This window comes from Salmo trutta, chromosome 15 (assembly GCF_901001165.1).
Source record: "Salmo trutta chromosome 15, fSalTru1.1, whole genome shotgun sequence".
NCBI classification, from domain to species: domain Eukaryota; kingdom Metazoa; phylum Chordata; class Actinopteri; order Salmoniformes; family Salmonidae; genus Salmo; species Salmo trutta.
Window position 1 is genome coordinate 55,696,868 of NC_042971.1, and position 143,700 is coordinate 55,840,567.

The 143,700-nt window shown below is 43.5% G+C and overlaps 7 protein-coding genes, 1 long non-coding RNA gene and 1 pseudogene across 10 annotated transcripts in view; 5 read left to right on the plus strand and 4 right to left on the minus strand.

Moving 5' to 3' along the window:
• Positions 1-572: 572 nt before the first annotated feature.
• Positions 573-22,334, minus strand: LOC115149392 (chondroitin sulfate proteoglycan 4). Its single transcript, XM_029692217.1, has 17 exons — positions 22,137-22,334; positions 20,305-20,468; positions 17,172-17,421; positions 16,641-17,069; positions 15,060-16,368; positions 13,830-14,925; positions 13,417-13,674; positions 13,006-13,245; positions 12,469-12,722; positions 11,405-11,627; positions 11,074-11,250; positions 7,640-7,838; positions 7,262-7,393; positions 4,683-4,858; positions 4,308-4,491; positions 3,592-4,085; positions 573-3,411 (listed from the first exon to the last, which is right to left on the minus strand). Exons 1-17 carry the CDS (start codon positions 22,219-22,221, stop codon positions 1,762-1,764), a joined length of 7,320 nt encoding a protein of 2,439 aa, XP_029548077.1. The 5' UTR covers positions 22,222-22,334; the 3' UTR covers positions 573-1,761.
• Positions 22,335-46,804: 24,470 nt separating this feature from the next.
• LOC115149394 (ras-GEF domain-containing family member 1B-B-like) lies at positions 46,805-63,077 on the plus strand. The gene is made up of 11 exons (XM_029692220.1): positions 46,805-46,909; positions 49,790-49,987; positions 53,918-54,040; positions 54,325-54,462; positions 60,280-60,495; positions 60,687-60,761; positions 61,079-61,171; positions 61,321-61,423; positions 61,561-61,832; positions 61,967-62,163; positions 62,287-63,077. The coding sequence occupies exons 2-11, from the start codon at positions 49,796-49,798 to the stop codon at positions 62,315-62,317; spliced, it is 1,440 nt and encodes a 479-aa protein (XP_029548080.1). The 5' UTR covers positions 46,805-46,909; positions 49,790-49,795; the 3' UTR covers positions 62,318-63,077.
• Positions 63,078-63,299: 222 nt separating this feature from the next.
• Positions 63,300-66,447, minus strand: LOC115148345 (PR domain zinc finger protein 8-like; annotated as a pseudogene).
• On the plus strand, positions 66,428-82,405 carry LOC115149393 (anthrax toxin receptor 2). Its single transcript, XM_029692218.1, has 17 exons — positions 66,428-66,831; positions 67,132-67,203; positions 67,781-67,852; positions 67,969-68,050; positions 68,139-68,243; positions 68,364-68,432; positions 68,916-68,996; positions 69,092-69,152; positions 69,270-69,365; positions 69,909-69,978; positions 70,795-70,873; positions 71,520-71,615; positions 71,733-71,789; positions 71,904-71,999; positions 72,213-72,392; positions 72,534-72,614; positions 81,765-82,405. The coding sequence occupies exons 1-17, from the start codon at positions 66,713-66,715 to the stop codon at positions 81,801-81,803; spliced, it is 1,455 nt and encodes a 484-aa protein (XP_029548078.1). The 5' UTR covers positions 66,428-66,712; the 3' UTR covers positions 81,804-82,405.
• Positions 82,406-89,911: 7,506 nt separating this feature from the next.
• paqr3b (progestin and adipoQ receptor family member IIIb) lies at positions 89,912-94,577 on the plus strand. Of its 2 annotated transcripts, XM_029692225.1 has the most exons (7): positions 89,912-90,115; positions 90,455-90,686; positions 90,908-91,070; positions 91,231-91,386; positions 91,682-91,879; positions 92,006-92,096; positions 92,817-94,577. In XM_029692225.1, exons 2-7 carry the CDS (start codon positions 90,496-90,498, stop codon positions 92,951-92,953), a joined length of 936 nt encoding a protein of 311 aa, XP_029548085.1. In that variant the 5' UTR covers positions 89,912-90,115; positions 90,455-90,495; the 3' UTR covers positions 92,954-94,577. The 2 variants fall into 2 exon arrangements, with proteins under 2 accessions (XP_029548085.1, XP_029548086.1); XM_029692226.1 differs by lacking the exon at positions 89,912-90,115 and having other exon boundaries at positions 90,602-90,686; positions 91,003-91,070.
• A 5,339-nt stretch (positions 94,578-99,916) lies between these two features.
• On the plus strand, positions 99,917-109,029 carry LOC115149397 (progestin and adipoQ receptor family member 3-like). 2 transcript variants are annotated; one of them, XM_029692224.1, is made up of 8 exons: positions 99,917-100,144; positions 103,557-103,692; positions 104,465-104,690; positions 104,910-105,072; positions 105,327-105,482; positions 105,650-105,847; positions 105,979-106,069; positions 106,200-109,029. In XM_029692224.1, exons 3-8 carry the CDS (start codon positions 104,506-104,508, stop codon positions 106,352-106,354), a joined length of 948 nt encoding a protein of 315 aa, XP_029548084.1. In that variant the 5' UTR covers positions 99,917-100,144; positions 103,557-103,692; positions 104,465-104,505; the 3' UTR covers positions 106,355-109,029. The 2 variants fall into 2 exon arrangements, with proteins under 2 accessions (XP_029548084.1, XP_029548083.1); XM_029692223.1 differs by lacking the exon at positions 103,557-103,692.
• A 767-nt stretch (positions 109,030-109,796) lies between these two features.
• On the minus strand, positions 109,797-119,633 carry anxa3b (annexin A3b). Its single transcript, XM_029692222.1, has 14 exons — positions 119,551-119,633; positions 118,630-118,660; positions 118,008-118,055; positions 117,839-117,926; positions 117,405-117,499; positions 117,123-117,236; positions 116,925-117,015; positions 116,301-116,380; positions 116,091-116,147; positions 115,748-115,841; positions 115,542-115,637; positions 115,395-115,453; positions 114,919-115,041; positions 109,797-110,239 (listed from the first exon to the last, which is right to left on the minus strand). The coding sequence occupies exons 2-14, from the start codon at positions 118,642-118,644 to the stop codon at positions 110,180-110,182; spliced, it is 1,020 nt and encodes a 339-aa protein (XP_029548082.1). The 5' UTR covers positions 118,645-118,660; positions 119,551-119,633; the 3' UTR covers positions 109,797-110,179.
• A 6,998-nt stretch (positions 119,634-126,631) lies between these two features.
• On the plus strand, positions 126,632-128,487 carry LOC115149405 (uncharacterized). Its single transcript, XR_003866861.1, has 2 exons — positions 126,632-127,422; positions 128,016-128,487. It is a non-coding gene; the product is annotated as an uncharacterized LOC115149405 (long non-coding RNA).
• Positions 128,488-136,197: 7,710 nt separating this feature from the next.
• Positions 136,198-143,700, minus strand: part of mrrf (mitochondrial ribosome recycling factor) — a 14,846-nt gene continuing 7,343 nt past the window's right edge. Inside the window, exons 4-7 of the mRNA XM_029692227.1 lie at positions 142,668-142,786; positions 138,247-138,338; positions 137,171-137,330; positions 136,198-136,993 (exon numbers count right to left, since the gene is read on the minus strand). Coding sequence (XP_029548087.1) covers positions 136,916-136,993; positions 137,171-137,330; positions 138,247-138,338; positions 142,668-142,786 — 449 coding nt within the window. The 3' untranslated portion in view covers positions 136,198-136,915. The remainder of the gene's footprint in view (positions 136,994-137,170; positions 137,331-138,246; positions 138,339-142,667; positions 142,787-143,700) is intronic.

Here is a 143,700-nt window from a genome sequence, read left to right on the forward strand (position 1 = left end):
ACAATCAAGTATACATGAAAATTGCTAAAAAGCAACACATTTGAAGTTTTGGAATGGCCTAGTCAAAGTCCAGACCTAATCCCAATTGAGATGTTGTGGCAGGACTTGAAAAAAGCATTTCATGCTTGAAAACCCACACGTCACTGAGTTAAATCAGTTCTGCATGGAAGAGTGGGCCAAAATAGTGAGAGACTGATCAACAACTACAGGAAGTGTTTGGTTGGAGCCATTGCAGCTAAAAGTGGCACAACCAGTTATTGAGTGTAAGTGGGCAATTAGTTTTTCACACAGGGGCACTGGGTGTTGCATAACTTTGTTTATGAAATAAATGAAATAAGTATGTCATTGTTGTGTTATTTGTTCACTCAGGTTCCCTTTATCTAATATTAGGTTTTGGTTGAAGATCACTCCGTATCAAAAAATATGCAAAAGTAGAGACAATCAGAAAGGGAGCAAACGCATTTTCACAGCCCTGTACACAACCTATATATAACACAAAGATTTTATTAGAAAAATACAGATATGTGTTTACTGCAGGCTGCAGCAAAGATGAGCACACATCGACTGGTGTACTATGTGTTCTCATTATAGCTCATCTTTATTACCATAGAAATATTTGACTGCGTACTGTATTTATTTACATGTATAGTACTTTGTATTCAGACATTTAAAACACTGATTGGGGTTTGGCATGCCCGAAGCACAGGCATGATAAAGTTATCATTTCATTACAAAAAGACTGGATGAAGACATGCATTATTTACAAACAAAGAGAGTGTGTCAAGTCTTTTTATAGAAATAGTGGGCTGCATATTTACTAGCCAATGGAAACACTGAATCAGGCATGACATGCGTGATGAACAGGCGTGTTTAAGTTATCATTTGGTTATAAAATACTGGATAATGAGTGAAGACATGCATTTCAGTATAATTATTTACAACAAAAAAGTGTGTTAGTCAAGTATTTGGTCTATTGTTCATAACCAGACTAGAAGACATTGTGACCATTACAACATCATGGCTGACTGAATGCATTCAAACTAAAGGCACTTCCTTGAAAACAGATTTAATGTAGTCTCAGTTCCTGTTTCAAGCTACAAGCAGATGTGTATATACAGTACATGTGCATCTATAAATGGCTCTTGCTATATCTATTCCTTTGGTTATTCTAACCACTGACAAGTTGAATTGCTACGTTAGTCAGATTAATGTAAACTACATCGTGTAACCGCAAACTGTAACATACATCTTTTATAAAACTGGAAGCATAAATACTGTAATAGAATTATCCAACTACTCTAAAAAAATAAACAGTTTACTGGCCTGAAACAAACAGACACGTTTTTCAAGCCATTGTGAAAAGTTATAATGAAACATCTTGGCGCAAAACTAATTGGTCAAATAACGTATAAAATATAAAATCCCAATAAAACCAAAGTAAAATAGTAACCTGCCACAAATAAAACATTGTAACAGGGTGAATTGTAGAACCAATTAAGAACTTTCTATACCAAAAATCAAGTTCACAATGAAACCAGCAAACAGCACCAACATTGGAATGCAAACATCAGTAGTCAATAGTTACAGTATATTGGGTGCAAGGTTAAACCAAGTCTCTGTGTTTCAGGGTATGTATGGGTTCAATCAGACATAGTACTGGTTGTCTCTCAGAGTAGGTGTGGGGGTACTCAATAGTTACTCAATAGTATAAAGTTTAGTTAGTATCTCTGTTTCAATGTAGGGGTATGAGCTGTGGATCCATTACACCCAGTACTGGTTGTCTCTCAGAGTGGGCTCGGGGTGTTGACAGTGCTGGGCCTGTACCATATCAGGAACAGCATCTACCGCCCAGAGCAGCAGACAAGGGTCACGTGGAGCCAGCGTTCCCCTACGCAGCACATTGAGGACCGGAGTACTGGGGCAACTATTAGGGCCCAGCAACGGAGTAACCACCACTGAGGGGACCGCAATGCTCCTCTCCGGCCTGCCCAGGTAGGGGCTCCCCTCTGGGCCTCCATCTCCGGCTGCAGCCGCCAGCTCCTGGATGAGCCCTCTGGATAAGGCCCTCTTCTCCCTGCGGTGGCGCAGCACCAGGATCAGGACCACCAGGATGACGATGAGCAGCAGGCAGGCCAGGAAGGGCAGGATGAGCAGCAGGGGGTCGGAGGCCGGCCGGGGCAGGGACTCTACCCGAACTGGAGTGATTCTGTGGGGGCCGTGGATGTTGTGTTTCCCATGGGTGTTTCCAGGGACGATGGGGATCATGGGGTGACCTCCGCGGGTCTGGTTCCCCCAATGGTGACGGGCTTTGAACTGCTTCTGTAGGGTCTTGTTGTGGGTCTTGTGGTTTGTGGTGTGAGGGTGGGTGGCAGAGTGGATTGTAGTCCCTCTGCCGCCTGTGGTTCGATTGCGCCCAGGTGACCTGGTCGTGTGGTTCAAACTCTCTTTGTATGGCACGATGGTGAATAAAAACTCTCCTACAGCCGGCTGAACATTATCCGCCCTCAGAAGGAATGAAAAGGAGTCATTGAGCATGGACACATGGATCTCTGTTGTGTTGTGGTCGGCGGTCCCTAATTGGGACAGTAAAGATGTTGATTGATCAGCGACGTTGTTGCTGTGTCTTTGTTGTGCCAGGGTCTCCTGTAAGGCCACCCTGCCCTGCACCACGTCCCGGAAGGTAAACGACTCCACCGAGTGATTGGCGCCGTCCGATAGGTCAAAGGTCACCTTGACCAGCTTGCCGTGTTTGGGCGGGGACAGGATGTGGAAGATAGGGTCGCTGCCGCTGAGTGTGGCGAGGTCTGTGGCGTCCAGATAGTCCTTCCTCAGTTTCACGGCGATGCCACTGGGGATCAGGACGCGCTCGCTGAAATGGATGAGCGGTCGGACCGTGACATTGACCGTCTGAGCGGTCATGTTGCTCTCCGGGGTCGAGACTGTGAACTCAAAGCTGTCTGAGGAGGAGGTGAGGTCCGTCATGTGATAGGACAGTCTACATGAGTGAAGGTCCTCTTGGTTAAACTCACTGACTGGCAGGTCGGACATGAGAAGACTGCCGTGGTGTGGTGGTGTGGTCACTCTATAGTGAATCGTCACACTGTGTCTCCCATTGGTCTCTGCAGCCAGGTGTTCTGTTGTCAATGTAGCGGTTGTCTGACCCTGCACCAGCCTCAATCCTGTGTTGTTCACCATGGAGACGGTTGCTGCGGTGACCTCCAGGTTGAAGAGCTTGTATAGCGGTCGGTGGAACCCGTCAGTCACACTGAAATAGAACACCCCTGAAGAGGGTTCTCCGTCCTGGATGAAGCGGACTCTGCCATGGTTGATGTCCGCCTGGGTGAAGGCAGACACTGTCTCATTCAGCTGCTCTCCTAGAGACAGGAAGCCATTGATGGGTTTGCTGATCACCTAAATCAAATCAAATAAAATGTCAATGCATTTCACAGACGTGTCTCAACAACTCACAGAAAAAAGTCAGGAGGGAAAACAGAATTACTGTAAAAAGGACAACAACAAGTAAGGTGTAAACAATGAGGGGTTGTGAGCCCTGTAAAGGTGAAGGACGGTAAAGGATGACATGAAGAAGACCTTGTAATGGATCTCTTCTGGAGGGGTGTCCAGGTCTTCCACCAGGAGGTTCTCAGGGCTGATGACCACTGTGTCCCCCTGCACCAGCCTCAGACTGGGGGCCTTGGTCCGGAGCAGGGGCGGCTGGTCATTGACAGGGGTCACTGTGAGGTCAAACGACTCTGTTATTATCAGGCTGGGTTCTGAGGGTCTCTGGGGAGGCTGGCCCTTACGGTTCAGCCAAACCTCGAAGGTGAAGAAGTCATGGGTTGTCTCGGAGTCGTCGTGCTGGTATGTGATTCCAAACTTATCCAGGATGAACTGGGAGAAGTTGGGTTTGGCGCTGGTCAGGTTGCGTTCTCCCACGGTGATTATGCCGTGCTGGGGTAGAGAGGTGACGTGGTACCAGACCTCGTAGGAACGTCGCTGGGGTTCCAACAGCTTGCCCAGCAGGTTAGAGGAATCCAGCTGCATCTTGTCAATCACCACTCTGCCACCTTCAGTCACAACAGCACCTGGTAACAGAGAAGAACAACATACAAACATAAACAAACAGCTTTTATTGAACATTCATCAATATCAGGATTGTCATTGCAAATAAGAATAAATTAAAAAGTTTATCTTGAGGTTTTGGACCAGTGATGGTATTCTGCAGGGTAGGTTAGCTGGGCATACTACAGTCAAGAGTCCAGTAGAGCCTTCGTCTGTCTGTCTAACAGCAACACAGACTGACTCACCAGTGTTAGCAGTGAGGATGGTGTTGCGCTCTGCAGGAGCATGCTCATAGGAGATATGGATGTGGAAGACTTGAGGTTGAAGAGAGACAGGGGACGAAGACACTGTGAAAGTGAAGGAGTCTGTAGTCATCCATCCCAACGATTCAGGATGGGTTTGGTCATAACTAATCGAACCCTCATTCACCTAAAATAACAAGACAACAGAGAAATGAGAAAGATAGGGATATTTTAACTTCAAAATCCAAGTTATTGTTGCAAAGACACTCTTAAAATGTGTCTTGTAAAGAAAACATAACTGTGCCAAACATAAATAAAACGGTGTCTCTATTGACTTTACCGTAAAAAGTGATATTACATAAACACACATAGGCCTACCATGTCTTGTGTGAAGGAGGAGATCTCTGCAGTAGAGTTGTCTGTCTGTTTTCTGAGCAGTCTCCCCAGCTTTGGAGGACTGGTAACACTGTAAAGGATGGAGTGGTTCCCTCCCATGTCACCGTTGTCGTTGGTAACCACCAGAAGGTTATTCTGAGAGATGGTATTCACAGAGCCTGCAGAGAAAAAACAGGACCGTGTTTAGTAGGGAGAAAACCTGCAGAGTAGCTGCGTGACCAGATTCTCTGGACACCTCTTTCCGATAGCTAAACAAACGTACCTTCTGCACCTGTGCTACTTTACACCAAAAAAAAGCATGCCGATGATCGGACGTCTTTGTCTGGTGAGTGACATGTTGTACAAACTTCTGCTGTAACTATAAACCACATGAGTGACATGTTGTACAAACGTCTTGTCTGTTGTCTGTTGTAAATAAAAGATTGACATGTTGTAGACTACAAACTTCTGTTGTAACTACAAGTTGTAACTATGAAAGACATGATCGGCAGGTTGTACAAACTTCATTGTCTGTTGTAACTACAAGGACATTGCAGTATTACAAACATAACCAGGACAGAGACAGGCAGTTTAAGTAGCTATTTCATGTTTTTTTCAGGTGGGGTGTTACATGCAGCTCTCTAGACAACATTATCTTGGAAGATACCGTACTGGTAGCATGGTCTCAAGGGCGATTGAATCACCTTTCTGTATAATGTAAGACTATGCCACCTCCGTTATCCTATGATCTTGATAAACCAGGCCTCCAGCCAGGAGGCATTATGGCTGGTGAGTTAAGTATGATTAAGTTACTTAGCAACCTACCACATAACTAGCTGGTAAAAGCTGGCAGCTGGCACCATGATCATCTGATTCAGTACAGACTGGCAGCTGGCACCATGATCATCTGATTCAGTACAGACTGGCAGCTAGCACCATGATCATCTGATTCAGTACAGGCTGGCAGCTGGCACCATGATCATCTGATTCAGTACAGACTGGCAGCTGGCACCATGATCATCTGATTCAGTACAGACTGGCAGCTGGCACCATGATCATCTGATTCAGTACAGACTGGCAGCTGGCACCATGATCATCTGATTCAGTACAGGCTGAGAATGACTTTATACTGCAGCAGACAGACTAGGGGTTTACTAGCCTGGTTCCAGATCTGTTTGTGCTGCCTTGACAACTCCTATGGTCATTGTCATGCGAATCACCAAAAGGGTTGGCAAGACAGCACAGACAGATCTGGGACCAGGCTAGACAATGAGGCTAATGCAGGTGGTGGCGGTTGGGGGGGGGGGGGGGGGGGGGGGGGGGGTGCAGTGTTCTATATGTTTTATATATTCACTTTGTGAACTGTACCAAGATTTTCCTCTTTAGGACAATACACTTTATTCTGATTATGGTGTAGGGGGTGGCTATAGTTATATTTCCTGTTACGTTACCTGGGAACAGCATACCTGATTCATGTTCTATATATCTAGTTACTGTTACCTGGGACCAGCATAACTGATTCATGTTCTATATATCTAGTTACTGTTACCTGGGAACAGCATAACTGATTCATGTTCTATATATCTAGTTACTGTTACCTGGGAACAGCATAACTGATTCATGTTCTATATATCTAGTTACTGTTACCTGGGAACAGCATAACTGATTCATGTTCTATATATCTAGTTACTGTTACCTGGGACCAGCATAACTGATTCATGTTCTATATATCTAGTTACTGTTACCTGGGAACAGCATAACTGATTCATGTTCTATATATCTAGTTACTGTTACCTGGGACCAGCATAACTGATTCATGTTCTATATATCTAGTTACTGTTACCTGGGAACAGCATAACTGATTCATGTTCTATATATGTAGTTACTGTTACCTGGGACCAGCATAACTGATTCATGTTCTATATATCTAGTTACTGTTTCCTGGGAACAGCATAACTGATTCATGTTCTAAATATCTAGTTACTGTTACCTGGGAACAGCATAACTGATTCATGTTCTATATATCTAGTTACTGTTACCTGGGAACAGCATAACTGATTCATGTTCTATATATCTAGTTACTGTTACCTGGGAACCGCTTAACTGATTCATGTTCTATATATCTAGTTACTGTTACCTGGGACCAGCATAACTGATTCATGTTCTATATATCTAGTTACGTTACCTGGGAATCAGCATAACTGATTCATGTTCTATATATCTAGTTACTGTTACCTGGGAACACTGTGAGGGCGTAGTTCAAAGTCTATATACACTGAGTATTCCAAACATTAGGAACACCTTCCTAATACTGAGTTGCACCCCCTCCTCCCTTTTTGCCCTCAGCCTCAATTCGTCAGGGCGTAGACTCTACAAGGTGTTGAAAGCGTTGCACAGGAATGCTGGCCCATGTTGACTCTAATGCTTCCCACAGTTGTGTCAAGTTGGCTGGATGTCCTTTGGATGGTGAACCATTTTTTATGCACATAGGAAACTTTTGAGTGTGAAAAACCCAGCAGTGTTGCAGATTTGGACCGGTGTTCTTAATGTTTTGTATACTCAGTGTATCTAGTTACTATTACCTGGGAACACTGTGAGGGCGTGGTTCCGCTCCAGGCTGAGGACCAGGGAGCGTGCCGTGGTGCTGAAGATCTGTCGGGGGGCAAAGTTCACCCCATCATTGACCTGGAAGTGGAAACCTCCGGACAAGGCACCTGCAAGGAACAAAAGTCTGTCTTTATGCTTGTGGTCGTTGGATATACTACTGTACATATGTCTGTAGTTATAACACTTATAATCCCCCAGAACAGGGATATGACTTGTATGTCTAACTTGCATGTCGTATATTGTCCACTTGCATCTCCAGCATTTTGTTGGCACCCTTCAACTCTCCTAACCTTCTATTCTGTAAGAGCAGCTACCTCCTATTGATATCTACTATCCAGTATCCATAGTCTCACCACTGTGGACAAACACCAGCTGTCCGTGGAGGGTGTGTGTCTGGGTGAAGTTGAGGATGTGTCTGGAGGGGGCGCTCTTCAGGGCCAGGTGACCATTACTAGGCGGGGTCACGATGAACTCTAGGTCCTCCGGTGGAGAGTCACTGTCCTCAGCACTCAGGTCATCTACACTGATCTCTGTGACTGAGTTCACCCACACCTGTAAAGGGAACATGTAGAGAAGAGGACAGTTACAGGTAGAGAAGAGGACAAGCAAAACAAGCAGAAAGAAACAGATTGAGAATAGAAAAGATTTCTGTCAAACATGGAAATTCTATGAATATTCTACCATCGTATTGTACCGCAACCTACAGCAGTGGTTCCCAACATTTATTGGTTAATGTACCACCAAGGTCATACCAAGGATATTTTTGCTATTTGATTTTGAATTTTAAGACCCCTTGAAGAATAAAAATAATAAGAATAATTTGATGAAAAATGTGTACCCAAAAAATCTAAAGGATGTTTGTTCTGAAATGTCTGTCTTATATCTGAGAGATATATCTGAGAGATATAAGAAAGATCAGGAAAAATGTGTATATATTTCTTTTTTTACATGTTTTTAACCCCTTATTTTTGGCACTAAACAGTCTCCATATATACAGTACCAGTCAAAAGTTTGGACACACCTACGTACTCATTCAAGGGGTTTTCTTTTTTTTTTACTATTTTCTACATTGTAGAATAATAGTGAAGACATCAAAACTATGAAATAACACATATGGAATCATGTAGTAACCAAAAAAGTGTTAAACAAATCAAAATATATTTTAGATTTGAGATTCTTCAAAGTAGCCACCCTTTGCCTTGATGACAGCTTTGCACACTCTTGGCATTTTCTCAACCAGCTTCATGAGGTAGTCACCTGTAATGCATTTATATTAACAGGTGTGCCTTGTTAAAAGTTAATTTGTGGAATTTCTTTCCTTCTTAATGTGTTTGAGCCAATCAGTTATATCGTGACAAGGTAGGGGTGGTATACAGAAGATAGTCCTATATTCTGACAAGAACAGCTCAAATAAGCAAAGAGAAATGACAGTCCATCATTACTTTAAGACATGAAGGTAAGTCAGTCTGGAAATTTCAAGAACTTTGAAAGTTTCTTCAAGTGCAGTCGCAAAAACCATCAACAAAGGAAGACCCAGAGTTACCTCTGCTGCAGAGGATAAGTTCATTAGAGTTACTAGCCTCAGAAATTGCACCCCAAATAAATGCTTCACAGAGTTTAAGTAACGGACACATCTCAACATCAACTGTTCAGAGGAGACTGTGTGAATCAGGCCTTCATGGTCGAATTGCTGCAAAGAAACCACTACTAAAGGACACCAATAAGAAGAAGAGCCTTGCATGGGCCAAGAAACACGAGCAATGGATATTTGACCCGTGGAAATCTGTCCTTTGGTCTGAGTCCAAATGTTATATTTTTGGTTCCAACTGCTGTGTCTTTATGAGATGCAGAGTAGGTGAACGGATAATCGCCGCATGTGTGGTTCCCACCGTGAAGCATGAAGGAGGAGGTGTGATGGTGTGGGGGTGCTTTGCTGGTGACACTGTCTGTGATTTATTTAGAATTCAAGACACACTTAACCAGCATGGCTTCTACAGCATTCTGCAGCGATACGCCATCCCATCTGGTTTGTGCTTAGTGTGACTATCATTTGTTTTTCAACAGGACAATGACCCAACACACCTCTAGGCTATGTAAGGGCTATTTGACCAAGAAGGAGAGTGATGGAGAGCTGCATCAGATTACCTGGCCTCCACAATCCCCCCCGACCTCAACCCAATTGAAATGGTTTGGGATGAGTTGGACCACAGAGTGAAGGAAAAGCAGCCAACAGGGTCTCATTAGATCCACTTCCGCACTTCCGTGCTCAGCATATGTGGGAACTCCTTCAAGACTGTTGGAAAAGCATTCCTCATGAAGCTGGTTGAGAGAATGCCAAGAGTGTGCAAAGCTGTCATCAAGGCAAAGGGTGGCTACTTTGAAGAACCTCAAATATAAAATATATTTTGATTTGTTTAACACTTCTTTGGTTACTACATGATTCCATATGTGTTAATTATTAATTATTCTACAATGTAGAAAATAGTACAAATAAAGAAAAACCCTTGAATGAGTAGGTGTGTCCAAACTTTATACTGGTACTGTACTTCCATAAATCTTTTCAACTGGTACCGGGGGACCTTCAGACAAGTCTTGTGAGGCCTGTGGACATAATAGAGCAAAACATGTACGTGTTCATGAGAGTCTCACCTTTCAACAGACGGGTCATATTTGTGTGTAGCCCCAACTGTTCGGAAGCTACCGACAGAAGTTGGCAGATTGGCTGTACCAACTTCAGACGAGTCCCAAGACGCTTGTGTGGGTCGTAGAGCAAAACATGATAGTTTCTAGGCCAAACCGTTTGGACGCTACAGACGATTTTGTGAGAAGACCGATTTCCTGGATGTGTCATGGTCTGATAAACACCGCTCTAGCTCTCTCACCTTTCACTGCAGATGCAGAAGTGGATCTAATGCAAAAAAAACATACATCTCTAGCGTAAATTGACAGATTTTTATGGGGATTTTTATATTACGCTATTTAGATTTCCACGGGGACATCGACCTTAGGGGGTTTAAGTACCCCCTCATGTGCATTTTAGCAGTAGGCCTATGGTCTCATGATTCTTCTCAAGTACCCCCTGTGGATAGGCCAAGTACCCCTAATTGGGAACCACTGACCTACAGTATGTCATGACGGTTGGTTGGTGTCTGATACCACCACTGAGAGTGATGTCCTGGTGGACAGATTAAGGTACTTCAATAATACCAGAAGAGGAAATCCGTGAACTCTTGACTGAATGTTCAAAATACCAGATTCTTAACTTGTAACTGAAAAAAATGAATTGTCTTGGAACAATGCTACACTCTTATATTTGAAGTCAAAAGGGTGTAAATGTTACACTGTGGCTCATACGTTTGAACAACAAAATAACTCAATTGGACTCAAATCCAGCAACAACAGAAACATCTCAAGGTCAAGAGGGACGGCTGATAGTATGTCAGGAATTCCAACTATTTGATAAGTTGGGGCAAACTCTCAACTCTAAGCCTTTGCTAAATCATTTTTCATGACAGAGGTTCAAATGTACAGGAAGCTGCCAAACAACCAGTGACACAGTTTCCTGACCACTCCCAAAATAGAGCCAATTACATAATTTTCTTATAAACCCTGTTCCTCAAAATCATGAGGCTACAACATACTGACATGATTTAGGAGCATACTGGCATAGGTACAATCCCAAATTACTCACACTTTTTTTTGCCAGTTTCTCAAGTTCCTTCCATCTCTGTTATTACACATATCTGTTACTACAGTATTATTGTGTTATATACACACAAAAACTCACCCGTAGAATCCTGTTGGCTGTGATGACTGGGGCCTCATCGTTGACAGGCGTCACATGGACGAACACCATGCAGGGCTGGCTGTGCTTTCTGGTGTCTGTGTCGTTGGCGATAATGGTGAAGTTATCTGACAGTGTATCACTTCCATCGTGGACATAATAAATATGCCCTGAATCCACCTGAAATTACAGAAATGACCCGGAGGTTAGGAAATCTATCTGTCCAGTATAATTCCATCTGCCCAGTATAGACACTCTTTTTAAAACCCTACCGGTAGAAGATGTTCCACCTGAAGAAGATAAAAACATAGATGACCTTGGACCTTTTACTAACCTGTTTGCGTGTGAAGAAAGGAATGGAGAGTCCAGGAATGCGTGCGTGTTCAATATGACCATGGCTTGGCGGCTCAGATACATGGTAGAAAAAGTCAACCTGAGAGAAGTGTCTGTTGGTGACCTGTAGGACCTCCTTGGTCAGGGCTGTGGATGACCCTTCTTCCAAGGTCACGTTGAAGACATTGAGAGGGATGTGGATTGGGATGATGTCCACGGAGACCCTGATAGAATAGAATAGAATGAGATGCTTATTGTCCATTTGGTTAGAACGGAAACTAATCTTCTGACTTTTACCCCAACACACACACACACACCGAGGCACAGTGTCAGCCGCGGTGCATGGTGCCTGGATGGAGAGTAATTCACATTTTTGACTTGAACCGGCAACCTCCCCGCTTCTGGTCTGCCTGACATCTACCTACCTGGTGTCATGGACCTCTGGTCAGCCTGTCATCTACCTACCTGATGTCATGGACCTCTGGTCAGCCTGTCATCTACCTACCTGGTGTCATGGACCTCTGGTCTGCCTGACATCTACCTACCTGATGTCATGGACCTCTGGTCAGCCTGTCATCTACCTACCTGATGTCATGGACCTCTGGTCAGCCTGTCATCTACCTACCTGATGTCATGGACCTCTGGTCAGCCTATCATCTACCTACCTGATGTCATGGACCTCTGGTCAGCCTATCATCTACCTACCTGGTGTCATGGACCTCTGGTCTGCCTGACATCTACCTACCTGGTGTCATGGACCTCTGGTCAGCCTGTCATCTACCTACCTGATGTCATGGACTTCTGGTCAGCCTATCATCTACTTACCTGGTGTCATGGACTTCTGGTCAGCCTATCATCTACCTACCTGGTGTCATGGACCTCTGGTCAGCCTGTCATCTACTTACCTGGTGTCATGGACTTCTGGTCAGCCTATCCTCTACCTACCTGATGTCATGGACTTCTGGTCAGCCTATCATCTACTTACCTGGTGTCATGGACTTCTGGTCAACCTGTCCTCTACCTACCTGATGTCATGGACTTCTGGTCAGCCTATCATCTACTTACCTGATGTCATGGACCACTGTGATGCCGTTGGAGGCGTCCAGAAGGAAGGAGTCGTGGGTCTGGTCTGAATCAACCTGGAGGTACTGGATGTGTCCCATGTTGACATCCTCCTGGGAGAAGGATTGGATGGTCTCCTCTCTGCTACCCTGGTAGGGTTTGTCCTCTCCCTGGGTTGACCTACGGAGGAACCCGTGGGATGGAGCCGTCTTCACCTTGTACACTATCTCAGAGGGGAGGCTGTCCTTATGGGTTACCTGAAAACAGAGGTGAGATGAAAGATGTGACATGACATGAGATTAGACTATTTGGTGGAATTTGAGAAGTGTAGTGTTTTACAAGACAAAAAAGTAACGTGTAAATGTGTCTATGTTTGTAAATCCATTCTAGTATTATTCCTAAGCATAAAACTTGTGTAACACCCCAGTGAAGGTAATGGGATCTGTTCTTGTGTCCCTTATAACTAATACTTGTGATGATAGCCCATGGTTCTTAACAGAAAAACTGCTTGTGATAGGGAACTTCAATGTAGTATCTCACCTCCAGGTCTCCTCTGTTGATCTTGACAGACTTGCCCTCCTCCACCACTACAATGTGGTTGTAGAGTACAGTGGGGGGCTGCTGGTGGCTCTCCAGGTACACTCTCACCCCAATGCTGGCGTCCAGACGCACCTCTTTAACGCTCACCGTGAAGTTGAAGGAGTCAGCCAGATTCATGCTGTCATCATGGCGATACTGCACGCTGCCCAGCTTCAGATCATGCTGAGTGAAACGATCCACCTTCAAATTGAATTGAATCAATTGAATTGAATTATACTAAACCGGTCCGCGTTTGAATTGAACCTTTATTGATGCCCTAGGTCAAATTAAATGTCACAGGCTTACAACATCACAACACACAACATGCACATTACAAACAATACAATGCTGGTGCTATTTCAATTATTTTACCTTAACGTTGTTGTGGAACAGATGCCCGTGTCTCGGCGGGAGAAAGACCTGGTAGACCACCTCCTCATCGTCTCGGACATCCAGGTTTGTAAACACACTGAAGTTGGCCGAACCCAAGATGGCCACATGGCCTTTCTGGACCAGCAGGCCTGTGCTTTTCTCCACCTGGATGTAGGGGTCCTGGGCAATGACCTCCAACAGTGTGGATGTGTAGTGTTTCCCATCTGACACGAATAGGACGAAACGTCCAAAGCTGACCTATGGAGTGAAATCTTTAATATTCGTAACTGTAACAAAGCAATTATTAAAACTGTGTGTGTGTGTGTGTGTGTGTGTGTGTGTGTGTGTGTGTGTGTGTGTGTGTGTATGTTTTTTGTGTGTAATAAAAGTTACTGATTTCACTCCATACTGACCCCCCTGTGGATGAACAGCACCCTCCTCTGCTGCAGGTCCTCCTGGCTGAATTGGTACAGCTTGTGGCCTGTGTCGTTTACTAGGACCAGGTCGCCCATGGGGATTCCCCGTCTAGTGTAGACCAGCTGACTGTCATCAAAGTCTGAGTCAGCGTCGTGGTAGCGCAGGTCGTCTAACGTCAGCAGCCTCTGCCTGCCCCTGGCCACGTGGAAAACTTTGTCGACAACGCGGACCGGTTTCTCATCATTGACAAGGGCAATCGAGATGTTGAAGATGTCGTCAATGGTGTGAGTGTTTTCTTTTTTGGAGTGTGTGCGTTTGTGATTGTGTGCTTTGGTGTGTTTGGCGATGGTGGTGTGGAACGTGAACGCGTCTTCCGTGGTTTCACTGCCGTCGTGCACGTACATGATGCGGTCCTCTACGATGTCCTGATTGGTGAAAGCCGTGATGTTATCGTTAATAGACGTAGAATTAGAGAGATTGATCCTCTTTAACTTGCCATGTTTAGGACTGCTGGTGAGTGTATAAAGTGCTGCTTTGACCCCGACTGTTTCAGCAAACAGCAAATCCTTGGTGATTACCTTGCTTTCTCCTTCCAGGATGGACAGTCCTTTGTTTGTTAGGATCAGGCTATGAACATCTGCCTTGATGTTGATTCTGAAGTCGTAACCCCCTGAATGTGCATGTTTGGAGACCACCTGGAAACGAAACGAGTCCCTTGTGTCCTCATGAGGCCTACCTGTAACCTCATATTTCACCATGTGGTCAGATATATTCTTCTGGCTAAATGTTGAGTTTTTCATTAAGACTTTGTCTTTGAACACGAGCTGTCCTTTCTTTGGCAGGGATAGCATTCTGAAGTGAAGTTCACTGTCATGGAGCTTCATGCCCTTGGAGACAACACAGAGCTCCTCGTTGCTAAGGACTTTCCTCACACCGCTGACCTCCATCTTACTCCTGGTGACCTTGACGTGGATCCACCGCACCGTGATGTGGAAAACCAGTTCATCAGTCGCTGCTGAGCCCACACTGACCCTGCATTTGAACTGATCTGTGACATTGATTGTCCTGATCTCCTGGAAGGTGTTGAGGTACCTGAATAGAATCGAAAATAAAATATTTATTGTCCATTAAGTTATTGAATAAAATGTAAATATTTCCTTCAACTCGTGGTGTTAAAACAATGGACAATTGCACACAAACACAGATCAAACAACACAGCTAGGTACCTGATGCGTTCTTTCTCCAGAAGCTTCTGTGAGAAGACAAAGGTGGGCTTCCACTCTCCGCTGGAGTGCAGCCGCTGCAGCTCGCCATATCGCGGTGCCTCCACCACGTCATAGCGGATGTCAAAGCCCTGCTTCACAACGTTGACCTGCATAGCCAGGTGTTGGCTGCTGATGACAGCAGCCCCACCCTGGTCCACCTCCACCCCTGTGTTGTTGGCCACCTTGTGCTCAAGCTGGACAGCCATGATCCTTAGTACTACTGTGTTGCTCACTTTGTCCCCATCACTGACCCTCACAGCCATCCGGGAGTTCCTCACCAGCCCTCCCGTGTGCACATAGCTGACCTTCCCCTCCTCCAGGTCGGGTTGGGAGAAGGTGGTGATGGCTGTCCCTGGGTAGTCCTGGTTCTCCAGTAAGCCTGCTTCAGCATTATGGTTCCCCAGTACGGTGAACACTAGGTCTGTGGAGTTGCTGTCCAGGTCGGTGGCTCTGAGAACATCCATGTTAAGGTGGCGTTTGGAGTTCTCCAGGAGGATGAAGAGACTTCCCTCAGGGAGGCTGAGCTCGGGAGCGTCATTGACGGGAGTGACGCTGATGTTGAAGCGGTGTAGTTTGTTTCCCTTGAGGTAAAAGGGGATCTCCTTCTTGCTGTTGGTAAAGACAGAGAACATGAAGAAGTCTTGAGGGTCTTCTGAGCCTCCATGGACGTAGATCACTCTACCATGCCACAGGTCCAGCATGCTGAAGGTCCAATCCTCGTCTTGGTCTGAATGATCCACATCAAGCCTTAGCTGGCCATGCACAGGCTGCTCTTCAATACGGAACATAATCTGAGACTGACGGATTCCAAGCTTCCGGAACTCTAGGTTCACCTTGATGTGCTTAGATTCTAACAGAGCCTTCCCACCTTCTGGAACCACTAAGTCTTTCAGAACCAGAAAGTTCTGGCCCGGCTTCTTCCTGTCCCTGTCTGATCCATGATGGTGGACTAGTGGCAAGGTGACAGAGAGGACAGCCGTGGGGCTCACGGTGGTGATTGCTTCTGGAAGCTTCTCTAATTCACAACCGACAGATATGTCTTTGGTGACTACAGCGTGGGGAAGCCCCATCCTCTGCGCATTGACCCGGATGTCTCTCAGACAGCCTTTGAAGGATCCTCCACCGGCCAGCTGCTTCCCATTGAAAGACAGCAGGCCGGCCTTCCTGGCTTCTAAACGTGATCTGTCATCCACACCACCCATGTAGAGAGGGCCTCGGAGCTGCAGGGACTCGGAATGAGCCCCTAGGCTGTGGTTGACTATCTCCTCACCTAGAAAGATACAATTCATTGGGTTCACTTTATTTGAATAGTCTCAAATAGATGCTTTTTAGATGTTCAGTAGATGTTCAACAAACTGTCAACAACATTCCAACTACAGTACTGTAACTATTCAGTAACCCTAACCCTAGCCATAATTTGACAACTCAAAAAATAAAATTCCAGTCACACAAGTGGATACACTGAATTTAAAATCAACAATGACAACACAAAATAAAGGTTTACTACTTGTTGCCATCGTGGTCCGTACAGGTCGTCCTTACCTACAGTCAGCTGCAGGCTGTGAGGAAGCAAGTGTAGTTTCACCCGGTGCCATTTCTGGTTGTTGACGTACGTGAGGGAGTGCAGCTCCGTCCTAGTCCCGCCATTACCAACAACAACCACCAAAGTCCCCTCTTGGATCTCCATGGCGATAAAGTCACTCTGGTGGGCAGAGCTGTACAGGACGATCCCCTCTTCGGAGGAGGTGTGTACCTCACACTCCAACACCCCCTCCTGAGGGACGTCCCACGGGGGCAGGGACATGTACGCCCTGGAACTGAAGAAGCTGATGGGGTCGTCTTCGCCTGCAGAAAACTGAGAACTGCAGCCCAGAGACACCTCATGGACACTCTTATATCCCGAGTAGGGCCGCAGGCTGGACAGCAAGTTGTGCTGGTTGAAGAGCACCTCGTCCACACAGCCACGGAAGCCTAGGAGGAGGAGGAAGAGGAGGAGGAGCAGGAGGAAAAGAAGAAGAATACTTTATAGTCATTGATTATAACTTAAATCTAATATTTGTATTCTAACCCAACCTTTGGCATCATCACTATGGAGGTAGGGTTTGTCCAGGCCAACCGTCCCACCAACGAACAACCCATCGTGGACACTGAGGTCCAGGTCTGGCCCGGGGATCCTGACGCTGGTGTGAGAGTGGCGGTCCACCGTCAGAGTGACATTGTGCTGGTCGTGTTGGAGCTCCACAGAGTGCCAGGCCAAGTCGTTCAGATGAACCCCCTTCTCAGAGCGGAGGGTACGCTCACCTGATCCCAAATCCAACTGAACCTGAGAGAAAGAAAGAATGATAAAACAGAGATGAAGGAGAGATGAAGGAGGGATAAAAGGAGAGATAAAGGAGCGATAAAGGAGAGATGAAGGAGAGATGAAGGAGCGATAAAGGAGAGATAAAGGAGAGATGAAGGAGAGATAAAGGAGAGATAAAGGAGCGATAAAGGAGAGATGAAGGAGAGATGAAGGAGGGATAAAGGAGAGATGAAGGAGGGATAAATGAGAGATGAAAGGGAGATGAAGGAGAGATGGAGGAGAGATGAAGGAGGGATAAAGGTGAGATGAAGGAGGGATATAGGAGAGATGAAGGAGAGATGAAGGAGAGATGAAGGTAGGATAAAGGAGAGATGGAGGAGAGATGAAGGAGGGATAAAGGAGATATGAAGGAGGGATCAAGGAGAGATGAAGGAAAGATAAAGGAGAGATGAAGGAGGGGTAAATGAGAGATGAAGGAGGAATAAAGGAGAGATAAAGGAGAGATGAAGGAGAGATGGAGGAGAGATGAAGGAGGGATAAAGGTGAGATGAAGGAGGGATATAGGAGAGATGAAGGAGAGATGGAGGGATGAAGGAGAGATGAAGGAGAGATGAAGGTGGGATAAAGGAGAGATGAAGGAGGGATAAAGGAGAGATGAAGGAGGGATCAAGGAGAGATGAAGGAAAGATAAAGGAGAGATGAAGGAGGGGTAAATGAGAGATGAAGGAGGGATAAAGGAGAGATGAAGCAGGGATAAAGGAGAGATAAAGGAGGGACAAAGGGGAGATGAAGGTAACAAGAAATGTTTTTCAATTGTAAAATTAACCAAAGACTAATTGGTGGTTATTTTGTAAGATAACATTACAGATTTGTTACAAAAATCATCAAACAACAGAAAGGTTCAGGAAAGTAGCACATCAAGGTTGTTCTCCTCAGCATATTTCTGTCTGACATAGCATAAGTAGAGGTCATTCACAAGCAGAATGCCAGGTTGAATCCATTCCACCACATTTACAGCCACTCATCAACTAAAACCTTATATGCTGCAGCAGATACTAACATTTAACCGACTGTGGTCTCTTCCAGAAAGATTCATGAATGAACTTGTCAGGGACTGTGGTAAATCCTTAAACTCACGGTGGTCTTTTTTTCTATGAAAGCAATAGGAACATAGCCTTCCTCTGGGTTTAACCTTTGGCCATTCTGAGGATAATAACTGCCTATATACACTACATGGCCAGAAGTATGTGGACACCTGCTCATCAAACATTTAATTCCAAAATAATGGGTATTAATATGGAGTTGGTCCCCCCTTTGCTGCTATAACAGCCTCCACTCTTCTGGGAAGACTTTCCACTAGATGTTGGAACATTGCTACGGGGACTTGCTTCCATTCAGTCACAAGAGCATTAGTGAGGTCAGGCACTGATGTTGGGCCTGGCTTGCAGTCGGCACTGCAATTCATCCCAAAGGTGTCCGATGGGGTTGAGGTCAGGGCTCTGTGCAGGCCAGTCAAGTTATTCCACACTGATCCCTTCACTGGAACTAAGGGGCCTAGTCCAAACCATGAAAAACAGCCCCAGACCATTATTCCTTCTCCACCAAACTTTACAGTTGGCACTATGCATTCGGGCAGGTAGTGTTTTCCTGGCATCTGCCAAACCCAGATTTGTCTGTCGGACTGCCAGATGGTGAAGCATGATTCACTCTAGATAACGCGTTTCCACTGCTCCAGAGTCCAATGGCGACAAGCATTAAACCACTCCAGCAAACGCTTGGCATTACACATGGTGATTTTAGAAGCTGTTCGGCTATGGAAACCCATTTCATGAAGCTCCCAACGAACAGTTCTTATGCTGACGTTGCTTCCAGAGGCAGTTTGGAACTTGGTAGTGAGTGTTGCAACCGAGGACAGACGATTTTAAGCGTGATGCGCTTCAGCACTCGGTGGTCCTGTTCTGTGAGCTTGTGTGGCCTACCACTTCGCGGCTGAGCTGTTGTTGCTCCTAGACTCTTTCACTTCACAATAACAGCACTTACAGTTGACTGGGGCAGCTCTAGCAGGTCAGAAATGCTACGACGGTGCCACGTTGAAAGTTACTGAGCTCTTCAGTAAGGCAATTCTATTCCCAATGTTTGTCTATGAAGATTGCATGGCTCGGTGCTCGGTTTTATACACCTGTCAACAACGGGTGTGGCTGAAAAAGCCATTTGAAGGGGTGTCCACAATCTGTAATCTAGAGAAAATTATTGTCGTGGCTTGTCTGTGCTCCAAAGTAGAAGTGCTAAGAGCAGTACTGAGTTTTACGTAATCACAGTGGTCAGAACTGGTGTTGTTGGAGTCATCTCTACAGTGACAGTATTTAAAAAATATTTTGGGGGGTATTTTACCCAAACGGGCTCGGGAGAGGCGAAGGTAGAGTCGTGCGTCCTCCGAAACATGACCTGCCTAACCACACTCCTTAACACTCGCCAGCTTAACCCGGAACCCAACCACACGAATGTGTCGGAGGAAACACCGTTCAACTGGCAACCAAAGTCAGCCTGCAGGCACCCGGCCCACCACAAGGAGTCGCTAGTGCACGGTGAGCCAAGTAAAGCCCCACCGGCCAAACCCTCCCCTAACCCGGACGACGCTGGGCCAATTGTGCGACATCCTATGGGACTCCTGGCCACGGTTGGTTATGGCACAGCCCGGGAAAGAAACCTTGGTCTGTAGTAACGCCTCCAGCACTGCATATGTTGCAGTGCCTTAGACCGCTGCGCCACTCGGGAGCATTGCTTTGAGCCTATGAAGTAATATGCAAATTTGAGCTACGGCATGTCTGTTTGTCTGTAAAGCGTGTTCTCACCTGCAATCTCTGAGCTACGGCATGTCTGTTTATCTGTAAGGTGTGTTCTCACCTGCAGGCGACCAGAGTGCAGCTCTAGCAGGAGGAAGTCTGTCTCCCCGGCAGCCATGAAAAGTAGTCCACTGTGACTTGAGGTGCGGAAGCGCACATGGAGCGACGTTCGGCTGGATAACTCCACAGTCCTCAGCTGGACATATCCATCCCCATAGAATGAGGCTGAGGGGTTGAGAAACAGCAGATTTAAAAGTCATTCTATATGATGTCATCAGATTTAGGAATAATAAGATTTGGTTCGGCTAGGCGCTAATCATGTCACGGCCTGTTGCTGTATTCTGCAGGGTTTATTTCCATACACTGAAGATACATTCTGTATGAGCAGTTCTGTATCATAGTTGGTTGCACCCCACCCATTCTATTCTAGTAGTGCCAAAGGGCAGCCTATTTTTCATGCTGCAAAACAACGCATTAGGCCTAATCTTCCTCGCTACTTTTCTTTTTAGAGAACCCAACAACAAGTAATGTAGATATTCAGCATTTGTTAACTTGCATAAAACACTATAGTAACTTTGTCCCTGTTGGTTTGTCCCTTTCTTAAAGCACATGTGAATGCTAACAACAATCATTTAGCCTATTGAGGCAGCAAAATGAGGTCTTCTCTTTGGCAGCATCCCATTTAACTTATTGATTTCCCTGCTACAGGGACTAAGTGCTCGCTATTATTGCAAAGTGTCTGTGACCTTTACTGCCTGTATCTGAATTCAATTCATGTAAACTCTCATGCCCTGAGCATTGTTCTAACTGGAAAACTAGGCAGATTGTGCTGCTGGCGGGACATCATTCAGATTCAGAATATCTGGAGCAGTGGCCCAATTGATGGAAGAACTAAAATACCCATGGAAGGAAAGTGAGTGTGTAGAGAATATTTGTGAATGACCTATGATTCCCAGTCCCCGCAGAGTAAAAGGGTCATGTTAGGCCAAACTATTTATCTGATGATTCCAGACTGAATAGTGTGAGGAGAAAAACACAAGTGGCAAGGTGTCATAACAGTAGTGCATGAGGTCAGGCAGTACAACTTTCCAAATGCTGACCTAAAACATGTCGTCTACTACGTCAGGACTGCTGTTCTTTCAGTAGTTAGTTGCGTCATTGGCAGAATCACAGTTGACATCTCACAAAGCAACCCATTATCATTGAATAGACTAGGCCTATTTGGGGAAACACTATATCGAATAGTTCCAACTCACACTATAAACCTAAATCTGGTCAGCCATGGAAAAAGCATCAGATGGTAGAACCATAGCGATACAATGTAATATTATATTTAATTATGTGGTTATAACAATGTAATAAAACTGTAATGCAAGTTTATATATATATATATATATATTCGCAAATAGCTATAGTAAAAAGACATACTTGCAGGAGACTTCTGCTCCAAATACATAATAGCAGCCTATGTTATCGTGTCACTGGCAGTGTCCTCCTACGAGGTCTTATCGCGTTTATAGATCCTTAACTAATTGGATTAATATTAATCTGCCTGCTATAACACTGCATCACTTTGAATTATACATCTGCCACCTTCTTCTGTTCTTATAACGACAACATAACAATAATGCTTCATGCAATGTATTATTATAATCGAACAAATAAATGTGAATTTATCTAAACGTCAAAATCCCTGAATTCAAGTCAATCTGCCAATAAAAGAACATCACATATACAGTAGACTAGTTGGCCTAGATTGCACAATACAAATGAGTCAATAGTTAAAAAGATAGAGGCAAATTATATTATCATACCATAATGTATCATTCTCAGGAAAATTCAAGAGGAAGTTTTCATATGGACAAAGAATTACACAGGTTTTCTGTACTTTACCTCCCAACACTTGTCCGCTGGAGAGAAACATAAGAAGAAGCTTGATCATAAACAACTCGTTTAATAACATTAGGAAGGTCTCCATAGTTTACTCTTTCAATACTTTCCGTTAAGAGAGAAATCTGGGACCTTTTTAAATGTCATTGTTTTTACTGGCGGTCCTACCATTCATCCCTCATTCCCAACTTTGAGTGTGAAGTCCAGGGTGCAGGGTCGTCCTTAATTACCACAGCCACAAAGTCACAAACCCCGCCTATTTCTTCAATGTATGATTTTAAAATGTGATTTTAAACCTAACTTTAACCACACTGCTAACCTTATGCCTAACCCTAACCTAAAATTAAAACCAAAAAAAGCAACAGAAAAATCATGAATTTTTAGGATACAGACAGTTTTGACTTTGTGGCTGTGGTAGCTAGTGAAAACCAGTTCCCAGTGTACCTGTGCATCCATCACGATATCACGCAAAATAACGTCAGAGGAGGGACGTGAACTATAGCCCCGCCCTGTCAGTGCGCCTATTGGCAAGTGATGGCCTGCAGCTATGATGCATCGACATATTTTGACCAAATAAACCTATAAACCTAACCTTTTCTCCAAATACAATTTTTCTTAGAAAACGAATTTGAAAAATGTGCACTTCAAACACATTGTGCGTTTACCTACATATTACATGTGTTGACTTATTCATTTATGCTTTGTAATGAAAGGCTCCCTTGTAAAAAGAGACTTGGTCTCAACGGGACTCTCCCCTGCTTTAATAAAGATTAAATAAATACAATTGTTCATTAATAGTATATCACATACTGTATATTGTACAATAAGTTTATTTGGCCTCTCTCAAACGTGAGTATTATTATAGCAAAAAGCAGTAATGTACTCTATACTGAATGTGCAAAACATGAAATCCTCTTTCCATGACAGACTGACCAGGTGAATCCAGGTGAAAGCTATCATCCATTATTGTTGTCACCTGTTAAATCCACTTCAACCAGTGTAGATGAAGGGGAGGAGACATGTTAAAGAAGTATTGTAAAGCCTTGAGACAATTGAGACGGATTGTGTATGTGTGCCATTCAGAGAGTGAATGGGAAAGACAAAATATTTAAGTGCCTTTGAAATGGGGTGTTGTAGGTGCCAGGCGCACCGGTTTGAGTGTGTCAAGAACTGCAACGGTGCTGGGGTTTTCACACTCAACAGTTTCCAATGTGTATCAAGAATGGTCCACCACTCAAAGGACATCCAGCCAACTTGACACAACTGTGGGAAGCATTGGGCCAGCATCCCTGTGGAACCCTTTCGACACGTTGTAATCCATGCCCTGACCAACTGAGACTGTTCTGAGGGCAAAATATTAAGAAGGTGTTCTTAATGTTTTATACACTCCATGTTGTTCACGGAACATTCTCAAAACTCTGACATTTCCACTCATTGCCATCAGAGAGTGCTATTCAATCCCTAACTCCATGGCCATGCAAGGTCTTCAGGGAGACATTCTGCTACATACACCCTAATTCAATCATATAAAGTTTTGGATAAGAAGTGGGTTCTGTAATATCCAATATCTAGTCCTCTTCAGCAGTGAGGAACACTTTGGATTTTAAAATGACGGCAAGTGTTTAATATTTTTGAAAATCCTTCAGAGAAATACGGACATTTTATTTAGATGTTCAATATTAGTAATGATTACTGAATAACCTTTCGACATCTGCGAAGCAACAATAGATCTTTGAAGAAAATATAAATAATCAGTTAATCCCATATGATCTCTTAAAGAAATTTAGATACGCATGTTTATATCATAATATCCTTATGAAACAGTGTCATTTTAACTTGTCGTGACCCAAATAAAATACAAAAAATCCAAAACAAGCAGCAGAGAGAGAGAGAGAGAACAGCAAAAACAGGTCACTGCACAGGAGTTTAGACCAACGCCACCGTTGACTGATTCAGTTAACATGAATGTCTGTGATTGTTCAAACTGAGCACAGCAACACTGGCCTCAGCTGTATCCTTTGATAGAGAGAGAGCCCAGTGTCTGACAGTGACAGGCCATGTGGACATTCCACTGTTAGTTATTTTACTGTGGCACAAGAGAGGAAACCGTTGGTGAAGTTGAAAATAAACATGGAGATTTATGCAGTTCTGTAATTTGGCCGGTTGAGAGCTATAATGTGACTAGCAAGAATGAAAGGATTTCCATTGAAATAGATAAAGATATACTGTATTGAGAGGGATGTAGTCAAGTGGCTTTATGAAAAGGGAAAGTTAACCTACACAATGACCTGAACTAAAACTCTGATACACTGCAATAGCTCTATTTGTGGGTGTGTGAAGGGATGAGTGATCGTTAATAATCTAACAACCGGGACTAAAGCCTCTCCAGATCGATGCAATACAAATGTCCATGTAAATATGGGTTGTATACAGTATAAGGGCCTAGCAGAGACTATTTGTGGCTGATCGCGTAGGCTAGCGGATTGTTGCATAAGACACCCCTGGCTGCTCCGCTGAGCTAAGGCCAGAAATAATAGCTACTGTACCACAGAATCAATCAGTCTGGGGGTTTTCCACATGCAGACAGGCCGCATTCTAGAGATACCACAAATAATGTGTGATGGCATGAGAGGCCTTTAAACATGTAGGATTACACAACTCTGGAGGAGCAAGGGAAAACAAAGTTATTAAAAACAGATCAAAGTTGTTTAAGATTACCCATCTTTCTATCTCTATAGACTGTCGGGACTGTACTTTGTTGCAATGCAATGTTTGAGTTCTTGTAATGCTTGAGGTCTTCTGTTTAAATTGTTTAGGATGACCAATCTATTTGTCTGTACTTTATGGAACGCTTGAGTTCTTATACTGTAAGAGCTTCCCGTGGAGATTTGGAAACTCTCAATGGTAACAGTGAGCCGAGAAGCCCCACTTGAAGATTCCAGATTCCAGGTGCTCAGTGGAATTCTTTTGACATTTGATCTCCCCCTCTCTCGGATCCCCTCCTCCCTGCATGCTGTTTGAGACCAGCTGACACCTTTTATAGAGGGTGACTAGAGGTCTCTAGTGAGTGGTTAGCTCTCTCTAGTCTAACTTAAACTGTGTTTGTTATGGGTCTGAGTCACAACCACTTTGTCTTGAGCACACTAGAATGAAGAGTTGGAGGTGGAAGGGGGTGGAGAGGGGGGTGCTGCTGTGAATGGATGAGCCAAGCTGATTCTCTCCTGGTTGTGTGCTGTCCATCTCTAGTCCAGATCACTCAAATTCGTGGCGCTGTTTAAAGCCCTGCCTTTTTGCCTGACAACTTTGCCCTGCCTGCCTTTCTGTTTTACTGCCTGGCTGCCTGTTTGCCTGCCTGTATGTTTTACTGCCAGGCTGCCTGTTTGTCTGCCTGGCTGCCTGTTTGCTTTCCTGGCTGTTTTATTGCCTGGCTCCCTGTTTGCCTTCCTGTCTGTTTTACTGCCTGGCTGCCTGTCTGCCTTTCTGTCTACCTGCTCTGACTGCTCTGCCTTCTTGACTGCATCTCTGGAGCAGGTTGAGTTAGTGTGTTGAGTTAGTGTGGACCTCTGATCAGTAGGGATTAGTAATCAAAGCCCCCAAGGCCCAATTCTGTCTCTTTCCATGCGTGTCTCTGGCAGAGAGGTGCTTCTCAACCCCCTTAGACGGGACAGTCTGTGGCAGATTAGTCTAATCCCAGTGGTGTCCATAGTGTGGACCTTATGTGATGCAGACAGAAAGGGAGGGAGGGAGGGAGGACCAGCCTTTTGTGATTTATTGAGAAAACTATTTGTGTCCCAAACTATTTGTGTCCCAAATGGCACCCTATTCCCTATATAGTGCACTCTTTTCCCTATATAGTGCACCCTATTCCCTATATAGTGCACCCTATTCCCTATATAGTGCAGCCTAATCCCTATATAGTGCACCCTATTCCCTATATAGTACAGCCTATTCCATACAACCTATTCCCTACATAGTGCACCCTATTCTCTATATAGTGCACCCTATTCCCTATATAGTGCACCCTATTCCCTATATAGTGCAGCCTAATCCCTATATAGTGCACCCTATTCCCTATATAGTGCACCCTATTCCCTATATAGTACAGCCTATTCCATACAACCTATTCCCTATATAGTGCACCCTATTCCCTATATAGTGCAGCCTAATCCCTATATAGTGCACCCTATTCCCTATATAGTACAGCCTATTCCATACAACCTATTCCCTACATAGTGCACCCTATTCTCTATATAGTGCACCCTATTCCCTATATAATACAGCCTATTTTATTTTGTAAAAAATGCTTACCTTTATTTAACCAGGTAGGCCAGTTAAGAACAAGTTCTCATTTACAACTGCGACCTGGCCAAGATAAAACAGCAGTGCAACAAAAACAACAACACAGAGTTACACATAAACAAACGTACAGTTAACACAAAAGAAAAGAAAAATAGAAAGATCTTGTCACGACTTCCGCCGAAGTTGGCTCCCCTCCTCGTTTGGGCGGCGTTCGGCGGTCGATGTCACCGGCCTTCTAGCCATCGCCGCTCCATTTTTCATTGTTCCATTTGTTTTGTCTTGTTCCCCGCACACCTGGTTTACATTCCCTAATCAACTGCATATATATATTCCTCTGTTCCCCCATGTCTTTGTGTGGGATTGTTTTGTTACGTGTTTTGTATTGACGCGCCTAGCTGTTTTTTCCCCGGGTACTATGTGTCAACCCGGAGGATGTTTAATTGTTAAACATTTTTGCATTGTTAAACATTGTTAAACATTAACACTGGAGTGATAGATGTGCAGATGATGATGTGCAAGTAGAAATACTGGGGTGCAAAAGAGCAAGAAGAGGGGATGAGGTAGTTGTGTGTGCTAGTTACAGATTGTCTGAGTACAGGTACAGTGATCGGTAAGCTGCTCTGACAGCTGATGCTTAAAGTTAGAGAGGGAGATATAAGTCTCCAGCTTCAGTTATTTTTGCAGTTCGTTCCAGTCGTTGGCAGCAGAGAACTGGAAGGAAAGGCAGCCAAAGGAAGTGTTGGCTTTGGGGGTAACCAGTGAAATATACCTGCTGGAGCGCGTGCTACGGGTGGGTGTTGCTATGGTGACCAGTGAGCTGAGATAAGGTGGGGCTTTACCTAGCAAAGACTTATAGATGACCTGGAGCCAGTGGGTTTGGCGACGAATATGTAACGAGGGCCAGCCAACGAGAGCATACAGGTCGCAGTGGTGGGTAGTATATGGGGCTTTGGTGACAAAACGGATGGCACTGTGATAGACTACATCCAGTTTGCTGAGTAGAGTGTTGGAGGCTACTTTGTAAATGACTTCGCCGAAGTCAAGGATCGGTAGGATAGTCAGTTTTACGAGGGTATGTTTGGCAGCATGAGTGAAGGATGCTATGTTGTGAAATAGGAAGCCGATTATAGATTTAACTTTGGATTGGAGATGCTTAATGTGAGTCTGGAAGGAGAGGTTACAGTCTAACCAGACACCTAGGTATTTGTTGTTGTGATGGGTGTGGATGGTTGTGGGTGTGTGTGTGTGTGTGTGTGTATGTGTGTGTGTGTGTGTGTGTGTGTGTGTGCGTGCGTGCGGACTAAATGGTCCGTAGGATGATACAAACTGTTCCCTTGGTCTCTACTGTACAAACACAACTACTTCTAAATTCTCCAGAACACTTGCAGATGCTGCACACCCACACAGACAGATTGATTCCTGTAATTTCCTTAAGATCAGCACTTCAGCTGAAGAGTGACATGGAGGGACAGGGGAAGGAAAGATGAGGAAGGAAGCATAGGTGGAGAGGAGGGGTGTTAAAAAGTTGAGCAATGTGGAAGAGAGAATTCCACTCTCTGTTTTCAAATTGAACTGATGCTGAAGTGGTCTGTTTATGTAGTCACTTGACTTGAAGATTGTTTTACTCACATTTTCAAGTGTCACTTTGATGCATCTGTGAGGCCACTAACACAATGGTTGACAACAGCAGCGTGGTTAGTAATGGCCAGTGGCGACCCGTCAATGTGCCCCACCTGTTTTGAGCCCCACATTGTTTTTTTTGGGGGGGGAGGGCTTGCCTGTTTTGCATATTATTTTGGCATTAATACATCACATATCAGTTAGCAAACAATGTAAAAAATATATATATCATTGAATTAGTAAAGTTGCATACAAACATGGTCTCTTTTGTGTTTTCTTGATTAAGGCAGCTCTGAAATGCAGGTGTTTCAGCCTAGCTCAGTACTTTCTGTGGTGGTGGGGCAAAAATACGGAGCATTGCGCCGTGATTGGCTCAGTGTTCTGTCATTCATGGGGACACTAAGTCACCACCAAGTCTAAGGGTAGAGCTACAGAATTCTAGCCCCATGGGTGCTGCCATAGAGTTACATTAGAATTGCCCATCCAAGAAGGCTCAAGGTCATTGGCCACAGATAAAATGACCTCAAATCACATTATATATACAGTAGCTTTGATTGGACTGATGTCAACATCAACTTTCAAAATCTTAGCTAGCAGAGGCATCATTACAGACACCCTGGTTTGAATCCAGGCTGTATCACAACCGGCCGTGATTGGGAATCCCATAGGGCGGCGCCCAATTGGTCCAGCGTCATCCGGGTTTGCCCTGTGTAGGCCGTCATTGTAAATAAGAATTTGTTCTTAACTGACTTGCCTAGTTAAATAAAGGTTAAATAAAAAAAATGATTTGCAGTTGTTTTGAAAACACCATAAATCCAGAGAATGCCAGACTTTGATGACAACATTTTCCCATGAAGGACCGTTGCGCCACCTTCCTGTTCAAGTGAGCATAGCACAACAAGGTGAGACCAAAAATGTGTTGTATGCTGCTGCATAAATTAGGTAATATGCCAGATATGTATTCTGTAGCTAAGAAAGTAATAATACTGTATGTGATTGTTGTGTAGTAAGATGTTGGTAGCCCATGTGCATCACCCTAATAATTTGGTCTATTTACCCTTCTAATTTCGCCTACTGTTCTGACTTGGTGGTGCACATGTAGCCTATAACCTGTTTCAGAGAAATGTAATCATCGAATATTGTAAGAGCCTTCATTGTCTGCTTATATGCCCCCTTTATTTATCCTATGGTTCTGACTTGGTGTACAGGGAGAACACTGTAAGAACGGCCCATGTTCTGAATTCTGTCGCTGTACATTTCAAAAGTGCTATACAAATAGTTATATTTACTACGTCCGTCCTAGCTCGCTCATTAATGTCTTAATCGAAATTCCGAATGCCTCCTTATCCGCTTGTCGTCCCCTTATGCCATAGTTTGTACATTTCAATTGTCATTAGAAATCACATTTGTTTAAGCAAGACAGCCATACCAGCCTGATAGCCAGGTGTAACAGCGGTAAGATGTTGGGACTGCGGTAGGGACAGCTTTATGTAGGCCCTAACAGTTTGTAGGTACCGTTATAGTGCAATTAATGTATTGTTTAGTGTTGTGTAGTGGCTTTGCTGGCATGCATCCCACTTTTATTTTTTTTTGCCCCACCAAGATTTACATGCTAAAATCGCCACTGCTGATGGCCCCACTTCCACTTTCTTAGGTTGGCTACATTGTGAAAACAGTTACACAGATGCACTGTCATCAACAGCTCAATTCACTATTCATAACATTCCTCTTCAACATACCTCAACCCAAACAATGAGAAACTAACTATGGCCATTGGAAAGCCATTGCAGCCAGGGCACAAACAGAGCTTTCAGCCAACACTTTACTGCTTGGGTCAGCCCAGCTGAATTTGTTTCTTTGTCAATGACAGAACACACCGAGACAGTGCAAAAGTTCTTAGAACTCGTTACAAAGATTCTTTAAAACTTTGGAATCGCATTTGATTATCCATCAATGGAACTCCATTAGATATTTTGGTAGAAATTGACTTACTGGTAACTACTTGTAATTGCCATGGTTATTACTATGTTATAACCCAATGATTCTGAGCTGTAGAGTAAAGTGCAACAGGTTACTTATTTTCTTGTGGCTCTCAGTATACCTCAGCTAGTCAGCACTGGGGCTTATTGTGGCCTAGACACTTCACACTCCTGGTGACTCAGGGGCTGAGGTAATGATGAGTGTCCATCCAGCCCAGTAAAATCTGGATTTCATATTCCCTTTGGGCAGACGGCTAAACAGTATGAACAGAAGGTATTATGCAAGAGTGCATGACGCTCTTCTCTTCTCCTCTCTTCTCTTCTCTTCTCTTCTCTTCTCCTCTCCTCTCCTCTCCTCTCCTCTCCTCTCCTCTCCTCTCCTCTCCTCTCCTCTCCTCTCCTCTCCTCTCCTCTCTTCTCCACTCCTCTCTCCTCTCCTCACTTCTCTTCTCCTCTCCTCTCCTCTCCTCTCCTCTCCTCTCCTCTCTCCTCTCCTCACTTCTCCTCTCCTCTCCTCTCCTCTCCTCTCCTCTCCTCTCCTCTCTCCTCTCCTCTCCTCTCCTCTCCTCTCCTCTCCTATCCTCTCCTCTCTCCTCTCCTCTCCTCTCCTCTCCTCTCCTCTCCTCTCCTCTCCTCTCCTCTCCTCTCTCCTCTCCTCACTTCTCTTCTCCTCTCCTCTCCTCTCCTCTCCTCTCCTCTCCTCTCCTCTCCTCTCCTCTCCTCTCCTCTCCTCTCCTCTCCTCTCTCCTCTCCTCACTTCTCTTCTCCTCTCCTCTCCTCTCTCCTCTCCTCACTTCTCTTCTCCTCTCCTCTCCTCTCCTCTCCTCTCTCCTCTCCTCACTTCTCTTCTCCTCTCCTCTCCTCTCTCCTCTCCTCACTTCTCTTCCTCTCTCCTCTCCTCTCCTCTCTCCTCTTCTCTACTCTTTCCTCTTTTCGCTCTTCACTTCTCTTTGCTTCTCCTCTCCACGCCTCTCCTCTCTTCTCATCCAGAACAGTAAGTGCCTATTTGAACCATATTGAATGATTTCTCACTCTGTGTTGCTGATAAACTGAATTAGCATAGTCTACTGTACAATGACAACTGCCTAAAGCACCAGGAAGAGGAGAGGTAAGTGCCCATTGTCCAACAAACACAGGGTTAGAGGCTGACAATTAGCTTGATTCTTAGGGTAAACCAAAATACGGTAACTAATGGTTAATTTAAAAATAATTCTGTCCCAAACCAGGAAGCAGATAGCATCAGTATTTTTGTATTTACTAGGGATCCCCATTAGTTCCTGCCAAGGCAGCAGCTACTCTTCCTCGGGTCCAAACACATTAAGGCACTTACATTACCCATAAAACAAAAGATAAAACAGTACGTCATAAAACATTATTACACCACTACATATCTACAATACAAAATGTATAACACCACCATATAACAATATTACAATGTAATGTGTGTGTAGAGTGCATGTGCTAGCGTTTGTTTGCGTATGCGTGTGTCTGTACCCGTGTGTGTCTCTTCACAGTGTAATGAAACTCAGGGAGAAAAAGGTGTAGATTCACGCGCAGAGCGCGGCAGGTGTTTATTTCACCTTCGCAGGAGGCAGGAATCGGGGTCACAGGCAGACAATGGTCATACACAGGTAGACAAACAGGCAGGTGAATCAAAACTAGGACTGAAGGCTATTACTGGTTCTCACAAACGAGCTAGGAAAAAGCTTAGTAGAGTCAAAACGAACAATACCTCATAAAGGCCCAAACAGAATGAACTGAACTAAATAAGGAGCTGATGGGACCAGGTGAGTAACTAACACAGGTGAAATCAATGAACAAAAATGAAAAACAGGGCTACGTTCAAGAACACAACGAAACAGAACACAAGGTTGACTAAGAAAATAAATACAAAACCTTACACACAGAGCTCGCTGTTCCATAAGATGCATTTTTATCATTTTTTTCAATCTGATTCTACTGCTTGCATCAGTTACCTGATGTGGAATAGAGTTCCATGTAGTCATGGCTCTATGTCGTACCGTGCGCCTCCCATTGTCTGTTCTGGACTTGGTGATTGTGAAGAGACCTCTGGTGGCATGTATTGTGGGGTACGCATGGGTGTCCGAGGTGTGCTAGCAGTTTAAACACACAGCTCGGTGCATTTAGCATGTCAAAACTTCTTACAAAAACTAGTATTGATGAAGTCAATCTCTCCTCCACTTTGAGCCATGAGAGATTGACATGCATATCCTTAATGTTAGCTCTCCATGTAGATTTAACGGCCAGCCGTGCTGCCCTGTTCTGAGCCAATTGTAATTTTCCTAAGTCCCTATTGGTAGCACCTTACCACACGACTGAACAGTAGTCCAGGTGTGACAAAACTAGGTCCCGTAGGACCTGCCTTGTTGATAGTGTTGTTAAGGCAGAGCAGCACTTTATTATGGACAGGCTTCTCCCCATTTTAGCTACTGTTGAATATATATGTTTTGACCATGATAGTTTACAATCCAGGGTTACTCCAAGCAGTTTAGTCACCTCAACTTGCTCATTTTCCACATTATTCATTACAAGGTTTAGTTGAGGTTTAGGTTTAGGGTTAAGTGAAGGATTTGTCCCAAATACAATGCTTTTAGTTTTGGAAATATTTCGGACTAACTTATTACTTGCCACCCATTCTGAAAATAACTGCAGCTCTTTGTTAAGTATTGCAGTCATTTCAGTCGCTGTAGTAGCTGACGTGTATAGTGTTGCGTCATCTACATACATAGACACTCTGGCTTTACTCAAGCCAGTGGCATGTCATTAGTAAATATGGAAAAAAGAAGGGGCCTAGACAGCTGACCAGGGGAATTCCTGATTGTACCTGGATTATGTTGGAGAGGCTTCCACTAAAGAACACCCTCTGTGTTCTGTTAGATAGGTAACTCTTTATCCACAATACAGCATGGAATGTAACGCCACAACACATACGGTTTTCCAGCAGTAGACTATGATCAATACTGTCAAAAGCCGCACTGAAGTCTTACAAAACAGCCCCCGCAATCTTTTTATCATCAATTTCTCTCAGCCAATTATCAGTCATTTGTGAAAGTGCTGTGCTTGTTGAATGTCATTCCCTATAAGCGTGCTGAAAGGCTGTTGTCAATTTGTTTACTGTGAAATTGTCACGTATTTCGTAGGTATTGGACCAAGGCGCAGCGGTTATGTGAATGCTCATTTTTATTAAACACGAAACAAAACAAGAAAACGATGAACGGACGACAAACAGTCTTTTAGGCTCACACAGCAATACAAAGAACAATCTCCCACAATCCCCAAAACAAACAAACTCCTAATTATAGGACCTTCAATCAGAGGCAACGATAACCAGCTGCCTCCAATTGAAGGCCCCAATCCCAAATACTAAACATAGAAATAAACACCCTAGAAACAGACATAGAACTGTACAACATAGAACTAAATCAAAAACCCCAGAAACATAAATAAAATGCCCCTCTACATAAACACACACTCAAAAGCATATAAAACAAATACCCCCTGCCACGTCCTGACCAAACTATAATAACAAATAACCCCTTTACTGGTCAGGACGTGACAGTACCCCCCCCCCCAAAGGTGCAGACCCCGGATGCACCTGACAACAAAAATACCCACAAAAAAAAACTAAACTAAAGGGAGGGAAGGGAGGGTGGCTGCCGTCAGCGACGGCTCCCGTGCTACACCCCCCCTCCCCAAACCTCCTACAGTGGAGGTGGCTCAGGCTCAGGCCTTAGTCCCCTACCTGACCAGTCCACCCCCACTGAATACCTCTGCCTGAAGCCTGTCACTGTGGACCCTGGACTGTACTCTGGGAGCTCCGGACTGTAGGATGATTCTGGGAGCTCCGGACTGTAGGACGACTCTAGGAGCTCCGGACTGTAGGACGACTCTGGGAGCTCCGGACTGTAGGACGACTCTCTTGGTTCCGGACTGTAGGACGACTCTCTTGGTTCCGGACTGTAGGACGACTCTCTTGGTTCCGGACTGTAGGACGACTCTCTTGGTTCCGGACTGTAGGACGACTCTCTTGGTTCCGGACAGTGGGCCGTCTCTCTTGGTTCCGGACAGTGGGCCGTCTCTCTTGGTTCCGGACACTCTAGACGAGGCACTGTTGCCGGACACTCTGGACGAGGCACTGTTGCCGGACACTCTGGACGAGGCACTGTTGCCGGAAGTTCTGGACGAGGCACTGTTGCCGGACACTCTGGACGAGGCACTGTTGCCGGACACTCTGGACGAGGCACTGTTGCCGGACACTCTGGACGAGGCACTGTTGCCGGAAGTTCTGGACGAGGCACTGTTGCCGGAAGTTCTGGATGAGGCAATGTTACCGGACACTCTGGATGAGGTACTGTCATCGGAAGCTCGGGACTGGGCTGACGCACTGGAAGCCTGATGCGTGGGGCTGGTCGTGGAGTTACCAGACTGGGGACACGCACCTCAGGGCTAGTGCGGGGAGCAGGAACAGGACGTACTGGACTGGGCTGATGCACTGGAAGCCTAGTGCGTGGGGCTGGTACTGGAGGTATCAGACTAGGGACATGCACCCCAAGGCTAGTGCGAGGAGCAGGAACAGGGCGTACTGGACTGGGCTGATGCACTGGAAGCCTAGTGCGTGGTGCTGGCTTAGGAGACGCCAGACTGAGGACACGCACCTCACGGCTAGTGCGAGGAGCAGGAACAGGATACACTGGACCGTGAAAATGCACTGGCGGTCTTGAGCGCAGCACTGGCTCCACCCTTACTGGCTGGATGCCCGCTTCCCCCTGGCAAATGCGGGGCGCTGGCACCGCGCACACCGGCCTGTAAATACTTGGCCTTGATGCAGTGCGCATTACTCCGAAGCACGGGACCTGTCTAGTAATAGGTTGCCTCCAAAAAGCACGGGGATTTGGCTTGGGGCTTAATCCTGGCCCCGCCAAACTACCCGTGTGCCCCCCCCAATTTTTTTATTGGGGCTGCCTCTCAGGATTAAACGCCAACCGTATACCCCTGTAACATTCCCGGTCCTCTTTAACCTTCCTCCATGGGCCCTCTCCGGCTATAATCTCCTCCCAGGTCCACGACTCCCGATAGTCAACCTGCTGCTCCTTCCTCCGCTGCTTGGTCCATGGTTGGTGGGAGATTCTGTCACGTCTTTCGTAGGTATTGGACTAAGGCGCAGTGGTTATGTGAATGCTCATTTTTATTAAACACGAAACAAAACAAGAAAACGATGAACGAACGACAAACAGTCTTGTAGGCTCACACAGCAATACAAAGAACAATCTCCCACAATCCCCAAAACAAACTCCTAATTATAGGACCTTCAATCAGAGGCAATGATAACTAGCTGCCTCCAATTGAAGGCCCCAATCCCAAATACTAAACATAGAAATAAACACCCTAGAAACAGACATAGAACTGTACAACATAGAACTAAACCAAAAACCCCGGAAACATAAATAAAACGCCCCTCTACATAAATACACACTCAAAAGAATATAAAACAAATACCCCCTGCCACTTCCTGACCAAACTATAATAACAAATAACCCCTTTACTGGTCAGGACGTGACAGAAATAGCATTGTATCTATCAAACACAATTTTTTCCAAAAGTTTACCAAGGGTTGGTAACAGGCTGATTGGTCGGCTATTTGAGCCAGTAAAGGGGGTTTTACTATTCTTAGGTAGTGGAAGGACTTTAGCTTCCCTCCTGGCCTGAGGGCACACACTTTCTAGTAGGCGGAAATTGAAGATATGGCAAATAGGAGTGGCAATATCATCCGATATTATCCTCAGTAATTTTCCATCCAAATTGTCAGTGCCAGTCTGTTTGTGCCATCATGCCAACTCCTTGTCCCTCATTGTCATGCCAATGTTTGGTTTGACAATGACGGCAGTGGAGTTGGCAAGAGTACAAACAGATCTGTGACACAGCTGTTTACCATTTAAAGACAAAATGCACTGGTCTCAGCAATTACTGTAGGACCAAATCACAATCAGTGAGTAACTCTTAAACTGTTTAGTAAGTAGACTAAAATTAGACTAAATACGCAGAAGGGACCAGAACAAAAATAAACTGTCCTAAAAACATTCTTGCCCCACAGGCAATGTTTGCTGTGACAAGATGTGACGCATTGTTTGCTGTGACAAGATGTGATGCACTCATTGTTGAACCAGACCAGTCCAGATCTCTCTTGTGAGGGAGGGAGGGAGGGAGAGCAGGGGGGCTGTGGGAACAGTTCTGTCTAGAGTGTTCTCTTCTAGTTTCCTCATCTTCCTGAACGCCCCCTCCTCATCCCCCTTCTCTTTCCCGTTCCCACCCCATTTATGTCCAAATCAGGTCAAGTTACCAGACACATGAGACACACACAAACCCTGGCCCTTGTGCACACAGACTTCAGTAAACAGAATGGTTAACTTGGAGCACTGACTCACTGAACTTTATCATCTCAAGTGTCTGAAAGAGATTATACTGACAACTCAATATAACACTGGTGTTCTCAGATTGAGGATTAGCTCTCTATATAGAGACGGTAGTGAGTTCAGGGTGTCCCACAGCAGGCCTGCAGGGAACACACTGCTTCCTGTTTGTGTCACATTCATATGCCTCATGCACCTGCAGCAAGGCACATGGCCCTGGCCGTGGCCCTGGCTGAAAACACTTTCAGCCCAATTACTTTCTACCAGGCAGAGAGAGAAAACAAAGCAGCACATGTTGTGGAACAGTAGCATGGTGTAAAAACACTCCTTGCCGCTGGAGTAAATATAGTTCAACTAAACCCCATTGTACAACGCCTACAGACTGGTCCTGGTTTAATAAAAGAATGCAATGATAGTTTGTTGTGGATGGATATAAAGTACAAGGTACTTTCCACTAAAACTATAGTCTTGAGTAGCTGGCCAATGAGTGCCAAGATAACTAAAACTATAGTCTTGAGTAGCTGGCCAATGGATGCCAAGATCACTAAAACTAGTAGAGCCACATCTGTAGACTGCAGCAGCTATAAGCATAGTTTACAGTAAACTGCAGTTAATCACGGTATAGCTTACAGTAAATCACCTTCAAATGGCTTTTGAATTGCATTGCTCACCATTCACAGATGTTCCTATTGGACCATCTCCAAATAGACACATGGCTTCTGTTCTAAGCCAATGAAACACAGCTATCTTCTTGTGTTTCTATCACAATATTCTCCAACGAATATGTCTGCATGTGACATGGAAGTAAGGGTGCATGATCTCCGGGAAACAGGGGCCTCCACTGGCACTTTCCATTTACCAGAAGTCCTCATTGAAAACAGACAGGAGGGGAAAACAGAGGGTGGAGGAGGGGGGCATAGTGTGTGGGGGCGTATAAAACAACCAGATCCTGCCAAAAGAGTGTATAACTTCTGGCTAGTAACTCTGTCCCTCATCGCTCTGACACACAAAGAGCTCTGTGATCATCCATAGTGCTGTGCCAGTGTGTGTGTGTGTGTGTGTGTGTGTGTGTGTGTGTGTGTGTGTGTGTGTGTGTGTGTGTGTGTGTGTGTGTGTGTGTGTGTGTGTGTGTGTGTGTGTGTGTGTGCATAAACATTATTGTCTAAGGGGAAGCTGGTTTGATGTTGATTTGTTTTCCGGTGTACCAAATACAGCAGATATTGTTGTTGTGGGGGGAGACCAGGGGGAGGTGCTCAGGTTGGAAGTGGGCTGTTAAATTGACAGCTCCATGGAGCAGGCCTTTGCCAAGAAGCTGCTTAAATACCAGCCCCTCGTGGCACGCTGGGATGCCTCGGGTGTAGGTGCAAGCTGGTGGCGCTGATATTTGGCAGTCTCGGCCAGGTACACAGATTTGCAGGGCGTGGCCTCCAGTATGCGGGCCTGACAAAAAACTAGGGCAAAGCAATTGGCTAGGAATTGCTCTGTTTCAGCTGTCGTGGGCAGCCTAGCTGTTTGGAGAAGGAGATGTTTTCTGTAACCTTGAGTGCCACGCATACAGGGACCTTTGAAGTGTTTGGATCCTTTTCTTGTCTATGTGCGTGTGTGCATGTGTGTGTGTGAGTGTCATTCATACCAGTGTTGCATGCAGAGTGAACGTGTCAGTTGACATCCATTAGGCCTTCCCGTCAGACAGTGGCTGGAGACAGAATACTTTGCAGGGTCATTAAGTCTAACTTGTCTAACAGAGAAAGCTCCATGTTGGACCTAGTCAGGTCAAATGGGAGAGATTGGCTGCTGACTCACAGGCCACTGGGGAACTACAAGACTTACTGAAAGATCTCTGAGTCAGATAGGGCACCCGTCCCTCATATCCACCAGTCTCCCCCCTCTACCCCAGCCAGTCTCTCCTCTGATCTCACAAAGTGGTCCGTCTGTAATCCCACTCAGACAATAACACACCAAGGCCATACTACATTGATGTTTGGTGACCTCGTGTTTTCTACAGTTTTTTTTACAACAAACAAAAACATACATAGACAAAAACAATACACAACATAACATCAATGGAGGACCATCCTCCTCAGTGAATTTCATTTAAAAAAATGTTTAATACATTTTAAAAAGTTATCCTTTTTTAGATTAAAGTTAACTAAATATAATCACGTCACCAAATAATTGATTAAAACACGCTATTTTGCAAAGGTCGACAGTAGCCACAACAGCACTCTGTAGGGTAGCACCATGGTGTAGCCGGAGGACAGCTAGCTTCCATCCTCTTCTGGGTACATTGACTTTAATACAAAACTTAGGAGGCTCATGGTTCTCACCTCCTTCCATAGACTTACACAGTAATTATGACAACTTCCGGAGGACATCCTCCAACCTATCAGAGCTTGCAGCATGAACATGAACCCAGGGACTGCGGTTGAAAATTAGCCGGCTGGCTAAAACCGGCACTTTTACTGAAACGTTGATTAATGTGCACTGTCCCTGTAAAAATAAAATAAACTCAAACTGACATGTTGTCCACCCAATCAAAGGATCAGATAATTAATATAGTACTGAAAGCATAAGCTACAGCTAGCTAGCACTGCAGTGTATAAAATGTGGTGAGTAGATGGCTCAAAGAGAGAGAAAGACAATAGCTAATTAATTTCTTCCAAAATGAAGGAGAAGCAAGAGAGAAATATATATATAGAGAGATTATCATTTTTTTCACTTTCAGTTTCACTTACTTAGCTAGCAAATACAGCTAGATAGTTTAGCCTACTGAAACACCCTGCTCAAACAGAGGGATGCTATGTTAGCTAGCTGGCTATGACTAGCCAACACAACACTGGAACTCTTCCAAGTCAAGGTAAACTTTTGATTTTGCTAATTTATTGCCACCGGGGCCCGCCGGTGTAACTGCTTACTGACTATACACTGTAACGTTACTGCATGATTGTAGCAGGTTTACTAATGCATTTGTAACGGTTGTCTGAAGGAGAAGTGGACCAAAGCACAGCGTGGTAAGTGCTCATGATTCTTTATTATCACAACACACTCAAACAAAGTAACAAAAGCGAAAAAATGAAAACATACAGTTCTGTCAGGCAACAGATGCTAAACAGAAAACAACCTCCCACAAACACAGGAAGAAAACAGGCTGCCTAAGTATGATTCCCAATCAGAGACAACGATAGACAGCTGCCTCTGATTGGGAACCACACTCGCCCAAAAACAAAGAAACAGAAAACATAGACTTCCCCACCCGAGGAGTGACAGCATTAGTTCTATTAGCTATGCTGACTATGACGTTACTTTAGCTAATATGGTGACAACGATGTAGGCTGTGTGTAGCGGTTAGCGGTTATGATATGAAGGTTTTCTCGCCTGGTTACAGACAGCTGATGTGTTGTGCATTGAAGTCCACAAGTGAAGGGAAGAGGTGAGAGGATGCAAGAAGTGCGCATGGATGCGAGAAGGAATACAACATGGCTGAGTGTTTACGCATGATCAGGGGTGTATTCATTCCGCCGATTCTGCTTAAAAACGTTTCTTAAACGGAATCAAACGGAACAAAACGGGGATAAACATACTTAAATTTGACCAATAGAAACTGTAGTTTGCAACTGTTGGACAAATGATTACATCCTATATCAGCTAGATGCAGACAAGCATGTGCAAGGCGGTATTGAATGTGTCACTGTGTGTCCATGTGTCACTGTTTGTCACCTCAAATTTGTATCGCTATAACATTGAACTGGGTGAATGGAATATGAATGATAATCATCCAATATGCTGAAATAGAAATAAGACCATGCTAATTAAACAAAAATCCTCCTCCCTCATTTTAAACGGCACTGACCGCCACGGCATCACATTTACATAAATACATTTCCACAAACATTAATGACATCACACTTGCTCAGACTTACATGTTCCCACCATGTCCACATCCAACGCTGTTTCTAATACTTGTAAGACTCTGCCTCACATGACTTCAAATTGTATTATGTTGTTTCTGTCTGTAGACAGATTTTCTTTCAATATTTAAATAATAAAGCATTTTATTCTTCCATTCTCTTAATGTTGGAGAATCATATGTTTTTTTCCATGTACATTATTATTGTTATTAGGGCACATGGTTATTAACGCAATATTGTAAGTGATAATGAACAATGCAATGAGAGTTGGTGTTATGTTGGTACTATGAAGTCAGACTAATAGAGGTACAATACCATAAATGATGTGTTTCTTACTGTAAAACAAAACTTTATAAGACATTTAAAACATCAACTACAAAACATCCCGGCTTCTACACTAAACAAAACAATCCAACTCCTCCAGATTTATTTTCAACCAACAGAGCACAGTAAACAACATCACTTCATCTTCTTCTTCATCATCACGTAACTGAACATCAAGCATCACCAGTAATAGAAGAGAGGTCCATTGTGAAGTGATATGAGTCCTGCCTGGGTTTCACCTGAGAGGAGAGAGGAGAGAGAGGGGAAAGAGAGGGAATAAATAGATGAGAGAGAGGTAGAGTGTCACGTCCTGACCAGTATAGGGGTTATTTGTGATTGTAGTTTGGTCAGGACGTGGCAGAGGGTATTTGTTTTATGTGGTTCGGGGTGGTGGTTTGTTTAGAAGGGTGTTTGATTGATTATTTCTGGGTTTTGAGTTATGTTCTATGTTTTTGTATTTCTATGTTATTTCTAGTTTAGTATTTTCTATGTTAGGTAATAGGGTGTTGGACTCTCAATTGAAGGCAGGTGTTTGTAGTTGCCTTTGATTGAGAGTCCTATATATAGGGATGTGTTTTGTTTGTTAATTGTGGGTAGTTGTTTTAGCACTGCTGTTATTATTGTAGCCTGTGAAACTGTTTGTCCTCGTTTTGTTATTTTCTTGTGTACGTGTTTTTGGTTTACGGTTTGCCTTCTTATCCAGAAATAAAGAAGATGAGTACACATAACCCCGCTGCGTATTGGTCCACTTTCTCAGACGATGATTTCTGTGTTTCGTCTATACCCACCAAAAATGAACCAAGCAGCGGAGAAAGGAGCAAAGGGAATTACGGGTGGACTATAGGGAGCAGCACCTGGAGTGGAGGAAGCAACGCGCTCGGGAGGAGATGGCATCCTGGTCGCTGGAGGTGTTGGAGTCAAGAATTGACTGGACATGGGAACAATTTTTGGACCACTGTGATAACCTGCCTGGGAGGCAGGTAGAGCACGAGAGGCAGCTCCAAGTATTTTTGTTGGGGGGGCACACGGGTAGTTTGGCCGGGCGAGGATTAAGTCCCAAGCCAAATCCCCGTGTTTTTTCCAAACGACCATTGACTGGACAGGTCCCGTGCTTTGGGGTGATGGGTGCTGTGACGAGGCCGGGTATTTTCAGGCCGGTATGCGCAGTACCAGCGCCCCGCATGTGCCAGGGGAAAGTGGGCATCCAGCCAGTAGGAGTGATGCCAGTCCTGCGCTCGAGACCGCCAGTGCGCCTCTACGGTCCAGTGTTTCCCGCTACACGCACTAGCCTTGAGGTGCGTGTCTCCAGGCTGGCACGTCCAGTACCAGCACCACGCATCAAGCTTCCAGTGAGTCAGCCCAGTCCAACTCAGCCTGTTCCCGCTCCTCGCACTAGCCTTGAGGTGCGTGTCTCCAGGCTGATACGTCCAGTACCAGCACCACGCATCAGGCTTCCAGTGCGTCAGCCCACTCCAACTCGGCCGGTTCCTGCTCCCCGCATTAGCCCTGAGGTGCGTGTCTCCAGGCTGGCACGTCCAGTACCAGCACCACGCATCAGGCTTCCAGTGCATCAGCCCACTCTAACTCGGCCAGTTCCCACTCCTCGCACTAGCCCTGAGGTGCGTGTCCCCAGGCTGGTACCTCCACTACCAGCCCCACGCATCAGGCTTCCAGTACGTCGGACCAGGCCCGAGTATCCGGCAACAGTGCCTCGTCCAGAGTATCCGGCAACAGTGCCTCGTTCAGAGTATCCGGCAACAGTGCCTCGTTCAGAGTATCCGGCAACAGTGCCTCGTCCAGAGTATCAGGCAACAGTGCCTCGTCCAGAGTGTCCGGCAACAGTGCCTCGTCCAGAGTGTCCGGCAACAGTGCCTCGTCCAGAGTGTCCGGCAACAGTGCCTCATCCAGAGTGTCCGGCAACAGTGCCTCGTCCAGAGTGTCCGGAACCAGGTGAGATGGCCCACTGTCCGGAACCAGGGGAGACGGCCCACTGTCCGGAACCAGGGGAGACGGCCCACTGTCTGGAACCAGGGGAGATGGCCCACTGTCCGGAACCAGGGGAGACGGCCCACTGTCCGGAACTAAGGGAGACGGCCCACTGTCCGGAATCAGGGGAGACGCCCCACTGTCCGGAACCAGGTGAGTCTGCCTGCGACCCGGAACCGGGTGAGTCTGCCACCAGTCCGGAGCCGCCAGGGCCGCCCGCTAGTCCGGAGCCGCCAGGGTCGCCCGCCAGCCGGGCGCAGCCAGGGGAGCCACCTAAGTGGGCTAAGCCAAGGGTGGAGCGGGGTCCACGTCCCGCACCTGAGCCACCTCCAGTATAGGTGGGTTGGGGAGGGGGGGTGTAGCACAGGTGCCGTCGTTGACGGCAGCCACCCTCCCTTCCCTCCCTTTAGTTAGGGTTTTTTTTTAAAATGTATGTTGAGGTGCATCCGGGGTCTGCACCTTTAGGGGGGGTACTGTCATGTCCTGACCAGTATAGGGGTTATTTGTGATTGTAGTTTGGTCAGGACATGGCAGAGGGTATTTGTTTTATGTGGTTTGGGGTGGTGGTTTGTTAGAAGGGTGTTTGATTTATTATTTCCGGGTTTTGGGTTATGTTCTATGTTTTTGTTTTTCTATGTTCTTTCTAGTTTAGTATTTTCTATGTTAGGTAATTGGGTGTTGGACTCTCAATTGAAGGCAGGTGTTTGTAGTTGCCTTTGATTGAGAGTCCTATATATAGGGATGTGTTTTGTTTGTTAATTGTGGGTAGTTGTTTTAGCACTGCTGTTATGTGTATAGTCTGCGAAACTGTTTCCTGTCGTCGTTTCTTTGTTTATTGTTTTTCCGTGTTCACAGTTTAATAAATAATAATGATGAGCACGCAACCCGCTGCGCCTTGGTCCTCTCTCTTCAACGACAGCAGTTACAGGTACAGAGGGGGGAGAGAGAGAGAGGGGAGAAAGAGGGGAGAAAGAGGGGAGAGAGAGGGGAGAAAGAGGGGAGAGTGAGGGGAGAGAGAGGGAATAAAGAGTGGAGAGAGAGAGGGAAGGGAGAGAGGGAGAGATAGAGGAGAGAGAAGGAAGGGAGAGAGGGGATAAAGAGAGGAGAGAGAGGGGAGAGAGAGAGGAGAGAGGAGAGAGAGAGGGGAGAGAGAGAGGAGAGAGGAAGAGAGAGGAGAGATAGAGTCGGGAGAGAGGAAAGAGAGAGGAGGGGAGAGAGAGGGGAGAGGGGAGAGAGAGGGAGAGAGAGGAGAGAGAGAGGGGAGAGAGAGGGGGAGAGAAGGGATAAAGAGAGGAGAGAGAGAGGGGAGAGAGAGGAGTGTGTGGGTGGAAGCTCAATCTGAGTGTTTATGGAAGGCAGGAGTCAGTCTGTCCATTAGCTTATGATGTCAGCGTGTGTGAGTGTGTGTGTGTGTGTGTGTGTGTGTGTGTGTGTGTGTGTGTGTGTGTGTGTGTGTGTGTGTGTGTGTGTGTGTGTGTGTGTGTGTGTGTGTGTGTGTGTGTGTGTGTGTGTGTGTGTGTCAGTCGAGTTATATACTGCCTCTCTTTGAGGGAAGCTGTGGCCCCCATGCCCTAGCACTATGGATTGAATCTAATCGAAAGGTTCCACAAGGGCCCTCACCAAGCTGAAGCCAAGCCGGAAGCCATCTCCAGCTAGCAGTGCTTTCAGGTGGCTGGCGTGAGTGTAGGTGCAGTAGAATAGAACGTAGCCTATAGGCATTGCAGGCTTTGGCTATTCCTGCATGAACAATGATGTAAGACTATGATTGAGAGGCTGTAAATGAATACCACCCACAACCTGGGGCCCACACTCTGTTCTCTGTAAATCATGAAACCATCTTTATGTAATATGACTCAAATCAAATTGTATTCGTCACATGCTTTGTAAACAACAGGTCTTGACTAACGGTGAAATGCTTACTTACGGCCCTTCACAACAATGCAGAGAGAAAGAAAATAGAGAAATATTATTAAAAAGTCAAACAAGATCAGCTCATTTGTCTTGCTGATGTTGAGGATAGAGGTTGTTGTCCTGGCAACACACTGCCAGGTCTCTGACCTCCTCCCTATAGGCTCCAATTGTAAGAGGACACGCCCACTGCTGATGGAAGCGGGTCATTGCTACAAAAACATCTGTAGCTATCAGGAAAGATGAAGTCCTGTTTGTTTCTCAAGTTCCATTGATCAACTTTCAATGGTCATGATTTATGGTGAATTAGGCATTTCAATTGATTTATGTCCAATTGCTGTATCATTGTTTTATTACCAATACATTGGTAACATTTATAAAGGGTCTATAAGTTGTTTATAAACTATTAATTATCAGTTAATAGATTATAAAGTATAACTAATAATCAGTAATGAAACACTAGTTGAAATTGTGTGATTGTTAATTTGGTCCTTGCCAAAACTTGCAATAATTGCATGACTGTAGTGCTTTAGTATTTTTTATTCTTACTGTAAAGTATTTTCAAATGTAAAACCGCAAAGTTTAATGTATTCTGAGACAATTTAGACATACAGTACCAGTCAAACAATTGGACACACCTACACATTCAAGGGTTTTTCTTTATTTTTGCTATTTTCTACATTGAAGAATAACAGTGAAGACATAAAAACTATGAAATAACACATATAGAATTATGTAGTAACCAAAAAAGTGTTAAACAAATCAAAATATATTTTAGATTCTTAAAAGCAGCCACCCTTTGCCTTGATGACAGCTTTGCACACTCTTGGCATTCTCTCAACCAGCTCACCTGGAACACTTTTCCAACAGTCTTGAAGTAGTTCCCACATATAATGAGCACGTGTTGGCTGCTTTTCCTTCACTCTGCGGTCCAACTCAGCCCAAACCATCTCAATTGGGTTGAGGTCGGGTGATTGTGGAGGCCAAGTCATCTGATGCAGCACTCCATCACTCTCCTTCTTGGTCAAATAGCCCTTACACAGCCTGGAGGTGTGTTGGGTCATTGTCCTGTTGAAAAACAAATCATAGTCCCACTAAGCACAAGCCAGATGGGATGGTGTATCGCTGCAGAATGCTGTGGAAGCCATGCTGGTTAAGTGTGCCTTGAATTCTAAATAAATCACAGACAGTGTCACCAGCAAAGCACCCCCACACCACCACACCACCTCCTCCATGCTTCACTGTGGGAACCACACATGCGGAGATCATCCGTTCACCTACTCAGTTTCTCCCGAAGACACGGCGGTTGGAACCAACAATCTACAAAAAATCTCAGTATCTCAGACCAAATGACAGATTTACACTTTTCTAATGTACGTTACTCGTGTTTCTTGGCCCAAGCAAGTCTCTTCTTATTATTGGTGTCCTTTAGTAGTGGCTCCTTTGCAGCAATTCAACCATGAAGGCTTGATTCATGCAGTCTCCTCTGAACAGTTGATGTTGAGATGTGTTACTTGAACTCTGTGAAGCATTTATTTGGGCTGCAATTTCTGAGGTGCAGTTAACTCTAATGAACTTATACTCTGCAGCGTAGGTAAATCTGTGTCTTCCTTTCCTGTGGCGGTCCTCATGAGAGCCAGTTTCATCATAGCGCTTGATGGTTTTTGCGACTGCACTTGAAGAAACTTTCAAAGTTCTTGAAATGTTCTGTATTGACTGATCTACTTTGAAGAATCTGAAATATATTTTGATTTGTTTAACACTTTTTTGGTTACTACATGATTCCATATGTGTTATTTCATAGTGTTGATGTATTCACTGTTATTATATTTTGTAGAAAAGAGTAAAAATAAAGAAAAACATTTGAATGAGTAGGTGTGTCCAAACTTTTCACTGGTACTGTATTTTACACTCCATATGATGTACCAAAGCTGTTGGATAGCGCAAAAAACCTGGCCATGCCATATGCCTTCACACACTCCCTCTATCTCTCTAGCAAATGTCCTTTTCACTTTTTCCTTCTCACAAAACATTATATGTAATATTATGGTCCTATGTCGTTCAAAGAGAATCGATGGCTGGCAAACTGACCAATGAGAGTGCGCTAACGTTTCGATTTTTCAGATTCTTCACTGTGATTGGCTTACTGCCATGCAGAACGATCCGCCTCTAAGCCTATTATAGGCTGTTTCACCGCTTTCTGTAAGTCATTTGAATACGGCTGGTCGTGGTCACAGTTTCAAATGACTTGTGATTCGAAGGACTGCATGGACACAATGGATGGACCATACGAATAGGAATTTCACGCTCTGAAACACTGATCGGTAGTATTCGTATGCTTTTTGTGCACATATTTCCGAGGAATATCTTTGAAGGATTCATTTCTTACATATGATATTATTTTGCAAAGACTTGGAATAGCTGTATTTGATACACATAGTCTACATCCTTTTTATAATGTTACAATTGTTAGTTTTTTCTAGTCGGGGTAAGTGCATCACAATATGTCCACTATGAAAGTCTTATTATTTGTAACAAGGAAAACATGCTGGGAACTTTCCAGACAAAAGTGTTAGGCTATGCTATGCATTCCCAATAGATGTCTATTTGACCTATAAATTACAGTGCTTTCAATGGGTTTGAGGGTTGCACTTTGAGTGAATGCAAAAACGGCTTATGATGGCACATCTTGACTTTTACAAACAAAAATTCTTTGCAAAATCAGTTACATATCCCTGTCACTTATATATGATATAATTACAGCTAATTTCAGTTGTTTTGTACTTCAATTGTGTTATTGTTTTGCTTTAGTCTGCAGCATAATGCCTGCCTGTGTAATTAATTGCCTGGCATGCATTAGCCTACGTTACTCACTAGTGTTGTGACTGAGTGTGGTTCAGCCCAGGAGGGTTCTATGGAAGACTGCTTTCCACGTAATAAGACCGCGCGAGTCAAGAGTAATGAACAGCCAGGGGAGTGGGTTGGGCGGGCTGTGATTACCCGGTCCGTGTTTCCGTACCGTACGGTGGTTAGTTCGCTTGTTACAGTTAGCTGGATACTGGGCTGAGAATAAACATAACAGGGTGGGACATGAGATTTCTTTAAAACAATATCCATCTTATTAGATAATATGTCCAAGAGGGATATAGTATATCGATCTCATTTTATTACTCAACATTTGCTTCTCTATCAGATTTTAGTTGTTATCTTTTTCTAGACTAGGGAACAGGCAAAACAAGGTGGGACATGTGGGGTAATGAGATATTTTATTCCCTCCATTGTATCAATCTTATTGGACGTTATATCCAAGATGGATACAGTATAATGTACTGTATATCAGTCTTATTTTCTGACTGTTATTTTATTGGCTCCTTTATCAGATAGATTGAGTTCTTATCTGTTTCCACATAAACCTTTAAACCCATCCAACCCCAGCCAGGCTAGTTTAGTGTAAGCCTGTTGCATCAGTCAGAGAATGTCACTTTCATTCAAATGTAGTAGGTCTATCTAGTACTCTGTACAGGGGTTACTGTGAATTTGATAGTAGCTTACAGGCAGCTCGGGGGCAAGTAAAATTCTATATTTCATATTACAGTACTCCTACTGAAATATAAAGACGGTATCAAAGCAAGTGCTACGTAATGACACAAGTACAATACCGTAAAATGTACTGTATTATATGGTAAAAAAAAGTCAGTGCTACCGTAATCGGATTGGATGAATGAAATTAATGGGAGGGGTTTGTATTACACAGTCATTTACTGTCAATACCAGGGATTGGTGCAAGCAGGTTGGCTCCTAGGTAAAGTGTTTTTACACATTACAGTATATAATTTAATATTTGGTGTTTTAGATCACTTGTACTTCTAGAGGCCTTAAGAACGGCTTCCAAACTGCAGCGACTACAGGGAAAAATAGACCAAAAGGACATGGAAAAATGCTCAACCATTACTGTTTAAGACTTGCTGCCATTCCAGTCTGTCCCCTATACAAATTGATGGGGCACTATAACCACATATGCGTTAAATTGGTACAGCATTTTCACTCACTGGTGCAACAAATATAGCCTCTTACAAGGCACACCTCAAAATATGTCAACGAGCCAGAAACAACAATACCATGCACCCGCTAGTGGTCAAAATGTTTTTGCCACTCCAAAGATACGGTACAGTACTGTATTGTGTGGCGTGGAATTACAGTACCATTCAAAATACAGCAATTATTTCCCCGCCCACAACATTTTCCCACAATGCATCATCATTTACAGTATGATACAGTATTGTTGATAATACCCAACATTACCATATCATTTACTGTTTTCCAGTTACAGCGTAGATCTAATCTTGACTGGGTGGGGCGTCCCTGTAGTAGTAATGCTGGGTGGTGATTGGTTGAATAGCTCTTTTGTGTTTTAGATCGTCAGCTCCTGTTGTAGCAGGTCACCTTAAAGGCCACGTTGCAAACGCAGCGACGGAGTGTCGTTTTCTACGTCGTTCTACGTACTTTTGTGCAGCTCAAATATTGGAACGGACTGTATACAACGCTCCATGGCTCTGTTCGTGTAGGGGGTGTAGGGTCCTTTATCCCTGTTTGAACAGAGTAAAGAAGAAAGCACCTTTATTCTCTTAACAGTGTTAAGGAAGCCAGCAGGGAGAACGAGATCAGGGTTAGAATGTGCCAGGATGTCGGGTGAATGAGACAGTGGCAAAAACAGGCTTATACCAGCATGGTGTAGACTAAAGACTCAGCAGTAGTAGGGATATGAGACAGTGACACAGTCAGGCTTATACCAGCATGGTGTAGACTAAAGACTCAGCAGTAGTAGGGATATGAGACAGTGACACAGTCAGGCTTATACCAGCATGGTGTAGACTAAAGACTCAGCAGTAGTAGGGATATGAGACAGTGACACAGTCAGGCTTATACCAGCATGGTGTCGACGTACAGTAGTAGGGTAACATTATAGTAACTTCACACACACTGCCAGTACTTATTACATAAGTTGTTACAGTTCAGCTTTTCTCTCTCTCTTACACACGCAAGCATGCACACACACACACACACACACACAGAAACACACAATATCTTTCTTAGGGAAATAACATTGAATTGCAACCATGAAAAATAAAGTGATCAGTTAGGAGTTTAAGAGAAGAAAAACAAAGATTGAACATAGTTTTTATGTTTCCACATCTCTTCAACAGGTCAACATGCCTCCCACGACACCATATGCTGGCAAGTTCAGTACCAGCACTTATAACAACAACATTCATCTCCACAAATACCACCAGCCCATGGAAGTGAGCTACGGGGACATGTGCTACCATGACAACAGTCTTGTTTCTGGCTCCCTGGAGGCCCTAATACAACATTTAGTTCCCACAGTGGACTACTACCCTGACGTGAGTGCTATCCCAGGTCCAAGAACAACAACAACATAAAACACGAACACTGAGATCATACAAACATATTTGGGGTTATGATTGGGTAAAAACAGCATTAGAAGTTCCATTCTTCAAGAACATGATGGTAGTGCTGTTATCTCTGGTCCAATACGATCTCTCAGGGGGACTCTAATGACAACAACAAAAACATAAATAATGGACTTCTACAACCTGTTGTTATGCCAAATAGAATACAGCTATATTTTGTGTTGTGTGTACTAACAAAGTCCATAAAGCATTCATAAGTTCTATCCTTCAAGAACAAATGGGTAGACTATGTACAGTATATTATTAGCTGATTTCACAACTGAATAGCAGGAAATGTGCCAGTATGTACTGGATTGATACTGGGTTTATGCTGTGTTTATTCTGGGTTGGTACTGGGTTGATGCTGTGTTTATGCTGGCTTGATACTGGTTTATGCTGTGTTTATGCTGGGTTGGTACTGGGTTGATGCTGTGTTTATGCTGGCTTGATACTGGTTTATGCTGTGTTTATGCTGGGTTGATACTGGCTTTATGCTGGGTTGATACTGGCTTTATGCTGGGTTGATACTGGGTTTATGCTGGGTTGATACTGGCTTTATGCTGGGTTGATACTGGCTTTATGCTGGGTTGATACTGGGTTTATGCTGGGTTGATACTGGGTTTATGCTGGGTTGATACTGGGTTTATGTTGGGTTGATACTGGCTTTATGCTGGATTGATACTGGCTTTATGCTGGGTTGATACTGGCTTTATGCTGGGTTGATACTGGCTTTATGCTGAGTTGATACTGGGTTGATACTGGGTTTATGCTGGGTTGATACTGGCTTTATGCTGAGTTGATACTGGCTTTATGCTGAGTTGATACTGGGTTGATACTGGGTTTATGCTGGGTTGATACTGGCTTTATGCTGAGTTGATACTGGGTTTATGTTGGGTTGATACTGGGTTTATGCTGGCTTGATACTGGTTTATGCTGTGTTTATGCTGGGTTGATACTGGCTTTATGCTGGGTTGATACTGGCTTTATGCTGGGTTGATACTGGCTTTATGCTGAGTTGATACTGGGTTGATACTGGGTTTATGCTGGGTTGATACTGGCTTTATGCTGAGTTGATACTGGCTTTATGCTGAGTTGATACTGGGTTGATACTGGGTTTATGCTGGGTTGATACTGGCTTTATGCTGAGTTGATACTGGGTTTATGTTGGGTTGATACTGGGTTTATGCTGGCTTGATACTGGTTTATGCTGTGTTTATGCTGGGTTGATACTGGCTTTATGCTGGGTTGATACTGGCTTTATGCTGGGTTGATACTGGCTTTATGCTGGGTTGATACTGGGTTTATGCTGGGTTGATACTGGGTTTATGCTGGGTTGATACTGGGTTTATGTTGGGTTGATACTGGCTTTATGCTGGATTGATACTGGCTTTATGCTGGGTTGATACTGGCTTTATGCTGGGTTGATACTGGCTTTATGCTGAGTTGATACTGGGTTGATACTGGGTTTATGCTGGGTTGATACTGGCTTTATGCTGAGTTGATACTGGCTTTATGCTGAGTTGATACTGGGTTGATACTGGGTTTATGCTGGGTTGATACTGGCTTTATGCTGACTTGATACTGGGTTTATGTTGGGTTGATACTGGCTTTATGCTGGATTGATACTGGCTTTATGCTGGGTTGATACTGGCTTTATGCTGGGTTGATACTGGCTTTATGCTGGGTTGATACTGGCTTTATGCTGAGTTGATACTGGGTTTATGCTGAGTTGATACTGGGTTTATGCTGGGTTGATACTGGGTTTATGCTGGGTTGATACTGGGTTGATACTGGGTTTATGCTGGGTTGATACTGGCTTTATGCTGGGTTGATACTGGGTTGATACTGGCTTTATGCTGGGTTGATACTGGCTTTATGCTGGGTTGATACTGGGTTTATGCTGGGTTGATACTGGGTTTATGCTGGGTTGATACTGGGTTTATGCTGGGTTGATACTGGCTTTATGCTGAGTTGATACTGGCTTTATGCTGGGTTGATACTGGGTTTATGCTGGGTTGATACTGGGTTGATACTGGGTTAATGCTGGGTTGATACTGGCTTTATGCTGGGTTGATACTGGGTTGATACTGGGTTTATGCTGGGTTGATACTGGCTTTATGCTGAGTTGATACTGGGTTTATGCTGGGTTGATACTGGCTTTATGCTGGGTTGATACTGGGTTTATGCTGGGTTGATACTGGCTTTATGCTGAGTTGATACTGGCTTTATGCTGGGTTGATACTGGGTTTATGCTGGGTTGATACTGGGTTTATGCTGGGTTGATACTGGGTTTATGCTGGGTTGATACTGGGTTTATGCTGGGTTGATACAGGGTTTATGCTGGGTTGATATTGGCTTTATGCTGGGTTGATACTGGGTTGATACTGGGTTTATGCTGGGTTGATACTGGGTTGATACTGGCTTTATGCTGGGTTGATACTGGGTTGATACTGGGTTTATGCTGGGTTGATACTGGGTTGATACTGGCTTTATGCTGGGTTGATACTGGCTTTATGCTGGGTTGATACTGGGTTTATGCTGGGTTGATACTGGGTTATGCTGGGTTGATACTGGGTTTATGCTGGGTTGATACTGGCTTTATGCTGGGTTGATACTGGCTTTATGCTGGGTTGATACTGGGTTTATGCTGGGTTGATACTGGGTTGATACTGGGTTTATGCTGGGTTGATACTAGGTTTATGCTGGGTTGATACTGGGTTGATACTGCTTTTATGCTGTGTTGATACTTGGGTTGATACTGGTGTTATGCTGGTGTTGATACTGGGTTTATACTGGGTTTATACTGGGTTGATACTGGCTTTATGCTGGGTTGATACTGGGTTGATACTGGGTTTATGCTGGGTTGATACTGGGTTTATACTGGGTTTATGCTGGGTTTAGCTGGGTTTATGCTGGGTTGATACTGGGCTTTATGCTGGGTTGATACTGGGTTGATACTGGCTTTATGCTGGGTTGATACTGGGTTGATACTGGGTTGATACTGGGTTGATACTGGGTTGATACTGGGTTGATACTGGGTTTATGCTGGGTTGATACTGGGTTGATACTGGGTTTATGCTGGGTTGATACTGGGTTGATACTGGCTTTATGCTGGGTTGATACTGGGTTGATACTGGGTTTATGCTGGGTTGATACTGGGTTTATGCTGGGTTGATACTGGGTTGATACTGGGTTGATACTGGGTTTATGCTGGGTTGATACTGGGTTGATACTGGGTTTATGCTGGGTTGATACTGGGTTGATACTGGGTTGATACTGGGTTTATGCTGGGTTGATACTGGGTTGATACTGGGTTTATGCTGGGTTGATACTGGGTTGATACTGGGTTGATACTGGGTTTATGCTGGGTTGATACTGGGTTTATGCTGGGTTGATACTGGGTTGATACTGGGTTTATGCTGGGTTGATACTGGGTTGATACTGGGTTTATGCTGGGTTGATACTGGGTTGATACTGGGTTTATGCTGGGTTGATTCTGGGTTGATACTGGGTTTATACTGGGTTGATGCTGGGTTGATACTGGGTTGATACTGGGTTTATGCTGGGTTGATACTGGGTTGATACTGGGTTGATACTGGGTTTATGCTGGGTTGATACTGGGTTGATACTGGGTTTATGCTGGGTTGATACTGGGTTGATACTGGGTTTATGCTGGGTTGATACTGGGTTGATACTGGGTTTATGCTGGGTTGATACTGGGTTTATGCTGGGTTGATACTGGGTTGATACTGGGTTTATGCTGGGTTTATACTGGGTTGATACTGGGTTTATGCTGGGTTGATTCTAGGTTGATGACAACATGAGTTGTTGTTGATTATCTTTTTTCTTGTTCTCCATCAGAGGTCGTACGTCTTCACCTTCCTGCTGAGTTCCCGTCTCTTCCTCCACCCCTACGAGCTCATGTCTCGGCTTTGTCACCTGTGTGTGGAGCAGCATCGATCTGGAGACCTGCTGCTTGATAAGGTAGCTAACAGACACACACACGCATGCATACACAGACAAACACGCAGGCACAAACCTGCAGGAACGCACACACAAACACACAGCGCAGACACACACACAGCGCAGACACACACACAGCGCACACACACACACAGCGCAGACACACACACACACACACAAACACACAGCGCAGACACACACACAGCGCAGACACACACACACAGTTGTTCTTAACAACCAGGAGTTGACATCACCTCCTTACAGTCTGTCTCAAACTGGCATGTCTTTTTCCTTGTTGTCCTCAGATCAGAATACGGGACGTTGCTCCAAAGATCGTGCAGCTGCTGACTGAGTGGACGGAGACGTTTCCCTATGACTTCAGAGATGAGAGGATGATGCGCTGCCTGAAAGAGATGAGCCATCATCTGGCCAGAGGAGATGAGGTCAGCACCCTGACATAACCTTTAACTGACTGACTCATTAGAGATGACAATAGACGTGACATCAGACATCTAATTTGACCAGTTACAGTTCAGTTTGACATCAGACACCTTATTTATCACAAATTGAGCTTGACAAAGAATGAACTGAACTGCTGCCTTGTGTTGATAGTGTTATATCATTACAAATACAGTACCAGTCAAAAGTTTAGACACGCCTACTCATTCCAGGGTTTTTCTTTATTTGTACTATATTCTACATTGTAGAATAATAGTGAAGACATCAGAACTATAAAATAACACTTATGTAATCATGTAGTAACCCAAAAAGTGTTAAACAAATCAAAATATATTTTATATTTGCGATTCTTCAAAGTAGCCACTCTTTGCCTTGATGACAGCTTTGCACACTCTTGGCATTCTCTCAACCAGCTTCATGAGCTAGTCACCTGGAATGCATTTTAATTAATTATTCTTTATTTTGTGGAATTTCTTTCCTTCTTAATGCGTTTGAGCATTAAGGTAGGGGTGGTATACAGGGGTGGTATACAGAAGATAGCCCTATTTGGTAAAAGACCAACCGCTCAAATAAGCAAAGAGAATTGACAGTCCATCATTACTTTAAGAGATGAAGGTCAGTCGGTCACAAAAACCATCAGGCGCTATGATGAAACTGGCTCTCATGAGGACCGCCACAGGAAAGGAAGACCCAGAGTTACCTCTGCTGCAGAGGATAAGTTCATTAGTGTTAACTGCACCTCAGAAATTGCAGCCCAAATAAATGCAACAGTAACAGACACATCTCAACATCAACTGTTCAGAGGAGACTGTGTGTCACGTCCTGACCCTAGTAAGATGTAATTTTCTATTGTAGAGTAGGTCAGGGCGTGACAGGGGGTGTTTTGGGTTGTTGTATGTTTTCTATTTCTATGTTTAAGTTCTAGTTTTTCTATTTCTATGTTGGGATTGTTTGGGTTGATCTCTAATTGGAGGCAGCTGATCCTCGTTGCCTCTGATTAGAGATGATATAGGGGTTTTTTTCCCTGGGTTTTGTGGGTAGTTGTTTTCTGTTTAGTGTATGTCACCTGACGGAACTGTTGTCGGTCGTTTTGTCGTTTTGTCGTTTTGTTGTTTTGTTAAAGTTTATTCATTAAAAAGTCAATATGAGCACTATACACGCTGCCCCTTTATACAACCCGTGTTACAGAACTACCCACCATGATTGGATCAAGCGGCGTGCCCGGGCAGAAATGGACACCTGGTCACATCAGGAGTGGATTGAGAGGAGAGACTGGACTTGGGGCCAGGTAATCGAGCGATATCGGAGCCTACCTGGGAAGAATGAGAGGCAGCCCCAAAACAAATTGGGGCGGGGGGCACTAGGGTAGTTTGGCTGGGCCAGGACTGGGACCTGAGCCAATTCCCCGTGCTTTTTGTGGTGAGCATGTGCCTGCCTCTCGCACTCTCTCTCCAGTGCGCTTCCATAGCACAGTACATCCTGTGCCTGCTCCTCGTGCTCTCCCTCCAGTGCGCCTCCAGAATCCAGTACGTCCTGTGCCTGTTCTTCGCACTCTCCCTCCAGTGCGCATCCATAACCCAGTACGGCCGGTGCCTGCTTTGAGCACTCGGTCCTCAGTGCGTCTCCCCAGTCCGGTGAGACCGGTTCCTGCTCCACGTACAAAGCCTCCAGTGATAATCGATGGTCCGACGCCGGTAGAGATGATCCATGGCACTAAGCCTCTAGTGATGATCCATGGCCCGGAGCCTGTAGGGATGTTCCATGGCACGAAGCCTGAAGAGGTAATCCATGGCACGGAACCTGAAGAAGTAATCCTTGGTAAAAAGCCTGGAGGTATAATAAATGGTCCGGAGCCTGTCGGGATAAACCATGGCACGAAGCCTGTAGGAATAATCCATGGCCCGGCACCTGTAGAGATAATCCATGGTAAGAAGCCTCCAGTGACACTCCTCAGTCCGGAGCCTCCAGCGACGCTCTTCAGTCCGGAGCCTCCAGCGACGCTCCCCAGTCCGGAGCCTCCAGCGACGCTCCCCAGTCCGGAGCCTCCAGCTACGCTCCCCAGTCCGGAGCCTCCAGCGACGCTCCCCAGTCCGGAGCCTCCAGCTACGCTCCCCAGTCCGGAGCCTCCAGCTACGCTCCCCAGTCCGGAGCCTTCAGCTACGCTCCCCAGTCCGGAGCCTTCAGCTACGCTCCCCAGTCCGGAGCCTTCAGCTACGCTCCCCAGTCCGGAGTCTTCAACGGCGGTCCGCAGCCCGGAGTCTTCAACGGCGGTCCGCAGCCCAGAACCTCCAGCAATGATCTACAGTCCAGTTCCTTCGACGACGATCCACGGTCAGATGGTAATAAAGCAGAAGGATCAGCGGGTGGAGCGGGGAGTACGCCCAGAACCGGAGCCGCCTCCTATGCTGGAAGTTAAGGTTATGTGGACTGCATTTGAGCCGCCATAGACTTTTGTCACCCTCCCTACCCTCCCTTTGTGTTTTTGTGGTTGTTTTGTTGGGTTTTGATTTGTTGCATTCGGGGTCTGCACCTTTGGGGGGGGGGGGGGGTACTGTCACGTCCTGACCCTAGTAAGATGTCATTTTCTATAGTAGAGTATGTCAGGGCGTGACAGGGGGTGTTTTGGGTTGTTGTATGTTTTCTATTTCTATGTTTAAGTTCTAGTTTTTCTATTTCTATGTTGGGATTGTTTGGGTTGATCTCTAATTGAAGGCAGCTGATCCTCGTTGCCTCTGATTAGAGATGATATAGGGGTTTTTCTTCCTGGGTTTTGTGGGTAGTTGTCTTCTGTTTAGTGTATGTCACCTAACGGAACTGTTGTCGGTCGTTTTGTTGTTTTGTTAAAGTGTATTCATTAAAAAGTCAATATGAGCACTATACACGCTGCGCCTTGGTCCCCTTTATACGACCCGCGTTACACTGTGTGAATCAGGCCTTCATGGTCAAATTGCTGCAAAGAAACCACTACTAAAGGACGCCAATAATTTACAACTACCAGGTCGCAGTTGTAAATGAAAACTTGTTCTCAACTGGCCTACCTGGTTAAATAAAGGTGAAATAATAAAAAGAGACTTGCTTGGGCCAAGAAACCTGAGCAATGGACATTAGACCGGTGGAAATATGTCCTTTGGTCTGATGAGTCCAAATTTGAGATTTTTGGTTCCAACCGCCATATCTTTGTGAGACGCAGAGTAGGTGAACGGATGATCTCTGCATGTGTGGTTCCACCATGAAGCATGGAGGAGGAGGTGTGATGGTGTGGGGGTGCTTTGCTGGTGACATTGTCTGTGATTTATTTAGAATTCAAGGCACACTTAACCAGCATGGCTTCCACAGCATTCTGCAGCGATACGCCATCCCATCTGGTTTGCGCTTAGTGGACTATCATTTGTTTTTCAAAAGGACAATGTCCCAAAACACGCCAATCACCCGACCTCAACCCAATTGAGATGGTTTGGGATGAGTTGGACCTCAGAGTGAAGGAAAAGTGCTCAGCATATGTGGTAACTCCTTCAAGACTGTTGGAAAAGCATTCCTCATGAAGCTGGTTGAGAGAATGCAAAGAGTTTGCAAACCTGTCATCGATGCAAAGGGTGGCTACTTTGAAGAACCTCAAATATAAAATATATTTTGATTTGTTTAATACTTTTTTGGTTACTACATGATTTCATATGTGTTATTTCATAGTTTTGATGTCTTCACTATTATTCTACAATGTAGAAAATAGGAAAATAAAGAAAAACACTTGAATGAGTAGGTGTGTCCAAACTTTTGACTGGTACTGTATGTGTCACTCATGTGTTACTGTATGTCATTATATGTGTTCTGTGTGTTCCATGGGTTCCATGTGTTCCATGTGTTATATCAGTATAGATACAGATGTCAGATCTTAATTTGAGCCTGTTTGCTACAGCAGAACAATTATCCTGCAGCAACAGGAAATGTGAATTATTATGTGCATTTTTAGTGGACATTTTTTGTAGAGTTTTATACATTTGTCATTAGGGTAAATCAAGTCTGATATTAAGTGGAAATTACAACCTTTAGAAGCCTTTTTAAACCTTGAATACACTACAAGTTTAATTTCCTGCTGTGCAGGAAAATTGACAGCAACAAAAGAGTGATCAAATTAAGATGCTACATTTGTAGCATAGGAGGTGAGAATACACACCCATAACAAGTTCACAAATTCCAGAGCCAGATAATGGACTCAGTGCCTTCGTCATCATATCAGCACAAATAAAGATATACCTGGATATTGATTTCTCTCTCTTGTGGCTATACAAGTATACATTGATGTACAGATGTAGGATCGTAATTTGAGCATGTTTGCTACAGCAGGAAAAGAATCCTGCAACAACAGGAAATGTTAATTATTATGTGGATAATTAATGGACATTTTTGTAGGGGTTGATACATTTTTCACAAGGGAAAATCAAGTCTGAAATTTCTAAGTGGAAATTACAAACATCAGAAGCCTTTTAAAACCTCAAATACACTACAAGTTTTAAATGTCCTGCATTGCAGGAAATTTCTCCTGCAACAGAGTAATCAAATTAAGATCTTACCTCTGTAAGTCTATGATATATCTATAGATATTGATTTTCCTTTCTGTTGTTTGTGCTGAACTAGACTATGTAGAAATATACGGTACATATATTATTTCATATCCTCTTTCCGTTGTGTTCAGTACATAAATTGAGCTCCTCTTTACGTTGTTATATCAGTATGCGTATACAGTACATTCTCAATGGGCAGTTTATTAGGTACACCCATCTAGTACTGGGTTGCACCCCCCTTTGCCTCCAGAACAGCCAGAATTCTTTGGGGCATGGATTCTATAAGGTGTGGCGTTCAAACGTTGCTCAATTGGTATCAAGGGCCATAACGTGTGCCCGGAAAACATTCCCCACACCATTACACCACCGCCACTAGCCTGTACCGTTGATACCAGACAGGATGGGGCCATGGATTCATGCTGCTTACGCCAAATCCTGACTCTGCCATCAGCATGACGCAAGAGGAACTGGGATTCGTTGGACAAGGCTATGTTTTTCCACTCCTCAGTTGTCCAGTGTTGTTGATGACGTGCCAATTGGAGCCGCATCTTCTTGTTTTTAGCTGATAGGAGTGGAACCCGGTGTGGTCGTCTGCTGCAATATCCCATCCGTGATAAGGACCGACGAGTTGTGTGTTCTGAGATGTTGTTCTACACATCACTGTTGTACTGCGCTGTTATTTGTCTATTTGTGGCAGGCCTGTTAGCTTGCACGATTCTTGCCATTCTCTTTAGACTTCTCATCAACGAGCTTTCGCCCACAGGACTGCCGCTGACTGGATGTTTTTTGTTTGTTGCACTATTCTCTGTAAACCGTAGACACTTTTGTGTGTGAAAAGCCCAGGAAGCCAGCTGTTTCTGATATACTAGAACCGGCGCGCCTGACACCGACAATCATACCACGCTCAAAGCCGCTTAGGTCAGTCGTTTTGCCCATTCTAACATTCAATCGAACCGTAACTGAATGCCTCGATGCCTGTCTGCCTGCTTTATATAGCAAACCACGGCCATGTGACTCACTGTCTGTAGGAGCAAACCATTTTCATGATCTGAGTGGTGTAACTAATAAACTGGCCACTGAGTGTAGGTAGATTAACTCTACCTACATGTACATACTAACTCAACTAACCGGTGTTCTATCAGTACTCATACGTATCTCTCTATGCTGTTTTATATCAGTACTCATATCTCTCTATGCTGTTTTATATCAGTACTCATATCTCTCTATGTTGTTTTATATCAGTACTCATGGCGGGCCATGCAGCAGATGACTCAGCGGTTGATCCGGAGATTGGCGGCTCTGGGTCAGTATGAGGAGGCTATCGCCACGCTCAATGCCTCCACAGCCGAGAGACCCACCGCTCTGAAGGCCAAGCAGCAGAACGGACAGCGGAATGATGTCCTCAGTGTCTGTGATGATGCCTTTATACTAGCCCAGCAGCTCACACACATTGAACTGGTGAGGAGAGATTATATTGTATATGTACCTTCTAGACATGTGGTGTTCAGAGAAGTTGAAACTGAATGGCATTTCTGTTTGAATTAGAAGTTATTGTTAACTAGAAGTTTCTCTTATACATAAACTTGATCCATCAAGTAACGTGAATGTAAGAATATTGAGTTTATACCTTGTGATTTTTCCAATTCCAGGACAGACTGAGTTTTATTGGGCCAGAGGAGTTCATCCAAGCCTTTGGTGTGAAAGATCCCCTGGACAACCATAAGGTAGGCCTGGTCCAATACCGTGTACATAACATTGTCCACCTCCTTCCACTGGTTACATAAGAGACCATATGTCAGTCATTAGGGGGAGGTTACTGAATGGGTTGTGGCTGACTATCCTTGTGATAGTCTGTTAACAATCATCCACAGAGTACATCACAACAAGTAGCCAAGAACTGACTGACAGAAACAACTCTAGACCACATTCATTTTACAAGAAAATAAACAGAATTTAGTGGATTGCTCCAACAGCAGTTCGATGTTGTAATTCAGCTAGATAATAAGTTGAAAAGTAACCATGAACTTTCTTTCCCCCTCAGAGTTTCTTCCGGAAACGCAGGACTACTAACCTGGAGGCCTATGTAGCTTGGTTTAACAGACTCAGCTATCTGGTGGCTACTGAAATTTGCATGGTGAGTGCTCTCTGTCTTTCTTACTTACTTTCTGTCTGTCTCGCGCTCTTTAGCTCTCTCCATCTCTGTCTCTCCCCACAACCATTCTCTTTCTGTCATCCTTTCTTTCTGACTCTGTTCCCATGGTTTTGTGTTTTTCTTCCTTCCAGCCTGTAAAGAAGAAGCATAGAGCCCGGGCCTTGGAGTTCTTCATAGATGTGGCTAGAGAATGCTATAACATCGGCAACTTCAACTCACTCATGGCCATCATCAGTAAGTTACAACACAGGGCTCTAGAATGATTTCTATATTCTGCAATAATATGCTTAGAATTGGAATTTCAGTTTACTTCCTAAATTCATTGAATTGAACTGAAATTGATCCCCTAATTCTGGTCTCTTCTCCCATAGCCGGAATGAACATGAGTCCTGTGTCTCGACTGAAGAAGACCTGGAGCAAAGTCAACACAGACAAATTTGACATACTGGAGCACCAAATGGACCCTTCCAGTAACTTCAGCAACTACCGTACTGCCCTGCGAGGAGCCACCCAGAGGTCTATTACAGCACACAGCAACCAGGAGAAGATAGTCATTCCATTCTTCAGCCTTCTCATCAAGGACATCTACTTCCTCAATGAGGGATGTGCCAGCCGATTACCCAACGGTCATGTGAACTTTGAGGTGAGTCTTACTGTAATGTACGGGATGCATTATTGTTGGGGTTATTGATAATGACAATACTCATCTTCTACGCTTTTAGTAGTGGGCAAAAAAGGCATTGTTGTCAATATTGTTAATTTCCTGTTTCTCTATAGAAACTGTGGGACCTGGCGAAGCAGGTCAGTGAGTTCCTGGTGTGGCGTCAGGTGATGTGTCCCTTTGAGAGAGACAGGAAGATCCTCCAATACCTGGTCACTACAGCTGTCTTCACCGAGGATGAGCTGCACTTGGCCTCCTATGAGACCGAAGGTCCAGAGAACCACCTGGAGAAGGACAGTCGGAGGTCTCTCAGGTGAGTAACTTTACTTTAGTTCACTTTACTAACTTCATGTCAACTTCAATCAAGGTTTTACACTCATACACGGCACAGTTTTTATTTAAATAATACCATTGTGTTATGTGTCCTGTGTTTCAGGACATCCCTACTGCATAGAGAGCATCGGTAGGTGACGGTCATGAGTGGGACACTGGGCGATCCTCTTTCGCAACAAGAGGCTCACGGTTGACAGGGTCTGGAAGATTAAGATTTTCACAAAGGATGGGGAAAATAACTGTTTCAAGCACTCAGATTAAGGATGGCTCCTTCGGCTGGAGAACTGAAAATCTTGCCTCTCGCACTGTACATTAACAGATGATTCATTTGTAACTTGTCTACCCACACAGTATTACAGTTCTTTTGCAGATGATTCATTTGTAACATGTCTACCCACACAGTATGACAGTTATTTTTTATACCAATGGGTCGAAATGGTTACTGATGATTTTCTAAGCTTTTCTGAAGTAGTATTTCTGAAGTGGCATGAGCTTGTTGCTGGTTGGCTTGCTCAGTGTTCTTAAAATGTAATCTATTTTTCTTTTATGTTTTTGTTCTTAGTAAATTGTGTTGTTTGTATATGTCATAAATTACTTAAATATTTGTGCTGAACATAAAACAATTCTCATCTCATCTTTGGTGAAAGGAATATGAATATGACCCAATAGCCTGTGAATAGTTAATTCTGTTTTTTAAATGTTTTTGTATCATCATATGTGTTTGTTTACCTTACAAATATTACTTTTTATAAATGTTTTATTTTTATGTATTCTCATCTTTTCATACTATTAGGTTTTGTATCGTGTATATTTTATTGTTTGCCCCCCCAATGTGTTACTTATCAGGGTAATAATAGGTATATTTTTCTTTCAAAATAAAAGAAACAAATGTGAGTTTTTTTCTGTCCCTGTAAATAGCTCTCTGGCACCATCTAGTGTTCGCAACTGACCTTACAATCAAGTCATAATACCTAAACTATTGTAATTTGTGTGAAAAACAAACATTTGATGTAAAAGAATATATGGTGTAAAAAAATATATGGCATTCAAAAATTGACACATTTTACAGAATTCAGAGAACAAATGTCATCGCATTGATAATTTACATTATGATAATTAACATAATAGTTTGTGTTTTATTAGTTCTCCAATTAGTATCTTCATCAATATGATGACACATCAAACATTAAAATATCAAGATCTTACCAATGATAAGAACTAATTGAACTGAACTCATGTGTGAGAGGTCAAGTGTCCCGCAAGGTGATGGCGTTGTCTGAAGATCTCGTTGCAGATTCAACACTTGAGCCTCTCTCGCCCTGCGCTGCTGTTGTTTCACCCCAGACCCTGACTCTGTGGCGTCCACCGCCCTCTTGTGGTGGGACCTCATATTGCTGCACCAGGTCTGAGGTCAGGCGGAAGGAGACGTTGCATTTGGCACACCAGTTCTGAGCCGTCAGGCAGAGGGGCGAGAGCCGTGAGACGGAGGGGGACAGGAGCACCGGGGATAGGTAAATCTGGACCTGGAGGGGGGATTTGCCTGTGGTCCTGGTCCAGAGAGCTGCTGGGCTGTATAGAGGGCGCCTCTGTTTCAGAACACCCTGGACCAGCACCGGTCGGTGGAGATCAGTAGTAAAGGGGGTGATTGAGGTTTTATCCCTCACAAGCAGGGGGGTAGTCTGGGGAAAGGAGACAGAGCGTGGGGGCTGGGAGAAGACACTTGTCCTGTTCTCAGAGACCTGGCTGAAGGCAGAGGTGACAGTAGTAGAGTCAGTGGAAGAAGACAGCTCCTCTGAGTGACATGGAGACCGTAGTGTTTCTGTCTTTGTTTTCTTTGAGTCTCTCTGAGGTTCTACTAGGCCACTACCGGGCTGAATGCTCTGGTTCCTTAGGCTGGATGAAGATCTGAGGTCTTCAGGCCCAGAACCTTGTAAGTGTAGTTGGGTTGCTCTGTCTTTGGTGATGTTGTTGTTGTTGATGTTTCTGGGCAGGTGACCGGAGACTGGGCTGGGTTGCCTTTTCATGGTCAAAGTACAGTATCCTGTGTCCAGTGGTTCCTGCTTAATCACTAGATGCTGTGGTTCACTGCACCTGTCCTCCTCTACCTCTGTGTGTTTCCCTTTGAGGGAACCTCTAGTCTCAGAGTCCCTGGTGCTGGAAGACCCTGTCTTAATATTCTCCATATCCGGGCTGTTATGGAAGTCTGTTGCAGGTTTGCTATCCTGAGGACTTGTTTCTGGACGGCTCTGTTTGAAGGCAGGAACAGGAAGGGAGTCAAGTTTCACATGGTCAGTGTTGCCTAGACCAGGTTTGGTGCTGTGGCTGTTTGGTTGTCTCTGTGTGCAGAGGAATCTCTGATGTGCCAGAAAGGGGAACTCGGTCTCAAAGCATTGGTTACAGTTAGCACATGTGTATGGACCAGTACCTGGTTATAGAGATGGATATGGATTAATATCACCTTATTCTGCCAATATTGCTTGACATAAACCTTTGCCAATACTGTTTAAACAAATATAAAGAATACATATAGTTTGATGTCCTAATTTATGTATAATTGCAGTCAGTATTAAAATCATGAAAATTGATATGAACAATATGTATCTATAATGTAATACATCATATTTTATTACTATGTAATAACACATTCATAGAGTATGTAGACATACCTTTGCTTTGTATCTGCAGTGGGTTTAGGAGAAAAAGCTTGGTCAGGTCTTTCCTGTACCACACCAACCGCTACTCTTCCTTCTGGGTCGTCCTGAGGGCTCTAAAGAATAGGTGTCCGTTCTTCACATCGTTTCTGCAGGTTCTGTTCTTCAGCGCTCCGGGCTGACTGGACCAGCCGCAGCCACATTGGACCATCAGTGCGCATGTTGGGCGCTGAGGCGTACAGCTGTGTAGCCAAATAGAAACGGGTCTTTGTCATACAAAAACAAGTAAAATACACAATTTTATGACCTGAAAGGTTCGATGCATTTCAAACAATTATGCGGGCATGAGAAACTAACCAACCATTCGTTTGGAACACATTATTTTAAGACGCACGGATTTGGTAAGTGTTCTCACCCTCAAAATGTATGGTGCCGTTCTTCGGTCCATAGACTTGAGAGCAGTGAAGGTGATGCTGTCATAAACGGAGGTGTGTTTCAGCTCATACGGTCCAAAAACGGCGTTCTCGGGAACGTAGGAGATGTAGACGCGCGTAAAAATGTCGCTTATCCATCGTTGCTGAGCTCTCGCCTCTGCGTTCCAAAATAGTTTCAACAGAATATTTGCCTCCGGGGTCACCTGATAAACATATAATTTATATCATTAGGTTTAACAATTGAGAATAAATCATTTTAAAATTAGTTTGGCAAACGCCAAAGAAACCGTGCGTAAAACCGCTCTAAACCCAAAACAATACGAACAATTCTGCGATAAGGTTTGCTCTTCTCTTATTTGCACTGTCCTTGCTTGTATTATACAGCGCGCGGTTTCTTGTAGATGCCCATCAACACCTGCAATGCGACTGGTCTACTGGAGGAGCTGGTTTTATAGTCTAGTCTAATCTGCACAATGAGATTTAACAGTTCTCCGCTCCTCCTTTATCCTCTTGTTAGCTAGGTGACATTAATGATCTCTGACAATCAGAGAGTGTCGGTGGACAGTCTAAAGAGGTCATGGGTGTCAGGGGCCAGTGTAGAAGAAGCCAATTTCGATTGGATATTGAATTCATGACATTTGGTAAATAGGGACGAAATATAGTGTATTTAGGTGACGGTGGGTGATGTTCTGGTGTTCATGCCCCGAGACCACGACGACAAACGCGGGTGTGTGTGCCATAAACGCGCTTTTCTGCGACCTCATGCGATAGAGAAACCCTGTTTTTTGATGGATCACGCCACTGTTGGAATTCACTCTACACAGTATTCTAATGAGTGATGTCCACATTGTCACGTCCACAACCGCATGGACATCAGAATCTGTCGAATTGAAGTTTTCAAACGAAACAATGTTTTTATTTCAGTGTGTAGAATGGAATTAAAAGTAATATCCACGTCTTTCTATGGTTTTGGCTATAATTAATTGCGTATCAAGCTCCAATAAAGTCTGGTTGTTGAACTGAAATAGTTACCTAAATTGTTAATTTAACAAAACATTTTGTCACCTGCTGTCTCCCCAACGCTGGTGAGGGAGCGATCGGGTTCAACGTGTCCGGATCTCTTGCGCATGCCCACTTCAGATGGGATGGTACAGTATCAGCGGTGATGCGACCGGCCAAACCATTTTATTCTCTCAATTCAGACAATGTATAGTTAACAACTATGCGAGTGGCAAGGACGATCATCGGTATTTACAAAGACATATGCTAGTAACATGTCGCGTAAAAGTAATGTCAGTTTCTTGTCAATTCTTTCGTTGGAAAATCAGTCAGTCTTGAGCCTTGATTTATCTTGTTTTACATACAAGGAAGCGCATGTAAGGTAGACAGTGGTACAGTGCAATGTGCAAAATATAATTGAGAAAATATTCATTTTATCAAGGCAATGATCCTCAACGGACAAGGGATTGTATTTCTTCTTACCTTTCTAATAAACACATTATTTTGTCAAAGCGAAGAGGCATCTTGCCATGGAGCTTTTGATATTTATTTTGTTTTGGATAGGTAAGTAGCCTAACCTATAAACTAAATGCAAGATGTAGTTGATATGAACGTGACTTCTTGTTCTGTTTTTTTTTATGTGGAAGTATCTTGTATCAACATGATTCAATAGCATCTATCAGGTGTCAGAGTGCGCGTATCAAGCATTTTATTATCAAATGATGTGTGTGAAAAAAACTAATCTGTAACAAGTAGTCAAAATGCTAATGTATATAGTATTAAAATGACTAATGTTCTATTTAAGTCTGTATAGTCCTTGTATGGGCTTGTTTGGTTCTGAGAGTTTCATTGTGTGCTCTACAGGTCTGGTAGTGTGTATGATAACTGGGGAGAGATCTATGAGTTTGTGGAGCAGCTCACCAACCGCTTTCTGAGGTAAACTGTCTATGCTCTCAGGTCAAGCTCTCTATGAGGTTAAATTTGCCTTGAACATGTCACTATCCTTCAGAACAAAGCCCACACAACTCTCTCTCTGCCTTTCTCTCATGATACAAGTTTTCAGTATATTGACTGAATGAGCCCCTTTTATCAATGATTTACCAAGGGCATGTTTTCACAGCTGGAATCAATAGATCAACTTTAGTAAACACGGTCCTGTGAAAGTGGGGCATATCTTTATCGAGCAGAAGCCTAGGCATTTAACAAAAAGTAGGTCCACCAAACACTAGGATGCCTGGGATTATTTTTAAACTTAATAATGGGGTACTAAATTTAACTCCACAAAACATTCGGCACATCTGGCTGTGGTGGCAACTGGTGTATAATTGTAGGCTAATGTAGAAAAAAATGGTTAGCCCCAAAGGGGGGGGGGGGAGTAGGGCTAAGTAGAGCTACTGTTGGTGTAGTCTTTTAAATACAAAATGACCAGTCATTGCTGGAGTTAATCTGCTTCTGTATCTTCTTGGGTGTTTAATCCCGTTTATCCCCTTGTGTATCCCTGTGTTTGTTCTAGTCCAAAGATGCGAGTTTCCTACATAGTTTTCTCATCTAGAGCGGAGGTGATTCTACCACTAACTGGAGACAGGTACTACTACAGTAAACATACTTCACCTAACGAGACAGCACACACTCTCTCTCGCGGTACACATCATCTCTCAGATAATATCGGACCTAAAATGCATATTTCTTGTTCCTTTGTAGGTATGAAATAGAGGAAGGCTTGAAAAAGTTAAGTGAAATCAGACCAGCTGGTGAAACATACATGCACGAAGGAATGAAAGTGGTATGAAGTTTTGATTCATAGCAGTTATATATATTTTTGTAGTTGTACTGTATGTGTTGTCCATTAAAACATGGCTTCCTACATGTAGGCTTCAGAGCAGATAAAGGCCCAGGTCACACGGTCATCCAGCATCATCATCGCTCTGACTGATGGGAAACTGGAGGTCTATCCCTATGAACTGACAGTAGAGGAGGTAATGCCATTATAATAGACTGTAATGAGCAATAACATAGTACTTACTTTGCTTTGAGCTCTTACTAGTACACAGCTATTTTCCATAAATAAATCTATTGGTCCTCTCTTTTTGTTTCAGGCTAATGCGGCCAGGGAGTTTGGTGCTAGAGTGTACTGTGTCGGTGTGAAGGACTTTGATGAGAGACAGGTATGATTTTGAAGTCTCACTTTATCAATTGTAGGCTGGAGAAGCACTCACAAACTGCACACAGCCATGCACAAACAGTATCCCTGCTGAAATATGTGTTTACAATGATGAGAGACTGTTGGATAAGCATGCACAATGCTGTAACAGCTGATTGATATTGATAACATAGTGAAAGGAAAATGAGAGTACCAGTTTAATGATTTGATCGTCTGTCCCTCTCAGCGAGAGTTAGCAGTCTGGACAGGAAGTCCGTTGTACTGTAGTTATCTAATAAGATCACGATCGTGCCAGCCCTGCTTCCTGTTATAGTTTCATTACATTAGATGAAAGCCTTGGAAACCAGGCAGGAAAACACCAACAGAGAGACAGAGTAATGTACAGACACTGAGGGAGAGAGTGCTATGTCGTACGTTAGATGTGGAAAGGCAATCTCTCAGATGTTGTGTAACATCATAGAGTATGCTTGCATTCTTATCCCTACAGCTTGTTGACATTGCAGACAGCAAAGACCAAGTATTCCCAGTGCTGGCTGGATTTCATGCACTCAAAACCATTGTGAATTCGGTGAGGTCAGAATAATTACATAGAGCAATATGTCAGAATAAACTTTAAGACACATACCATGTAATTTACATCATCGTTATTTATATTTTTCACAGATTTTGAAGAAATCCTGCACAGAAATATTCAGTATAGAGCCCACTAATGTTTGTGTGAACGGTATGCTGCAAAGATTTAGTTTGTCATTATACTGATTAAATGTTATCAATATTGGTTAACATTATTATTCGTTTGTGCCCGAAAATCCTAACATTGTGACCCTCCATAACATTCCAGAATCTTTTAACATTGTCCTGAGAGGATATGATTTCACCCGTGGGAGGAGCCAGGAGGGAGTGATCTGTGTACTCACAGTCAACCAGAAGACATACAGTTAGTATACCCTACCACAAGCTCCATAATGCATCACATTCTGCATTCCAATATTGACATACCGACCTACTGTAAGAGTGCAGATTGACAATAACTCCCCCTAACCGCTTGTTACACCACATTCATTCATGTATATTACCAGATGACACAGTCCTTTGTAGTTGTACACCAAACAATGCACTTCAATGCCATTCCTCAGGATTCAATCAATTTCATCATGGAAAGATGTTGGTCACCCTGTTCATTCTGTAGCCATACTAATAGAGTAATGAGACCATGGAGTGAATGTTGGGGCTCACTATTTTCCAAACCAGAGAGAACAGAACAGTGTCGTATTTAGTAGTTAGAGAACAGAGACCTCATTCTGTAGCCAGCTGAGTGCATGGAGCTGGTCTCTGTCTCATTGCTTAATATAGAACATAACAAGCAATGTCTCTTCACTGAGAGGGCATAGAGCTCACACACCCCTCCCTTTCACACTTTCTCTCGCTCCCCATAACCCCTCCCTCCCTCTCGCTCTCTCTCTCTTTCCCTCTCTCCCAGATGAGAGGCCCAGTGTGGGGCAGGATGGTTATCTGTTGTGTCCAGCACCAGTGCTGCATGAAGCCGGACAGTAAGTGCTGCACTTGATTCTCTCCTCGTGGAACTTCCTGTAGCCATAAATGGCCAGTGAGCTACTGAGCGTGTTCAGATGGCCAGATCAAAGGAATGGCATGTTGTCTGTTGGTTGCCATGAGAGAAGAACCATGCTGAAACCCAAGCTCCACTGCCGAAGACTACACACACTTTCATTCAGGGTGGGCAGTTGGTTCTACGGGTAACGGATCGATTGCTTTATAAAAGCAACAAAATCAAATAATTCAAGTATAAAAATAGAATAGAAGTTTGGTGGAGATTGGAGAATAAATGCGGTTCAGTCCTATTCCATTACAGTTACCTGCCTGGTTTCTTTATAAAATATCAAACCAATAGGCTGAACCGATGTGTAGTGGTGAGACACTACATTTCAACCCCAAAAATCTATGTGATAACGTTGAATCAACGTGTCAAACTGATTGGAAAAGGACAGAAAAAGTCATCAACATAAGGGCAATTTCTTTCTCCCAACTTTTACTCTAAATCCAATGACATGGTAACATTTGTTGTTGTTTTCACTTTGAATTCACGTTAGTTGACAACTCAACCAAATATTAATCAAAACTAGACGTTGAACTGACGTCTGTGCCCAGTGGGTGCCCACCGTTGACCATGTAATAGTGTTTACCCTGCCACCAGCATGCCTGTTTGCTATGGCACAGTGCCTTGGCATTTCAATGTTTGGTCTGCCAGGCCGATACTTCAATTAAGTTCGACCTGACCTACTTTGTTAGTCTCTTTCTCTCTCAGCAATAACATAGAAATGGGCTGGATTGTCTTTCTCTCTCAACAGATCGATAGATGTGCTGATCAGCTTGAACAAGGGTCAGTCCTACATCTCAAGTCCGTTCACTATCTACGCTACAGTATGTGTGAGTATCAGTATTACAGACAACACCAACACTCAAAACAAACAGCCTCACGCCACTGACATTCAGTTTGCTCAGTCTTAGTTCACCAAAGTCTAGTCTGATAAAGTCCATCAAATATTTAAGCAATAAGGCCCGGGGGTGTGTGGTATATGGCCAGTATACCACGGCTAAGGGCTGTTCTTAAGCACGACGCTACGTGGAGTGCCTGGATACAGCCCTTAGCCGTGGTATATTGGCCATATATCACAAACCCCTGAGGTGCGCTTTTGCTATTATAAACTGGTTACCAATGTAATTAGAACAGTAAAAATACATGTTTTATCATACCCATGGTATACGGTCTGATAAACCACAGCTTTCAGCCAATCAACATTCAGGGCTTGAAACACCCAGTTTATCAAGTATGATATATTATATTTATGTTTGATATAAAGTAATCTGTTCAAGTCTGTGTTGTGTACCAGGCTGCTTTGTTTACCATTCAGACTCAGATTCAGATCAACTTTATATTCCACAAGAGGGAAATTAATTTGGTCATGTGCTTAAAAAGATGGTACATAAAACATAAAAACACAGAAACTATACAATAGAATTCATTCAGAATGCTATAGCTACACATTTAAAGTGACAGTGTCTCCTGATGTAGTCTGATGGGACAGTGGTGCTGGTGCTGGTCTTGGTTCTCCTCCTGCTACTGGCTCTGGTTCTGCTGTGGTGGTTCTGGCCGCTCTGCTGCACTATTGTGAGTGGTTCAACGCAGCACATTTCCCCTTGAAAAATAGAAACAGTATGAGTGAATCAGTTAAAATGGTTGTTGGTTGATAGTATATAGTAATGGAAGAAGGCTTCTATTTTACAGGTGATCAAGGACCCCCCTCCCCGTCGCCCCCCTCCTCCCCCTCCTCCACCAGTACCTGTGAGTGGACTGTCGCTTAGATCCTTAAGACTGTTGTTTAAATCAACATGAATGTCAGTTCATTCAGCTCTTCACAGGGTTAATGCAGTGGTTCCGCTGTGTCTCCTCCATTAGGAGCCTGAGGAGGACCCTCTGCCCAAGAGGAAATGGCCCATGGTGGATGCATCCTATTATGGGGGAAGAGGTATCGGAGGAATGAAACGCATGGAGGTATGTCAGAATGAGTATTACCCCATTCAACCCCATCTATTTGGGCTGCACTATATCTTGACAGTGAGTTGTGAGTCACTTTATTTTGAGTGATGTTAGTAACTCTAAAGGTCTGAATGGTTATTTTCTGCTACAAAAATATACAAATATATATAAACGGTATAAAATGAAAGATGAACTGTATAAGATAACCTAATGTAAAGTGTGTATTAGGTCCGATGGGGAGAGAAGGGTTCCACGGAGGAAGGTGCACGGCTAGAGAAAGCTAAGAACGCAGTGGTCACAATGGTGGAAGAGGAGGTGGAAGAAACCATTGGAAGAAAACCAATGCCTCAGAGCCCACGCCCTACCTATCACATCCCAGAACAGTCCAGATGGTACACACCCATCAAGGTTAGTTCGGATGCTTTCAAACCCAGTTGACAATGGCAGTCAGTAACTGATTTGATATCTTTAAGATTTTTTTACTGGTTTCATCATATCTTTGTTTAAACTGGTTTCATCACCACGATTCTCATTGTTTCTTTCTCTCAGGGGCGTTTTGATGCTCTAGTAGCATTACTCAGGCGCCAGTATGATCGAGTTGCTGTCATGAGACCAACAGCACAGGACAGGGTAAGGTACACCCTTCTATAAATGTTTTCAGATTACTTCCTGAATTGACTGAATTTAAATGGAATTGACCAAACCATGATTGCAACAAAAGAAAGAGAAAGGAAGAGAGAGAAAGAGAGAGAAAAGAAGAGAAAGAGAGAAAGAGAGAAAAGAAGAGAAAGAGAACGAGAGAAAGAGAAAGAGAGAGAAAAGAGAAAGAGAGAAAAGAAGACTGAGCTCTCTGTTTGGTCATTGTTGTCCAGTTTTCACACGTTAGTAACCTTGTCTAGCTCATCAGTGGCGAGGGGCAGTAAGGGAGAGAAAGAAAACCTACAAGGTTAGTTATGACTCTCCACTGAGAGAAGAGGATGGATGTCCATGTTGGTGTGACTGGCCACCCTGACCCTTAATGTCTACAGTGCGTTCGGAAAGTATTCGGACCACTTGACTTTTTCCACATTGTTACGTTACAGCCTTGTTCTAAAATTGATTAAAATGTAAAAACAGGTTTTTAGAAATATTAGCAAATTTATATATAAAAGAAACGTAAATATCACATTTAAATAAGTATTCAGACCCTTACTCAGTACTTTGTTGAAGAACCTTTGGCAGCGATTACAGCCTCGAGTCTTCTTGGGTATGATGCTACAAGCTTGGCATGACTGTGTGACTATGTACGCTGAGAGGCGGGAAGCAAGTTCAGAGTGAATACATTTAATTAATAAATGAACAAAACAAGAAACACAAATAGCGCAACATGAAACAGTAACAATGACGGCTGTGGAAGAAGCCAAAGGGAGTGACATATAAAGGGCAGGTAATCAAGGAGGTGATGGAGTCCAGGTGAGTGTCATTATACGCGCAACGCTGGTGACAGGTGTGCGCCCTAACGAGCAGCCTGGTGACCTAGAGGCCAGAGAGGGAGCACACGTGATAATACCCCCATCCCCGGAGTGTTCGGCTCCAGCCGCAGGACGCCAACCACAGGGACGATCCCGGGGATCCGGAGTGGACCGGTCGCCTCCACTGAGGCACAAAAAACCTGACGAACCGGCTGAGGAGTGAGAGCCTGATGAGCCGGCTGAGACCTCCCCGGTTGCCTCGGTTGAGGCTCGGGAACCTGTTCATCCAGCTTAGGCATTGAAGCCTATCGAACCCACTGAGGCATGGGAGTGAATACCAAAAATAAATAAATGAACAAAACAAGAAACACAAACAGCACATCAACATGAAACAGGAACAATGACGACTGGGGAAGAAACCAAAGGGAGTGACATACAGTTGTAGTGGGAAGTTTACATACACCTTAGCCAAATACATTTAAACTCAGTTTAAAAAAGTCCCTGTCTTAGGTCAGTTAGGATCACCACTTTGTTTTAAGAATGTGAAATGTCAGAATAATAGTAGAGAGAATGATTTATTTCAGCTTTAATCTCTTTCATCACATTCCCAGTGGGTCAGAAGTTTACATACACATTGGGTCAAATGTTTCGGGTAGCCTTCCACAAGCTTCCCACAATAAGTTGGGTGAATTTTGGCCCATTCCAAAATTCAGGGCTTTGTGATGGACACTCCAACACCTTGACTTTGTTGTCCTTAAGCCATTTTGCCATAACTTTGGAAGTATGCCTGGGGTCATTGTCCATTTGGAAGACCCATTTGCGACCAAGCTTTAACTTCCTGACTGACGTCTTGAGATGTTGCTTCAATATATCCACATAATTTTCCTGCCTCATGATGCCATCTATTTTGTGAAGTGCACCAGTTCCTCCTGCAGCAAAGCACCCCCACAACATCATGCTGCCACCCCTGTGCTTCACGGTTGGGATGGTGTTCTTCGGCTTCCAAGCCTCCCCCTTTCTCCTCCAAACATAACGATGGTCATTATGGCCAAACAGTTCTATTTTTGTTTCATCGGACCAGAGGACATTTCTCCAAAAAGTACAATCTTTGTCCCCATGTGCAGTTGCAAACCGTAGTCTGGCGTTTTTATGGTGGTTTAGGAGCAGTGGCTTCTTCCTTGCTGAGCGGCCTTTCAGGTTATGTCGATATAGGACTCGTTTTACTGTGGATACAGATACTTTTGTACCTGTTTCCTCCAGCATCTTCACAAGGTCCTTTGCTGTTGTTTTGGGATTGATTTGCACTTTTCGCACCAAAGTACGTTCATCTCTAGTAGACAGAACGCGTCTCCTTCCTGAGCGGTATGACGGCTGTGTGGTCCCATGGTGTTCATACTTGCGTACTATTGTTTGTACAGATGAACGTGGTACCTTCAGACGTTTGGAAATTGCTCCCAAGGATGAACCAGACTTGTGGAGGTCTACAATTGTTTTCTGAGGTCTGATTTCTTTAGATTTTCCCATGATGTCAAGCAAAGAGGCACTGAGTTTGAAGGTAGGCTTTCAAATACATCCACAGGTACACCTTCAATTGACTCAAATGATGTAAATTAGTCTATCAGAAGCTTCTAAAGCCATGACATAATTTTCTGGAATTTTCCAAGCTGTTTAAAGGCACAGTCATCTTAGTGTATGTACACTTCTGACCCACTGTAATTGTGATACAGTGAATTATAAGTGAAATAATCTGTCTGTAAACAATTGTTGGAAAAATTACTTGTGTCCTGCACAAAGTAGATGTCCTAACCGACTTGCCAAAACTATAGTTTGTTAACAATAAATTGGTGGAGTGGTTGAAAAACAAGTTTTAATCACTCCAACCTAAGTGTATGTAAACTTCCGACTTCAAATGTATAAAGGGCAGGTACTCAAGGAGGTGATGGAGTCCAGGTGAGTGTCATTATGCACGTAAGGCTGGTGACAGGTGTGCACCCTAACGAGCAGCCTGGTGACCTAGAGGCTGGAGAGGGAGCACACGTGACAGACTGTATTTGGGGAGTTCCTCCCATTTTTCTCTGCAGATCCTCTCAAGCTCGGTCAGGCTGGATGGGGAGCGTCGCTGCATAGCTATTTTCAGGTCTCTCCAGAGATGTTAGATCGGGTTCAAGTCCGGGCTCTGGGCCACTCAAGGACATTCAGAGACTTGTCCCGAAGCCACTCCTGCGTTGTCTTGGTTGTGTGCTTAGGGTTGTTGTCCTGTTGGAAGGTGAACCTTTGCCCCAGTCTGAGGTCCTGAGTGCTCTGGAGCAGATTTTCATCAAGGATCTCTCTGTACTTTGCTCCATTAATCTTTCCCTCGATCCTGACTAGTCTCCCAGTCCCTGACTCTGAAAAACATCCCCACAGCATGATGCTGTCACCACCACCGTGCCAAGTTTCCTCCAGACGTACCGCTTGGCATTCAGGCCAAATAGTTCAATCTTGGTTTCATCTGACCAGATAATCTTGTTTGTTATGGTCTGAGACTCCTTTAGGTGTGTTTTGGCAAACTCCAAGCGGGCTGTCATGTGCCTTTTACTGAGGTGTGGCTTCTGATGTCTACTCCCCCGATTGCTCAGTTTTGCCTGGCGACCAGCTCTTGGAAGTCTTGGTGGTTCCAAACTTCTTCATTTTTAAGAATGATGGAGTCCACTGTGTTGTTTGAGTCCTTTAATGCTGCAGACATTTTTTGTTACCCTTCCCCAGATCTGTGCCTCGACACAATCCTGTCACGGAGCTCTACGGACAATTCCTTCGACCTCATGGCTTGGTTTTTGTTCTGACACTGTCAGCTGTGGGACATTATATACTGCTCAAAAAAATAAAGGGAACACTAAAATAACACATCCTAGATCTGAATGAATGAAATAATCTTATTAAATACTTTTTTCTTTACATAGTTGAATGTGCTGACAACAAAATCACACAAATAATCAATGGAAATCCAATTTATCAACCCATGGAGGTCTGGATTTGGAGTCACACTCAAAATTAAAGTGGAAAACCACACTACAGGCTGATCCAACATTGATGTAATGCCCTTAAAACAAGTCAAAATGAGGCTCAGTAGTGTGTGTGGCCTCCACGTGCCTGTATGACCTCCCTACAACGCCTGGGCATGCTCCTGATGAGGTGGCGGATGGTCTCCTGAGGGATCTCTTCCCAGACCTGGACTAAAGCATCCGCCAACTCCTGGACAGTCTGTGGTGCAACGTGACGTTGGTGGATGGAGCGAGACATGATGTCCCAGATGTGCTCAATTGGATTCAGGTCTGGGGAACGGGCGGGACAGTCTATAGCATCAATGCCTTCCTCTTGCAGGAACTGCTGACACACTCCAGCCACATGAGGTCTAGCATTGTCTTGCATTAGGAGGAACCCAGGGCCAACCGCACCAGCATATGGTCTCACAAGGGGTCTGAGGATCTCATCTCGGTACCTAATGGCAGTCAGGCTACCTCTGGCGAGCACATGGAGGGCTGTGTGGCCCCCCAAAGAAATGCCACCCCACACCATGACTGACCCACCGCCAAACCGGTCATGCTGGAGGATGTTGCAGGCAGCAGAACGTTCTCCACGGCGTCTCCAGACTCTGTCACGTCTGTCACGTGTTCAGTGTGAACCTGCTTCATCTGTGAAGAGCACATGGCACCAGTGGCGAATTTGCCAATCTTGGTGTTCTCTGGCAAATGCCAAACGTCCTGCACGGTGTTGGGCTGTAAGCACAACCCCCACCTGTGGACGTCGGGCCCTCATACCACCCTCATGGAGTCTGTTTCTGACCGTTTGAGCAGACACATGCACATTTGTGGCCTGCTGGAGGTCATTTTGCAGGGCTCTGGCAGTACTCCTCCTGCTCCTCCTTGCACAAAGGCGGAGGTAGCGGTCCTGCTGCTGGGTTGTTGCCCTCCTACGGCCTCCTCCACGTCTCCTGATGTACTGGCCTGTCTCCTGGTAGCGCCTCCATGCTCTGGACACTACGCTGACAGACACAGCAAACCTTCTTGCCACAGCTCGCATTGATGTGCCATCTTGGATGAGCTGCACTACCTAAGCCACTTGTGTGGGTTGTAGACTCCGTCTCACGCTACCAGTAGAGTGAAAGCACCCCCAGCATTCAAAAGTGACCAAAACATCAGCCAGGAAGCATAAGAACTGAGAAGTGGTCTGTGGTCACCACCTGCTGAACCACTCCTTTATTGGGGGTGTCTTGCTTATTGCCTATAATTTCCACCTGTTGTCTATTCCATTTGCACAACAGCATGTGACATTTATTGTCAATCAGTGTTGCTTCCTAAGTGGACAGTTTGATTTCACAGAAGTGTGATTGACTTGGAGTTACATTGTGTTGTTTAAGTGTTCCCTTTATTTTTTTGAGCAGTGTATATACAGGTGTGTGCCTTTCCAAATTCAATCAATTTAATTTACCACAGGTGGACTCCAATCAAGTCGTAGAAACATCTCAAGGATGATCAGTGGAAACAGGATGCACCTCAATTTCGAGTCTCATAGCAAAGTGTTTTAACATTTATGTAAATAAGGTATCGTTTTTTTATTTTTAATACATTTGCAAACATTTCTAAAAACCTGTTTTCACTTCGTTATTATGAGGTATTGTGTATAAATTGATGAGGAAAAACAATTATTTAATCCATTTTATAATAAGGCTGTAACGTAGCAAAATGTGGAAAAAGTCAAGGGGTCTGAATACTTACCGAATGCATTGTATTAGCACCATTATGTGAGGCCTCTGCCCTGTCACAGTCAGCTCAGGACAGCACTAACGAGATAACAAGCAGAGCAGGGCTGGATGTAAACGAGGATGGGGGGATGTCATACTGTGTTCTTATACTCTGTCACGCTGTTTTCGTGTACTCTGTCACGCCGTGTTCGTGTACTCTGTCACGCTGTGTTTGTGTACTCTGTCACGCTGTGTTCGTGTACTCTGTCACACTGTGTTCGTGTACTCTGTCACGCCTTGTTCGTGTACTCTGTCACGCCGTGTTCGTGTACTCTGTCACGCCGTGTTCGTGTACTCTGTCACGCTGTGTTCGTGTACTCTGTCACGCTGTGTTCGTGTACTCTGTCACGCCGTGTTCGTGTACTCTGTCACGCCGTGTTCGTGTACTCTGTCACACCGTGTTCGTGTACTCTGTCACACCGTGTTCGTGTACCCTGTGTACTGTAGTACGTGTTAATTAAGACACTGGTCATTCATACTATTGTCCTGTCATTATAGACCAGACACTCTAGGTAAGTGCAGGATGCTGGTCATCGTCTTTCCTTTAATAAGGGAGGTGGGGTCTGTCTGGGGTGTCAGTTCATGTGATAATACTATACTGAATTTGTTCTGAATTACTACACCACATTTACTATAACAACCTTTTGTTGTAAATGTTTTATTTCTTGGTTATGGTTTTGTAAGTTACAGGTCAGTTGAGGTCAAATGTAACTTATTATTATGTTTCCAGATTTCGGTTTCAACTTAAAACTGCAACCAAAATGTACTATTTCAAGCAAAACTCCGTAAAATCTTGGCTTCAATAAGTAATTGATAAATGTGAACACTGAACAGCCATACTAGCTGTAAGCATGCGTTTAACCATGCACCAATTCCTCTTCCTGGTGTGTGGCTATAGGAGGGCTGGTACCTACAGTGGCTTGCGAAAGTATTCAACCCCCTTGGCATTTTTCCAATTTTGTTGCCTTACAACCTGGAATTAAAATTGATTTTTTGGGGGCTTGTATCGTTTGATTTCCACAACATGCCTACCACTTTGATGATGCAAAATATTTTTGATTGTGAAACAAACAAGAAATAAGACAAAAAAACAGAAAACTTGAGCGTGCATAACTATTCAACCCCCCCAAAGTCAATACTTTGTACAGCCACCTTTTGCAGCAGTTACAGCTGCAAGTCTCTTGGGTATGTCTCTATAAGCTTGGCACATCTAGCCACTGGGATTTTTGCCCATTCTTCAAGGCAAAACTGCTTCAGCTCTTTCAAGTTGGATGGGTTCCGCTGGTGTACAGCAATCTTTAAGTCATACCACAGATTCTCAATTGGATTGAGGTCTGGGCTTTGACTAGGCCATTCCAAGACATTTAAAAGTTTCACCTTAAACCACTCAGGTGTTGCTTTAGCAGTATGCTTAGGGTCATTGTCCTGCTGGAAGGTGAACCTCTGTCCCAGTCTCATATCTCTGGAAGACTGAAACAGGTTTCCTTCAAGAATTTCCCTTTATTTAGCACCATCCATCATTCCTTCAATTCTGACCAGTTTCCCAGTCCCTGCCGATGAAAAACATCCCCACAGAATGATGCTGCCACCACCATGCTTCACTGTGGGGATGGTGTTCTCGGGGTGCTGCTGCTACTGTCTGTTTATCATATATGCATAGTCATTTTAACTATACATTCATGTACATACTACCTCAATTGGGCCGACCAACCAGTGCTCCCGCACATTGGCTAACCAGGCTATCTGCATTGTGTCCCACCCACCACCCGCCAACCCCTCTTTTATGCTACTGCTACTCTCTGTTCATCATATGCATAGTCACTTTAACCATATCTACATGTACATACTACCTCAATCAGCCTGACTAACTGGTGTCTGTATGTAGCCTCGCTACTTTTATAGCCTCGCTACTGTATATAGCCTGTCTTTTTACTGTTGTTTTATTTCTTTACTTACCTATTGTTCACCTAACACCTTTCTTGCACTATTGGTTAGAGTCTGTAAGTAAGCATTTCACTGTAAAGTCTACAGCTGTTCTATCCGGCGCACGTGACAAATAAACTTTGATTTGATGAGAGGTGTTGGGTTTGCGCCAGACATAGCGTTTTCCTTGATGGCCAAAAAGCTACATTTTAGTCTCACCTGACCAGAGTACCTTCTTCCATATGTTTAGGGAGTCTCCCACATGCCTTTTGGCGAACACCAAACGTGTTTGCTTATTTTTTCCTTTATTAAGCAATGGCTTTTTTTCTGGACACTCTTCCGTAAAGCCCAGCTCTGTGGAGTGTACCGGCTTAACGTGGTACTATGGACAGATACTCCAATCTCCGCTGTGGAGTTTTGCAGCTCCTTCACGGTTATCTTTGGTCTCTTTGTTGCCTCTCTGATTAATGCCCTCCTTGCCTGGTCCATGAGTTTTGGCAGGTTTGTTGTGGTGCCATATTCTTTAAATTTTTTAATCATCGATTTAATGGTGCTCTGTGGGATGTTCAAAGTCTCCTTGGTCTTCGTGGTGCCGCTTGCTTGGTGGTGCCCCTTGCTTAGTGGTGTTGCAGACTCTGGGGCCTTTCAGTGTATATATACTGAGGTGTAGATAGGTGTATATATACAGGTGTATATATACTGAGATCATGTGACAGATCATGTGACACTTAGATTGCACACAGGTGGACTTTATTTAACTAATTATGTGATTTTTGAAGGTAATTGTTTGCAACAGATCTTATTTAGGGGCTTCATAGCAAAGGGGTTGAATACATATGCACGGCACCACTTTTCTGTTTTTTATTTTGGAGAATTTTTTTAAACAAGTGATTTTTTTTCATTTCACTTCACCAATTTTGATTATTTTGTGTATGTCCATTACATGAAATCCAAATAAAAGTCCATTTAAATTACAGGTTGTAATGCAACAAAATAGGAAAAACGCCAAGGGGAATGAATACTTTTGCATTGCACTATACCTGCTCTATACTCGCCTGGGATAATGATGGGCGCTCCCTTCTTGACAGAATGGGTGTGGCTGTCTGTTCAGCCAGTTATGCTCTCGTGCTTGATTGGCTAAAATTGATGTTGTGACAATGCGCCGGCCCATTCGCCATCTCCTCCTTACCCATTACAGGCTGCCTCAATTGAGTTTAATTATGATAAATTATTGTAAATAACAACTCTGCATTGTCCAAAAATGTCCATGATATGCCACGTATATAGCGACTCCCATTAGGAGCTCATTTTGTAACTGATGTACCTTATTTATCTGAGATAAACAAGTACATACATGTTGGGGAGAATGGGTAGATACAGCCATGCACTATTCTTCATGAGGATTAGGCTGATATGGAGGTGGGGGTGGGGAGGTGTTACTACTGTAATGAAATATAGTGTATGCTAAGGAAGTACTGCTGTTCATTTTCTAATAAGTGTAGAATACAATAGGTACATTTAAGCCTAACTGCTCTCTATTGTAAAAAATGATGTGTTCTTAATAACTTACCTGGTAAAGTGAAAGGTTTAAATGGAATAAATAATCTGCATTTTGTTTCGTTTCAGGGGCGCTGTATGAATTTCACCCGAGTTCCCAATCATTAGGTCAAACACACCATAATCTTTGGACTATGAGGCTATGGAGAGAACAGGAGCCCATAGCCGTGGGAAGAATGGGTGCTGAGGGTGCTCTAGGCACCTGTATTTGCGGGCTGATATAGCCGCCTGTATCAGCACCACCACCCTCAAACTACTTCCTGCGACTATGCAGGAGCCTATGGACAACACACCTAAACATCCAACTGTAAATGTGCCTCTCCTAGGACTTATTATTTAACATGTATTTATCTGGGATAAAACAAGGCTGTTCAGTAGCATTCAACAATGTTAGCTTGCTTACTTGCTATAAAATCCTCATGTCACCGTTTCATTTATTGTCAGGAGTCGTTCAAGTTCAAGTCTGTTTATTGGTCATATAAACATGATATACAATTAAATAGTTCACTTACAAGTTCACCTCTTGACAATAAAACAACAATCGTAAGTAATTAAGTGAATAAAAGAGAACTAAAAATAAAGCTCAATGAATGAAAAAAAATTGGATAGAAATGTTGACATTTTTTGTACACAGTGTATTTCTCTTATTTTGTACTCAAGCTCTGCTGTTTCAAATGTGGTTTTCTAAATAAAGATATTTTTCAACATTCTGTGGAAAGATTGTAAGGGTTTCACTTTCAAGTAAAAGTACAACGGGGTCCTATTTTTCCCAAGCTGCCTAATCTCATTCATGTTGCTAAATGCCATAATACAAATCACATTGTTTATCTAATCCCTTTGACCTAATGCTTATTGTACATAAAAACCCTGCTTCGATTTCCAGTCCCCGAGGACAAACAGAACAAGAGAGAATAATGTCAGATCCACGTTTTATTTTCTAGAGGAGGAATTTAGGGGAAAGACTATTATAATTGCAGAACACAATGGACTTGATACACATAATTTGCATATAAAATCCAATGGGAATCCCAAAATAATTGATTTACATGATAAAATATACATAAATAAACAGTACGCCTACTCCTACCTTTTCATCAGTCTATGTGGCTACTTATTTTCCCATCATTGTAGCTGCCTATGATGTGATCATAAAATCTGGTGAATTTGCTTATCTACAGTACCAGTCAAAAGTTTGGACAAACCTCAAGGGTTTTTCTTTATTTTTACTATTTTCTACATTGTAGAATAATAGCGAATACATCAAAACTATGAAATAACACATATGGAATCATGTAGTAACCCAAAAAAGTGTCAAACAAATCAAAATATATTTAAAATGTTAGATTTGATGACAGCTTTGAACACTCTTGGCATTCTCTCAACCAGCTTCATGAGGAATACTTTTCCAATAGTCTTGAAGGAGTTCCCACATATGCTGAGCACCTGATGGCTGATTTTCCTTCACTCTGCGGTCCAACTCATCCCAAACCATCTCAATTGGGTTGAGGTCGGGTGATTGTGGAGGCCAGGTCATCTGATGCAGCCCTCCATCACTCTCCTTCTTGTTCAAATAGCCCTTACACAGCCTGGAGGTGTGTTGGGTCATTGTCCTGTTGAAAAACAAATGATAGTCCCACTAAGCGCAAACCAGAAGGGATGGCATATCACTGCAGAATGCTGTGGTAGCCATGCTGGTTAAGTGTGCCTTGTATTCTATATAAATCACAGACAGTGTCACCAGAAAAGCACCCCCACACCATCACACCTCCTCCTCCATGTGTCACAGTGGGAACCACACATGCAGAGATCATTTGTTTTCCTACACTGCGTCTCACAAAGACACAGAGGTTGGAACCAAAAATCTCCAATTTGGACTCATCAGACCAAAGGACAGATGTCCACTGGTCTAATGTCCATTGCTCGTGTTTCTTGGTCCAAGCAAGTCTCTTCTTCTTATTGGTGTGCTTTAGTAGTGGTTTCTTTGAAACAAATCGACCACGAAGGCCTGATTCACGCAGTCTCCTCTGAACAGTTGATGTTCAGAGGAAGGCCCTAAAAATTGTCAGACTCCAGCCACCCTAGTCATAACCTGTCTCTCTGCTACTGCACGGCAAGCGGTACCGGAGTGCCAAGTCTAGGTCCAAAAGGCTTCTCAACAGATTCTACCCCCAAGCCATAAGACTCCTGAACACATAATCAAATGGCTACCCAGATTATTTGCATTGCCCCCCCCCCTACTCTTTTACTCTGCTGCTATTCTCTGTTTATTATCTATGCATAGTCACTTTAACTCTACCTACATGTACATATTACCTCAATTATCTCATCTAACCGGTGCCCCCGCACATTGACTCTGTACCGGTACCCCCTGTGTATAGCCTCACTATTGTTATTTTACTGCTGCTCATGAATTATTTGTTACTTTTATTTCTTATTTTTTTACTTAACAGGTATTTTTCTTCAAACTGCATTGTTGGTTAAGGGCTTGTATGTAAGCATTTCACTCTAAGGTCTGTTGTATTCGGCGCATGTGACAAATACAATTTGATTTGATTTGTTTTGATGAGTCTGTTATTTGAACTCTGTGAAACATTTACTAGGGCAGCAATCTGAGGTGCAGTTTATTGCCGAGTTCTGAGGCTGGTAACTCTAATGAACTTATCCTCTGCAGCAGAGGTAACTCTGGGTCTTCCTTTCCTGTGGCGGTCCTCACGAGAGCCAGTTTTTGCAACTGCACTTGAAGAAACTTTCAAAGTTCTTGACATTTTCCAGAATTACTGATCTTCATGTCTTAAAGTAATGATGGACTATCATTTCTCTTTGCTTATTTGAGCTGTTCTTGCCATAATATGGACTTGCTCTTTTACCAAATAGGGATATCTTATGTATGGCAACCCTACCTTGTCACAACACAACTGATAGGCTCTAACACATTAAGAAGGAAAGAAATTCCACAAATTAACAAGGCACACTTGTTAATTGAAATGCTTTGTAGGTGACTACCTCATGAAGCTGGTTGAGAGAATGCCAAGCTGTCATTATTTACCTTTACTTAACTAGGCAAGTTGAACAAATTCTTATTTTTAATGACAGCCTAGGAACAGTGGGTTAACTGCCTTGTTCAGGGGTTGGACAACAGATTTCTTTACCAGGGGCCTGTTGCACAAAAGTAGAATTAAGACATCCGGGATAAATGACTCAGCTGAGCTCAATGAAGCCAAAACATGTGCGTCCAGGCTTAATTGGTTGCACAAAGACCAAGCCAGGATGAGCAGACACGGATTCATTAAGCCAGGTGAAACCAATCCTGGATAGGTGCGCGCTCACGGCTCACTCAAATAGACCCCGCCACAGATCACAGATTAACTGATTTACCATGGCAACTAGAGCCGCGTACTTTTCCCCGTCGGAAGCACAAATCCTCATGGAGGCATACGAGGAGGTAAAAGATATAATTAAGAAGAAAGGCAACACCGCCACAGTGATAAAGCAAAGAGAAAAAGCGTGGCAAAGTATTGCAGACCGCCTGAATGCGTAAGTAGTGCACAATTACACAGTCACCGCTCCGCTGAAACATCACAATTACAATTCAAATATTTAATTCACATCTCCAAAAATGCAGTTGTATTGTAATTATGAAACGGTTAAATTTTTAATTGAAATGCACTGCAGATATGAGTGAAATTGTGTAAAGTAACTCCATCACACTGTATAAAGCTATGATAGATTTTTTGATATTTTTACTGAAAACAAGACAAAAATACCAAGTAATTTTTTGCAGTGTGACTCCATTAAATGTGTGTGTGTGTGTGTGTGTGTGTGTGTGTGTGTGTAGATTAAACATGAACGGGCCAAAACGGACATGGCAGCAGGTCAAAATCAAATACAAGAACATTCTGCAGAATGGTATGGTCCCTGACTAATATTTAACAAAGCACAAGCATATATTGTACCCAGAAGGTGCCTGCTCACACATTGTCTGTACTGTTTTAGCAGTGAAAAAGAATACCCACAGACAAGGCACGGGTGGTGGGTCACCAAAGGCTGACCTTACCCCAGCAGAGGACATGGCCGTGGAGCTAAATAAAGGCAGGCCCGTCTTAGAGGGGATCCCTGGGGGGAAAGAGACGAGCATAGGTTCCTCCCAAGATGCCACCCGCTTCATTCAAGGTATGTCCTTACATCTCTACATGGGATACAACCACATTCATATTGAATCAATTTGGACTGTCTGACTTTGGTTTACCTATTGCCTTGCAGTGTCTGGCAGCACTGTGTTCCTGTTAGAGCCACCAGCACAAGCACCAGACGATGCTGATCCAGTGAGTACTCCATCAAAGGCATACTGTAGGCCTGGCATGTCTTGTCTACTAGCTTCAATATGAATCCGATTAAATGTGATAGGGTGAAGGCCCCAGTGTAGCAGCAACAGCACATGATGGAGACGATGATGAGGAGGAGACCATCTCTCTGGATTCCAGAAGGCATGAGGTATCATGTTAAGACTGTGAAAGTACTATTTACTCTACAATGGTGAGGAGTCCTCATCAAAATCAAAAAATCTAATTTCTTTTACAGGACCCAGATGCTATACAGTGGGAAAACCAGCCTGGCAACATAGTGCGTATTAATAAAAGGACACCACATCCTGCCAAATTCCAGCTGCGCTAATTGTATTGTGTTCACAGATCTCACAAGCTATCAGAAAGTTGTATGGCAACCACCTCCGGCGCCAAATAGAACTGGCAGACATAGACATTCAGTACAAGAAGAAAAAGATGGAAAATCTTGCACTGGAGTCCGAAATAAAAAAGAGGACAATTAGGAAACTGGACCTTGAAATAAAAAAACTTGAGAGGGAGGTGAGATATGCCTTCAATGTACACTGTATGCTAACTGTAACACAAATGTATTAATCATTATTTTTCTTTCCTCCCCCAGCTCCAAGAAGATGACACAGCTCAAAATAAAAATTAGGTATATTCTCGTAAAGTCAAGTGAGCCATGACATATGAGCTCTTATTGTGAGCACACAGGACGGTGGCATCTTTCTAAGGTTTTTTTTATTTTCCCAGCAATCAGTACAACCAAGTCATCGTTATAAGGCATCGCCCTCTTTTGCCCACCCCCCCAGCACCAGGTGTGGCCACTAGCCTATATGAAGGCCCAAAATTGTGTGTTCCTTTCTGCTCTGACAATGGCATGCCCATTCGTGCGAGATGTGGTGGATGAAGAAGCACTTGTGCTGAGGAGAGCCTTCAGGCGAGAAAGGGTCTTCAGGGACCGGTTGGACCCACTGGCCTTCCCTGATGACCATCTATATGAAAGATACAGGTTTTCTGCAGATGGCATCAGGTATCTATGCAGACTACTGGGTCCCAGGATTAAGCACCGCACTGCACGGAGCCATGCACTGAGTGTGGAGCAAATGGTTTGTGTGGCCTTGCGCTTTTTTGCTAGTGGAGCCTTCCTGTACTCAGTGGGGGATGCAGAACAGCTGAACAAGGCCACAATTTGCCGCACAATAAGGAGTGTGTGTCTGGCTATCAAAGCATTAGCAGATGTCTTCATCTCCTTCCCTGGCCACAGAAGACTCTGTGACATCAAAGAGGAGTTCTATAGGATTGCAGGTAAGAGGATCTACAAATTACAGGACAACTGTTAACACATAGTAGGATACTCATTACTTTGTGTGACAGGTTTCCCCAATGTCATTGGTGCAGTGGACTGCACACACATAAGGATAAAAGCCCCCTCAGGTGCCCATGAGGCCGATTTTGTGAATAGGAAATCCTTTCACAGCATTAATGTTCAGGTGAACATAACTTTTTGATATTGTCCATTGACGAACACTCTGCATTGCCAGTGATGTGCATTGATTGGTGTAATATTCCTCATCTTATGATTTCAGATGGTCTGCAATGCTGACTGTGTGATCAGCAATGTTGTGGCAAAATGGCCTGGCTCAGTCCATGACTCCAGAATCTTTCGGGCCTCTGAAATCTATCAGTGCCTATCACAAGGTAAGCCACACAACCCCTATTTATAACCATCATGGCTGTGTCAAGAATATCACTGTGTTTATGAGGTAGTAATGATGAGATTTTGTGTTGACAGGTGAATTCTCTGGTGTGTTGCTGGGAGACAGGGGGTATGGCTGCCAGCCTTTTCTCCTGACACCTTTCACAGACCCCCAGGAAGCACAGCAGGCCTACAACCATGCCCATGCCAGGACCAGGGCCAGAGTTGAAATGACCTTTGGCCTCCTGAAGGCACGCTTTCACTGCCTTCACAAATTAAGGGTCAGCCCTGTTAGGGCATGTGATATTACTGTGGCTTGTGCTGTCCTCCACAATGTGGCCTGCCTGAGGAAGGAGAGGGCCCCCAGAGTGCCACCAGCCATGGACTGGGACAATCCGGCAATCTTCCCTGATGACGACAGTGGTCGGCTGCTGAGGGACCAATATGTGTTGAATTATTTTAGTTAGTATGTGTGCTTTCAATTTTGGTTAAATATGTCCTGCGGTGGCAGAGGAATTGGGGTTTTTTTGGGTTCGTTTTTTTACGAATTTGGCCTCTTATGATGTTTGTGCGGTATACTGTGTGTAATACAAGGCTGCAGGGAGGCTACTGCATCCATTCATTTGTCTGTTCAGTTGATGTGTATGGATTTGTCCTGCATTTATTTTAGTGTGCAGACATGCAGGGTGTGTTATATACAGACCTTTGAATGTGTATGTATCATTTTGTATAATATGCTTGGATTCTGTGCTTTCCATCTTGTAGTCACTGTGACTTCAGTTTCGAAAGGAGCTGATGGTTTACCTGCTTTGTTTTGTCCTTATTCAATAAAGGAACATAATGTTACACATTGTCTTTTTATATTCATATGGAATGTGTATTTGTTTATATGACAGAGTACTAGGGCCACACTGAAGAAAAAGGATAAAGTCATAAATTTATGAGGCTGGTTCTTTCTGCAGAAAAGCTACATATTGTTTTTACAGTTTTGATACTTATGACAATGTGATACTTAATATTCTGGCACATCAGCATGTCTTTGTTTATGAAACCATACTGAAGTACAATTTCACGAAATGCCCCACATCTGTCATTTTAACAACTGTCCTCCTTTAAAACAACCGGTTACAATATTATTACTTGTGTTTTTTTTCCCCTCTGTGGCCCTAATATTCTATCATTTTATATATAGCCTTATAGTCTATGGGAAACTGTAAATTATCTAATGATAGCAACATAATCTAAAAATTATTTTTTATCCAAAATCATTGAAATTAATGATCACAAACGTTTAAATAATGACAGTGGGTCTAGTTATATGTGATAACAATGTATAGTGAGCAGTGAAATAACTATTGGTTTCCATTTGTGGTGACTGCTGACTGACATTAGGGATGAGATTAAATAGATCCTGGAATTTAGCCTGGTCTGGAGCAGGCTAGCTCCACAGAATACATCTCCATGGTAATTTATACCATAACATATCCTCCTGCCCCCTATCCATCTTTAGTGCAACCGGATTACGGATCAATTGAGCCAAGATCACCAACATATCCTGGCTTAATCCCTTATCCTAGTTTTGTGCAACAGGCCCCTGGTCAGCTCAAGGATTCAATCTTGCAACCTTTCGGTTACTAATCCAACACTCTAACCACTAGGCTACCTGCAGCGAGTTTTCATTAAGGCAAAGGGTGGCAACTTTGAAGAATCTCAAATGTTGAACACTTTTTTGGTTACTACATGATTCCATATGTGTTATTTCATAGTTTTGATGTATTAACTATTCTTCTACGATGTAGAAAATAGTCAAATAAAGAAAAATCCTTGAATGAGTAGGCGTGTCCAAACTTTTGACTGGTACTGTACATTTAATTTAGTAATTGTACGGGGGGCGGCAGCGTAGCCTAGTTTGTAGCGCGTTGGACTAGTAACTGAAAGGTTGCAAGTTCGAATCCCCGAGCTGGCAAGATGCAAATCTGTTATTCTGCCCCTGAACAAGGCACTGTTCCTAGGCCGTCATTGAAATTAAGAATTTGTTCTTAACTGACTTGCCTAGTAAAATAAATGTCCAGATGGGCAATACAAATATATTTCATTTCTGGACACAGACTTCTTCAACTACGGTTCATGAAATCGTATTTTATTCAAGCAGTTTATAAAGTACAAAGGGGGGGTCCATGGGCACGTCTGTCGCAGGGCTATTGTGTAACTTCAGAACGCCGATTTTTGGTTTCGTTTATGGACTAGTTAGCATGAGCTGCTGGGCTAGCCAGCTGCTTAGCATAGTGTAGTGTGTCATTGATTTAGCTATAGTCTATGAATTAAAAGCTTGCTAGATCACACACAGGTGTACTGTAGCTACATGACACCCTGTAGACATCGATAGCATGCAACAAAAGGTAATTGTATCTCTGCGTGCCAGCATGAAAGCTATAGCTAGTTAGCTAGCTAGCATGCCCGGCTAAATTTCCAGTTGAACTTCATGTTATGAGAGGAATGCATATATTTCGATCAATCGCTTAGCTCTGATTTATTCCTGTAAACTAACTTAGCTATTGCCAAAAGCATGTTGACTTTCTGATTGTATTAGTCATATCTTCAGATCCTCTGTTGTCTTTGCTATCAGCAGACGTTGTTGAACTACAAAAGCGCTCCATCTATGTCAATGTTAGATTGCAGTGACACCTTAGTGCCATGCCATAACATTACCCTGTTGTGTGCCCCTTTCATCTTTTCAGCCTTAAAACGGTGCCAGAACTCTGAAATCTGATGGTCCAAAATGCCTCAAAAACTCAAGTTACACAAGAGTAGTCACTACATTGAGCTGGGGAGTTACCAGTACTGGCCAGTTCTGGTGCCGAGGGGAATCCGCCTGTACACATTTGAACAGATCCCATTATTCTTGAAAGAAAACCCTTACATTACAGATGGATACAGAGCACACTTGACATCAAAACTCTGTTTAAAAAGGTATGTGAAATCAAGAGAATAAGCCTAGTTGTTGTAGCTTCAGTTTTAGTAATATATAGATAGTTGTTGGGTAGCCTGGTCCCGGATCTGTACTGTCTTGCCAACTCATATGGTCCTCGTCACACCAAACAAAATGACCATAGCAGTTGGCAAACAGCACAATCAGATCTGGAACCAGGCTAGTTGTTGAGTGTGTTGTGTATTGTTTTCCACCCCTCTAGCATCTTTGTGCTGTCCAATGAAACAGTCAACATATGGACTCATCTGTTGGGTTTCCTCCTGTTCTTCCTACTGGGGGTGAATGACATGTCTACAGTCCTGCCGGCTTCAGGTGCCAACAGAGAAGACTATGTAATCTACTGCATAGGACTCTTCTGCTTTCAGGTGTGTGTGTGTGGGTGCATGTGACAGAGGTCACAGCGATCTGTCTTATGTCCATGAAAATCTTTAGCTCCTTTGCTTTTGTGCCTACACACCTGTAATGTTCTATTCTGCAGCTCTGCGTTTAGTACTGTTGTAGTATTGTTACCTGTTGTTTTTCTAGGTGTGTATGCTGTGTTCAGTGGGGTATCACCTCTTTTCCTGCCACCGCTCAGAGAAGACGTGTCACCGCTGGTTGGCGCTGGACTATGCTGGAATCTCTGTGGGAATCCTGGGCTGTTACATTCCAGGGGTCTTCTATGCCTTCTACTGCAACATTGTATGTTGGACAGTATAATAGACATTTCAGCCCATTGTTTTTATTTCACCCATACTGGTATATAAAAAAAAAATATATATCGCCCATAAAATATATAAATATATAGCCTTGACTATATATAGCCAGACTGATCTGTCTGGTTTAACAAGGCTAATAAAGATAACATGTTAAACTCACTGTGAAGATATACCTCCAAAAACTGGCTCTGAAATGTAATCTCTTCTTCTCCTGCCCTTTATTCTTGTTTTCCAACTCCCCCCTCCCTCTCTCTTCTCCCCCCCCCCCCCCCTCCCAGTTCTGGAGACAGGTGTACTTGGTGATTGTTCTAGCGTTGATATTGGCCATATTCTCGGCTCAGATCCACCCTCACTACCTCTCTAAGGAGTGGCAACACCTGCGGACCACCATCTTCTGCTCTGTGGCTGGCTACGGAGTCATCCCAGCTATCCACTGGGTCTGGCTCAATGGAGGCTTCAGCTCCGCTGTCGTCCAGGTGAAACTGCAGAATTGTTATACAATTATTGCAAAGATGAAATGCATACAAAGATTTATAAATACAAATATTACAATGCAAGAAAATATTCTGCACAGGAGTGAAGTATTTCTTACTGTATTGCAGTTGTTCCTCCCTCGTGTGATTGTGATGTATTTGATAGCTGGAGCTGCGTTCCTCTTTTACATCTCTAAAATCCCAGAACGCTGCTTCCCAGGTGAGCCTTCATGCTTGACACATCTATTCCACAATACTACAAATTACCTTGCATAGCAAATAACCACTCATGTGATTAAGATGAGTAATTGTGCACCTTGCCTTCCCAGGTGTGCCTTCATGACTTCATGCTTTTGACCCATTTATAAGACATGTATAACATAATACTCTTTCCATTTGTTACTGTACACTGAGTGTACAAGATATTAGGAACACCTGGTCTTTCCATGACATACTGACCAGGTGAATCCAGGTGAAAGCTATGATCCCTTGAATGGGGTATGGTAGTAGGTGCCAGGTGCACCGGTTTGAGTGTATCGAGAACTGCAAAGCTGCTGGGTTTTTCACGCTCAGCAGTTTCCCGTGTGTATCAAGAACAGTCCACCACCCAAAGGACATCCAGCTAACTTGGCACAACTGCGGGAAAGATTGGAGTCAACATGGGCCAGTATCACTGTGGAACGCTTTCGACACCTTGTAGAATCCATGCCCCGAAAAATGTAGGCTGTTCTGAATGCAAAAGGGGGTGAAACTCAATATTAGGGTGTTCCTAATGTTTTGTACACTCAGGGTATTTTTCAGTCACCTTTTTTTTTGCCAACTTTTGATTGGCCAAATAGCCTGTCTTCCATTTCCTTATTCCAATCTCAAAAAAAACTTTGAACACTTAATATTTGAAGTGACCTTTTGATGAACTTGTGATGCCCTTTGACCTCCACAGGTCAGCTGAATTATCTGGGTGCCAGCCACCAGGTGTGGCATGTCCTGGTAGTGTTTATGTTCTACTGGTGGCACCAGACTGCTGTGTATATAATGAACTTCAGACACAACCAGCCATGCCCTCCTCTACACCAATAGTAGCTAGCTGGTGCCACACAGACTAGCATCCAGCCACCAAGCAACCACAGCCTGTACTGTAGCCACTCAATGCAATCAAACCAGAATACAGACCTCCTATATAAGCCTATTCTACAGATGCCCAGTCAAGACCCATATCCAAGAACACCCATGACAGTACTGTTAAACCTTACACGGTGTCTGTAGAAAGCTTGAAACCATCTCTGGTTTTAAGGTTTGCTTTTGGTGGTATGCAATCATGTCTGCTTTCTGCTGAGACTTCTGTAATGCCAGGTTATAAGAGATGGAAAGACAGGTCAATCATAACCTGGTCGCAGGTCTGGGAAGCAAGATGGTACAAACAGATCTGGGACCAGGCAGGGTAAGTCCCTAGACACACTGTACACAATACATATACCGCTACAGCTGAACATTTTCTGTGATTCTCCAATTATCTTTTCATATTCAAGATTTTTTAACCTGATTTGTATCTATTAATTTGCATGTAAGCTACTGTTTGAATGTTACATGCTGTGAAATAATTCTCTGCTGCCTTGAGCAAATGGGACCTTACAAAGGGTTATGTGCAATCTACCTACCTACTATCCTATGGAAATGGAACAACAACAAAAAAGTTATTTTTGCTTGAGTAGTTTTATCTGTATTCATCAATACTTGAATTGTTTGTGTGTTGTATTATTGCCTCTGGCACAAACTTCATTGGGTTCTATGGTGGGGTTGAGTAGTTATCTTACTGTATTTCATTAATGGTGGGGCTGAGTAGTTATCTTACTGTATTTCATTAATGGTGGGGCTGAGTAGTTATCTTACTGTATTTCATTAATGGTGGGGCTGAGTAGTTATCTTACTGTATTTCATTAATGGTGGGGTTACTTTTAGTATTAGTGGTCAACTGACCCCCTTCCTCTCACAATCCACTTGAATCTAAGGGCTGATTCAGGAACTGTTTTGAGAAATGTAACCAACTAAACATTAACCCAACGAAATAGATTGGGAGTAAATTCCCCTCGCCTTAATTTGTTAGTCTCCCTGTTGTCACTCTACAGTGTGTGAACAACTGCATAAGAACAAAAGTCCTACTGGCCAGTATTATCAATTGTATGTTGTACACCACAATAGAGTAGTACACTTGAATTCAGGTTAGGTCAAATTACTACCCAGTCTCTCTCCATGCAACAATATACTGTACATCTCCTGCCATTTTAATCCAGTTCCGGGTCATTTAATTAAAGGAAATGTATCCAGCAATGCAATGACATTTTGGTGACCCGTTTTTAGATTGTCTCCAGCTGACATACTTAGCCTCTAGTCAGGTAAGGATGCTCTGAACATATCACAGCCTGTAATGACTGGAAACGCAGCAGACTGTTTGTTTGCCTTGTAAATTCACTTTTGTTTTTAAGTATGACTTTCATTATTTTACTGTGTAATTACTGTATTATTTTACCTGTCTGTCTTGTTTGTTACGTTGTTCAACATTTGTTTTTAATTTATTTTGGCATGGTTGATGGACCTTTACTTTTGAATGCTGGCACTGACTAAAGGGGCACATTATTTTAATCTATCTGTAATATGACATGTTTCTCTTTGATTAATATCAATAAATAAAGAATGCCTCAAGAAATATCATTGTTGAAGTTATGTAATGAGAATATTATATCATTTGCATTGACATTTACTTTTACTTGTAGCTACAGTTTTCAGAAAGTGCCCTCATCGTCAAAGTTGACTATATCATGGTCTTCTCCATGCAATCAAACGTCTTCCAGAGCATAGGCTAATTTTGGCATATGAGGATTATATTTTCTCTAAACCGATTCTACAATATAACCTCCTAGCGTAAATTGAGGGATTATAATCTACAGCCATTGTTCTTTTCTTGCAGCCACTAATTCGAATTTTGTAAGGGTTTGAGTTGTCAGATACTCCCAACGTAGAGTACAAATCTCTAGATTTGAGGCCTTGCCTGAGATGACAATTTAATTTTTAAATGTTATTTATTTAACCTTTATTTAACTAGGCGAGTCAGTTAAGAACAAATTCTTATTTACAATGACGGTCTACCCCGGCCAAACCCGGACGACGCTGGGCTAATTGTGCGCCCCCCCATCAGACTCCCAATCACGGCCGGATGTGATACAGCCTGGATGACAGGGATCATGACAGAGATCATCAATCAAATTCAATCAAATGTATTTATAAAGCCCTTCTTACATCAGCTGATGTCACAAAGTGCTGTACAGAAACCCAGCCTATAACCCCAAACAGCAAGCAATGCAGGTGAGGAAGCACGGTGGCTAGGAAAAACTCCCTAGAAAGGCCAGAACCTAGGAAGTAACCTAGAGAGGAACCAGGCTGTGAGGGGTGGTCAGTCCTCTTCTGGCTGTGCCGGGTGGAGATTATAACAGAACATGGACAAGATGTTCAAATGTTCATAGATGACCAGCAGGGTCAAATAATAATAATCACGGTGGTTGTAGAGGGTGCACTGTTAAAGCTAGAAACACAAGCATTTAGCTAGGTATTACTGCACTGTTGAAGCTAGAAACAAGCATTTAGCTAGGTAATACTGCACTGTTAAAGCTAGAAACACAAGCATTTAGCTAGGTATTACTGCACTGTTGAAGCTAGAAACAAGCATTTAGCTAGGTAATACTACACTGTTGAAGCTAGAAACACAAGCATTTAGCTAGGTATTACTGCACTGTCGAAGCTAGAAACAAGCATTTAGCTAGGTAATACTACACTGTTGAAGCTAGAAACACAAGCATTTAGCTAGGTATTACTGCACTGTCGAAGCTAGAAACAAGCATTTAGCTAGGTAATACTACACTGTTGAAGCTAGAAACACAAGCATTTCGCTGCAGCTGTGATAACATCTGCAAAGGGTGCTCTAAAGCGGTGAGATGTTCTTTACCATTTGGCAATCAGATTTCCCACTAATGCTCATTATAGGACACATCACTGCACTCTATACTCCTCTGTAAATGGTCATCTCTGTATACCCAGCGCAAGACCCGCTGGTTGATGCTTATTTATATAACCCTCTTAGGCCTCACTCCCCCCTATCTGAGATATCTACTGCAACCCTCATCCTCCACATACAACACCAGTTCTGCCAGTCACATTCTGTTAAAGGTCCCCAAAGCACACACATCCCTGGGTCAATCCTCTTTTCAGTTCACTGCAACTAGCAACTGGAATGAGCTGCAAGAAAACATTCAAACTGGACAGTTGTATCTCCATCGCTCTACATTCAAAGATTCAATCATGGACACTCTTACTGACACTTGTGGCTGCGTGATGTGTTTTTGTTTTTACCATTTTGTCCTTCGTGCATTTGTCTGTGCCTACAGAGCATTCAGAAAATATTCAGACCCTTTACTCAGTACTTTGTTGAAGCACCTTTGGCAGCGATTACAGCCTCGAGTCTTCTTGGGTATGACGCTACAAGTTTGGCACATCTGTATTTGGTGAGTTTCTCCCATTCTTCTCTGCAGATCATCTTAAGCTCTGCCAGGATGGATGGAGAGCATTGCTGTGTAACGGATGTGAAATGGCTAGTTAGTTAGCGGTGGTGCGCGCTAATAGCGTTTCAATCAGTGACGTCACTCGCTCTGAGACTTGAAGTAGGGTTTCCCCTTGCGTTGCAAGGGCCACGACTTTTGTGGCGCGATGGGTAACGATGCTTCGTGGGGTGTCAGTTGTTGAAGGGTCCTTGGTTCAAGCCCGGGTTGGGGCGAAGAGAGGGACGGAACCTACACTGTTACAGCTGCACAGCCATTTTCAGGTCTCTCCAGAGATGTTCGATCAGGTTCAAGTCCAGGCTCTGGCTGGGCCACTCAAGGACATTCAGAGACTTGGCCTGAAACCACACCTGCGTTGTCTAGGCTGTGTGCTTGGGGTCATTGTCCTGTTGGAAGGTGAACCTTTGCCCTAGTCTGAGGTCCTGAGTGCTTTGGAGCAGGTTTTCATCAAGGATCTCTCTGTACTTTGCTCCGTTCATCTTTCCCTCGATCCTGACTAGTCTCCCATTCCCTGACGCTGAAAAACATCCCCACAGCATGATTCTGCCACCACCATGCTTCACTGTAGGGATGGTGGTGCCAGGTTCCATTGGCATTCAGGCCAAAGAGTTCAATCTTGGTTTCATAAGACTACAGAATCTTGTTTCTCATGGTCTGAGAGTCCTTTAGGTGTCTTTTGGCAAGCAGGCTTTTACTGAGGAGTGGCTTCCGTCTGGCCACTCTACCATAAAGGCCTGATTGGTGGAGTGCTGCAGAAATGGTTGTCCTTCTGGAAGCATCTCCCATCTCCACAGAGGAACTGGAGCTCTGTGAGCCATCAGGTTCTTGGTCACCTCCCTGACCAACGAGCCAAGACGTAGTGATACTGAATCAGCCGACCTAGACCCTGTCACAATGAATGAGCCAAGACGTAGTGGCACAGAATCAGCAGACCAAGACCCTGTCACACTGAACGAGCCAAGACGTCCGACAATCATTTACGACCTAAGAATTTGCCCACGACATGGAAATTTTGTCTGGGTTGTCAAAATCATGGCAAAAGACAGCTAAAATCGTACTGTCTGCAAAGGCCTTAACAGAACCTGCCTCCCACCTGCTGTGTATTGGCATCCTAGCTAGCTAGTAATGCCTGCCGAACACCTGCCCTCGCAGTCGTTAACAGAACTTTTGGAAAACAGTGTCCGACAGGCGGGGGCGAAGTACCCTATCGATGTGCTCGCTAGCTAGATACCTATACCACCAGAGTCCTAGCTAGCAGTGTCCTTCGCTCCCGCCTGCCCTCGCCGTCGTTAACAGAACTGCGGGAATGCATTGCCCAACAGGCGGGGTCGACAGTCTACCGTTGTCCTAGATATCGCTCCCGCCTCTTTTTCTTCCATGGGGTTTAATTGGCGGTTGACATCCAAGGTTATGGTGCATCACCACCACCTACTGTACTAGAGCGCCCCCAACTCCAGCCTGTGTCCTAGCTAAAAAAGGTACCAATGGAAGGGAAGTATAAAGAGGGCTTCCTGCATACGATGCTGTCTGATGGAGACATGACAAAGAAAGGAGAGCCGCACACTCTAGGAGCTCAGATGCAATTATTTAATAACCTAATAATCAACGTTTCGACAGACGTTGGTTATTATTGCATGCTGTCAGCAGCTTAGGTTATTATTAGGTTATTAACTGAGCTCCTAGAGTGTGCGGCTCTCTTTTCTTTTTTTGTGTTCTATTCTGCTAGCCAGCACTTTGCCTAAACAGGTGTGCGTTTCTTCCGCCTCCAGTCTCATGGAGACATAACATGCGCAGTTTGATCTACTCTAGAGATACAAGAAAGGAGGAAATAGGAATCCCATTGGGCAATGAATGGAGGTAGTATAACGCCCCACCCAGCAGACTGTCGACCAATCGCTTTCACGTTCACGCTACGTTACGTGGTTGCTAAACTAACGTACCTATTTTCCTCGAAAGTATGTAATGTCACGATTTCAAAGCCATACAATATTGCATCGGAAATTAATTATCTTACATCTAAGAAAATATTTGTAATGTTGTACTTCTTGATGACAAAATTCATGCTAATGTTGTGTTTTTAAGCTAGCGCCCAACTGACTCTCCTTGTCCCAGGATCGTCCAGACTGCACCGTATGGCTCACTGACGTACAATGGGCAACGTACACAATAGGCGTTAATACGATTGCAATGGAGTTTCCCATCTCCTCAAAAGGACTGTATTTCTGGCTACTCCAGAAAGTGATGTTGCACGCTACCTCAGTAACTCAAGCAGAAGGCCAACCTGGGTAGTCTACTGCTGGCTGCTATTAGCAACTAAATTATCCTTATAACTTCTTCTGTTAGCGATTTAAATAAATTGTTTCATGGACATAGATCTGGTATATTACAATAAATTATTGGTATCATAATTGTCTTCGATTTAATTTTTTTACACAAATATATACATTTTTCCATTCACTATAATGGGGCATAGTTCTGCTAACAAATGCCTGCAGTACAGCAGTCGGTCCCCAAAAATATATATATAGCGGTCGGTCTTGAACTTCCGTGACTTCAAGAGGGAGCAAGCGTTCTCCTCCATAGAGAATGATCGATGCCTCTAGTGGCCAAAATGCTATTTTAGCGTGGGCAGCGCTTTTGAGGGCATCCACCATGCTTCCTCCATTTTAAAGTAGTCAAAATAGTCATCTGGATGGGGTTTCCTATGGGTTGTAGCCACAATGGCGCTGCGGCTGTCCATGCTGTCCCAGATGAGTCCTCTATCTATCTATCTATCTATCTATCTATCTATCTATCTATCTATCTATCTATCTATCTATCTATCTATCTACCTACCTATCTATCTACCTACCTACCTACCTACCTATCTATCTATCTATCTATCTATCTATCTATCTATCTATCTATCTATCTATCTATCTATCTATCTATCTATCTATCTATCTATCTATCTATCTATCTATCTATCTATCTATCTATCTCTATGTTCTCCCCTAGTCTGCTGCATACTTTTTGGGGGGACAGCTTGGACACCTTTTTCGGCAATCAAAGCCAATCGAGGAACACGGCCAAACTGATCTCAGCACTTGAGTACTAGGCTATTGGAAATCCAAATAATTGATTTAGATTATGTATTTGGATAAATACCACATCATTTTTTTACAAATAATATTCTATATTCTTCAATAAATTGACTTGTTCATATCTTTCTATCTCTTCAGTGTAGCTATCCATTGTAGTAAAATGAAATCATTGCAGTAGCTGTAGCTGTATCATAAATCATATACATTTGGCTATTTGGGTCATTTCCATAATATCCAGATGGGCCATAAAAAAAGCTTTTATTTATGATAAGATATTTGGAGCCAACCAGACTTAAACTGGTGTTCATGAAATCGTATCACAGAGTTACTGTCTTTGATCGTATTGTATTCAGGCAGTTTATAAAGTCCAGAGAGGGGGTCCTCGGGCACGATTTGCGCAGCCATGTCCATTGTGTAATTTCAGAACTCTGTTTTTTTGTTTTGTGCTTATGTATTTTCAAGCATGAGCTGCTGGGTTAGCCAGCTGCTTAAAATATTGTATTAATAGCTTGCTAAATCACAAAGTAAGGTGTATTGTAGCTAGATGACACCACGTAGCCATCGATAGCATGCAACAAAAGGTAATTTTCTCTCTGCGAGATCAATTCCGCATGCTAGCATGTCCGGCTAAATTTCAAGTTGGAATGCAAAAGGAATGCATATATTTTGATCGATCGCTTAGCTCTGATTTATTCCAATAAATGATCTATTACCAAAAGCATGTTGACTTGCCAATTTTATTAGTCATAGGTTCAGATCCTCTATTTGTCTTTCCTAGAAAAGCGATCTAACGTTATGCTTGCCAGAATATACTGACCCCTACCATTATGCTTGTTTACACTGAGCTGCACTGGGGTCGGAACGCAATCATGGTTACATTAAAAGCTAATTTATTATTGATCTGTCAATGCCATCAGGAGGCTCCATGTGGAGGTTATGATGCAAAATTGCATAGCCTCTGGAGGCTTGCAAAGGCCAAATCTAGCTCCATATGGCAATACATAGGGCTCAACGTAGCCAGTGCTTAATATTGTCAGGAGCTGAGTAGGGAAAGGGGGGATACCTAGTCAGTTGTCCAACTGAACATATCTTCCACATTTAACCCAGAGAGGTGCAGGGGGCTGCCTTAATCAATGTCTTCGGCACGCAGGGAACATTGGTTGAACTGCTTTGTTCAAAACGACAGATTTTTACCTCGTCAGCTCGGCGTTCGATCCAGCAACCTTCCAGTTCCTGGCCCAACGCTCTAACCACTAGGCTACCCACTAGTACCGGCAACTCACATTTTCTACTGCTTGAGCTCCTGTTCCTCTTATAGAATATTAGCTCAAAAGTATTGTAGAGCTGCTGCACATATAAACCGTACCGGCACAAAAATTGAGTACCGGCAGCTATTTCAGTCCAAGTCAAGCACTGCATATAGCTCCACATGATTAGTTGATGGTAGGTGGGGGGCAGTTCATCCTGTATAAACACAAACTCGCTTACTTCACAAAAACACATGGAGAACTTTGACGAAGGACTATCAGAACAAATTCAGCAATATAATACATCTTTATGTATGGATTTCAAAGACACAAAAATAAGTTTGAACTCCTGGAAAGACATTGTGGAGGAAGCTTCCGAGTGGCGCAGTGGTCTAAGGCACTGCATCTCAGTGCAAGCGGCATCACTACAGTCCCTGGTTTGAATCCAGGCTGTATCACATCTGGCCGTGATTGGGAGTCCCATAGGGCGGCACACAATTTGCCGGGGTAGGCAGTCATTATAAATGACAATTTATTCTTAACTGACTTGCCTAGTTAAATAAAGGTAAAATAAATAATAATAGGAATACAGTTGAAGTTGGAAGTTTACATGGAAGTTTACATTGTGTATGTAAACTTCCAACTTCAACTGTATTCCTATTATTATTTATTTTACCTTTATTTAACTAGGCAAGTCAGTTAAGAATAAATTCTCATTTATAATGCCGGCCTACCACGGCGACGCTGGGCAAATTGTGTGCCGCCCTAGGTTGGAGTCATTAAAACTCATTTTTCAACCACTCCACAAATTTCTTGTTAACAAACTATAGTTTTGGCAAGTCGGTTAGGACATCTACTTTGTGCATGACACAAGTCATTTTTTCAACAATTGTTTACAGACAGATTATGTCACTTATAATTCACTGTATCACAATTCCAGTGGGTCAGAAGTTTACATACACTAAGTTGACTGTGCCTTTATACAGCTTGGAAAATTCCAGAAAATTATGTCATGGCTTTAGAAGCTGCGGATAGGCTAATTGACATCATTTAAGTCAATTGAAGGTGTACCTGTGGATGTATTTCAAGGCCTACCTTCAAGCTCAGTGCCTCTTTGCTTGACATCATGGGAAAATCAAAGGAAATCAGCCAAGACCTCAGAAAAACAATTGTAGACCTCCACAAGTCTGGTTCATCCTTGGGAGCAATTCCCAAATGCTTGAAGGTACCACGTTCATCTGTACAAACAATAGTACGCAAGTATAAACACCATGGGACCATGCAGCCATCAAACCGCTCAGGAAAGAGACGCATTCTGTCTGCTAGAGATGAACATACTTTGGTGTGAAAAGTGCAAATCAATCCCAGAACAACAGCAAAGGACCTTGTGAGGAAACAGGTACAAAAGTATCTATATCCACAGTAAAACGAGTCCTATATCGACATAATCTGAAAGGCTGCTCAGCAAGGAAGAAGCCACTGCTTCAAAATCACCATAAAAAAAGCCAGACTACGGTTTGCAACTGCACATGGAGAAATGTCCTCTGGTCTGATGAAACAAAAATAGAACTGTTTGGCCATAATGACCATCGTTACGTATGAAGGAAAAAGAGGGAGGCTTGCAAGCCAAAGAACACCATCCCAACCGTGAAGCACGGGGGTGGCAGCATCATGTTGTGGGGGTGCTTTGCTATAGGAGGGACTGGTGCACTTCACAAAATATATGGCATCATGAGGCAGGAAAATTATGTGGATATATTGAAGCAACATTTCAAGACATCAGTCAGGAAGTTAAAGCTTGGTCGCAAATGGGTCTTCCAAATGGACAATGACCCCAAGCATACTTCCAAAGTTGTGGCAAAATGGCTAAAGGACAACAAAGTCAAGGTATTGCAGTGGCCATCACAAAGCCCTGACCTCAATCCTATAGAACATTTTTGGGCAGAACTGAAAAAGCGTGTGCGAGCTAGGAGGCCTACAAACCTGACTCAGTTCCACCAGCTCTGTCAAGAGGAATGGGCCAAAATTCACCCAACTTATTGTGGGAAGCTTTTGGAAGGCTACCAAAAACGTTTGACCCAAGTTAAACAATTTAAAGGCAATGCTACCAAATACTAATTGAGTGTATGTAAACTTCTGACCCACTGGGAATGTGATGAAAGAAATAAAAGCTGAAATAAGTAATTCTCTCTACTATTATTCTGACATTTCACATTCTTAAAATAAAGTGGTGATGCTAACTGACCTAAGACAGGGAATTGTTACAAGGATTAAATGTCAGGAATTGTGAAAAATTGAGTTTAGGTGTATGTAAACTTCCGACTTCAACTGTAGATGCAGTAAAGAGGTCAATGGAATACAGACCGTGGGGGATAGAAGGGCAATGGATTGGCGCACATTCAACAAATCTGATCTAAGAAAGTGGATATTTGTGAAATCCGTCATGATTGATGTATTGTAACAGACCCACAATGTGGTTACTAAAATCAGATGTAGATATATTTGGCTGTTTTCGCTGCATAACATTTAGATGTTGTCCCTTTTCAGGTTTAGAAAATGTGACTAGTAAATGCTAACTCCCGTTTGTATAATCAGGTTAGCATAGCTAGCATACAGAAATTGGTGGTGTAGTCAAAGTCGTTTTAAACTGTAATGCAGTTGATTGATGACATGAACATGTATTGGGGTTGACCTCCATACAAACATATAGTGTGAAATACACATATAAACTACAGCCTAAATGTAGGCTGATTTTGCTGGGGGCCAATGAGGAGATTCGGGATGGAGATGCAGGTGGGGAAACGGTGCATCCTTTTTACTTCATGCTATTTTGGCTGAGCTATGTCAAGCACCGGGAAACGGACTCCAACAACTCAGAAGAGGTAAGGACTTTTCTTTTTGTTTAGCCAGTTGCTCGTAATTAGCTGGATGGCTATAGAGATTAATCCTGAATCACTACGAGTGGTGTGGTGCAGACCAATTTATTGGATGTGTATGACAGCTGCCCGAAGCTCAAGAAGTATGAATGCTTTGACTTCTGCTGAGGCCGCATCGCTGTAAATGCTGTACAGCCACTACAGACTCGGATTGACCATAAAATCAGCTTTTAAGACATTGTGGAGCTGGCGCGAGATATGGATCGGAAAACATACCTCAATGCAGGATGGGATATGCCACTAAATTTGACCTTTATCCACACTGATACATCGTGAAGATTGAAATACTGCAAATTTTCCCAGAAAACTGCCCTTTTTGTGCTCATGCTAGCTAGCAGTAGCCACCGCAGTCATTTTGGAATGTAGGGTCAGCCAATCACCTCCTTTGTTGTTCAACGCCACGTGCCATTCCATAATGGCTGCTTTGGCTGATGTTAGCTAGCATGATAACACAAAGGGCTGTTTTTCCAGTTTTTCAGTGTGGATGAAGTGTGGATGAAGGTACAACTTGCAGTCCTTAATTGAGGTACGTTTTCCGACCCTTATCGCCTGCCGGCTCCACAGTGTCTTAATGTAACCATGATTGCGTTTAGACCCCAGTGCAGCTGTGTAAACAAGCATAATGGTAGGGTGGGTATCTTCGGCCAATCTTTGATTGCAGTGACACCTTAGTGCCATGCCATAACTTTACCCTATTGTGCCCCTTTCATCTTTTCAGCCTTAAACCTGTGCCAGAACCGTGAAATCTGATGTTCCAAAATGCCTCATAAACTCCTCAAGTTACTCCTGGGAAGTTACCAGTGGCTGGCCAGTTACTGGCCCGTCCTTATGCCAAGGGGAATCCGCCTGTACACATTTGAACAGATCCCGTTATTCATGAAGGAAAACCCATATATTACAGATGGATACAGAGCCCGCTTACAATCCAAACTTTGCTTAAAAAGGTATGTCAAGAGAATAATATAGCTAAGCTCAATGTAAAGTTGTACGTTGTTGTACAATGTTGTTGCTAGTTGTTGTATAGCCTGGTCCCAGGTCTGTACTGTCTTGCCAATTCATATGGTTATTGTCATGTCAAACAAAATTACCATAGCAGTTGGCAAGACAGCACAAACAGATCTGGAACCAGGCTAGTTGTTGTGTATTGTTTTCCACCCCTCTAGCATCTTTGTGCTGTCCAATGAAACAGTCAACATATGGACTCATCTGTTGGGTTTCCTCCTGTTCTTCCTACTGGGGGTGAATGACATGTCTACAGTCCTGCCGGCTTCAGGTGCCAACAGAGAAGACTATGTAATCTACTGCATAGCACTCTTCTGCTTTCAGGTGTGTGTTTGGGTGGGTGGGTGAGAGTGAGAGAGAGACGGACAGAAAGAAAGAGACGGACAGAAAGAAAGAGAGTGAAAGAAAGAAAGAAAGAAAGCGAGAGGTCACAGCTATCTGTCAGTCTTATTTTGTTGTGGTTTACAGGTCTAACCTGTGTTCAGGAGAAGTAATGCTGGTGTATTTGACCTGTTTTTCTAGGTGTGTATGCTGTGTTCAGGAGAAGTAATGCTGGTGTATTTGACCTGTTTTTCTAGGTGTGTATGCTGTGTTCTGCAGGGTATCACATGTTCTCCTGCCACCTCTCAGAGAAGACGTGTCACCGCTGGTTGGCGCTGGACTATGCTGGAATCTCTGTGGGAATCCTGGGCTGTTACATTCCAGGGGTCTTCTATGCCTTCTACTGCATCACTGTATGTTGGACAATAATACATTCCATTATTTGTTTTCTTTTTCCACTCATACTGTTTGTTTCTGTAAATATATACCTGTGCAAACTGGCTCTGAAATCCCATCTCCTCCCCACATATCTTTCCCCGTTTCCTGTCTACTACCCCCACCCCTTTTCTCTCATCAATAGTTCTGGAGACAGGTGTACCTGGTGACTGCTCTAGCGTTGATATTGGCCGTGTTCTTAGCTCAGATCCACCCTCACTACCACTCTAAGGAGTGGCGACACCAGCGTACTGCCATCTTCTGCTCCGTGGCTGGCTACGGGATCATCCCCGCCGGCCACTGGGTCTGGCTCAATGAAGGCCTCGGCTCAGCTGTCGTCCAGGTGAGGCAACAGATTCCTGAAATAACACTTTATTTGAAAGTGTGTTGACTTCATAACACATTCATAAACAGTACAATTATGCATCAGAGTCAAGTATTGTTACCCTTACCATCTGTTCTCTCTGTCTGCAGTTGTTCCTCCCTCGTGTGATTGTGATGTATTTGATAGCTGGAGCTGCGTTCCTCTTTTACATCTCTAAAATCCCAGAACGCTGCTTCCCAGGTGAGCCTTCATGCTTGACACATCTATTCCACAATATTACAAATTACCTTGCATAGCAAATAACCACTCATGTGATTAAGTGCACCTTGTCTTGCTCAAGTGACCTTGTGATGCACTTTGACCTCCACAGGTCAACTGAACTATCTGGGTGCCAGCCACCAGGTGTGGCATGTCCTTGTGGTGTTTTTGCTCTACTGGTGGCACCAGACTGCAGTGTATATAATGAAATTCAGGCACAGCCAGCCCTGCCCTCCTTTCTACACCCAGCCTGGTCTCATAGACTAGACGTAACATAGTAAAAGTAAATTCGGTACACTCAAATTAGTATGATATATTACGTTTGGTATGGGTGGTTGGTCGAGGTGGATGGGTGGGCGTATAACGTGAATGTCTAGCTATCCAAAAGGTTGTGTGTTCAAAATTCTGTCACAGACAACTTTAGCAACTTTTCAACTACTTACAACTTTTTAGCTACTTTGAAACTACTTAGCATGTTAGCTAACCCTTCCCCTAACTCTTTTCGCAAGCTCTTCCCCTAATTTTAACCCTTTAACCTAACGCCGAACCTTAACCCGTAACCCTAAACTAGCTAACATTAGCCAGCTAGCTAACGTTAGGTACAACTAATTGGTATTCGTAACATATCATACGTTTTGCAAATTCGTAACATATTGTACATTTACAGATTCATAACAAATTGTACATTTAGCAAATTCTTAACATATCATCCAAATTGTAATTCATAACTTATCATACGAAGTGGATGATGACATCCACAAATGAATACATACAATACAAAACGTAACATATCATACTAAATGAAGTGTCTCAGAATTACGTACAGAATAATACAAAATGCTGAGAGACCAGATTGCTACACAAGCAGTGACTAGAGCCTCAAGCTGGCCCAGCCACCAACTGAGCAACATCCGCCTGTACTGTAGCCACTCGATGCAATTAAAAAAGACTACAGACCTCTAGAATTCTATCATACAGATGCCCAGTCAAGCAGACAAGAGCATAGCCTCCCTACCAGAACAACTATAACCACACCGTTAGACCTTGCAGATGTCTGTAGAAAGAGCGAACGAGTAAAAGAGTGGAACCATCTCCCTGGTTTTAAGGATTGCGATTGGTGGTATGCAATCGTATCTGCTTTGTGCTGAGACTTCTGTAAGGCCAGGTTATAAGAAGGAAAGACATGTCAGTCATAGCCTGGTCGCAGGTCTGGGAAGTAAGATGGCACAAACAGACCTGGGACCAGTCTTGGTGAAGTCACTAGGACACACAGTACAGCTTCAACTGAACATGTTCTGTGAATCTCCAATTATCTTTTCATATTCAGGATTGTTTTTTTAACCTGATTTGTATCTATTAATTTGCATGTAAGCTACTGTTTGAATGTTACATGCTGTGAAATGGTACTTCTTGAAATGCTTTCTTGAGCACATGGGACTTTACAAGGGTTTATGTGCAATCAAGAATATATATCCTTTGGAAACCGAACATAGAGCCTATGTTCAGTTATTTTTGCCTGCGTAGTTATCTTACTGTATTTCATTAATGGTGGGACTGAGTAGTTATCTTACTGTATTTCATTAATGGTGGGGCTGAGTAGTTATCTTACTGTATTTCATTAATGGTGGGGTTGAGTAGTTATCTTACTGTATTTCATTAATGGTGGGGTTGAGTAGTTATCTTACTGTATTTCATTAATGGTGGGGCTGAGTAGTTATCTTACTGTATTTCATTAATGGTGGGGTTGAGTAGTTATCTTACTGTATTTCATTAATGGTGGGGCTGAGTAGTTATCTTAATGTATTTCATTAATGTTGGGGTTACTTTTAGTATTAGTGGTCAACTGACCCCCTTCCTCTCACAATCCACTTGAATCTAAGGGCTGATTCAGGAACTGTTTAGAGAGTTGGTTACATTTAAACATAAACCCAATGAAATAGATTGGAAGGAAATGACCCTTGCTTTAATTTGTTTGTTAATAGACTATTTATGAATCCGTCCCTCTAGTCACTTACTATATAACCTAACGTAGCGACCTAACTTAGCGACGTAACGTAGCGACGTAAAAGAAACACTTGAGTAGGATACCCCACATTCTGGTCCTGATGAGAATTATTTTTTTAATTTGTGGGAGGTTCTCTTGTGCACTGTTCAACCAATCCAGTAAATGTGAAGGAGGAGTTAAGATGGAGCGTCGCCTTTTTAAGTGTCCAAAATCTGAAGTGCGTCACAGGCTCTTCCATTTCCACTGAAAACTGGTTGCACCCAGTTTTTGCAACCCCGCTGATGGTGCTTACTATATAGTACAGGGGTGTGTGAACAACTGCATAAGAACAAATACTTTAGAGGCCAGTATTATCTATTGTATGACTAATACTGTACGGTTTTACAATCACATTACTGACAGGTCTATCTATGCACAATATGGTGTCCTGTAGATCACAGGTGGCTGGTGGCACCTTAATTGGGGGGGACGAGCTTATAGTAATGGCTGGAATTGATTTGATGGAATGACACAAGTGTTTTAATACCATTGTTATGAGCCGTCCTCCCCTCACCAGCCTCCTGTATTGTAGATCTCCTACTGTGTAGCTAATACCCATAGAGGTCATTCGACCTCGTCAGATAATGATGCTCAGAACATATCACAGCCGTTAAAGGCCCACTGTGACATTCACAGCCTGTAATGACTGTTCATTAGCCTTGTTTGTAAATTAGCTTTTGTTTCAAGTATGCCTTTAATTATTTCACTGTATTTTACATGGTTGCTATAATGTCGGTCTTTGGTTGTCCAACATTTGTTTTTCAATTCATTCTGGCATTATTGATGGACTTACTTTTGAATGCTGGAATGCACTGACTAAAAGGGCACATTATTTTAATCTATCTGTAATATGACATGTCTTGAGTATTATAAATTAATAAAGAATGCCTAAAAGGAATGTCATTGTTGAATTCAATTGTCAGAAAAAAGAAGCCATTACTCTCATTTACTTTCACTTGTGGCTATATACAGTTATTAGAAAATGGCATCCTCCTCAAAGTTAACGAGAGCATAGTCTCTCGTTAACTTTTATTTTCAATTAATCCCATTCTACAGTTTGTTGTAATCTGACCTCCCAGCGCAAATTGAGGGATTATAATCTACAGCCATTGTTCTTTTCCTACAGCTACTAATTGGAATTTTGTAAGAAAGGGTTAGAGTTAGATACTCCCAACAGACAACAAATCTCCAGATTAGACCGTCTTGCCTGAGGTCATGACTAAGCATATCTTTCTTCACGACAGTGTTGGCAAAACATTGCAGAGCAAGAGGATTTATCACGCTTTGTCTCACTTGACATATTGTCTTTATTCTCAGGTGCAGACAGAGATTAAATATTCATGCCATGTAAAATACCATTCATAAATTATATCAGAATTAGACTAAACAGCTTTCACTGCTTAATCACTGCATTACATGTCAACATTATTGAGGATTACAACGTGAGATCTGGGCTTTGTATTAAAAGAAAAACTAAATTTCACATCTGATTCAGAAGCATTGTCAGTTATTGTTAGCAAATCCAATTCAAGTCTTTGTAAAACCACTTTACAAGAAAACTGAACATAACATTTCTAGACTGAATCACTGATTGTTGATCAACATGGTATTCTGCAGATATGCTTTATCACCACCCACTGGACAAAAGACCACATGACAAGCAACTGTTAGTAAACATTTTTAATAGTACTTCTCATACAATAACAGAATACCTTCCTTCTTAATATCATTAATAATTTGGATAATACCAATAAAGGTTTGTCTTAATGAGATGCATTAAGGAATGTAAATGTTGGAAATACATGAAACAGAAATAGGGGACTCTGGCTAAGGAATCCTGGAGTGTGTCTGGACTGGCTGAACATACGACATGTTCCAGGTTACACATCACAATGTCAAACATTGTGAACATTGAAAGAAACATATCTATGTTTCTCAGGGTAACACAGTGAGTATCTATAATAACTGGAACCTGTGCAGTGCACTGCAGCCTTCACATTGTTATGATGCGTCAGTGGGAGGTTCCTCAATGCCGAGTAGACAGGACCTTAGTCCTCTTCACCACACAGCTTCAGCAGAGCTTGTCCATAACTTCCAGCAGTTTCAGACTACAATTGAACACAGGGATGGAGAGGACTTTTACATGGCTATGACACAGAGTATGATCAATTTCACAGATCCTATTAGTCAATCGTCATTTACTCCAGAGAATCTTCAGTGTTGCCACCCAAAACAATTCTCCAAATTACAATAAAAGGTCTGATTCGCAATCGCATGCAGATAAGATTGGCTGACCAAATAATAAAATCACAAGATAGAGGTAGGGTTGAAAATAAATAAATTCCAATCATGTTTATTTCAGCAGCCATTAAATAAAAATCAGCAGATACAGTGCATTCAGAAAGTATTTAGACACCTTGCCTTTTTCCACATTGTTACGTTACAGCCTTATTATAAAATTGATTAAATATTCCTCCCATAAATATACACACAATACCCCATAATGACAAAGCGAAGACAGAAATACCTTATGTAAATAAGTATTCAGACCTTTTGCTATGAGACTCGAAATTGAGCTCAGGTGTATCCTGTTTCCATTGATCATCCTTGAGATGTTTCTACAACTTGGAGTCCACCTGTGGTAAACTCAATTGATTGGACATGATTTGGCAAGACACACACCTGTCTATACAAGGTCCCACAGTTGACAGTCCATGTCTGAGCAAAAACCAAGACAGCATTCTGTCGAGGCACAGATCTGGGAAAGGGTACCAAAATAAATTCTGCAGCATTGAAGGTCCCCAAGAACACAGTGGTCTCCATCATTCTTAAATGGAAGAAGTTTGAAACCACCAAGACTCTTCCTAAAGCTGGCCGCGCGGCCAAACTGAGCAATCGGGGGAGAAGGGCCTTGGTCAGGGAGGTGACCAAGAACCAGATGGTCACTCTGACAGAGCTCCAGTTCCTCTGTGGAGATGGAAAAACCTTCCAGAAGGACAACCATCTCTGCAGCACGGCACCAATCAGGCCTTTATGGTAGAGTGGGCAGACAGATGCCACTCCTCAGTAAAAGGCACATGACAGCCCGCTTGGAGTTTGCCAAAAGGCACCTAAAGACTCTCAGACCATGAGAAACAACATTCTCTGGTCTGATGAAACCAAGACTGAACTCTTTGGCCTGAATGTCAAGCGGTACGTCTGGAGTACGTCTGGCACCATTCCTACGGTGAAGCATGGTGGTGGCAGCATTTTATATTTATTTCACCTTTATTTAACCAGGTCGACCAGTTGAGAACAAGTTCTCATTTACAACTGCGACCAGGCCAAGATAAAGCAAAGCAGTGTGACAAAGAGTTACACATGGAATAAACAAACATACAGTCAATAACACAATAGAAAACTCTATATACAGTGTGTGCAAATGAGGTAAGATTAGGGAGGTAAGGCAATAAATAGGCCATAGTGGCAAAGTAATTACAATTTAGCAATTAAACACTGGAGTGATAGACGTGCATCATGCTGTGGGGATGTTTTTTAGCGGCAGGGACTGGGAGACTAGTCAGGATCAAGGCAAAGATGAACGGAGCAAAGTACAGAGAGATCCTTGATGAAAATCTGCTACAGAGCACTCAGGACCTCAGACTGGGGCAAAGGTTCAACTTCCAACAGGACAACGACCCTAAGCACACAGCCAAGACAATGCAGGAGTGGCTTCAGGACAAGACTGAATGTCCTTCAGTGGCCCAGCCAGAGCCCGGACTTAAACCCAATCGAACAACTCTGGAGAGACCTGAAAATAGCTGTGCAGCGACACTCCCATCCAACCCGACAGAGCTTGAGAGGATCTGCAGAAAAGAACTCTCCAAATACAGGTGTGCCACACTTGTAGAGTCATACCCAAGAAGACTTGAGGCTGTAATCACTACCAAACGTGCTTCAACATTGGACTAAGTAAAGGGTCTGAATACTTATGTAAATGTGTTTATTTTTGATATTAGCAAAAAAATCTAAAAACCTGTTTTTTTCCTTTGTCATTATGGGGTATTGTGATGTCATTATGGGGTATTGTGATGTCATTATTTTATTTATTTATTTTTTATTTTTATTTATTTATTTCACCTTTATTTAACCAGGTAGGCAAGTTGAGAACAAGTTCTCATTTACAATTGCGACCTGGCCAAGATAAAGCAAAGCAGTTCGACAACATAGAAAAACACCGAGTTACACATGGAGTAAAACAACATACAATCAATGATGCAGTAGAAAAAAATAAGACTATATACAATGTGAGCAAATGATGTGAGATAAGGGAGGTAAAGGCAAAAAATGCCATGGTGGCAAAGTAAATAAAGTATGGCAAGAAAAACACTGGAATGGTAGATTTGTAGTTTGAAGAAAGTTAAAAGTTAAAATATAAATAATATGGTGCAAAGGAGCAAAATAAATAAAATAAATAAATACAGTAGGGGAAGAGGTAGTAGTTTGGGCTAAATTAAAGATGGGCTATGTACAGGTGCAGAGATCTGTGAGCTGCTCTGACAGCTGGTGCTTAAAGCTAGTGAGGGAGATAAGTGTTTCCAGTTTTAGAGATTTTTGTAGTTCGTTCCAGTCATTGGCAGCTGAGAACTGGAAGGAGAGACGACCAAAGGAGGAGTTGGCTTTAGGGGTGACCAGAGAGATATACCTGCTGGAGCGCGTGCTACAGGTGGGTGCTGCTATGGTGACCAGTGAGCGGAGATAAGGGGGGACTTTACCTAGCAGGGTCTTGTAGATGACCTGGAGCCAATGTGTTTGGCGACGATTATGAAGTGAAGGCCAGCCAACGAGAGCATACAGGTCGCAGTGGTGGGTTGTATATGGGGCTTTGGTGACAAAACGGATGGCACTGTGATAACAAGCTGGATGCAGTCTGAGTAGGGTATTGGAGGCTATTTTGTAAATGACGTCGCCGAAGTCGAGGATTGGTAGGATGGTCAGTTTTACGAGGGTATGTTTGGCAGCATGAGTGAAGGATGCTTTGTTGCGAAATAGGAAGCCAATTCTAGATTTCACTTTGGATTGGAGATGATTGATGTGAGTCTGGAAGGAGAGTTTACAGTCTAACCAGACACCTAGGTATTTGTAGTTGTCCACAAATTCTAAGTTAGAACCGTCCAGAGAAGTTATGCTGGATGGGCGGGCAGGTGCAGGCAGCGATCGGTTGAAGAGCATGCATTTAGTTTTACTTGTGTTTACGAGCAGTTGGAGACCACGGAAGGAGAGTTTAATGGCATTGAAGCTCGTCTGGAGGTTTGTTAACACAGTGTCCAAAGAAGGGCCAGAAGTATACAGAATGGTGTCGTCTGCGTAGAGGTGGATCAGAGATTCACCAGCAGCAAGAGCGACATCATTTATGTATACAGAGAAAAGAGTTGGCCCAAGAATTGAACCCTGTGGTACCCCCATAGAGACTGCCAGAGGTCCAGACAGTAGGCCCTCCGATTTGACACACTGAACTCTGTCAGAGAAGTAGTTGGTGAACCAGGCGACGCAATCGTTTGAGAAACCAAGGCTACTAAGTCTGCCGATGAGGATATGGTGATTAACAGAGTCAAAAGCTTTGGCCAGGTCAATGAATACGGCAGCACAGTATTGTTTCTTATCGATGGCGGTTACGATGTCGTTTAGGACCTTGAGCGTGGCTGAGGTGCACCCATGACCAGCTCTGAAACCAGACTGCATAGCGGAGAGGGTGCGATGGGATTCGAAATAGTCGGTAATCTGTTTGTTGACTTGGCTTTCGAAGACCTTAGAAAGGCAGGGTAGGATGGATATAGGTCTGTAGCAATTTGGGTCAAGAGTTTCACCTCCTTTGAAGAGGGGGATGACAGCAGCTGCTTTCCAATCTATGGGAATCTCAGACGACACGAAAGAGAGGTTGAACAGGCTAGTAATAGGGGTTGCAATAATTTCGGCAGATAATTTTAGAAAGAAAGGGTCCAGATTGTCAAGCCCAGCTGATTTGTAGGGGTCCAGATTTTGCAGCTCTTTCAGAACATCAGCTGAATGGATTTGGGAGAAGGAGAAATGGGGGAGGCTTGGGCGAGTAGCTGTGGGGGGTGCAGTGATGTTGAATGCAGTAGGGGTAGTTAGGTGGAAAGCATGGCCAGCCGTAGAAAAGTGCTTATTGAAATTCTCAATTATAGTGGGCTTATCGGTGGTGACAGAGTTTCCTATCCTCAGTGCAGTGGGCAGTTGGGAGGAGGTGTTCTTATTCTCCATGGACTTTACAATGTCCCAGAACTTTTTAGAGTTGGAGTTGCACGAAGCAAATTTCTGTTTGAAAAAGCTAGCCTTGGCGTTTCTAACTGCCTGTGTGTATTGGTTTCTAACTTCCCTAAAAAGTTGCATATCGCGGGGGCAGTTCGATGCTAATGCAGAACGCCACAGGATATTTTTGTGTTGGTTAAGGGCAGTCAGGTCTGGGGAGAACCAAGGGCTATATCTGTTCCTGGTTCTAAATTTCTTGAAAGGGGCATGCTTATTTAAGATGGTGAGGAAGGCATTATGGGGTATTGTGATGTCATTATGGGGTATTGTGTGTAGATTGAGGGGAAAATCAATTTAATCCATTTCAAAATGAGGCTGTAACATAAAATGTGGAAAAAGTCAAGGGGTCTGAATACTTTGAATGCACTGTAACTAAATTGGTCAAAACAAATCGAGCTGTAAAAAATTGAAAACTGACCCCATGAAATGTAGCTATGGGACAAGTATGTTACCAGTCAGCAAGATTATCAGCAAATACCTTGATGGTGGAGTAGAGAGAACAACCAAACAGCTTTTTGAACTCTGCCCTGATGTCCAGCATGTCCATCTCAGAGCGGCCAACCATTATCCTGGTCAGAATGGACTCTGTGGTCCCCACGCCCTGAACACACAACCACTGGATTAATCCCAAAACCCCACAGATTAACATTCTACACCACCGGAGCCCACTGGATTAGAAGAAATTAAACCAAAAAATGTCAGTCCCAGATCTGTTTGCGCAGTTTAAGAAAATCAGATGGCCATTCTTGTGCAGTTTGGTATGACAATGACCATAGGAGTTGTCAAGACAGCACAAACAGATCTGACATCAGACTAGGCACCGTGCACTATGACCTTGTATCCCATTGGGCTGTGCGGGTGGAGAATAGTACATGAGCTGCATGAGCCTTAAAAAAGAAAAATGTATACCATAAGCAATTTGTAAAATGCATAAACAGGAAGACTTCTGCTCACCTTTGTGCTTTTGAACAGTCTCTCAGCCAGGTAGGCAGGAACACTCTTCACACATTTCACTGGAAAGTCAAAGGGTTTGTTAGTAATAACAGTGCATGACATCTTTGAGAGTGATGGGCAACAAGACCTGTGAATAGTCCTTCGTACCAATAGCCACCAGTAGATCCTCTAGATTCCCTGACATCTCCCTCTCAATGCTCTCCTGTAGAGTTTTGTTGCTCAAGGCCTTATACTCCACTAGGGCTGTAAGGGGAGGGAGAGAAACACGCATCTCGTTAGCCTACATCATCATCATAGAAGACAAGACTACAGTATTGTGTCCGTCAGTGCTTTGCTAGACCAAGGTTACTAACTCTGTCTCAGCTGAGGAACACTCCGGTGACACAGGATGTCAATGAACTTGCTTTCATCAGTCCCCCACTTCTTCTCTCCTGCCTCGTACAGGGCCTAGAGAGGGGGAGGGACACAGACAGCGAGACAGAGGTAGTGCAGTACTTGTTAGGCATTATCGTGCATTGGCTTGAGTGAGAGAACATGGAAGAGGAACAAACCAATATATTTAATTACATTAAGGTACACACTTCACGATGACAAGTCTTTGGCAGGACGTCTGAGTGAGTCACTCCCAAGGAAGCTTAAAACCAAGACCAGTGAAATACTGAGCATGGTTGCAAAATTCATTATAGCTTTATGTACCTTAGCGTCCGCTTTAGCTTTAGCCGTGTCCACATTCGTACTCTCATCTCGCTTTCCCTTAAATGACAGACACAGAACAGAAAAGTTGAAAAAGTAATCTAAGATTTACAGGTCACAAGCAGCTGAAAAAAAACTATGTAACAGAAATACCACTGTTACTTGTAAGTCCAAGTCAAATTCCCCCTGGGGACAATAAAGTTCTCATTTTACCTCAGCCAAGATGAGAAGTGTTGTAGCATAGTCCCCAGATACCTCAGACTTGAGGTCATGAGTCATCGATCGCCCAGTTTCTGTGGTCAAATACAATATCTTATTAGTATCCAACTAACAGATGACTGACAATCAATTAATATGTAACTTTTTAGGCGACCGACCAAATTCACTAAGAATTGTGGGTTATAGATCTATCATTCTAAGAAGAGTAAATCTGTTTTGCGTGTGCTATTTCTATGCTTCCCATTCTTAAATTTAGTTTTTGCATCTTTTACTTTTGGTAATACTTCAAACAGCTAATACAACAATATTTTTCGTTATGGAAAATATAATTTCACAGTGGTTTGGATCGTACAATGATTATCTACACTATACTAGCTTATTTTATCACACAAACTGAAATTAGGCGAAATATTGGCCTACCCCGGCCAAACCCTAACCACGCTAGGCCAAACGTTGCTGTGCCCTATAGGACTCCCAATCACGGCCAGTTGTGATACAGCCTGGAATCGAACCAGGGTCTGTAGTAATGCCTCTAGCACTGAGCTGCAGTGCCTTAGACTGCTGCACCACTTGGGAGACCTTAGTAGTACATACTAAGATAGTTTAGAGACTACTAACCTGCTAAGTAAGCATCAGATAGAGCCTTGATTTGCTTGTTGGATCTTGAGGCAAATATCTCTGTTAAAGTTGCCTCAGTTGTCCCAGGACCCTGTGTGTGTGTGTAACAGGCAGGTATGCACAAAGTACATGATAAATGGTCATTCACAGTAATGTTTGGTACCAGATTGTTACCTAATACAGATAAATGTCCCTTACCTTGATGGCTCTGATGACCTCATGACAGTCGAAAAGAGCAGGAGGGGTGACCAGAGCAACCAGCAAGTCCTCAAAGTCCCCATGGGTGTCCCCCTTCAGGTCATCCACTAATGTCTGGGGGGGGGGGGGGGGGGGGGGGGGGCGGTCAAAGGCCATGGGTTATCAACAGGGATGGATATTGACTCATGCAATATTCAGAGATATCTGGACAAGATGTTTTCTATAAATTCTAGAAGAACTATCATGCTGCTAATATTTTGAGTAGTAGAGGGATAGTTGTACCCTGTTGGCAGCTTCCTGGTACGCTTTACAGATGAGCTGACGCTGGGCGTTGCTCCTCCCGGTTAGAACGTCAACTAGAGTATTCTCAGTGGTACCTGAGAACATCCACACACAATGTTTATAGAAACTGAAATGTTACATTTTAGTAATTTAGCAGACACTCTCATCCAGAGTGACTTACAGTAGTGTGGGCATACATTTTCATACGGTTTTTTATTTCTCCATACTGGTCCCCTGTGGGAATTGAACCCACATCCCTGGTGTTGCAGGCGCCATGCTGTACCAACTGAGCTACACTGGATCACATGGAGTGAAAATTCCTATCAAAGTGAAAATTCCTATGATGAGGCATCAAATAAGTTATTTCTTGGTTGGTATGTGGTAGAGTACAGTGAAGAGCTTAGAGAGTATGGTGGATTGATTGACATTCCTACCTATTCCCTCTATGGCCTTCCGTAGAGCAACTACATCTTCTGCTGCTTTGAATCCCGCTTTCTCTTTAATGGTTCCTCGGGCAGTGGACTGAGAAACCGCAAAAACGAGTTAATTACATTAAGGTACATAGCCCATAGTTGAAATACAAGTATAACTTAGTAGGCCTACCGTTACTGTCAAAGAGGAAGGTGAATCCAAAAGGAGATCCAAGTCACCCTGAAAAGGAAATTTACACCAGAGGATCATTATTGACAAAGATCAGCAGTCATCCTCCAATGAGTTATTTTCCCCAATGAACCTCAGACTCGCTGTGTCAACACTTAAAAAATGTAAATTCTTAAACTTACCGTGTCTGTATGTTTTAACCTCTGTTGTTGCCTGTCTTTGTTTGCTGAAAATCTTACTTTAATAATCAAATACAACCACCGACTATTTCCTTGTTAAGATTAAATTGGCACAATTTATGTGGTATATTTGATTAACGTTTTATTAAAACGTATGGATTTCAGCAAACTAAGAATGGCACGCAACAGAGGACAAACATAGGTACATGGTAAGGGTTGAAGAGTTTACATTTGGGAAGTATTCGAAAGAGTCTTGGTTCATTTTAAAAAAACGACAGTCTGCTCTCAAGTCTGTAGAGGAGTGGAGGTACTTGGAAAGCAGCCAACAAACACAGGCCAGTGAGAGAAGTGGCTTAGAGATGTGTAAACAGAACCAACAATCATCTAAAACAAAATATATATATATTTCCGTTACAGAAATTAGAGTGACATATCTGGTAACTTACCCAAACATTGGCCATTGCAGCAGTGGATATTCTACAATTGAGGGGGGAAAGAGCTGGGTAACAATTCATAGATGTATATTTCTTTGATTATGCTCTGCATAGGCCTAATTTGTACAGCAATTCCAAATCCGTCTACAATGACAGTGCAACGTTGCACATTCCACCGTACTGGTCGGTTTGCCCATTCATACACACTAACGCCATCTTCTTCCCGGGGTACAACACACCCCTTGCAGTATGGTTTTGGAGACATAAAGAACACATCTTTCATATCAGCAAGAAGTCATAAAAAGGTTAAATTACTACAGACCTTTATAGGGTAAAGGTTAGGGCTTGGTTATGTAAGACAGAGCTGACAACTTGTACCTATTAGTTATTTAACATGTCGAACACCTGTGTGGACGCGGAACTGGAGTTCAACTGGAGGCCCACAGTTTGTCTCTGTGAAAATCTGCTACAGTAAGTATCATTTCCATTTGAAAGATTATTTATTGCTGATATCAGAAAGGGGCATATGTTTTTCTTCTAAAACAGTTTCGCAAGCGATCATTGACATTTCTAAAAATTAAAACAGCTTCAGAATTACAGTTCAAGGATCCAGTCGTGGGCGAAGTTAACCAGTGAAAACCCTAAGGAGAGAATGGGTTTTCGAGAACTATGGTAGGTGTGTTACTTTACGCATTTCATCTAAATCAATTGCGTACGTTAACGGTTTTAAATACACCAAATATTTTTCGAAGATTATGATAGACTATATCACATCTGGTGACAGTTGAAACGAATTCTTGTCGAGAGAAATAATCACAGTATACTACTTGACGCACTTCACTAAACTTGAACAATAGCGTGCCATACCTTCGATAGTCTTACATATTCCGTTTTATAATTAGTTAAAACCCAGAAAAAGCTGTTTCGCCTTACCTGAGCTATAGTTCCCAACTGGCCACACCTTTTTACTAGAGTGCAGAAGCCAACGCACATTGGCACCAAGGGAAATGAAGTCACTACCGGGAATATCCCCAAATCCCTCCTCGTTTTTAAACGGATAGAACAGTCAAATACATCTGTGGTACAGTCATACTAATAGGATCAATTATGGTGGTCCTGGTGCATTTGTATTAGCTGTCATGATGATACTGGATTTGCAAATACATTGTTGGACAACATTATTACATTGTTGCACTGCATAACCGTCACTCGGTGATACATTGTATCAGCTGATCACAACCTGACGATGATTAGTCGCTGTTATGTTTCTCTTTGACAAAATATTTAACAAATTTAACAACAGTGTCCTGGTGAAAATATCCCAGAGTCGTGTAGCCACTGTCTATCCAATATAATGAATGCGTTTGAATGGACATGACTTGAGAAACATAAGCATGCAGTATTGTAGAGATACTCCATAGAGACACTCCCTCTTAAGGAATCTAACATAATACACGTGTAGGAATAATGAGTCCAAAGTTCTATTTGCACTGTGAGGGAACAGTCGCAGACGTCTGTCCAAGACTAAAGAGTACTGAGTTACTAATTAATTAATGAAATTAAAATAAATGCCTGCAAAAACAATGGTCAATGTGAAACCTTTTAGATACCAAAACAAGGTGTGGGAAATTGTATTTTTTTTAGATACATGTCTTACTGCTATGTTTATCATGACTGAGAAACAATTTCATATTGTTTACATAGACAGCCGCACCCAACGTATAAAGTCCACTTACAACTTGTCATTTGTCATTTCAGGCCAACACCCCTAAACCTTATTTCTGTATTTGCAGATAACTAAAAGCTGTGAGGATGACACATAACTGTCCCTTCATTACGATTGTGAGTTGAGCCATAATATAATTGTGTATGGTATGAGGGGGATAGGGGGAGCTAAATCAATCTCATAGCACCCAGTGGCCCTACTCCAACACCCTGCACATTTCAGACTGTATTACAAACATTCAGGATGTATCTAGGCAATACCTACTGTTTACTTGAGGCATGTTATCATACTATGGAAGGAAGGTGTGAGGGGGCGACTCAGATGACCAAGATGTCATATCCTCACACGTCTTTGCTTACAATCATATCATGAGTAACCTGCTTAATTACTCACAATCCTCAACTTGTGACAATCCAACCTTGAACTGACGGAACATCCATCTGTACTCAAAGTAGCAAATGACTCACTGTTCTCATTGTTCAATTGAAAGTTGTATCAGTTGGTTTTAATATATAATGTATAATTAAGCAATAAGGCCCCGGGGGGTGTGGTATATGGCCAATATACCACGGCTAAGGGCTGTTCTTACGCACGACGCAACACGGAGTGCTAGGACACAGCACTTGGTATATTGGCCATATATCACAAACTCCCGACGTGCCTTATTGCTATTATAAACTGGTAACCAACATAATTAGTGTAGTAAAAATAAATGTTTTGTCATACCCATGGTGTACGGTCTGGTATACCACAGCTTTCAGCCAATCAGCATTCAGGGCTCGAGCCACCCAGTTTATAATTCAGAATGACTAGTCTTGGGCCATTTGGCTTCTAAGCCATTATGTCTTTGTAGCCATTTGCTGTTGGACACTAGGGCTGTTATCCCATCCATGTTAGCCTCTGGTGCTGTTAGCCTTTTTACATGACTACTTGTATCCTGAAAAGATTTGCATTTAAATCTTTACGTCGACCGGATCCTGGAACTCAAGTCTCCTCTTCTACCTTGCCAAAGTCAACTTTGCTACTGCACAATTCAATCTACAGAGGGTATGTACAATTAAATCAATGTTTATTTGTTGCTTACACAGATTAGCCGATGTTTAAGCAGGTGCAGTGAAATGCTTGTTTCTAGCTCCAGCAGTGCAGTAAATGCTTGTGTTTCTAGCTCCAGCAGTACAGTAAATGCTTGTTTCTAGCTCCAGCAGTGCAGTAAATGCTTGTTTCTAGCTCCAACAGTGCAGTAAATGCTTGTGTTTCTAGCTCCAGCAGTGCAGTAAATGCTTGTTTCTAGCTCCAACAGTGCAGTAAATGCTTGTTTCTAGCTCCAACAGTGCAGTAAATGCTTGTTTCTAGCTCTAGCAGTGCAGTAAATGCTTGTTTCTAGCTCCAACAGTGCAGTAAATGCTTGTTTCTAGCTCTAGCAGTGCAGTAAATGCTTGTTTCTAGCTCCAACAGTGCAGTAAATGCTTGTGTTTCTAGCTCCAACAGTGCAGTAAATGCTTGTTTCTAGCTCTAGCAGTGCAGTAAATGCTTGTTTCTAGCTCCAACAGTGCAGTAAATACTTGTGTTTCTAGCTCCAGCAGTGCAGTAAATGCTTGTGTTTCTAGCTCCAGCAGTGCAGTAAATGCTTGTTTCTAGCTCCAACAGTGCAGTAAATGCTTGTGTTTCTAGCTCCAACAGTGCAGTAAATGCTTGTGTTTCTAGCTCCAGCAGTGCAGTAAATGCTTGTGTTTCTAGCTCCAACAGTGCAGTAAATGCTTGTGTTTCTAGCTCCAGCAGTGCAGTAAATGCTTGTTTCTAGCTCCAACAGTGCAGTAAATGCTTGTGTTTCTAGCTCCAGCAGTGCAGTAAATGCTTGTTTCTAGCTCCAACAGTGCAGTAAATGCTTGTTTCTAGCTCCAACAGTGCAGTAAATGCTTGTGTTTCTAGCTCCAGCAGTGCAGTAAATGCTTGTTTCTAGCTCCAGCAATGCAGTAAATGCTTGTGTTTCTAGCTCCAACAGTGCAGTAAATGCTTGTTTCTAGCTCCAGCAATGCAGTAAATGCTTGTTTCTAGCTCCAACAGTGCAGTAAATGCTTGTGTTTCTAGCTCCAGCAGTGCAGTAAATGCTTGTTTCTAGCTCCAGCAATGCAGTAAATGCTTGTTTCTAGCTCCAACAGTGCAGTAAATGCTTGTGTTTCTAGCTCCAGCAGTGCAGTAAATGCTTGTTTCTAGCTCCAGCAATGCAGTAAATGCTTGTTTCTAGCTCCAACAGTGCAGTAAATGCTTGTGTTTCTAGCTCCAGCAGTGCAGTAAATGCTTGTTTCTAGCTCCAGCAATGCAGTAAATGCTTGTTTCTAGCTCCAACAGTGCAGTAAATGCTTGTGTTTCTAGCTCCAGCAGTGCAGTAAATGCTTGTTTCTAGCTCCAGCAATGCAGTAAATGCTTGTTTCTAGCTCCAACAGTGCAGTAAATGCTTGTTTCTAGCTCCAGCAATGCAGTAAATGCTTGTTTCTAGCTCCAGCAGTACAATACTAAAACACAAATAATCAAGAAGAAACAAGAAATTAAGAAATATCAGAACGTGCAAAGTCAGAAATACATATAAATGTGTGGTGTGTATAGACAATGTATCCTAAGTAGGAAATAGGTATGTACAGCAGTAGATATATTGGATGAGCTTTGTCGAGAATACAGTATTAGTGAGTAATCAATTATCTTCGTTTCTCAGAGATCAAATTACATTTCAACAGAATATTGTTGCAGGAATGCTAATGTTATCTGTATCTAACTACAGAAACGATTTCAGAACAATAAACATTATGTAAACATTATTAGTGACCAATGTTCAATGAGTACGGTTATATGCACACACAACGATTATTATGGATAGTCAGATTAATATGATAGTTAGTTTAAAATGTTTACATGCTTTACAGGAAGAACGATTTCTCTAATAATCCTGTTTACATGGACACATCTGACATCAGGCTACCTGATGGGATTTAAATAAATGCAGAAAATTGGCAATATATAAACATTCTACCACAATGACCATTTTATTTTTGCAAAGACCATTTGATTTTAAGTTCGGACATATAAAGTTTATATGGGAAAAAAACATTTATAAGATGCATACTTTCAGTTCTTTCACAAATTTACTTCACTCGCATATAACAGGTATATAACAACCTGCACAGGCATGAATTTTAAGCCCGAGCCAAACCCATGCCCACAACATTCAGGCCATACCCTACCAATGCCCGATTGCTTCTGACAAATTTAAGGCCCTGCCAGAAATAACTACCTCTGTTACTAAATCCATTAGCTGCTCCGCTCTGTCTGTCACTCGCTCCCTGCATAAAGTTCATTCTCTATGCGCTCTGTTCATGGCGGTTCTGAGTTTGTGAGTATCCATAGCAACGGCTCCACTTGGGCTGCTCTGCTCAATGAAGAGGCATGAGACAGCAGTTAGCTGTTAGCTACTTTTCATCACTCTAAACTCTGGCAAAACTCAGGGAACATTATTTTCTGTGAAATAATCTCTGCTGTTTTATATTTGACGAGGTTGAAGCACTTCTGTCACCATGTTATGATCTTAGTCAGATATGACTGTACTGCACAGCAGAGCATGAGCAAATGTCTTCAAAATGTTAGTGATCAATTTAGCCGAGTTCTGCCGTGCCCTAGTTATTGATGAAAAAGCAGGCCCTACCCGGGTTCAACCTGATATGTATGATGTCAGAGCCCATCGGGCTCAGGTAGGGTAGCAGAGCTCTAATAAGAGGGAGGGTGTTGGTACATACGTAGATCAACTACACCGCTGGAACGCTGATTAAGCGGTTTCATGCCCTGATCATTTGAATGATTGCTCAGAAAACCAGGTGTTTTAATCAGGGTATTTACTCTAAGACGCAGTGTAAAATGTTTACATAACTATTGCCATACTCGGCCTACTGCCATAGTCAGTTTACATGAACACTAACAATTCGATATTAAACGTGACTATGTACCTATGGCAGCAATCTCTAAGGTGCAGGGTACTGGGCGGAGGCCGACTATTGATGGAGGCTGTTTTTCAGTCTCTCGGTCCCAGCTTCGATGCACCTGTACTATCTCCACCTGCTAGATGGTAGCAGGGTGAACAGGCCATGGCTCGGTTGGCTGAGGTCCTTGATGATCTTCCTGGGCATGTGCTGTAGATATCCTGGAGGGCATGCAATGTGCCCCCGGTGATGCGTTGGGCTGACCGCACCACCTTTTGGAGAGCCCTGCGGTTGTTGGTGGTGCAGTTGCCGTACCAGGCGGTGATACAGCCTGACAGAATGCATCTGTAGAAGTTTGCGAGAATCTTAGGGGATCTTAGCCAAATTTCTTCAGCCTACTGAGGTTGAATTGACGCCGTTGCGCCTTCTTCACCACACTGGCTGCGTCGAGGGGCCATTTCAGTTCCTCAGTGATGTGCATGCCAAGGAACTTGAAGCTTTTGACCCTCTCCACAGTGGCCCCGTCTATGTGGATGGGGGCGTGCTCTCTCTGCTGTTTCCTGTATTTCATGATCAGCACCTTCGTTTTGTTGACGTTAAGGGAGAGGTTATTTGCCTGTCGTTGTTGTTGTTAAACAGGCCTTCCACTGTTGTATCATCTACAAACTTGATGATTGAATTGGAGACGTGCATAGCCACGCAGTCATGGGGGAACAGGAGGGGGCTCAGTACCCACCCCTGTGGGTCCCCTGTGATGAGGATCAGCATGAGAAGTGCTGTTATTGAACATGTCAGTGGGTAACACTAATATACCTTTGGAAGAAAATATTCTAAACTAACATTTTTCATGTTTATGTAAAAATATATTATACTGAACAAAAATATAAACGCAACATGTAAAGTGTTGGTTCCATGTTTCATGAGCTGAAATAAAAGATCCCAGAAATGTTCCATACACACAAAAAGCTTATTTCTCTCAAATGTTTTGCACAAATTTGTTTACATCCCTGTTAGTGAGCATTTCTCCTTTGCCAAGATAATCCATCCATCTGACCGGTGTGTCATATCAAGAAGCTGATTAAACAGCATGATTATTACAGAGGTGCACCATGTGCTGGGGACAATAAAAGGCCACTCTAAAATGTCCAGTTTTGTCACACAACACAATGCCACAGATGTCTCAAGTTTTAAGGGAGCGTGCAATTGGTATGCTGACTGCAGGAATGTCCACCAGAGCTGTTGCCAGAGGATTGACTGTTAATTTCTATGCCATAAGCCGCCTCCAACTTTGTTTTAGAGAATTTGGCAGTACGTCTAACCGGCCTCACAACCTCAGATCACACGTAACCACTCCAGCCCTGGATCTCCACATCCGACTTCTTCACCTGTGGGATTGTCTGAGACCAGCCACCTGGAGTATTTCTGTCTGTAATAAAGCCCTTTTGTGGGGGAAATCCATAGATTAGGGCCTAATGAATTTCTTTCAGTTGACTGATTTTCTTATATTAACTATAACTCGGTAAAATAATTGAAATTGTTGCATGTTGCGTTTTTATATTTTTGTTCAGTATAATATGTACAAATGTCCTGTCACTCATTAAAATAAGTCATTCAACAAATGTTTTAAATGTAGTTTCAGTATGAAAGGCATGGTTTGGAAAAACCCTTTCAAAGATCACCCTGTAGTTCTCATCACAAGGCGAGACAATTTAATATGTAACTACCGGACTGACTAACTAAATATGTAACTACCGGACTGACTAACTAAATATGTAACTACTGGACTAACTAAATATGTAACTACTGGACTAACTAACTAAATATGTAATTATTGGACTAACTAAATATGTAACTACTGGACTAACTAACTAAATATGTAACTACTGGACTAACTAACTATGTAACTACTGGACTAACTAACTATGTAACTACTGGACTAACTAACTATGTAACTATTGGACTAACTAACTAAATATGTAATTATTGGACTAACTAACTAAATATGTAATTATTGGACTAACTAAATATGTAATTATTGGACTAACTAAATATGTAACTACTGGACTAGAATTTTAACTCACTGTAAGTATACCTGATCAGTTTGTCTCCACTTAGGACTGGGTCCGCCACTTTGGCATCTCTAGGTAGAATAAATATATTATAAACCGGGCCGTTCGAGCGTTGAATGCTGATTGGCTGAAGGCTGTGTTATATCAGACCATATACCACAGGTATGACACAAATGCCTTGATTACTGTTCTAATTACATTGGAAACCAGTTTATAATAGCAATAAGGCATCTTGGGGGTTTGTAGTATATGGCCAATATACCATGGCTAAGTGTTGTATCCAAGCGCTCCATGTTGCGCAGTGCATAAGAACAGCCCTTAGCCGTGGTATACTGGCCATATGCCACACACCCCCGGGACTTATTGCTTAAATAAGAGGTACTAAATAAGGTTTTATCATCTTATTGGAAGAAATGTAAGAAAATAAATTCTACTTACCAGTGATAAGGTTGCTTGGGGCAAAAGCAAAGAGAGACAGAAAACTGGAGGGTCGCCGGTTCAAATCCCAAGTCTCTCATGAAAAGATGATGGGAAGTGAGCATCCTAATTTCCATCTCCTGCCATTGTGCCCTTGAGCAAGGCACTTAACCTCTGGAATGAGGACAAAGTATTCTTCCCCTTTTCTGTCATGTTCTCACAGGATCTCTGATCTCAGCAGATGTAACCTCTGAACTCTCCATGTCAGTTTCCTCTCCCTGGTTCTTCCAGGACAGGGAGCATAGCAGAACCACACAGGTAGACAGCCACCACCATCCACACCACCACCCCAAACAGCATGAAGGACAACAGGTTGCCGTCCATGGTCCCTCTAGTTGTGGCACCGGAGGGAAAGAGATATTGAGAAAGAAGGAAAGAAAGAAAGAAAGAGAGGTGGAGACAGAAAGAGGCTCCCTTGACCTTCCAAATGGACAGTGTGCAGACCCTAGTGACCAAAAAGGAGGACGATAGAATAAGTCTGTGTGTGTTCGTGTTCGCGCATGCATCTGTGTTTACATGGGAGACTAAGTATTCTGTAAAGAGGACATAGTTGGCTGCCTAGAAACAGGTGAGTGTTTAAATGATGCCATTATCTTAGTGCAAACAGAAAGCACATTATTCTCTGCTGTCAGTACAGCCTCACACCATTTAGTTCATATTCATGTGTACATACACTAGGTATCCAAAACATTAAGAACATGACAGACTGAACAGGTGAATCCAGGTGAAAGCTATGATCCCTTATTGATGGCACTTTTTAAATCCACTTCAATCAGTGTAGATGAAGGGGAGGAGACAGGTAAAAGAAAAAAGTAAGGTGAGTGCAACTCAATATTAGGAAGGTGTGGCTAATGTTTAATATACTATCTGCTTATCTGTTCAACCCAGATTAAATATAGAAACACTATAGAAAACCTGTCACCCATGTCATATGGAATATTAGTGCAGCAAAGGTAGATTATTAGTTACTTCTATGTGAGACTCAGTCTCTGTCTCCCTCTGTTGGCTAAATGAAGCGGTGAAGTTTACGTTGGGCAAACGAAAAGACAAAACAACGAATTGCTGAACACCACAGCTCAGTCAGGTGTAAGAACACTGACTACCCAGTGGCAGCCTACTTTGTTGAAGCCAACCATCCTATTTCCTCCCTCATATACACAGGTATGGAGCATGTTACCCTACCAAGGAGAAGAGGTAACATTGAGACGTCACTGGATCTCCCGCCTAAAATCACTGACCCCTAGTGGTTTAAATATTGACTTTGATCTCAGGCCCTTTCTATGAACATTTCAAACCAATGAACTTGTTTTCCCAACAGCTTATTAGCTGATACTGCATATCATGTTTCCCATGTTGATGATGCTCATTCTGCATTATGTTTGAACCACAAGAAGATATATTTAATATCTTCTTGTATCACATCCGGCCGTGATCGGGAGTCCCATAGGGCAGCGCACAGTTGGACCAGCGTCGCCCGGGGTAGGACGTCATTGTAAATAATCATTTGTTCTTAACTGACTTGCCTACTTAAAATAAAAATTACATTATGAAAAAGATTAAATTAAATGTAACAAATAATTGATAAACATGATGTATTCTATTAAATCTAATCATATTGACATGATTATGTAAATAACTGCCTCGTGTATTCAACATCTTGACACATGCTGTAAAATAAGTTTTTTAACAGTTCCACTTTTTCATCCCTCATTACCTTAATTACTATGACACGCCCCTCACTGTGTTCATTGGCTGCACTACTTGCACCGTTTCGCTACATAACCTGGCTCAAGCGTTTACCAGAAACCCTCAAGAAGGTTCTGTGTGCTGAAACGTTGGCTGCCAGCCCATTAAACCTTTGGGAGCATAATTAGAATGTGACTTTCTTTCTTTGTATAGTTTACACTCAGTTAGTCAACACCTCTACTAAACATTTTTTTGGGGGTGGGCTTCAACTAATAATTTTACTAGGCTAAATGAAGATTAACAATTGTTTCTAGTCCTCCCTGACTCTTATGACAAACTATGTTAACTTCAGATTGGTCATTTGAGAACCCAACGGATGAAGAGTCCTATTACATTATAGACAGACCATCTCTGGCGTAAGGAGGGCTGTAACCACAGAAGAGGATATTGAGAATGAGTTGTCTTCAGAAGTTTTCATCACTTGTACGTCTTCTAGCTCCAACACGCGTTTAGTAGAATTGATTCACTCAAGATGGTATTTTCCTCTCATGAAGTGCTCTGCGTTTTTTGTCGCTTGCTTTTTTTAACAGCACCATTTGTCTATATTCTAATCTTAACTGTAGCAGCACACTCAGAGAGATTGGGTCTGGAGATAATGAGGTTGAGGGAGGGGTTGTCTGTGAGTCAGAACAAAGACTTTCATCACTGATGATTCTAGAACACTGTGAGTGTTCCATTAAAGAGAGAGAAACCTCTCAATACAACTGAAGGAGCACGCTGAGCTCCCCAAGTAGCATAAAGACTATAGTCCACTGGGCCTAATCAGTCCCAGACGAGCAGATAACACTAATTCCTTAACTTAAATAACAATAACATAACCACAGAAGTTATAGCAGCAGATATATATATCTTACTGGACTCAGCAGCAATGATTACAAAACAGAATGGTGTTTTTGGAACAAGATACATGGGAAATCATTGTATTCTCCTCTGAGTGTTTGTGGCAACCAGATTGTTAGTTTATGTGCTGTCACAAGGTGGTGCCCTCTCATCTCCTTGTAAACACATTCACAATGATGCTCAGAGGATGTGGACTCATGATTACTATGGAAACCAACCATGCCTTAATAAACTACAGGTAAGTGGTTGAATGAAAATGAAGAAGAGGGTGATAGGAAAAAAATGTGTGTTAACAATGGATATAAAATCAATTCACGATCTGAAGCATGTAGTCTGTAGCCTAGCCTACATCCAGTTTGTAAATTCAGGTAACTTCAACCTGCACAGGTGAGAGAGGGAGAGGCAGGGGGAGTTAGAGAGAGCGAGACAGTGTAACAGAGGAATCCCAGTCTCAGACTCTACCTGCAACGTGTCTTTAATCTGATCTGAAATAAGTCAACAGAAAACATCTCTGTTAGACACCAAATCGGAACAGAACATATGTTCTGCAGATTTCTGCTTTCTGGTCTTTCCTGTTTGCTGTTTGACTTTTCGCATGTGACCTATGAAGAAATTACATGCTCCAGAAGATTAATCCACTAGCCTGTGCCACAAATACTTCTATAGCAGCCTGAGCCTAGATCTTCAGATGGTCTGTGTCCCAAATGGCACCATATTCCCTTCATAGTGTACTACATTTAACTAGGGCCCATTAGGTGCCATTTGGGATGGGCCCCAAGGCTTCCGAGATCCTCCAGTCCTAAGAATAAAAATATTCTACATCCTCTGGAACTGGAACTCCACACCACCTGTCTGATCTCCTCCTCCCACAAAATGACAGTTAAACCTATCAAATAGGACTTCTTCCTATACCCTAGGCCCCACTTCCTCCAACAACATCAAATAGGACTTCCTCCAACAACATCAAATAGGACTTCTTCCTATACCCTAGGCCCCACTTCCTCCAACAACATCAAATAGGACTTCTTCCTATACCCTAGGCCCCACTTCCTCCAACAACATCAAATAGGACTTCTTCCTATACCCTAGGCCCCACTTCCTCCAACAACATCAAATAGGACTTCTTCCTATACCCTAGGCCCCACTTCCTCCAACAACATCAAATAGGACTTCTTCCTATACCCTAGGCCCCACTTCCTCCAACAACATCAAATAGGACTTCTTCCTATACCCTAGGCCCCACTTCCTCCAACAACATCAAATAGGACTTCTTCCTATACCCTAGGCCCCACTTCCTCCAACAACATCAAATAGGACTTCTTCCTATACCCTAGGCCCCACTTCCTCCAACAACATCAAATAGGACTTCTTCCTATACCCTAGGCCCCACTTCCTCCAACAACATCAAATAGGACTTCTTCCTATACCCTAGGCCCCACTTCCTCCAACAACATCAAATAGGACTTCTTCCTATACCCTAGGCCCTACTTCCTCCAACAACATCAACCAAAAAGATTATGGCTGTGTCTCAAATGGCAGTGGGCGGGCACCATATTCCCTATTCCCTGTGGTCAAAAGTAGTGCACTAGGAAAACTATTTGGTCATTAATATTCCAAAGGAAAGGGGCGGAAAGCATCAGGAACCAATTATTCAATAACGCTTTCCCCTCCTCTTGCCCTATTGGCGGTGTCCCAAATTGGCGGTGTCCCAAATCCTTATATGTTGCACTACTTTTGACCAGAGCCCTTTGCACTATATAGGGAATAGGCTGCCATTTGGGGCACAACCCTTTTATTCTAAATGAGAGGGACAGAGAGCAGGTAGATCTGTGTCGGGGTACGGCTCGGCGTCTCACCAGTTGCCATGGCCTTGAGTCAGACTAGGGGTCCGGTATCACTACGCCACCAGTCAAACCTGGGTTCAAATACTATTCCAAATGATTTAAAATACTTTATCTGTGCTTGATTGAGCCTGCCTGTTGCAATGGAACCAAATGTCAATAGTCCAACTCACAAACCCTGTGCACCTGATTTACACCCCAGGCAGGTTAAAGCCATCGCTCATTTGACAGATTTCAAACACTATTTGAACCCAGGTCTGGTCACTCCACCACCACCAACCAACTCACTGAGGTAATTGAGATCAGATGGGCTGTTGAGGCGAGGCAGGGTGAAGAGGCAACCTGGGCAAGGCAGAGTAACCTGGAAGCATTTATTTTATGGGAAAGATGTTTAGTTAAGTGCAGTGCTGCAACCTAATGAGTCTGGGCCTGCCCGGGCCGACCGGCTGTGATGAATATGATTGGTGAAAGATCTCAACGCTGGTTCCTGAGTCCTTCCTTCCTGCCGGATCAGGTTTCAGATTAACCAACTTCCTGTTTTATCTGTGGCATTTGGAAAGCAAATGATCACTTTTTTTATAAGGGAATTACCATGTATTTGTCTAGTTCAGGACATCTCAGAGGATATCTCAGGAGCAGTTAGAGTTTGAGCGACCTAAGGATTGGAGTCAAGTGGTGGACTGTGTGCCGAGGCATCTTTTAAAGGACTTTTGGGATGGGTTAGGAGGTAGTATAGATTCACTTGATCTTCTAGGAGGTTAAAACAGTCTTGGAGTAAAGATGCTGGGGTGTCTGTTAGAGCTGGGACCACTAGAGTCAACATACACATTGACACTAGCAATGTGTCCAATAAACTGTTGTAGCACAAGTTAATTACAACACTAACAGGTATCACAGTCCGGAAGAACGGCAAATACATTCTCAATCATAAAATAGGCTATTGAATCAACTGACATATTGACGCTTTAAGAGCACTAACGGCCACGACAGGCCTCGCATGTGTCATTATGTACATAGAGACGAGGTCATTCACAAGGTCAAAAAAGACAAGGTGGTCAATGCAATAATAGGTCTTGCAGCAACTTCAACTAACATGTTTTGCTTTCTCAAACTGGTGAAGCCTTGCTGTAACATTATAAACTATATACCATACATACTGTAACAAAAGAGTTGTTGTAAGAGTTGGGGACTGAACTGAACACCTCCATACATTTTCAAATATAGCCGTAGCCATTTACTTATGAATGTATTAATGTCTGTGCTGTAGTAGGGGTCATATTAGAATAGGAACACAGAACATGGTCATTTATGATACCCCAGCCCCATCACACCCACCACCATCTAATTCTCTCTCTCCTCTCCGCCGCGCTGAGACCCTTGATTAGTGTTCCCAGGGGTTGAGGTCAACTCCTCAGAGATAGGAACCATTGAAGGTACCAATCACTTAAGATGAAAAAATGGGGGGAAGAAATCCCGGTGGACATAAAGCTAAATATCTAATTCCTCTCGTGCCGGTAATCACGACATCCAGACGATTTGGAATGACAGTTTAAACGCTTCAGATTAAAGCAACGCTCTGTTAGAAGGGGATCGGTCTTTCCTTACTGCGATGGGGGTGCACGGGCAGCCGAGCCCGCGGCGAGACGTGCATGGACCCGCTCAGGGACCCCCCAAACAAGCGCACGTTCCACCTGTGACACTGAAATGGCTCAAAGGCCACAAGGCCAGGTCAACACAGTCATCACAGGCCACAAGGCCAGGTCAACACAGTCATCACAGGCCACAAGGCCAGGTCAACACAGTCATCACAGGCCACAAGGCCAGGTCAACACAGTTATCACAGGCCACAAGGCCAGGTCAACACAGTCATCACAGGCCACAAGGCCAGGTCAACACAGTCATCACAGGCCACAAGGCCAGGTCAACACAGTTATCACAGGCCACAAGGCCAGGTCAACACAGTCATCACAGGCCACAAGGCCAGGTCAACACAGTCATCACAGGCCACAAGGCCAGGTCAACACAGTCATCACAGGCCAGGTCAACACAGTTATCACAGGCCACAAGGCCAGGTCAACACAGTCATCACAGGCCACAAGGCCAGGTCAACACAGTCATCACAGGCCACAAAGCCAGGTCAACACAGTTATCACAGGCCACAAGGCCAGGTCAACACAGTTATCACAGGCCACAAGGCCAGGTCAACACAGTTATCACAGGCCACAAGGCCAGGTCAACACAGTTATCACAGGCCACAAGGCCAGGTCAACACAGTTATCACAGGCCACAAGGCCAGGTCAACACAGTCATCACAGGCCACAAGGCCAGGTCAACACAGTCATCACAGGCCACAAGGCCAGGTCAACACAGTCATCACAGGCCACAAGGCCAGATCAATATAGAGGAAAGAAATGAAGCCGTTTTCTTCCCCAGTATTAGTTTCCTGATGATTAAGATGACCCACCTCCTGCTAATGGTGTTTCGTATACACAATAACAATTTCCATACTATAATAACTATTTCTGAGTGGGTGGAAAGGCTTATAAGGCCTAGATTACACCCAGTACAGCATCATATAGGCTCAAAACCCTCTGTATTAATGTATATCAGTCATCCTACATACTCATTTGACCCTATGACCCCAAAGTCACACATTCCAGTCTTCAGGTAGACCTCACATGACATTCCATTAGCCCTGAACTGTATGCATAGCAGACCATCAAAATTGTAGCCTATCACAGTAGACCTACAAGGGCACTCATTCTTATCTGAGAACCAACATATTTGTACTGAACAGAAATATAAAAAACACAACATGCAACAACTTTAATGATTTCACAGCATTACAGTTCATATAAGGAAATCAGTATATTGAAATAAATGAATTAGGCCTATGGCCTAAATCTATGGATTTCACATGAGGGGGCAGGAGAGCAGCCATTGGTGGGCCTGGGAGGACATAGGCCCACCCAACCAGAATGAGTTTTCCACACAAAAGTGCTTTATTACAGACAGAAATACTCCAGTTTCATCACCTGTCCAGGTGGCTGGTCTCAGACGATCCCGCAGGTGAAGAAGTTGGATGTGGAGGTCCTGGGCTGGCGTGGTTACGCGTGGTCTGCGGTTGTGAGGCCGGCTGGACGTACCACCAAATTCTCTAAAACAAAGTTAGAGGCGGCTTATGGTAGAGAATTGACCATTAAATTCTCTGGCAGCAACTTTGGTGGACATTCCTGCAGTCAGCTGTGGCATTGTGTTATGTGACAAAACTGCACATTTTAATGGCCTTTTGCCCACAGCACAAGGTGCACCTTTGTAATGATCATGCGGTTTAATCAACTTGTTGATATGCCACACTTGTCAGGTGGATGGATTATCTCGGCAAAGGAGAAATGCTCACTAACAGGGATGTAAACAAATTTGTAAACAATATGAGCAAAATAAGCTTTTTGTGAGTACAGAACATTTCTGGTGATCTTTAAATTCAGCTCATGAAACAGGGGACCATCACTTTACATGTTGCGTTTATATTTTTGTTCAGTATATTTCAAACACCATCACCAAATATGAATTACAGATCAGAAACTGTACAGAGCCTATTCTTTTCAGTCTCTACCCATCTCATGAAAAAGGTCTCCCTCTGTTCCCCCTCCCTCCTTAAATCTTTCTAAACATCAAATCCATGATCATTTACAGTCTGATTTACATGGGGAAGATTCACTGCATATGACAAACTGCCGGGCTGAAAGCCTTCCCATCACACCAGAGGTGTATTCTACATCACTGATTGGATTCTGGATGAGATCGTCGGGTGGCTCGTACACTTCACAGGGTGAGGACGCGACAGGCATATGGGACGCATTTCTATGGCCGCTGAAGTGCTTCACTGCCCCTTCTCCCTCTCGAGCCCTCGTTACCACCGTTCAGGAACATGGGCTGGGTGTTGGGTGTGTAATCAGAGCGGTACTGGCAGGGAGGTTTGATAACTGCACAACACCTCTGCCAGGCTTTAGTGAAGTTCTCTCACCAAATCTAACCGGTATAATGTTACACCAAACCTAACCGGTATATCAATGTTACACCAAACCTAACCGGTATAGCAATGTTACACCATTGTCACAAGCATCTTACAAGACTCCAAAAAAGTATAATTCAAACATGCAAAATCTGCATGTAAAGTACGAAGACAAGGCCCCTGCGAGATACTTACAGTTCCAACTGAACTAATATGTAACATCAATTCACTACAGGGACTACAGCCAGGTAGTTACAGTCCGTCTCCTTACTTTATCCTCCCAGATGTTGGTGTCCAAAGGGACTCTGCACTAACACTGTCAATTCAAAAGTTTACTGAGCCAATTTAGACTTGTGCCTCTGGTAAAAATGTACAAGAACATCCATTTCCTCTCTCCTCACCATCCCTCTATTCCATGGCAGCAGTAGTAAAACACAGCGAGGAAGCGAGCAGAAGACCAGTAATTCAGTTGATAAATGTCAAATGAAATAAAAGTATTCAGCTGAAAGCAATTTCCAGAGCTGCGTTCGGGGCCAGGGACTTGAGTCTTTCACTCCTCCATCGATCATGTTCTGGGCCAAGGTACACAATGCCCCCAAATTACTGACATATGGACCCAGACTCACAAGAAACACTGCCAGGTACCTCATCTGTGCACTCCTCTAAACTGTTGTTTATCCAATGACCATCTGTGTGTGTGTGTGTGTGTGTGTGTGTGTGTGTGGCGTCTCAGGGTAGGGCCAAGCAAACCACCATATTAAGACCCTGCCTAATAGATGAATGGTGTGATACATTATAATCTAGTACAGAGGAAGAAAGTAGACCATTATCACTCACTAATCTAACATTAACTCACATCAAAGGTAAAGAAAAAACAAAACAGATGACGTACAAAGCAGTGTTTCAGTTAACGGCACCCATAAATAATGGTAGTAGCCACTTTATTGTGTTTGCATTGGTAGCTGTAGGATTAATCCTGGACAAACTGACAGAACTAATCAGTGAATTTGGAGTGGCGTTAAAGGGTTGCAGTCACTCAATGTCGAGAGGCTGCTTCCAAGTGTAAGGAAACAAAAGTGTAACGTGTAAAATGGCTGAACTATCCCTTTAAGTGTGAATCTGAAACAAATGTTGGCACCACGTACATCTCTTCTTCCTGTCCTCTGGGAGACTGTCTCGGTGTTTCAGACCAGAAAAGCCACTCAGTTTACATCGAGTGTGGTGCTTTCTACATAAACACAGCTCTCTAGCATCAGTTTGATTAGGAGGAGGCTCCCAGAAGCCATTAAAAGTCCATTTCTCCCCTCTGTGTTTGTTTGAAGACGAGAGTGAGTGAGGAACCCAGCAGCCTCTGTTGTGCGATGCTAACTTCTGGAACACACAAACAAGCCCCCAACGAACGGCAAACAAATCTACAGCCCAGTACGAGACCTCCATATCAACTAGTGTCCAGTACCGTGTCCAGCACCGTGTCCAGTCTTGTGTGCAGCACCGTGTCCAGTCTTGTGTGCAGCACCGTGTCCAGTCTTGTGTGCAGCACCGTGTCCAGTCATATATACAGGAGGAACCGTTGAAAACGTGACAGTATCAAAATAAAGGTGTGGTGCTGTTAGTCGTCATCACCCCAGCAGCTCTTTTGTCTTGGTAGTCAACTGCTTGTCTACATCTGCTGCAAAGCCGTCTGCCATCTGCCCAATCTGAGAGAGTGGAGAACAGAGAAATTCTTAGACAACTATTACTATTACAGAAATACGGTAAAAGGATAGTGGTTCCACAAAAAACAGTAAGGATTCATCTGAACAATTGTAGCCTTCTGACTATTATAACCATTGTATTTCTGTCCTCCGACAGGACAAGTGGAGGTATTGCAGTACCTGTTTCTCCACCAATCGGATGGTGTCCTCGGAGACGGTGTCCTTGGCCTTCTTCACCTGAGTGATAGCGTTGGACCTCACCCTCCTCAGAGACTCCTTGGCCTTGTTACTGAACTGCTTAGCCAGCTTAGCCAGGTTCTCCCTGTGTTCCCGGGTCACCCTGCATGGACACATTAGCACACAGTGTTACGAGCGATAACACCGCACGCACAAAGCATGAAAACACACACGCACAAACACATTGTTTAATAGAGATAATATGGGAGAAAGTAGGAACAATTCATTAATGCCCAAAGCATTAAATTCCTTAAAACAATACCTGGCTAAATGCCTGGCTCTCTGTGCCACAAAAAATAAATAATAATAATAAATAAAAAAATAAAAAATTCTCATGGTCACAGAACAGTCAACAACTTTATTTTCTGTAATTGGTATTTTTGCCTGGGACTATTTGCAAACAATCCAAGAGTGGTGTCTATTTACTGCAAACAATAATGTGTAATTACTGATTCTGGGCCAATCAAGACGCTCGCTCTCTTTGGAAATGCAAATGTTGTTGCGTGCTGAGACTGATTGCAGAGGAAGAAGGCGTCCGTCCGTCTGTCCGTCCCCCTAGCCTGCGCTGCCAGACAAGCACCTGCTGCTGGGCGTACTTATTAATCACACAGCCTGCATCCCAAATGTATTTCACTACAGGGTCAAAGCAGCGCACTACATAGGGAGTAGTGTGCCATTTGTGACGTACCCACATGTTTTTGTGGTTAAGCGAGTGACGGCTGCACGTCAAGCTATTTGATTTGGCAGGGAGCAGAATTGGTCAGAGAACTGAAGACTTCTGACCAAGGTTGGTGTTGTAGGACTGTTACAGTTGGGTGACAGTCAGATAAATGTGTCAAACTCCTAGAAACCACATACAGATCCATGCATTTCTTATCTGTGGCACTTTACAAAGAGACGGATGGTCAGGGAAAGGACTGACAAGAGAAAAAGTAGGAGGATAAAATAAAGACATGGAGAGAAAGGTTAAAACAGAGAGAGAGTAGAGACGCTGTTCTGGCCCAGCCTGGTTGACTCACTTGGGAACAGCCACCCTGATTATGGTCCCGTCCACCTCAGGGTTGAGTTTCATGCTGCTCTCTCGTAGGGCGCGGGTGGCAGCACCCACGGCCTGAGGACACAAACACACATTAGACCTGTAGCTAATGACTGCCAGCTGGGACTGGGGCAGTAGTACTCTCACTGCAGACACCGGCGGTCTTAGTCATGCTGGCTTTGATCCATGGCGAGCTGGGTGAACTGTGTAGAATCTCTGGTAGAGGGGGTTGGGGGGACTAGGGTGTGTGTGTATGTGTGTGTTGGGGGGGGAGCACATGCAGTGGGGAAGTGCTGCGGGGTGCTGTCAGAACGGGGTCTCCTGGGAACGGGGGGAGGTCTGGCCTGGTACTCACTATGCATTGGAAAAGGATATTCTGAGTAAAGTTTTGTTCCACTATAGAATATATTTCATACAGCACAACGGTCTGGTAGACAACAGAGTCATTATCTAGGAGATGTTAGAACTAACAGTCTGGTAGACAACAGAGTCATTATCTAGGAGATGTTAGAACTCACAGTCTGGTAGACAACAGAGTCATTATCTAGGAGATGTTAGAACTAACAGTCTGGTAGACAACAGAGTCATTATCTAGGAGATGTTAGAACTAACAGTCTGGTAGACAACAGAGTCATTATCTAGGAGATGTTAGAACTAACAGTCTGGTAGACAACAGAGTCATTATCTAGGAGATGTTAGAACTAACAGTCTGGTAGACAACAGAGTCATTATCTAGGAGATGTTAGAACTAACAGTCTGGTAGACAACAGAGTCATTATCTAGGAGATGTTAGAACTAACAGTCTGGTAGACAACAGAGTCATTATCTAGGAGATGTTACAACTAACAGTCTGGTAGACAACAGAGTCATTATCTAGGAGATGTATGTTACAACCAACGGTGGTTTAACTCCAATAGACAATTAATGAGAAGGCTGTAATCTGGATATGTGATTTGTCTGTGGTGGTGGGAGAGGTGCCCGAGGGAGAGCGTCAGAAACAGGGAAGACAGAAAGGAGAGGTGCCCGAGGGAGAGCGTCAGAAACAGGGAAGACAGAAGGGAGAGGTGCCCGAGGGAGAGCGTCAGAAACAGGGAAGACAGAAAGGTCGAGATGCCTGAGAGTCCGAGACTGGGCCTGTGAAGCCTCCAGTACATGGAGCCTGTTAGACTAACTGACAGTACAGGCCATGTGGGAACACACTAACGCTGACTACACCGAATTCAGGTTCAACACTGAGAACCAGTTTGAAACTCAGCACTAAGAGCAACATCACCAGATATGACCATGGAGCGAGAAAGTTCATACAGGAACTCCAAATAGCACATAATGAAAATGGACCAAATCCCACTGGTACCAGAGAGAGTTACTGTATATCACACATTCACAAATCTCTGCTGCTGCAACATGACAACTGCTTCAGTCCAAAAGTGTGAATGTGTAATGTGGGAGGAGAGCAGGGCTTTAACCTTTAAGGTCTTAACCACCGAGGGGGGAAAGAATTGGCAGCGAGATTGTGAATTAATACAAACAAATAAATCCTTCAGTCTCTTGCCTTGCAAGTCATATATATAAATAAAAACAGCTTGGGCCTCCCGAGTGGCAGAGCGGTCTGAGGCACAGCGGTCTGAGGCACAGCGGTCTGAGGCACAGCGGTCTGAGGCACAGCATCTCAGTGTTGCAGCAACACCACAGCCTGGGGTTCCATCCCATGGCCGGTATTCCATCCCATGGCCGGTATTCCATCCCATGGCCGGTATTCCATCCCATGGCCGGTATTCCATCCCATGGCCGGTATTCCATCCCATGACCGGTATTCCCATATGGCGGAGCACAATTGGCCCAGCGTCGTCCAGGTAAGGGGAGGGTTTGGCCGGGGGCTTTACTTGGCTCCTCGCGCTCTAGCGACTCCTTGTGGCGGGCCGGGCGCCTGCAGGCTGACTTCGGTTGCCAGTTGAACGGTGTTTCCTCCGACACATTGATGCAGCTGGCTTCCAGGTAAAGTGGTCGGGTGTTAAGAAGCGCAACTAGGCGGGTCATGTTTCGGAGGCCTCTCCCGAGCCCGTTGGGGAGTTGCAGCGACGGGACAAGATCGTAATCACGAAATTGGGGAGAAAAAGGGGGTTAAAAATGAATGATTAAATAAACAGCTTCTCCCATTCTCTGGTTCTCTCCTATTCTCTAGGAACTCCAGAGAATCATCCCATAGCTATGTTTGATTGTTCTCAGTATTGAATTCATTACTTCCGACAGCTCTAGCCGTTAGGGAAAAGTGGGGGAATGCTGTGCTCTGTTCTGGCCAGCTCTGTAAACACCAGGCATGTTCTGGTTAATATGTTAAATTGTGGAATTACACTGAGGTTTATGAATAAACAGCCAGTTCAAAGCCACAGCCCAACCGAGAGGAACGAACAGAGCTAAAGAAAACAGCTGGTTAATGATGTTGAGAATCCCACACAGACCTTTTACATCCCCTTCTTCCTTCAGATCCAAGTGGTTTAATTCATGCTGCCATCACCACTGCACAACAGCCACTGGGGGTTTGCAGTAACACTGTACTGCAGTACTGAATGGCTGGAAAACAATGGCCTCTCATTAGGATCATGGGTAATTGATGTGAATAATTATAATCCTATTTGCTCTGGGTGCTGTGCAGTCATCCCTGTGTTGCCTTAGCAGGGCTGTTAAAACTATTAGGTAATGGAAGATTAGTAACGGGCTGTTAAGACTATTAGGTAATGGGAGGTTAGTAACGGGCTGTTAAGACTATTAGGTAATGGAAGATTAGTAACAGGCTGTTAAGACTATTAGGTAATGGGAGGTTAGTAACGGGCTGTTAAGACTATTAGATAATGGGAGGTTAGTAACGGGCTGTTAAGACTATTAGGTAATGGGAGGTTAGTAACGGGCTGTTAAGACTATTAGATAATGGGAGGTTAGTAACGGGCTGTTAAGACTATTAGGTAATGGGAGGTTAGTAACGGGCTGTTAAGACTATTAGGTAATGGGAGGTTAGTAACGGGCTGTTAAGACTATTAGATAATGGGAGGTTAGTAACGGGCTGTTAAGACTATTAGGTAATGGGAGGTTAGTAACGGGCTGTTAAGACTATTAGGTAATGGGAGGTTAGTAACGGGCTGTTAAGACTATTAGATAATGGGAGGTTAGTAACGGGCTGTTAAGACTATTAGATAATGGGAGTGCTTTGTCACTTCTAGGTTAGACTACTGCAATGCTCTACTTTCCGGCTACCCGAATAAAGCACTAAATAAACTTCAGTTAGTGCTAAATACGGCTGCTAGAATCCTGACTAGAACCAAAAAATGTGATCATATTACTCCAGTGCTAGCCTCTCTACACTGGCTTCCTGTTAAGGCAAGGGCTGATTAAGGTTTTACTGCTAACCTACAAAGCATTACATGGGCCTGCCCTTACCCATCTTCCCAATTTGGTCCTGCCGTACATACCCTGGGTTCATGCCAAGGGGGAGATCTTCGGCCTCGTCTCAGGATGGTAAGTTGGTGGTTGAAGTTATCCCTCTAGTGGTGTGGGGGCTGTGCTTTGGCAAAGTGGGTGGGGTTATATCCTGCCTGTTTGGCCCTGTCCGGGGGTATCGTCGGACGGGGCCACAGTGTCTCCCGACCCCTCCCGTCAGCCTCCAGTATTTATGCTGCAATAGTTTGTGTGTCGGTGGGGCTCTCTGATAATGACAATATGCTTATCCGTATGAGTTTCTCAAAAAAAGCTGTGATCTCTGATGAATAATGTATTAGTACACCTACAGTGACATGAGTACTACGTTCCAGGTTCCGCTGCTCATGTTGAAGAAACAGTACTCTGCAGTACTAAATGGTTCTGAGCCAAGGCCAAAGAGCATCAACCTCCCTTTAAAACTGATCCCAGAATTAGACAGGGACAACCCTCATTAACAACATAGGACACTGGAGGGAGAAAAGACCAGGGGAAGGAGAAACAGGGAGAAGAGAAGAATGAAGAGAGGGAAAGAGTTGTTCCCTTTCAGTGTGTCTGTGAGGAAGAGAGAATCTATTGGCGCAGTTAGCTCTCCTCCTTCCCAGAGGGCAAAGCGCGGTCACTTCCTGCTGATGACAGCTGACCAGAGTCTTGGCATTTGTTTCAATCTTATCCCAGAACAAAGAGCTTCCCTGAACCATCAATCACTAACCAACTCAAGTTTCAGACAGAGAAGGAGAAAGGAGTAAGAGGGAGATCGATGGAAGTTGTGTGTCGACACTTGACACTGTTCAACCTTCCATGCACTGGATGAGACAAGAGTAGGAGATTTCAGTCCAGGTTTCTAAAATGACGTGCCAATTTCACAATGTGTTGCCATCAGCCCAGAGTGTGGTTCATACAGTGTGTGTCTGTACTGTACATATGTGAGCTCACCTCTGGGAAAGCGGTCATGTTGACCACGATGAGCTGAGGGGACTTCATAGAGATCTGACCCAGCTGGTTCAGTGGGAACTTGCCATCTGCCATGGACACCACAATGTGATCCAGAGCTCCTGAAAACCAAAAGGACCAGGGCCCATATTCATACAGCGTGTCAGAGTAGGAGTGCTGATCTAGGATCAGGTCCCCACTGTCCATGTCTTGTTACTCCTAGTCTGAGATGCCTTATGAACAGATTATAAAAACAAATATAATTCTTGAGTCCCAGCATAAAATAAGACATGACCAAGACAACTGAACCGTTGTGTGATTACTCAGACTGTTGGCAGAGAGTGAGCTGAAGGTTTTGGCTGGGGTGCAGGAGGTCCCCCCCCCCCCAACCCTCATCTCTCTCGGTCACCCGCTAACAGTGCAGATTGCAGAACCAGAGCTTCAACATGAGTCTCCTCTCTCATCTGGCTTACCTCAGACGCTGCCGTTTCCTCCCTCGTCGTCCTCTGGCTTACATCACCAACTCTATCCCTCGCTAGTGGAGAAGTGTGGGGCCATAGAGTAATCTACCTTTTGTAGCCTGCGTTACTCGAGCCCTAACCTCGTCCCCGGGCTAACTGCTCGAGCCGGCTGGTAGACCAGAGAGACTACCTGGCTGCCTGCACATCTGCTAGCGCTTCCAGAGGGCACACAGGCATTTCCTAAACGGCATGAGGGATGAGGATCAACTGGAAAGCCATTAGCCAAATGGGCTCTTCCTGGTCAGGGCATGGGCAGCTGACCCAACATGGCAGAAGGTAGACTACTAGTCAACAATACAGGCCTTCTCCAAAAAACACACATTTACCATGGGTTTTGTTCAGTAGGGCACACTGTAGAAAAACGTTTTCTTACAGGACATATTCAGGTAAGAGCTACCTCCCCTTTTCTCTCTCTAGTTGTCGACCCAACCCTAAGTTCCTCATGATAAAGTCCCATCAGACTTCACACTGGTGATGTTTAGTGGGTGGGTGCCCTGGGTTCATGAGCTCTAGCC

Bases quoted from the DNA above. Each gene is read 5' to 3' on its own strand.
- LOC115149392 (XM_029692217.1), bottom strand. From the start codon at position 22,221: ATGGAGACCTTCCTAATGTTATTAAACGAGTTGTTTATGATCAAGCTT. The intron at 17,422-20,304 runs GTGAGAACACAC...TCTTTCTCTCAG, and splicing joins TGCACTCTGGTCGCCTGCAG to GTTCAGTTGGATTTGGGATC. The intron at 11,628-12,468 runs GTAAGTAGATGA...CTATTCTATCAG, and splicing joins ACAGTGGTCCATGACATCAG to GGTCTCCGTGGACATCATCC.
- LOC115149394 (XM_029692220.1), top strand. From the start codon at position 49,796: ATGCCTCCCACGACACCATATGCTGGCAAGTTCAGTACCAGCACTTAT. The intron at 54,041-54,324 runs GTAGCTAACAGA...TGTTGTCCTCAG, and splicing joins GAGACCTGCTGCTTGATAAG to ATCAGAATACGGGACGTTGC. The intron at 60,762-61,078 runs GTAGGCCTGGTC...TTTCCCCCTCAG, and splicing joins ATCCCCTGGACAACCATAAG to AGTTTCTTCCGGAAACGCAG.
- LOC115149393 (XM_029692218.1), top strand. From the start codon at position 66,713: ATGATCCTCAACGGACAAGGGATTGTATTTCTTCTTACCTTTCTAATA. The intron at 68,997-69,091 runs GTGAGGTCAGAA...TATTTTTCACAG, and splicing joins TCAAAACCATTGTGAATTCG to ATTTTGAAGAAATCCTGCAC. The intron at 72,000-72,212 runs GTATGTCAGAAT...AGTGTGTATTAG, and splicing joins GAGGAATGAAACGCATGGAG to GTCCGATGGGGAGAGAAGGG.
- paqr3b (XM_029692225.1), top strand. From the start codon at position 90,496: ATGCCTCAAAAACTCAAGTTACACAAGAGTAGTCACTACATTGAGCTG. The intron at 90,687-90,907 runs GTATGTGAAATC...CCACCCCTCTAG, and splicing joins TCAAAACTCTGTTTAAAAAG to CATCTTTGTGCTGTCCAATG. The intron at 91,071-91,230 runs GTGTGTGTGTGT...TTGTTTTTCTAG, and splicing joins TAGGACTCTTCTGCTTTCAG to GTGTGTATGCTGTGTTCAGT.
- LOC115149397 (XM_029692224.1), top strand. From the start codon at position 104,506: ATGCCTCATAAACTCCTCAAGTTACTCCTGGGAAGTTACCAGTGGCTG. The intron at 105,073-105,326 runs GTGTGTGTTTGG...CTGTTTTTCTAG, and splicing joins TAGCACTCTTCTGCTTTCAG to GTGTGTATGCTGTGTTCTGC. The intron at 105,483-105,649 runs GTATGTTGGACA...TCTCATCAATAG, and splicing joins ATGCCTTCTACTGCATCACT to TTCTGGAGACAGGTGTACCT.
- anxa3b (XM_029692222.1), bottom strand. The intron at 117,016-117,122 runs GTAAGGGACATT...ACACACACACAG, and splicing joins AGGTCATCAGAGCCATCAAG to GGTCCTGGGACAACTGAGGC. The intron at 110,240-114,918 runs GTATTTGCTGAT...GTTCAATTGTAG, and splicing joins CTCTCTACTCCACCATCAAG to TCTGAAACTGCTGGAAGTTA.